This window comes from Falco cherrug, chromosome 2 (genome assembly GCF_023634085.1).
Source record: "Falco cherrug isolate bFalChe1 chromosome 2, bFalChe1.pri, whole genome shotgun sequence".
Taxonomy (NCBI): Eukaryota; Metazoa; Chordata; class Aves; order Falconiformes; family Falconidae; genus Falco; species Falco cherrug.
Window position 1 is genome coordinate 3891226 of NC_073698.1, and position 144179 is coordinate 4035404.

The 144179-nt window shown below is 44.8% G+C and overlaps 2 protein-coding genes across 8 annotated transcripts; both read right to left on the minus strand.

Moving 5' to 3' along the window:
* Window positions 1-6494: 6494 nt before the first annotated feature.
* LRRC32 (leucine rich repeat containing 32) lies at window positions 6495-29443 on the minus strand. Of its 4 annotated transcripts, none has more exons than XM_027807796.2 (3): window positions 29064-29443; window positions 19939-20029; window positions 6495-15377 (listed from the first exon to the last, which is right to left on the minus strand). In XM_027807796.2, the coding sequence occupies exons 2-3, from the start codon at window positions 20023-20025 to the stop codon at window positions 13437-13439; spliced, it is 2028 nt and encodes a 675-aa protein (XP_027663597.1). In that variant the 5' UTR covers window positions 20026-20029; window positions 29064-29443; the 3' UTR covers window positions 6495-13436. The 4 variants fall into 4 exon arrangements, with proteins under 4 accessions (XP_027663597.1, XP_055559001.1, XP_005441009.1 ...); XM_055703026.1 differs by having other exon boundaries at window positions 19939-20032; XM_005440952.3 differs by lacking the exon at window positions 29064-29443 and adding an exon at window positions 24306-27578.
* A 12749-nt stretch (window positions 29444-42192) lies between these two features.
* GUCY2F (guanylate cyclase 2F, retinal) lies at window positions 42193-96174 on the minus strand. Of its 4 annotated transcripts, XM_027807801.2 has the most exons (20): window positions 95708-96174; window positions 93968-94770; window positions 91928-92229; window positions 90050-90404; window positions 85403-85487; window positions 81225-81321; window positions 80293-80427; window positions 78736-78816; window positions 77531-77707; window positions 76456-76612; window positions 74951-75100; window positions 72644-72792; window positions 71244-71407; window positions 70759-70951; window positions 70444-70618; window positions 65431-65529; window positions 63015-63109; window positions 61880-61965; window positions 52258-52349; window positions 46865-46977 (listed from the first exon to the last, which is right to left on the minus strand). In XM_027807801.2, the coding sequence occupies exons 2-19, from the start codon at window positions 94704-94706 to the stop codon at window positions 52265-52267; spliced, it is 3324 nt and encodes a 1107-aa protein (XP_027663602.1). In that variant the 5' UTR covers window positions 94707-94770; window positions 95708-96174; the 3' UTR covers window positions 46865-46977; window positions 52258-52264. The 4 variants fall into 4 exon arrangements, with proteins under 4 accessions (XP_027663600.1, XP_027663601.1, XP_027663599.1 ...); XM_027807799.2 differs by lacking the exon at window positions 52258-52349 and having other exon boundaries at window positions 42193-46977; window positions 93968-94767; XM_027807800.2 differs by lacking the exon at window positions 52258-52349 and having other exon boundaries at window positions 42193-46977; window positions 72656-72792.
* Between the last annotated feature and the right edge of the window lie 48005 nt (window positions 96175-144179).

The following is a 144179-nucleotide window of genomic DNA, read 5'->3' on the forward strand; positions in this document are numbered from 1 at the left end:
CAGTGCTTCACAACCCTTCTGTGGAAGAATTTTTTCCTAACGTCCAATATAAACCTCCCCTGGTGCTACTTGAGGCCGTTTCCTCTCATCCTACTGCTTGTTCCTTGGGAGGAGACACCAACACCCCCCTGCTACAACCCCCTGCCAGGCAGCTGTAGGGAGCCAGAAGGGCCACCCTGAGCCCCCTTTTCCCCAGGCTGAGCCCCCCCAGCTCCCCCCGCCCCCCCCGAGCTGTGCCCCAGCCCCTTCCCCAGCCCCTGCCCGGCTCTGGACACGCTCCAGCCCCTCCGGGTCTGTCTGGGGGTGAGGGGCCCAAAGCTGAGCCCAGGGCTCGAGGGGCGGCCGCACCAGGGCCCGGCACAGGGGGACGGGCACTGCCTGGCCCTGCTGGCCACGCTGCTGCTGACACCGGCCAGGGCGCTGCTGGCCGCCGTGGCCACCTGGGCACACTGGGGGCTCATGCCCAGCCGGCTGCCGACCAGCCCCCCCAGGCCCTTCCCCGCCGGGCAGTTCCCAGCCCCCTGCCCCCAGCCCGCAGCGCTGTGGGGGGCTGGTGTGACCCACGGGCAGGGCCCGGCACTCAGCCCCGTTGGGCCTCATACAACTGGCCTCGGCCCCTCGGCCCGGCCTGCCCAGACCCCCTGCAGAGCCCCCTGCCCCCCAGCAGGTCACACTGCCCCCAGCTCGTGTCCTCTGCAAACCCACTGCAGGTGCGCTCCAGCCCCTCGTCCAGGTCCCTGATGAAGACATCAAACAGGACTGGCCCCAGCGCTGGTCCCTGGGGACACCACCTGTGCCCGGCGCCAGCGGGATGTGACTCCATTCCCCACCACGCTCTGGGCCCGGCCACCCAGCCAGCTTGTTACCCAGCGCAGAGCACACCCGTCCCAGCCCTGAGCACCAGTTCCTCCAGGAGATGCTCTGGGAAACGGTGTCAAGGGTAGGTCCAGGTAGACACCATCCACAGCCTTTCCCTCATCCACTAGGTGGGTCCTAGAAGCAGATCAGGTTCATCAAGCAGGACCTGCTTTTCATAACCCCATGCTGGCTGGGCCTTATCCACTGATTGTCCTGCACATGCCCTGTGATCTGCTCCACAACCTTCCCCGGCACCGAGGTCAGGATCCAGCTCCCTGGATCCTCCTTCCAGCCCTGCCTGTAGACGAGAATCACATTGGCTAACCTCCAGTCAACTGGGACCTCCCTGTTAGCCAGGGCTGCTGATAAATGACAGAAAGTGGCTCAGTAAGCACTTGTACCAGCTCCCTCATTACCCTTGGGTGCATTCCACCTGGCCCCATAGACTTGTGCATGTCTCAGTGGTGTAGCAGGTCACTGGCCATTTCTCCATGGATTACGGGGGCTTCATTCTGCTCCCCATCCCTGTCTTCCAGCTCAGGGGGCTGGGTACCTGGAAAAAAACTGGTCTCTACTATTAAAGACTGCAGCAAAGAAGGCATTAAGTACCTCAGGCTTTTCCTGAGCCTGTGTCACTGTGTTTTCCCCCTGTATCTAATAAAGGATGGAGATTCTCCTTAGCCCTCCTTTTCTTGCTAAAGTATTGATAGAAACAGGTTTTACTGTCTTTTATGGCAGTAGTCAGATGAAGTTCTAGTTGGGATTTGACCTTTCCTATTTTCTTCCTGCGTAACCTCATGACATCTTTGTAGTCCTCCCGAGTTACTTGGCCCTTCTTCCAAAGATCACAAACTCTCCTTTTTTTCCCCTGAGTTCCAGCCAAAGTTCTCTGTTTAGCCAGATGAACTTCTAGCCTTGTTGGGCTCCTTTGCCCTTCAGGACAGCCTCCCAAAGGATTCCATCAACCAGGCATCTCAAGAGGTTCAAGTCTTCCCTCCAGAAGTCCGAGGTGGCAGTTCTGCTGATCCCCTTCCTTGCTTCTCCAGGAATTAAAAACTACCATTTTGTGATCGCTGTGGCCCAGATGGCCTCCAGCCATCATGTCACCCACCAGCCCTTCTCTGTTTGCAAACAGCAGGTCCCATGGGGGCCTTCTCTTGCTGGGTGCCTCACCAGCTCTGTTGGGAAGGTCTCTCCCACACACTCCAGCAGCTCCCAGACTGTTCCCTCTCTGCTGATGACATTTCCAGCAGGCACCTGGTAACTTGCAGTGCCCCATGAGAACAAGGGCTCCTATCGTGAGACTTCTCCCTGCTGCTTATAAAGCATTTCGCCTGCCTCTTCGTCCTGGTTGGGCAGTCTAGAACAGACTCCCACCATGATATCGGCCTTGTTGGCCTTCCCCGATTCTTACCTGTAAACACTCAACCTTATTGGCACTATCATCAAGCTCTAGACAGTCAAAGCACTCCCTAACATACAGGACCACCCCACCGCCTCTCCTCCCTTGCCTATCCCTTCTGAAGAGTTTATAGCCATCCACTGCAGCACTCCAGTTGTGTGAATCATCCCACCATGTTTCCATAATGGCAACTATGTCATAGTTCTCTTGCTGCAGGATGGCTTCCAGCTCCTCCTGGTTGTTGCCCATTCTGCATGCATTGGTGTAGATGCACTTCAGTTGGGTCCTGCCTGAGGGTAGAAGCTGTGTGACCATTCTCAGGCACTTTTGTGGTTTCTAAGACATCGACAACTCTTGCGTCTTTGCTGCTGCATGGATCTCCATCCCCTACCTCCACTGAGATGACAGACCGAAGGATCTCACTAGCACGCTGTCCCTCAGACATTGGTGTGCTGCCCCCAGGCTTATCTCTAGTGAGCCTGTTTTTTCCCTTTCCCCCTTCAAATCTAATTTAAAACTCTTTCAGTAAGCCCTGCTAACTCCTGCACAAAGATCCTCTTCCTCCTGAGAAGAAAGAAGTCCTGGGAGAAACAAGCACATTTATCATTTGTGGAACAAGAAGGATTCAAACACTCAGACTGATCTGAAAAACCTCCAGGATAATCAGAGTTGTCTCAGAAGTCCTGAATAATTCACATTCCAACATCTGTAAGTCCAAACTGCTGGGAAAGCATCTGCTCCCTTCCACATGCATAAAGCTTCTTGCAGAAGGCAGTCTCTGCTGGGTCCCCTGGGTTCAGGATTGATCCCAACATTCATTTACATCTATGCCACCAACAAGACTGTAAAAATCCACCCAACATTTGACTTACATTTTCTATGTGTTTTTTTCCTTCTTCCCTGCTGATTCAGAATGTTTAAAACATCCCTTTCTGTTTATATGCTTTAATTCTCCCCCTTCCACTGTGAACCAATTCTCATAACCTTTTTGCAAAGGTCCCATTTCTCACACCTTTCCCAGTTGCTGCTGCATCCCCTCTGAACTCTCTCACAGTGTCTGGCTGAAAAACTTTGCCAGGTTTTGTAAGCTCATTCTTGAAAGAAAGTACCAGGGATCCTGAGGAACACATTTGAGAGCTCTGAAAAGCAAGACAGCAGAAGGTGGACAGGAGCAGCTGCCATGGTTTTGGGTCTCGTGACCTAATAAATTATTTCCATAACAACTCTTGCACAAGACCAAAATATCAACAGGAAAGTTGTGAAATAAGAAGTGGTAAGAAAAAAACCCCAACATTTGGGCCATGATATGCTGAAAGCATTACTTCACAGACTGCAATAAGTAGTTTGTTTAACTGTGCATCACTCAGGTACTCTGCTAGGAGGCACCTGAGAATACTTCATGTGGGTGAGTCCAGAGATCTACTGAAGAGTTGCAGGAAGTACATGATGCAAACTGAAGTGGCACATTCAGTAGAGCACAAACATGCCATGTCATTGCACTTTTATTGCATTTACTCGAAAGCCTTCTCGTGAGAAGTCTAAGGAAGCAGGAGGTTGGAAAAGCAATTACAGCATGGGAAAAGAAGAAAAACGGGTAACATGACATTAGATGTGCACAGGCAGTTGTGCAAAACCTTCCTGGCTGAAAGCTGGTCTTGATTTCTGGTTTTGATTAATATTTAAGAGAGTAAACTGATATTAGACTTCAGAGAGCAGAACTAACATATCAACCAGTTAAAGGAAAGAACTCAGAGCGCCTGTTTTTCAAATTAATTCGGACTTCTTATCCAACAGTATGTTTGACTGGATGCCCAAAAACTGGTGTTCAGTTGCCTTTGAGATACTCTGGGGCATGCTTCCTTGCTTGCAGATGATACTCAAGAACAGCTTAGTTTCCTCTCTATCCTGTATCGTACCTGCAAACTGTATTATGTAGCTAAAACCCCAGGAACATCCCAAAAGGCGCTAGTTTCTTGTCATAGACCGAACTAGCTGCCTATGTTTAGGCAATTGACTCAAGCTTTTGTCAGGATCTGGGTTAAGAATAAGCTCTGACTTGTATGAGAAATGGTATGGCCAACAGGACTGAGGAAGTGATTGTCCCCTTGTGCTTGGCCCTGGTGCGGCCGCCCCTCGAGCCCTGGGCTCAGCGTTGGGCCCCTCACCCCCAGACAGACCCGGAGGGGCTGGAGTGTGTCCAGAGCCGGGCAGAGGCTGGGGAAGGGGCTGCGGCACAGCTCGGGGGGGGCGGGGGGAGCTGGGGGGCTCAGCCTGGGGAAAAGGGGGCTCAGGGTGGCCCTTCTGGCTCCCTACAGCTGCCTGGCAGGGGGTTGTAGCAGGGGGGTGTTGGTGTCTCCTCCCAAGGAACAAGCAGTAGGATGAGAGGAAACGGCCTCAAGTAGCACCAGGGGAGGTTTATATTGGACGTTAGGAAAAAATTCTTCCACAGAAGGGTTGTGAAGCACTGGAACAGGCTGCCCAGGGAAGTGGTGGTGTCCCCATCCCTGGAGGTGTTTAAAAGACATGTGGATGTCGTGCTTAGGGACATGGTTTAATAATGGACTTAGCAGTACTGGGTTAACAATTGGACTTGATGATATTAAACGTCTTTTCCAACCTAAACAAATCTGTGAATCTAAGTTATTAAAATGTGTCTAGACATCACCATGTGAACTGGTAGTCAATGCTCCTTTTGCAGCTAGTGGAGACCTACTCAATACAGTTGGTGGAGGCTGAAAAGAGTTTCAGATCAATATGTAGCAGGACTGTGGGTCTCCCAGAAGACCTGAGTAACAGCCTGCAGCCCATGTAGATGTAGATGCCCTAGAAGAATTTAGAAGTTTGTCAGGGGACCCAGATGTCCCTAATCCTTCATAAAAGTACTTGCATTTTAAACTCCCTCTGTGACTTAAGTGCCTTAATCTGGGCTATACAGGGAGACAACACCGGCTACTGGCGGTTCACATGCCCAGGTCTTCCTCATGAAACACAGTGACTGCAGGCTGTTGTGGCTTTTCTTTCTTTTCTCTTGTAGCATAGTGTTTAGGGCACTGTGTAAAGCATGGCACTCAATGGTTCAGTTTTCTCCTCTGCAGGAAGGGAATTGTGCTAATCAGTACATCAAGCAATATGGGAGCATGGTACTTCCCAAGTGTCTCATTCAAGCTCTTCCCCTCTGCCTTTTGCAGTCCCAGTGGCCAATTCATTGTGTTGAGGGCACAGTTCCCTCCTCCAGAGATTACTTAAGTGCTCCTTAAGGGGCAAAATGTTCTATAAATTGAGACAAATTTGAGGACAAATTGATAGGGTCCCCGCAGACTGACAAGGAGGGCACTGCCTGAGGAGTAGAAAATACCCATCTGGGTAGGGAAGAGAATTGAACCAACAGTCTAGGCACGGAATTGTCATGGCAGATCTATTTCCAGCTACACTTTATACAGAGCTTTATTTAGCAGAGGTACTTAGGCAATATCTACCTGCTTAGGAGACCTGGCAGAGGGACCTGGCAGCCCTGTTGGGGCTTACACAGATATGAATGGGTTTGTGCTGTCTGCAGCATTTCTGAATATGCCAAGGAGCAGACTGTTAAATGCACAGGGAATTTCACCATTAAACATAGTCCTCTGCAGGCTTTAGGCACCAGACAGAAGAATCAGCATCTGAACATGGACTGTAAAAATTTAGATTTTGGACTTAAATACCTAAAGTGGCAATTAAAGCACCCAAATCCTTTTCTGGCCTTTCACCTCACTGGGCATCATTCTTCCCAAACAGACAAGGAGCTCGATTCAGGGGTGATGGGTCCAGTTCAGCAATGCAACAACTTGCCTGATGTCTGTGGTGAAACATGAGGGACAGATTAGATGAAACATATGGTCTTGAATCACATATGTAAGGCAAGAAACGTATGCTAATGTCTGTTACAAAGAGCTTTTTCCAAGAATAAGCAACAATTAATGAAGCTGGGGGTTTGAAACTCTTCAATCTATGTTTCTTGCCAGAATTTTTTGTTACAACATTTTAAAGTGAAAGGCACTAGGGTCATAAAACTTGTAAATATTCTTTAAAAAGCAGGAATTATGATATGAGTACTCATGATGGAAGGAAGTTTTACAATAAAAAATGTTTTTGAAATAAAATCTTGCCTCAGAATTCTCTTCTGGATTTTCAAAAGGTTACTGCCATTATTTTATTTTATATTCTTCCTGTTTCACAGCACTACTCGATGTGTTAAGACATGAAAAGACTTGTATAGTTTCAGCAGCCTAACATTTTGTTTTTATTTTCTTTTGTCTTGCTTTGTTTTGTTTTAGTGATAATTGGGGACCACGTTATTTAGCATTAGCCGAATCAAACATTTCTTCATCTTCTCTTGAACAAAGATAGTAAAAGCAAACTGGATGTTGCAATAAATTTTTTTTTGAGAATGTGTTTACTGCAGTGGGAATACCTAATTCAAACTGAAGCTCTGGCCTTACAAAGCAAATGTTTCCCAACTTCACGTTTTTCAGGATTTTCACAGAAAATTTTGGAAAAAGTAATTTTTATTTTGAGCTATAAAAATGAAAAAAATCCGCCAACCCAAAATATTATGTGAACTCAGACTTCCACGATTTGACTAACTCTGCCCACACAGGACATCATCAACACCTTTTGCCATCTCTCTGGACACTTCTACTGCCAAATCCCTTCCGCAGCTTCAGTGCAGGGACTAGATACCACTAACAGACTCTGTTGCTCAGAAGTTTCTCTGCTACTCTATTCCTCACCAAAGTATGTGACCCATTCTTCTCTGGCGAAGGTTCAGAGAGTAATTCAGGTTGGAAGGGGCCTTTGGAGAGCTCCATTCCAGCTCCCTGATCAAACAAAGGACAACTTCAATGTCAGAAAGTGGTTGCTCAGGGCCTTGCCCTAAAAAGTTTTGAAAATCTCCGAGGATTTTCCAGAGTTTGACCTTTCTCATTATGAAGAATTTTTTCCTTACGTTCAATCTGAACTTTCCAGGTTGCAACTCTCAGCAGTTGCATCTTGTCCTTTAACTCAATACTCCTGGGAGGGCTAATGTTGTCTTCTTTGTAACTGCCCTTTCAGTATTGACAAAAGATTTTCCCTCCAAAACTTTCTCTTCTCCAGGCTGAACAAGCCTAGTTCCCTCCATCCCTTTCTCAATTATCATATGCCCCAGCCCCCTGACCATCTTGGTGGCCTCTGCTGGACTCACTCCAGTTTGTCAGTATCTCCCTTGCACTGGGAGGCCCACAGCTGGACACAGCAACCAGATGTGTGTGGTGTTAGATCTGCCAAAGAGAGGGGAATAACAGTGCCTCTTGACTTTCTAAGCTTTTGCAAATACATCTCAATATGCAGCTGGATTTCATTGTCACTAGGGCATGATGGTGATTCATGGACAACTTGTTGTCGACCCAGACCCTCAGGTCCTCTTCTGCAAAGCTGCTTTGCAGTCATCTTGTCCCTCACCTGGAGTGTTGCATGAGCTTGTTCTGTCCAAGATGCAGGTCTTTGCTGATCGTCATGAAGTTTCTGTCAGACCATTGCTCTGACGTAGAAGGTACCTCTGAATAGCAGCTCTGCCTCCAACGTATCAACCACTGCTCCATCTGGAGTCATCCACAAATACGGCAAAGGTTCTGTCCCATCAGCTTAAGTACAGAAATGTTGCTTAAAGTGGTGTGCACCCTTCCTTTCCTTTATTTCTGCCCTGTATTGCTGCACTCTCTGCTTCTGCTCCTGCTTTAATCCTCACCATTCCTTCCATATTTGTCTTCCAAATTCCTGGTTTAGCTGTGCTTATTCCCCTTCTGTTCTCCCCACACCACGCTTCCTGCCCAGCTGCCTGTCCCAAACCTTCTCCTTGGTGAAGGAAATTTTCCTGCCTGAAAATGGGTTTCTCTCCTTCTCTGGCCTGGTCTCTGGCGCTGTGGAGTCCCCTCTCCACTCCATTTTCTGGGGAAGTCAGAAACTGTAGAGAGGAATCTCTTCTGTTGTCACCTTCCAGAATGTTTCTTCATGAAGAATACTGCTTATGAACTGGAAAATATGTGTCTTTGATGCAATGACTTCTAGAAATGGGCAGGAGGAGGAAATCTGTGGAACTAACTTGGCTCTGCAATAAGACAGAAGAGCAATGATCAATAGCTTGGGAGAAAAGTGACTCTCCCAGAGTTGCAGGACTGTTCCCTTATATTTGCCAAAATTTTGTTTAGTGTCATGTTGCATCAGCCTCCAAATGTCTTTGCTTGTGAAAGAATGTTGCACAGACCGACGGGCCCTCCTTGGAAAGTTCTTCTGTGCTTATTCAGTCTCTTTTCCCTCCCATTTAGTTTTCACCCTGTTTCCCTGGTTACTATATATTTCTGTTTGTCAACCCTCATGAGCTGATGTCCACCTCTGCTCACGTGTCACATATTCACAGGCAGCTAGCATGTTGCCTAGCCAAGGTACCTGTGTCTCCCTCTGCTCTGCACAGCTCAGCTCTCACTGCCTCTTTGCAAAGCTTTTCCCATCCCTCTCTCTCGGATGCTCTTCAGTTTACAGTTACACTTCTCAGTCGCACCTCATAAAGAGCTGAATTGTACTAAACCCCTCTTCTCTTCCCCATTTCCCTTCCCTTTTTCACTTCTATCAGCTTTGATTTCTCCTCCTCTGTAATCTGTTTCCTAGGCTCTCTCCTCACTTTTCCACTACAAGAAATGGGCTGAAGCTCCACAGATCTCCTCTGACCTCCTGGCCTGGGGAGAGGTGGGTAGGTACCTATTACCACCTGTTCCTCTGGAGAATTTTCAGCTCTCCACTGTTTGGAGGGAATTACACTAAAACTTTGTTTTCTCCTTTTCCCATTGCTCACCCTGAGCTCTCTGATGGCTCTCAACTCTTCTCATCCCCCTTTCCTCTTTTTTCTTGGAAAAATCTGTTTGGACCTTCATCAATCCATGAACCAAAATCTGCTCTGGCTGCATAGTTGCAGCGTTGCTGGAAAGCTGCAGACTCTGGACTTAATTTTTGTTCTTTCCTTATAGATAATTTTCCTCTTTCACTCAAATTAAGCTGCAACAGAAGGTGAATGATGGCTCTGTGAGGGAGGAGATATCTAACTTGGTCTATCTGAGAGCAGACTATAGGGCAGAGGACGTGTTGGTGGGTAGCTTTGCTGTATTTCAGCTCTCCAGATGCTCAACACAGCTCTAACAGAGCAGGCAACTATCATTAGAAAGGAGTAAGTGAAAGAATTATATATACATCTGGACAATATCACTTTTTTCTGGGGCTTGTATAAGACATACTACAGAGCCTTAGTTGTGAGAGGAGATGGACTCAGTTTTCTAGAAAATCAGACGTTTCAGGATTGGTGAGATGCAGGCTGCAAATCTAGGCATCTGAAATGAATCACTGATCACTTTTGAAAATCTTGACCAAATTTCTGCACAAGGACATGCATGAAATAGGAATCCACAGGCACCAGCACCACAGGCTGTTTGTTATTATAGAAGATCATTTAGTACAGGCTGTTCTAATTTAGGTTAAACAAAGCTAATCCCGAAGTGATGTGTTTCTTATACTAGGCTGCGTGCGTCTGTGCATTGCACATGTGTGCACAAACAGAATAGGCAGTTGTTTATGGAAAATAATAGATATGGCCAGAGGATACCTTGCCTTGCATGGTAAGACATGTTTTTCTCTTCTGTGGGGATACAGGAAATTCAGGTTGTGGTTTTGGTTTGTTTCTTCCCAGGCAATTAAGAGGGTACTGAATGGCATGGGGAATGGATAGGAATAGGAAAGCAAATGTTCTGGGCTCCGTTTCAGAGGCACTTACTCCTAGGAGGCACTTACTGTGTTTTATACTAATCCACCCTGGCTAGTTCAGGGCTGAGCAGAGTCCCTGCAGAGAGGTCTGCAACCAGAGGCTCTGGTACTCTGCTAGGGTATTGTGTTGTCTTGGCTTTGCAGGAAGAGCCAACGCCTTTGAAAACTGAGGCTTGGCTTTCCGTGGATGGCCAACATGAGTCATGACTTGCTGAACCTTTAGGGACTCTCTCTGGGAGTGTTTCTAGTGCTTCCAGTACTTATATCTATTTGATTCCACTGCAGAAGATTGTTTTGGGGAACAAACCGCAGCAAGCTGTGGTAGGAAATATTTGAGGGAGACCTATTGTCCTGTCCCATGCAAACAGTTGCAAAGGAAGCCACTTGTTGCATGCAACAATTTTTTTTAAAAAAAGTTTGCATAGGCTGCATAAGTCCCACATGTTCTGCTATGTATCCCAGAATCCTAGAATGATACTCCTTGCTTAGCAGCATGAGCTTTCTTTGCATCAACAGAGGCTGTTGCAAGGACTTTATGAAAAAGCAAGGAATGAGGGTATAAATTTTGGTTGCAAAATTACAGTCAAAACAGCCTGAATCATGCCAGCCTATTAGGACAATGGGGCGAACTGACAGAAGGATGTGTGATGTTGATTAACAGCTATGTTTGATGCAGGATCACGTACTTTGGTGTTGGGGCTGCTTCTAGGCACACCAGCAGACAGGGGAGGCAAGAGTTGGGGCTGTCATCTGCATACCTCTATTTTGAGGAATAATATCATAGCAAGCTCCCATTTCTCCCTGTTTTCCCTCTCTTCGCTGTTTTCTTTCCCTCATGCTCCTCATCCTATCCAGAATAATAGTTGGCTGGAGAGGGCTCGTGTCACTTCTTGGTTGCTTATGCTGCTAACGGAGAAATCTAAATGAGCCATGCTGTGTTTTACTCCTGAGGCTTATTCCTCGAGAAAGCTGTTTCTGCTCCCAGGGAAGTTAATGGAAGTCTAATTAGTCCCAGATGTTTAGTAATAACAAGCACTTCCTTTTTGTAGAGCCAAACAAAAGCAGTATTAATACTGTTAATTAAATAGGTTTGGCTCTGTCATCAGGTTATTAACTAATTCCAGGCATGGCAGCCAAGCTAATATTGGCTCTCAGAAGAAGATATAATCTTGCCATGCTTGACACAAAAGGCATGAACTCGGTGTGTGGCTAAATTAGCCTGTGTCTGGGTGTACAGCTCAGCTTGCTTTCACACTAAAGGAAAAGCCGACAAACTTCAGCATCAGGCTTCCAGCTAATCCCTGGGATTTCTGCTTGTGCATCCTTTCGAGTACAAGAATAAGGGCTAGACCCAACGAGTTTTGTTGGCTCTTGGAGGCATTAGATCAGACCCTATTGCTGCTGACGGTTTGTGCAAATGCTTGCCTACGCCTTGAGTAGATCTCCTTGTTCTCCATTGGTTGTAGTCTAAGATATGGAGCAGGCGTCCCTTCTTCAGGACCAGAGGCTAAAGGTCTAAAGTGAGATCTGCACACCGTAGAAAAATAGGAAGACATAGCTTTTCATCTGTGGAGCATTCCAAGCTGGTGCTTTAATATATTCACAACCCTGTGCTTTTTATAAAATTCAAAGGTGTTTTTATTGTACAAAATTCCACGATGAAAACTACCAGCCAGTTCCTTACATAACTGCTTTAAAAATAGAATTATACACCTTTTTGTAGTGTGTTAATTTGGACATTCACTAGCTGGAATAAACAGAAATGAAGCAGCAATTTGTCTCTGAGTTATTTACCCGGACAGGTTTTGGTCTGACCTCTATTTGCCTTATGTGCCTTAACGTACAGTTCCTGGCTTTAACAGAACACCTGATATAGCTCCTTTCGAAGCCGTTGAACCCTGTTAGTAGGTCAGGCTCCCACTTTTGGTGAGCTTTTTTTTCAAAAGGGTGACTTTGCCATGTCAAAGTATGGGACATATGTCAGTGTCAGCTTTTAGCAGCGCAGCAGCGTGGACATGTTGAACCCATCACAGAATGAGGTCCTACATAACTTTTTTTGCAGCCAATCCTCTAGACCATAAAATCTTTTTAAGGAAAGATAGTGGACATCTGATCTCAATAATGGCCCAGGACTAGGTTCCCTGTGTAGTGTTTTGCACCACTATCCTTAAAAAACCTTTTTGCTGTCTAACCTCCTGTGACCTTTAAAAATAGATATATTGTTCTTTTGCATTGAAACGTAACTGTATGCAGTGAACTCCCAACAGTTTTCCTTAGAAATACAAACATTTCAGTCCAATGTTAGCTGGCTGAAATTCATTCTCCAAGATTTTTCTTTTAAAAATCATTCACCCCAGAGATGAATTTCTTCACATTAAACCCAGTTAAATATGTATTGCACGTGAGGGGCAAATTTCTCCTCTTTGAGTTGAACTGTGGACCTGTAACCTTCTGAGCAGATCTGGGTAAGGTATAGTGCAGCTGTTTCATGCCTGAGATTTCTCTTACATCCCTCGTGGGTACTAAGTGCCAAGACTAGTTGACCTCATCTACCTCTCATGTCTTGCCACCGTGGCTGGAGCAACACACTGTGAGCAAAGGGAGGTATCCAAAGAGGTTCCTACCACCAAGGAACCCATTTGGTTCCTATCGTCAGCCGTGGATTTTCTAAAAGGCAGCATTGAGACACAAACTGTAATTTTCTTTTTTAGCTAAATCCTCATTGTTTTGGAACTCATGGGAGATTTGCAACCAACTTCAAGGAGTGAAAGATTGTATTTTGGCCTGCCCTGGCATAGTTTTGTATGATTTCAGTTTAAGAAGGGTTAGGAGCTAACCAGTTAGGAAAAAGCAAAGCTCAGACCAAATCGAAATATCTCATCGGGGTACATAACTTTGAGAAGGGCTTTCCTACTAAGTTGATGTCATCAATGACTGTCATAAAAAGGTGAATCAGTTGCAATGCTCAGTTTTCATAAAGTCTTTCTGTGAAGGTGACATCACAAAATATCTTTGAGCTTAGTGAAAGGTCTCAAGACCTTAGAGGCTGTTTTCTTTTGATCTGGTTTAAATCACACATCCTTTGAAACAACAGCAGGACTTTACAGTGGCCTCTTCTACCATGGTATAAATGTTTTAAGCAGATCTGCTTGTGAATGAAGCAAGTGCAAAACATGGCAAATTCTCCTTCCAGTCCCTGCAACCCAGAGCAGCATACTGGTGCAGTTCAGGGGCACTTTGAAACTGCCTTAACGTCCACAGTTAAAAATCAAAGATGAGAATTTTACCCTTCATTTCTACACACTGGCAGTGTAGCACCTGATTTCTTCGGTTTTCAAGGCATTTTGTGTTCCTATGCTTTAAACTGATGGCTAAAGTTTTGCCTGCGGAAGCAAAAGAATGAACCCACGCCAATGATGATCACAGATAAAACCAACACAAATGTTAATATAATAAGGAAATTGATTTTCTTCAGATCCTCTTTTTCACAGTCTTCTGGTCTAATGTTCCCAATGTGCATCTCTTCCTGGTACCTGAAGTTCTGAGTGTGCTGGCACGTTAAGTGCTCCACATTGGGGATCTGGACATTTTTGTTCTGGATCATTGATGAAAGCCAGATGTTTCCACAGCAGCTGAGTGGATTCCCAGTGAGATACAAGTTTTTAAGTGAGTTTTCTAATGCTAAAATATTGCTGTTCTGTAATGTACTAAACCTATTGTTCCGTAGGTCCAGAACTTCCAGTGGAGAGTCACTACCCCACTTTGGCAGCCAGTTCAGCTGATTTTCAGAGAGGTTTAAATGTTTAAGGTGACTAAAACAAGGCAAGTCAATATTTAAATCTGTCAGGCTATTGCCATGTAAGTACAAATATTCCAGAGACTTTTCCAGTCCTGATAATGCTTTAACTTCTATTTTCAGTCCGGGGTTTATGGAGAGGTCCAAGACAACCAGAGAAGTCTTGTAGAAGGTGTACGCTGGTAGGATGTTCAGCATGTTGTCGGCTAGGTACAAGTACTGAAGACTGGGAGAATCAACAAATGATACACAACCGCTTTGCTCTCCAGCAAGTCTTTGCTTAGCTAATCCTGAGTACATGCTGCAAAGGCTGATATTATTGCTCTGTAGATTAAGCAGTCTGAGGCTAGGAAGACTTGAGAAGATATTAAATTGCAGGGTCTGAAGATGGTTGCTTTGAATATAGAGCTCCTTCAAATTTGACAAAGTGCCAGCATCTAGGAGAAGGTTCTGCAAAGCATTATAGCTCAAGTCAAGGACAGTTAGGGAGGTCAATGCACTGTCATAAGTTACTGAAAACGCCTGAAGACAGTTTTTACTGAGATTAAGGGTGTGAAGGGACAGCATTGATTCAAAGAACTCATCCGGAATGGATTTGATTTCATTATAACTTAAGTCTAAATATACAAGGTGGGATAAATAAAGAGAACTTTTGTTTCTGCTTTGCTTCTGATCAAGCAGATGAAAAGAAGCATCTAGCCATTCATTTTCCATATAGTCCATTTGATTATGAGAGGATTCAGCAGTAAACTGGATTAAATTCTTTGATAAATTCAGAGTTACCAACTTGTTTACCTGGGGGAAGACTGGGAACTGAAACAGTTTGTTTTCACTCAGATCCAAACATCTTAAGCTATATTCATCATCTGACTTTGTGGTGTGGAAGGTCTCAATGCTATTCCTGCTAAGGTCAAGTATCTCCAGCTGCCTGAGGTTGAAATCAGAGATGCAAGTAATGGAATTCATGGAGAGATTGAGTTTGGAAAGGTTCACTAGAGTCTCAAAAGCACCTTCTTCTATTTCCATTATGATATTACTCTGAAGATCTATCTCCACAAGGTTGGGAGATCCCTGAAACATCTTGTGTGATATCATTATAATACTGTTGTCTGCCAAGGAAAGATACCGCAGTGCTGGAGCTTGTTTAATGAAATACTCAGCCATCCCATTGTACAGACTGTTGTGGGACAAGTCCAGTATTTCCACCTTGGGTAGAAGTCCAATCCCCTCTGTCCCATTCTGAGCAAGTTCATATAAGTGATTGTAGGCTAAATTTATTTCCAGCAAACTTGTCATGTGTGCAAAGACTCCAGGCATGATGAAACTTATCTGGTTAGAGCTTAAATCCAGGCACTGGAGGGAAGTGTAAAATGATGACGGCATTTCAGGGATGCTTTGAATCAGATTTCCAGACAGATCTATTTTGTTTATGTTCGGATGGAGCTCATGAGGGATCTGGTGGAGGTCTTTGTTGTGGCAAAATGCCTGCAAGTTGACCTGCCAGAAAGAGAGAGAAAAGGGGTTGTCACTTGACAAATGAAAAACATCTTTGCATGAAATATAAAGAAAATAACATTCAGCATCCAGGCAGATCCTTCTTCTGAAACACTGATCACACTGCTTTCTCTGAGTGTTCAGATGGCAAGAACAACAATTCTAATGCTTCCTTGCAGCTATTAACACTTATTTCATTTTAAAGACATTTCTGACTTACAACAGTAGAGTTTCATCTGCATGAGATACCCACTAAATATTCTCTTTTCTGTACATTTCTCCCAGGCTCATTTTAATAGTCCCAACTGAAAGAGTTTTGCCCTCTTTCCATTGCAATCAAGCACCTTTTCCTCACTTTTGTCCTGATGTTTAATTTTCTCAGCTTCATCACTGTATTAGATTTTGCAAGCTCTACTTGCAATAGTAAATAGTACTTGGAAGGGCTTCACTCGTTGGCAGCATAGGTCCTGTAGCTAGGAGGTGGAGCAACGTATAAGGATTCTATAGTACAAAACCTATGTCTCCTTAGTCACACCCTCAAATATTTGATCATGTCTTCCTTTAGCCTTGGCTTAATTAAGCAATGCATCTTTAACTGAATGAGCCATTCAACAACCGAAACATTTCTGATGCAAATCTCCAAACTCTTCCTGCTTTTACCATCCATGCTTATCCTTTTCCTAAGGCAACAGTTCCATTCTCCTTGTATGGGGAGCACACCTTACGAAACCACCCACACAAGACACCTCTGATACCACATGGAAAGGACAAATTGTGTAAAACCAGATTTTGAGAGGAAGAAAGCTGTGATGTGCAGTGAGGGTCATGCCTTTTCAGTCCAATTCTCAGCAGCAGGGAAGAGAAAAAAACCCAAGTGTCAAAGTCAAATTCATCTTCTAGATGCATGACTGTTTCATTGATCCTAGGACCCAAACTGTGTCCAGAGCAAATTTTGGAGTGTGCGTTCATAAGAAACATTGGAAACATGAACATAATCATCCTTGCATAAATGTTAAGCTGTATTTTGTTATTAAGGAAAACATACAGCATCAGGAGGAAGTGGAATGTGAAAGGCTTAGGCAGCATTTAATTCACTGGAGGAAAACTCTTGTTATGAATGTATTTGGGTGCGTAGGTCATATACTGTTTGTAGAAAGATCAGAAAGACAAGAAAGAAAAAAATCTGTTGAATCTTAACTTCTGTGGAGAAGCAGAATCCAGATTCCATGACGCAAAGCCTTTCAGACATTAAAAAAAACATTAAAAGTGAAAAATATTAATAACCATCTGTTTCATGTGAACTTTAGGTGAATGAAGTGGCAGGCCTGTTTAGAAATGAGGGAACAGTCAGCATTTTGTGAACCTCTTTTGCATCATGTGTGTTTTGGACACCACACAAAAATGTGCCAGAAAAGTGTAAATGCGCATCCAAACCCTAGATATACGCAGGCTGCTCTGCAGTCCTTCCCATGATACATCTTTCCCAAAGATCCAAAGTAAATGGCATATTAAAACCTGAACCCCTTCCTTTTCCCCCTCCAACTCATTCAAATTGCCCCTAGGTAAACAAACTAGAAAAAAGGAGAAGGGAATTTTATGGCTTCTCCCTGACATTATTTCTTGCCTGGAAAGCCACTGTAGAATTGCTTCTTTTGAGCTGAACTGTGCACAGAGTCAGACTTAGCTCCAAATAATAGAGCAGGAAGTCTCTTCTCGCTTGGTTTGTGGAAGACAGAGAAGCTGGAAAGATACAAAAATCCAGAGTGAAAAAGTAGTAGCCCCTTTTCAGCCTAAGGCAGATGCCAGGTTTCTTCCCACGCTTTGAGCCAGATGTCAACAAATGTTGAGCACCCTCCACTCCCTCTGGGCACCCAGCATCTTAGCAAAGTCCTGATCCAATTCCCGTTGATGCCAGTCGGCTGGTTTTCACTGAAGTTGATGGGGGAGAGGTCAGTCCCAGTTCATCAGGTACCTTGCAGGACTGGCCCTTTAATCTGCATCCACTGAACCCTCCCAATGATAAAAGGGACTGATAAAATCTATACCTCCCACTGTCTGCCAGTTAATCCTATAACATTTCCTGTCCCTTTTTTAAAAAAAACAACTTTCATTCCTTTTCACCGACTATTTTGATCCTCACTGAATTTCTCATCTAGTCTGTTCTGCACCATTTTTTGTCCCCCCAAGGCTCAAACTGCATGAATTTTATTCTCATCAGCACTAGGAAGAAAAGATGAAGCACATCTCAGTGGGATGGAACAAACAGAATCTGTTTGTGTGCATCTTCCCTCCTCCCATCCCACAGCCCAGTGGGTTGGCAGCCTGAGGCTGGAAAAGAGGTTTTTGCCAGTCTCATGTCCTGTCTTCATCACCTCTGCCACTGCTGCCACTGGTTTGTTTGAAGTCCATTGGAAAGAAGTACTGCAAGATGGGGAGCAGCTGGTCTTTTCAGGTGCTGGCAAAAAAATGACCCAACAGCTCAAAAGTTGAGCATCATTTGGATTCTGACTCCAGTTCTTCACTGCTTAGCACTGGGTGGAAATTGTCACCCAGCTTGGGAAGAGCCCTACAAACAAAGCAGCCGGATCCAAGCCTCCACTTGTTTTCTCCTATATCTCTACTCATGAGAACTTGAACTTAAGAATTTTGGGTGGAGCCACTTGGCACTGACTTCCACTTGCAAGGCGTCCATACCCATCCTCTAGAAGAGCTGCCCAAGTACCCTTGGTTAGACCACCAAACCTTAGCAATTTGCCCAGGTACCACATATCAGCTGACCTATGATGACCAGTTATGCCCATGCTCTTGTATCACCTCAAAGCAAGGTAAGACATAATTTGCTAAAATCTGTTCTATATCTGCTTCTGTTCTATAAATTATAGTGCCTCCTTTGCCAGTTAACATGAATTAGCAGAAATATCTTTCTTTGGGAGGTAAAACATGGACTAGTTGAAGCCCCTCTCCTTGGCAATGTGAATTAGGAAGAACCTCCTGACATTTAAGCTATGCCTTGTTGTCTCACAAACAGGTAGATGTGGAGTAACTTGTATCATCAGTGCAGCTCACTCCCACGTCAGGGGTTTGGTAGGGACTGTTTACTTCCTAAAACCTCTTTTACAAGACCTTGGTTCAACAACAGGAGCACTAATGGTGTCAGAGAAGGTTTCTGACTCCTGCCTCTTCCATGGTATCTGGGATGAAATTTTACCATGTAAAACAGCAAGGCTGTAATGAAAAACAATCAAGTGAAGTAACCAGGACTCTCAATGGACCCATCAGCTAATCCAGTAGCTCCCTCTTTATTTAAGCTGTGTTTGGATTTACACCCTCCTTCTTCCATTGGACGAAATACCCAGTGAAAGAAGATGATCAACACCGACATTAGTGATGCTGAGCTGTTAATTTATACCAGACGAGCATCCCAGCCCTCGACTGCAATGTGTTTTCTGTTGGGGGCAAATTTATCCCAGCCTAGTTGCATAGAACCTTGGGCTGTTGGCTTGATAGAAGCAGTTTACAGTGGAGTGGTGGAAACAATCATGTGTTTATTTCTAAGCAATCAGCCTGATCTGTGACCCATCAAGAAACAGGACAGGACAAATCTGCTTGGATTATTGTGTGTCTCACCCAGCCTTCATGTGACTATGATACATGGGATCCAAGCTGTCATGTTTACAGTGGCTTCATCAGTCTTCCATTTTCAGCCAATGAACTGAGCTACCCAGCCACCTTCCCAAGATCTTTATATATACTAGGTCTTAATTTCTTTGGAATTCAGGAAGTGCAGCAATACGGCAGGGTGGGCAGGAATGGAATGAGTCCCATAAGGGAGATGTGTACAGCTAGCAAATTATTTTTTTTCCTATTTTGGAAATTCTTGAGGATTTGTGCTGAACAGCTTCAACATTCAGGAAAAAAAAAAAAGTATTTTTAAACAGCCTGTTACAGTCAGAAGCACTTGGATAGGGAAGGGGAAAAGTTCAGATGTGAATAACATTTATAATATTGCACCAGGTGCTTGCAAAAAATCAAGGACCAAATTTTGTACTGGAGCAAGAGGCTTTGTCACTTCTATTATCTCAAGCAGAAATCAGGTGTGACTGCCCTGGCAGCAATGTTGTGTTAGGGCAGAGGAGGTCAGTCTCCCTGTTATTACAAAAGGGCTGGTATAGATGTATTTAAAGCACAAAGCACTTAGGTGTAATGTAAAGGAGTTGATTTTCGTCTAAGTTCTTCCTCTGTCTGAGCCACAGAATCCCTGTACAGTCTTGATGAAATCAGGTCAAATGTCCTTTAACCAGCTCCCTCTTATAAAAAAACTGAGATAATGATCCTTCTTTTCCCCTGCCCTTTCATGTGCTGTCACTACGAGGACACAGCCTGAGAACAGCCTGCTGAGCACCCAATAAGCCAGCAAAGCCCACCTCTGCCATCACAGAGACCCTGGGCCTGGGCCTGGGGAGTTTCCCTTCTCAGAGACCATAGCTATTTGTGTAGTGCCTGTAACAAGTGAGGTCCAACCCCATCCAGATCTCAAGGGGCCTGAGCAGGGACACAGCCTTACCATTTCACAGGACATCCCCTTTGTGGGCTGATGGTTAGCGGTCCCTCTGTTCACCACTGCCAGGAAGAAGATGACGTACAGTTTCATGGTTCTGCTGGTAAAAGTAATTATGGTTAGATTTCATAAGTGACACAGTGGTCGATACATGCGAAAGCTGGCACCAGAACATTGTCTAACATGAAGCAGCACGCAAGTAGTACAATGATTTAACCCATCTCTGAGCCTACAGCACTCACAACCTACCTATGTACTTTGCATCCCTTTGAGCCTGGTGGGAAAAAGAGAGATTTGTATGAGGACCTGAAAGGAAGGTTCAAGGCATTTCATGGGATGGTCCCGGTGTGATTTCAGCTGCTACTTAGATGATACTCAGGCCACCCAATGAAGTCCAGATGATTAGCTGGGCAGTGTGTCTGGCATGATGGAGCAAGATGATCACTGAAGACCAAATTACCATCACTCTCCCCATAAGAGCTTAGATACTTTAAACTGGGGTGGAGTTTTGGGGTGTCTTATCACAAAATCACAGAAAGTTTGGGGTTGGAAGGGACCTCTGGAGATCATCTAGACTGACATCCTGCTACAGCAGGCTGTCCTAGAGCAGATTGCACAGAGCCATGTCCAGGAGGGTTTGAATGTTTCCAGAGGAGACCCCACAGCCTCTCTGGGCAGCCTGTCCCAATGCTCCATCACCCTCACAGTAAAGAAGTATTCGGATGGAAGTTCCTGTGTTGCAGTTTGTGCCCGTTGCCCCTTGTCCTGTTGCTGGGCACCGCTGAAAAGAGCCTGGCCTCATCCTCCTGACAGTCACCGTTGAGATATTTGTAGGCATTGATAAAATCCCCTCTCTGTCTTCTCTTCTCTAGGCTAAACAGGCCCAGTTCTCTCAGCCTTTCCTCTTAAGTTTCCCTTGCCTCTTCTAAACAGATGGATCCCAGCCCTCCCTAACAGGCTATAGTCAAAGAATGTCCCATTGTCATAGAAGCCAAACCCCTCACGATGGCACCAGCTGCAAAGCGAGAAGTTGATGTGCATTATATGTCTACTTCTGGCTGCACCCTTTCCTTTCGCTGGTAAGATGGAAAATCAAATGGTGGGCACCAACATTTTTCATTTGCATCCCCAGGGCTTTATAGTATTCCTTGATTCTGCCCAGGTTCTGCTTTGTGGTGTCATTTGTGCCCACAGGGAAGAGTGGCAGAAGATAGCAGTCCATGCTTTTGACAAGTTGTGGTACCCTCTCCACAATATCTGGGATCTTAGCTCCCAGAAGGCAGCACTCCTCATGTGCTTCCCTGTCAGGCCAGCAGATGGGTGCTTCTGTTCCCCTTAACAGAGAGTTACCCGCTACAAGCACCTGATGTTTCTTTTTGCAGTATCCAAGGTGTGCTGCTGGTACAGTTTCTCCATTCAGTCCTGAGCAAAGAGGATGGGTGCTGCACAGAAACAAGCACTGGGAACAGTTTCATTTTCCATACACAACATTTTCCACTCCTCTCATCCCAGAGTGTCAAAGAGCTCTTATACATCCATCCAGGTTTGTTGAATTTATATAAACAGCTTAAAAAATGGATGGAGAACTTTTTGCCCAAATGCTAGTTTTCCATTTTATACATCCCAGGTATTTTGGGCAGGCTTTTAAATACATTTTAAATAGATTCAAAAGCAGATGCCTTACAAAGAGAAAGATATAAAAAGGAATGGGTTTGTGTGAAACAAAGAATTCATCAGAGTTTAACTGTTTGCAAAGCACTCCAGAAAACAGTATAGAAATAACTGCAAAAGGAGCAAACAACACTGGGAGGCCTGTCACTGGGCAATGGGAGAAAAATGCAAACGAAGCCAAGGGAAAACATCTGTCCTTCAAACAGCTTGTTTCTAGATGGACACTAATGAGGTCTCTGTCTCTGGTCACTACTGATGTGAGCTCCAGATATCACTTCGTTATGATAGCCTCTGTTGCAAACATGCCGAATCTGTCGGTATTTGTATGGCTTCTTGCAGGCAGATCTGAGCTGGTCCTGCCCGCATCCAGAGCCAGCGAGGCACTCGCTAACTCCCAACTGGAAACCATGCAGCAGTGTGCTTAGCTAGCACTGCTCTCAAGTTTTCCGGGAGCAGGCCTATATCTGGCAAGCTCCAAATGCCCGCCAATCCCATGCACATGTGCTACCAAAATCCTGCATCAACATACCATTACTTAGTGGCTTCAGAATGCACAGAGCATTGGGAGGCTGGAACCAAAAGAGATGGGATCATTCCCAGCTGGTGGACATCCCTCCGCGTAGCCACTGTTTGAGGGATGCAGCTGATGGCCATGCTTGCGCACAGCAACGGCAATTGCTAAACAGCAATACCAACAGGTTCACTGTGGGAACCTGCCCATCCCTCCACTTCCCAACCAGAGGAGAGAGTTGTGTCCTAGCAAGAGAGAAACTAGGGAGGCTTAGACCACAGCTACTCTGTTTTCATATTGCACATTCCTTCCAGTTCATGGAAAGAATTAGTGATGGATGATGATCGGGGACACCAGGGTGAAAGAGCTTGGAGTTGGTCTTTGGGGCTCAGCAGCAAGATCAGAAGTCTGGTCCTCTCCTCTAAAACAAGACTAAGAGTATTCATTTTCAACCCTTTTAATTAATGTTTGCAAGATATGCCAGAATCATCCTATGGAAGGAGGAGTTGCGATACCACAATCTATAACATCTCTGTCGTTTCCACTCTGTTCCTTATTTCTCAGGCTTAGAGGAGTGGGTGCCTCCTCTAAGGAAGAGAAAATGAGTTTTATTGTTTGGGTATTAGTTTGCTGGAATTGAGAGAAAAGACAAACATACCGATGATTACAAGGCTTTACTCAGAGCCCTCAAATGGAAATTGTTTCTGTTTAGATCCAATGAATTTAGCTGAGGAAGTCTCCATGGATATTACCCACAACAGGGCACCACCCTGATGGACAGCGTGCATCCCGTGTGCTCCGTGATGTCTTCTCTTGTCACACTGCCAGTGCAAAAAATGGTGCCTTTGCTTCTTAAATAATAAACCTGACACAATCCAATGTCTTTACATGCTTTGAAACTTCCTAAATTGTAAGTTTATAAAGCAACTGGGAAATGGGTGTATTTAAACACAAAAATGTGATTTAATGGCTTGCTGTGTAAGACGGATCTTTAGTAATCAAGGGTGCTGTCCCTAGGGGTGTTTCTAAGGTGGCTGCCACACACTGAAGCACTAGGACATAGTGGTCTCTTCCAACATGAGACCTCACAGACTCCATCCAGAGAAGGGTCAGCCGCTCCTCATGGTACAGCACAACCTCCTTGCTCATAGAGATTCCCTTCCCAAGGTGGTTTTCAGTTCTGCTGTCCAGCTGAGGAGCTTTTCCTGCCTAGTTTTTCCCTGGACAACCTTTAGACCCTCCTCAGCAATGCCTAGAATGATGCAGCACTGTGTCTCCCTCCTCTCTGCTTTCTGGGAAGTTCTCAGGCCTCACCTGCACCACCCCTCCCCCCGCCCCACCCCCCACCCTCCCAGTGCAGAGCTCAGGGCTCAACAGGACCCCCATTGCCCTGGTGTCAGAAAGCATCACTGCTAAGCCCTGCCTGATGGCACTGGCAATGGTGTCTCAAACCACAGCTTACAAAAACAGTCCGGGAGCAGCAGTAGCAGCAACTCGACCCAAAGGAGCTTTTATTGCTGTGAGGCTTTCCCAGAGCTGCAGCAGCTTCATGCTTGGTGCCAGTTTGCTCTCACTGGCAGCTGTGATAAAATATCCCAGCATACCTCAGATTAAGCTCTGAATCCCATTCAGTGTCACAGCTTTCCATCCAGGTACTTCAAAATCACCCATCCCCATCCCCAGCTGAAAAATGTAGGTGATTTCAGTGAATAACACTTCCAAGGAGTCTTATGAAGTTGGTCAAATAGTTTAGCATCTAGAAAAAGGATGGTACCCAAAACGTGTCAGCTTACCCTCTTAAGAGACGGGAGGGCAAAGGCAGAGAAGAGCAGTGATTTGTCTCAAGACACATTTGAAATCATGGAATAATCAGAGTTTAAACCCAGTTTGCCCAGTTCCCACTCCAGAACAGTATTTGCCTCCATCTCTATTGCAATATTAACCCTGAAACCACTTCATAGATGTTGCCTGTAGCTAACAACAGCAGCACCTTCCAAATTTCCCCCGAAGGTAATTTTTGTTACTGCTGAGACAATTAACAGAGACGTTCTCCTGTGCCAAAGAGAGGTTAAATACAAAAGAATACAGAAAACACAAACCATACTCCCCAGGGTCTGATCCTTTTTCACACAGGACTTTACTAGTAAGTTAGAGCCTTCAGAGTTAAAAATCGTGAAGATATCACATTTACCTTGTTTCAAGGGTTTCTCGCATCCCCAAACACTGCTTATCATGTCTTTAAAAAGCATATCCAGCTCTTCAAAACCGGTTCAGTCCTGGTACCGATGAAATTGTTCTTCAGCTTCACTTTCACCCATTCAGGATGCCAAGAGGCTCACTCGTAACTTTAGAACAAAGGCATTTTCAGGGAAATAACCTTATTTGGGACAGTGTCTGCTTTAAATTATGTTCCTTGTCTTCCTCCGGACTCCTCTCCAGGCTCTTGCTGGGTCCTAGCCACCGCTGTGCTCTGGACGGAGTCAGCTACTGTGTGACATCCTGGAGCCCTTGCTTGGGGCAGGCGTTGAGAAACAGGGGGAGTTTTGCCAGAGAAACCATCAGGATCGGGCCACGAGTTTGCTCAGGGGAGTAAGTGACTTATCGTTGCTGATGCCATTGTTTAGCTGCCTGCGCGGTGCAAGGCGGAGCGTTTACTTTAGGGTTTTGTGTCTGTGAGTTACATTCCTGGAGGGTTGCAGCCTCCTATCCCTGCACCTAAATCACTCTCTGCATCTTTAGGAAAACGTGGCTTGAGGATTAAAAGTTTAAAATTCACAGCTGAGAAAACCCAGAATCTGGAAACCTGTCCTGGAAGAAATAACTCTTTCTCTCTGCTGTGGTCCTACTAATCAGTGTGCTGGCAGGATGGGGGTCCAGTGCCACTACAAGGCACCTGACTTGAAGGGTTTTCATGGCACAAAGCAGGAATTACGGGCCTTGGTAAAGGCAGAGGAGTCCGAAAACCCGGATGGGCTGCTGCATTTTTAGCAGTAAGTGCATAGTGCTGAATCCATCGGACCTGCTAGGAAAAATTCCCACTGCAAAAGTGGCGCTTTAGATGATTTCACGTTGCCCGAGTTCAACGTTTTATTTATTATTTTGTGCTGCCCTCTAGGGCTGGAGCAGCTATCTAATTGTTGGTTTCCTCACTTCCTTTGGCTAATTAAGTCCTGCTTCTAGAAACCCCACCTTTACACAGACTTCTCTGTTGCTTTCTCCCAACCGCACAAGCCTGAACTGTTGCAATGCATTTTTCCCATGGCTAAAATAATACGCCAAAGAGCTGGGCTCTCAGCATCTCGTTTGCTTTGCAATGCTCCCTGAAATGAGAGGCATAGATGTTACTAGGAGGCGGCAGTATGCGTGTGGGCAGGAGAGGGCTCGATTAGGTGCAATGGATAGAAAAAGCCACACTTAGCTCTCAGGAGAAGAGTCAGCCAGCGAGATTATCCCAGCCCTGGGTGAGTTCCCCTTGACTGGGCTCTCATCAGACAAGCTTTGATCAACTGCCCCTAAGCACGTAGTTTCTTGAGCTTCCCTTGGTTGGAGCTGACTGCAGTGCTGGTTTACACTTGATCCCTTTGGCATGCTCCCTTGGGACAAGCCCTCCATCTGCAATCCCCTTGGGGTAAAAGCAGGAAACTCATGCTGAAGCTGGGGATGGCTGGTGGTGCCCAGAGGTTTAAATGCCCTTTGGATGCTCTGAGTTTAGAGTTTGCCTAGTCAGCAGCGTGCAATAGCCATTGCAACTCACAGACACTTTCACAAGGAAAACCTCAAATATTCGAGGTCTTCAGATAAAGAAAAATACTGCTCTTTTTTTTTAAAAAATAGGATATTTTGATTCAATTTGGAGATTAAATACAAACATCATGCCTGTAATGAAGAACAGTGAGTGTCCTGGATGATTGCAGCCTCACATTTTTCTACACCTGGATGTTGAGTGTTCTTCAGGAAGTTTGGATTTGCAGGGGTAAAAATAGCAGGGGTTTTGTTCGTTGTGCTTTTTAAAACTCCAGCTCTGTTCCTCAAGCTGTTCTACCGAGTGCCCAAGCAGCTGTGCCAGATGAACTGTGAAGAAAGCCTGGACAGAAACAAATGCCAAAGCAGGAGGGAAGGGCATGCACTGATTCTGCTGCTCAGGACTTTTATTCATTAAAACCACAGCCTTAGAGGACACCAACTGCACTGGGAAAGATCAGCACTGTCCTTATCATCTGTGCCCTTTCCTTAAAGGGTATCTGACAGCAAATATAGTTTCAAAGCCCGTAAAGCATTTGGCTGACATCCCATTTTCGGGGTTTTTTTGTGCTTTGGGCTACCCAGCTGTTTACACCTTAATGTGTTGTTGAAACATTAGCATGGTGTATGCCTGATAGCCACATCTGCAGAGCAAAGGTCACCTCCATCATACAGATTGGGTCATCTCCATCAGGCAGATTGGAGAATCAAGCTCTTTTGCCCAGCAGCACAAAAGAGCAAGGGCTGTCCCTTCCCACTGATGCCAAAGGGTTTGCACCTGTGACTGAAATCAGGCCATTCCTGATTTTCCTGTGGTCTCCTCACCAATCGCTGCCTGCTCAGTTTCTGTGAACTTCAGCTGGATTTCACCCCACGTCACCTGAAGTCAGGGGCACCTCATCAGGCCTCTCCTCTCCTCCAAACCCCCTTCCCAGCATGGCCCCAAGCAAGAAGGAAAAGCAAATCCCAGCCGCTGGCTCTCACAAACTGGTCCGTAATCTGCTGCAGGTTCCCAAGGGTTTCAGATAAACAAGAATATGTCTTGACGATTATGTGTCTTGAACCTCCAGACCTTTTGGAGTCTGTCCATCCGTAACGCTGCTGCTTTCTAAGGCACTGCTTTTGGGTTGAGTCCTGTGTCAAATAAGACTTGCCAGAGAAATAAACAAAACAAACTCCCGCCTTAGAAAGTGGGTCTGAACCGCAAGGGCAGGAGCGGGGCAAGTCTTGCTCCTTTTCGACTGGAATAACTCCCTGGTGATTCATCCCACCAGGGAGCTGGAGATAACATTAATATTAACCCTATTAAAAATAAATAGCCCATGCCATCCCGAGCCCCAGCCTTTGAGAAGGAGGCATAGCTCCAGCTCTTGAGACCCTACGGCATCTCCAGGAGCTGCTTCTCCCAGTTAGTTTTGCTCATGCCATCTGCACTGTGCTTGGTCTCCCGTGGGCACATGCAGCCTCCTGCCTCTCTAGTGGCAAGTCTACACATCAAAATAAGGACTTCTCCATCTCCTGTAATCCCAGCATGGCTTTTCTCCCATCTTTTGAAGCTGCTACCTTCTTTCTCTGTCCTCTCTCCACATGCACCTCTATCAGGTGTTCAGCCAACAGCATTTCCCCCCAGCCAAATTGTTTCTGATTAATTGGGCACACAGGGTTTAACCAGTTCCCCTACTTTATTCACTTTTTTTTCTCCAGGAGAGAAAATGTAAGTGAATGAGAATTGCATGAAACTCACCAGCCTGGAGACTTTGTGAGTGAGGGGCTGGGTGAAGGGACAGCAGCAGATGGGAAAATGAAAACACCTCCATCAACAAAAAGTGACACATACTGGCATTTGCAGATTAAACTATCTGAACATGAAATTCTCTCCCTGGAGAACAAAATTCCTGGAGAAACTCAAAGTCAGGAACCAAAAGAGAATCTTTTCTCACCAGCTTTAATCTAAGCGCAGCAAAAAGAAAAAGAAAAATCAGCTTTTAATTCATCAGTTTTTCTTTTAGTGACAGTGGAGTCAGTGTTTGAGAAATAGTGTGCTCAATTTATATGATCCAACAGCAGATACAATGAAGTAAGGAGAATTATTTCTGATAGATTTGAACTGCACGATACTGATACCTCCCCTTGAATCCATCCATCATTTTATTAGTAAAAGGCCAAGCACTAATACAGTCACTAAGCTCTAACCATCTGCTTTAAAAAGAGATGACTGACTGTGAATTTTTCTTATTGAAAATTAAAGGGTTTCAGCATTTTAGAGTAATAACATGATTTTAAAGTTGAAATGATTGCATCTTAAAAAAACAAATTTCCACTCTTGTGGAAAGCCAAACTGGCTTCTATTCAAGGGAAACATATTTGTACTTTTATCAAAAATACAACAGGGTTTGGTTTTAGAAAATTGTCTGTGACTTTTATATAAACTAGTGTTTTCTAAAACTACTAAAGTTTTAAAGTCTAAAAGTCTAAACTTTAATTCCTCGTGATAACAGTCCAGATGCAGCTAAACACTATCAGTAAGTCACCGTTCACCCAAGGTGACATTCAAGCTGTCAGGATCTCAAGAGCAGAAAAATAACCCTGCCATCTCACACCTTGTCTCCAACAGAGAGAGTTCAATGACAGCTCTGATAGCAAGAAGAGCAGATGAGCTAAACAGCATTTTGCCCATTTTGCCCGGGGTCTATGTGATTTGCCCAAGGCTGTACTAGGATTCAGTGTCAGAGAGCTGGGCAAGCAGTACTTAATCAGCGCACAATGCTGATCTCTGCGGCACTCCCGGTTCAGCATGCTATAATGCAGTAACACCATAAATAGACTAAAGTCCTGTGAAGAAAGAGAAAAAACCCTAACCACATCGCTCCATCTTCCATTACTGTAAACACAGAGAATAATAAGAAAGCAGGCACATGACAACTGTACTGTTATAAACTAGCCGGTGCCTCCTTAACGTAAAGGATCTAACTCGTTGCAGTCCCTGATGGATTAAATATACAGCTGTGTGGATAGAGCTATCTGCACAATGTGTTTAGCCAGTTCCTCAGCCTATTCATAAACACAGTATATTTTATTTATACGGTACCTTCCTCATCTGTGTTATTTTTAAAGGCTGCACCTCTAAGCCACCAGAGCCCCCATCTCTCCGGCAGCCGAAAGCTCAACTTTCCAGCAGGCTCCCTGTCTCGCGCACGTCTCCACGTACCTGCTCTGTGGCTGGAGGAGGAGGAGGAGGAGGAGGAGGAGGAGGAGGAGGAGGTTTCGCCTCTGCTTGCAGCCTTCTGCCTCCCGGACTCTCCCAGCAGCCTTCCCAGCGTAAGCCGAGGAAGAGTTTCCTTGGGGAAGTCGTACCTCTGTTGCATGCCAGCTGACTAAAACTCTGCGAGCTCCGAGAGAAGTTTGAAGTCACAGGGAAAAAAAATACTCCCCATAGACTGGTCCTTGAATTCATTCCTTCGCAGTCATGAGCTCTTATATATTCCCAGGCTCCCATGAGCACGTGAATACATACCTCCGTAATAGTTTTAAAATGTGTGTGTCCTCTGCGCTTCTCTTTATTTTCCATTTCGTTCATTCAACCTTGGCTTATTTCCTGCAGTTTCTCAGCTGGTAATTACACTCCTCTCGTATTGACACATGAAACAGTCTGCGAATACCACAAAAAAAATCCCCTCTGCAGGCTTCGGGGACACGTGCTTGTCTCTGAAGTTTGCCGTGCCTGTCCCACAGATGTGAGCGTGTGCTTTCAGCCACACGGACCTGCAGGTTCTTGGGGCTGGGGTAAATCACGGGGACCTAGCTAGCTGCAAACCCTAAACTCCAGGTCTGTGCGGGATGGGGTGTGCAGGAAAGGGGCATGTCAGAGGGAAGCATTGCAAACACGTCGCGTTTGATGTCCCAACAGCTCAGGTGTATCACTGTGGCACAGCAGTGGGATGGCCAAATTCACCCTTGGGGGAAAGGATAAATTCAATTTAATGCTTGAATAGGTAATAACGTAAATGCCTTCTAAAAAGGGCAATGGGATGGATTTTTTCTCCTTGGGTGTTAAACTCCCTTTTATTTCAGAAGCGATGCTCTTGTGTAAATCAGTGGGAGACGTGCACGTTGCCCTTTTCTTCTGCCCAGAAATCTCCTGATACCCGGGCAGGTGTCCACTGGCTCCATGTGTTAGTTCGCAGGAGTACAAACCTTCGATAGGGTTTTGCCTGAACGGTGTCTTAGGACCAAACCGAGTCTTGCCAAGCCAGCACTTGACCTCCCCGGGGCCACCCCACCAGGGAGCTCTCACAGGCACCGGGGACCACTGCAAACCTCCCATCTTCTCCCTAGGTGCATGAGCAGCACCTCCACTGAGTGACCTTGGCTTCGGCATTGTGTGTTTTCCCCGCTTTGCACCAAGGTGTGCAATGATAGCCAATGATTTTCACCAAAAAAATGGGGTGCTGACTCCCTTCTCCTCGACAGCATCAATTCTGTCCCACTTTCCTGGATCTGCTTATTAAGATCAGGTAAAAGCCATGTCCTTTTATACCATGTGCCAAGCAGCTTTGAGGATTCTGCTAAACATCTGCCAGCTCCCAGGCTTTGGTTCTTTGCAACAGGTTACTGTTCATTTTCTGTAGCACACCAGCTCCTGTGATTCAGAGTTATTTCAGACCTGCAACATACTGGGAGGCTCAAGATGAAAACATCTGCAGATGTGAAAGGTGTGGTTTGTTAAATATCGCAGTAAATACATACATTTTGCACATGTTGTCACAATAAATATGTAACAAGGATAATAAATTGAATAATAACATGTACATAATGATAAAGAAGTAAACAGTAATTATTTTATTGCTGCAATCCCCTGTACATGTATAGCTATATATGCATATTTATTGAAGGCCAAATGGTTTAACAATTAGTAAGGGAATGATTTCTCATCGATTAGTCTTGGCAACAGAAGCAGATCCTCTGGAGAAGCTGGCTTGTGTACAGCAGTCCCCAAACCTTATTGATACCCTCAGAATAGCACTTTCAGAGGACACAGGTGGTCCCAAGAATACTTGGCAGTACCAAGGAGTGAGCTTATGGTCTGAAATCTGTATGGCCCCAATGACCCCATGCCATGCCTAAACTAGCTGTCCACTGTCACTCCACTTTGTGGCGCCAGGCCTAGTGAATATGGCTGCACTGTTTGGTTTGGTAGGAGCTCAACATTGATGTGTTGATGTACACTCCTACCCAAGCCAAAACTCGCCTCTTAGTCCACGCTAGCTTATTTCTTTGGAACTGACCCACAAAGAGAGCTCACCAAGGCACAAGGACACATTGTATCCCGTCCTGTCACCGTGCCAGGCCAGCCTGATGACCAATGTGATGTGGCAGCAGCCAAGGCTGGAGGATAGCTGTGGAGCTGTGGACCTGCAGCTTAGAGGCGGGGACCAGTTGTATTTTCCAAGTGGTGCACGCCTAGCTAATAGCAAAATGACCCATCACAGAAAGGATACAAAGTCTCCTAACAATAAATTTCAGACTCACATGGAAGCAGAAGGAATTATTCCCACAGATCCTGCTGTTGTTAGACCTGTGTCTCAGGTGTGTGGTCTCCAGAAGACTTGGGTCAACCTATGGCTGATTCCTGGTGACACCTGAGTCCTGATGCTTCTCCAGTTACATCTCTCCCGCTGATGATGTCTCTTCCAGGGAGTGATCCCTGGCTGGATCCACACAGACCTGGCCCTTCTCTAGAGAAAGTTGTCTACAACCAGCTATGTAGCACTCAGATATGTAGCTCTGGATTGTGTCCCCGCAGCCCTGTGGTCATTGTGTCACTTACAAGTTTCTTTCGGAGTGCCTTGGATAGCATGGGGACAGCATGCAAAACCCTCTGGAATAGTGTAGGAGGACTGTGCAGAGCAGAAGCAGCCAAACCTGATGCAGGCCCTGAAGAAAACCCCAGAACTACACCCAGCTTGGAGGGAACAAGCTGGTTTGGTGGGGAAGGGTGCCCATGAGAGACCTAACCCTCAGGGTGGTTGACTGTGGGGAGACAGGTTATCTGACAGCATCAATGTGCCCATGCATACCCCATAAAAGAACCTGAGGACACTAAGAGAGATGCCACACCCTGAAGACCTGTAGCATCATGCCTCCAAAACTGCTTACATGCACCAATCCTGCAATGATTTCTGCTGGTACCTGCCATGCACAAACCCTACGTGCCTGCACACCAAGGCAGCAGGATGTGGCAGCCGGGAAAACCCAAATCAAAAAAAGGGCCACAGGTCAGGGCTGGTCACACAAAGTCAACCCTGGGCCATGTCCTGCCATAGGCTCAACCCCTCCAAGTCTCATGGGATTCTCACTCTTCCGTGGGAGACTTGAGCAGGCTTGGTTGGTGGGGCTGGCATGGAGACAAGCAGAAGTGCATGAACAGAAAGCAAAACTCCCAGCAACTGAGATGCTCTGAGACATCGCTGCCAGTATAAGCATCATTATCTTGAGCTGACATTAGCCCAATTGCTTTTTAGAAATTACACTTAAAAAAGAAAACAGCCAAGAAGAGAAGAACTGGCATTTTTTAATCATTTGCAAAAAGATTAGAGGCTGACTGCGTGCTCACCTCATGCTTAAAATAGGTTGTATCATGTCAACAGGATGCCCATCTCTAATTATAAATGATATTTCCCCAGACTAAACAAAGTTTGATATTTATGCTCCATTTCCTCCAGCTCTGATTATAGCCTGTTCTTTTAAAAAAAATGCATGAGGAACAAGAGGACCAAGAGCTTTGCTTTGGCCACTTTTTTTCTATTCAGCTGCTTTTTAGGGAAGTTTGCTGCTGGGAGCATGATGATGCTTTCCATGCTGGGATTTTGGCTTGCTTTAGTACTGACACTGGTGGTGAGCAGGACAGGGAGATTGTCCTGGTCACCAGATCAGCTGTGATTCCTGTCCCATCTTAGCCTCACCATATGGTGCCTGCAGGTCTCAGGCACTGTGTCTTTAGTTGAACCTGAGGAAGATGCTGCTCTTGGCATCTCCCCAGACTAGGCTTGGCTTAGTCCCCTCTGGTACCAGCCATGACCTTTCTCAGGTCCACCTTGGGCCTTGGGCCATGAAGATGTTGACATTGCAAGATGCAGACAGCTCCACTTAAAACTGCAAAGTGACCCAAGTAGCTGTGAAGTTCATCTGAAAAGCAGGGTAATAAATGCATGTCCAGTTCTCCTGGGACATTCCACACTCACTCAGCCAGATGTGACTAGCTACAGAGGGGTCTGCTGTGTCTATGTTATGATACAGTAATTTGCAGGAGGGGCGTAGTCCTGGCTTGTATTGCCCCTCTTGGGTGATTGCCTGTCCCCAGGCACTGCTTGACACCTGGGCAAGCAGTGCTAGAAAATTGAACAAGAAAGCAAAATGCACATAAGGGTGCTTGAGACATTTGTGGAGTGTGTGAGGGACGTTGTACATCACTTGGAGTGGCAGATACAGTTGAAACTCCTAGCGTGAGCAAGTATCACTGTGGGATACAGATGAGGTGACTTTGGTGATAAGGGTCTTCTGCAGAGTGGGAGATGGCAGAAGATAACACAAATACGGCTGAGGAGGAAACAATGGCCAGATGTGGAGAGTTCTGTGGCATGGGCCAGTGATACTGTAAGAGAAAAAGGAGAAGGAAAACAGGAAGGACAAAACTCCCAAGCAAGAAAAAGCATATCACAGGAGGTGCAGAGAGTCGCATCATTTTTTGGGTGTTCAAATCGGGGAAATAAAATTTATGTTTGGATTGTGGAGGGCCAAAAATGTCTCCAGGGTCCTCTGGTTTTATTTTCTGATGGCTGTGGGCTTCAGACTTGCACCATTGCCCAGCAAGACTTCGAGGTATGGCTTGCAAGCAAAGTTGCCAGGTGAACATCTTGAGAGAACAGAATAAGGGCAGAGACCTGCTGCCTTGGACTTGTCCTGCCAGCTCTGATGGGTGGAGACAGGCTGTATCCAACCTAGATTTTAAATGTCTCTGGGCTTTGTCTGCCCCCTCAACACCCCGCACCCCCACCCACATCTCCAGGGACATCTTCTAGCCTGTGCTTGAAAAATCCCAAGCTTTATCAACAGGTTCAGGAAACTGCTCCATGTGATGAATCCGGTGTGTCTTGAAATGCAAACCAGATGAGAACGATGTGGTTTCTCTGGCAAATATTTCTCATATCTCTGCCTGCCACTGCAATGGCAGGAGGATCTATGAATCAGGTGGTGCTGAAGAAGCTGCAGAACAGTTTGCTCTGTCATCTGTGCTAATGGGGTTGAAGATCATGTTTCTGTCTTTAGATCTCATGGTCAATTCAAAGTGTGAAATATCATCCATTTTTCTTCCCTCTTTTCATTTTCCTTTGGGTGAGAGAATGAAGAGGGAAGTTTGTTTCTCCTCCCTGGCATTTTCAGCCCCTGCTATTGACTCAAACCTTATGAAAATTACTTTAAGCTATCAACCCCATTGAAATAATCAATTTTCCCTTTTTGTTGTCCCCTTCTCTTTCCACATCTTTACCCTGTTTGCTTTGGGTAGGTGGTATCTTACTGCAGGGAAGCTCTGGTGAAGGGGTTACTGGCATTACATCTGCAAGGCCTTGAAGCTGATCATGAAACAGGTAATTTTCAGCTCTTGTTGAGAAGGCTTTCAGCACAACTGGTTGAGAGTGTGATCTGCCCTGTCTTTTGCTCCTTCCATGCTGGTTTTTTAGGCAAGCACTAGAAAAACTAAAAAAAAAAAAAAAAAAAAGGAGGTTGCAATCATAATTCTAGGGAGAGCAGAAATGAGTTAGAAAGGCTCTATTTTTGTCATGTTCCTTAAACCCTTTGATCCTTCCCATAGCCCCTTGATCCATCACTACGTCATCACTTATTGAAAGCATTTTTATTTTTTTATAGCCCACAGCTGGGTTCTGGGTTATTTCCAAAATGTCTTTGTTTCCTGTGCAGTGTGTTGGCTTTTCTTGAATAACCTAACTCCCACCCCCAATGATGTATTTTGGATTTTTTTGCATGAAGGAAAAATATCAAAACCCTGGTTTGATCCTTGGTGATGCTCTTTGTTGTGCTGATGCAGTACATCATGGCAGTCTGTACAGTGCTTCAGGTGGAACGTACTCCTGGAGGAGAAAGTTGCTTGCACCATCTAACAAACCCTCTGGACTGAATAATGCAGTGGGGGTTCACTGGGAGATATGGGAGAATGTTTGAGTTATTTCAGTGGAGAGAGAAAGCAGACATAGGACAACAACTTGAAGGAAAAGGTGCCTTTTCTAATCCTGTTCATCAGTCTCTTCGACTTTTCCAAATACTGAAAATTTCATTTGATGCTGAACATCTCCTTCTAGATTTCAGAGATGGAATGCACTCAGCAAAAACTTTGGAGCCACTGCATAGGATACATTTCCACTAGGAAGTTTGGTGCACTGGAATGGTGAAATAAGGAGAACACAGAGGCACAGATAATTATGCTCGAACATATACCATCAGCCCCCTGTCAAACCTGGGTAGAAGAAGCTATGGCAGCAGTGTTGAAGAGCCAAGTAAACTCCTGTTCTCCTTTTTCTTATACAAATCTGTAACTCCAGAATGATGTCATAGGTGAAAAAGACGAGATATCTTTGATCAAATGTAGACATCTGCAAGGCAGGCATCTAGCAAATGAACCACTAATCTTGCTATCTTTCAAAGCTCATGGAGGGAAGTGGAAGCCCTTCTTGCTCATGATTCATCTTGTACTCTAGCAGATGAATCACAAGGAGCTCCTGCTTTCTTCTGTGAACACGAAGGGAGGGGTGAGTGACTAATGCAGACACAGATTCAGAATTAAAGGAAATGAGTCCCTCTCACAGTCAGGAAACAGGGAGCTGGATTTTTTTGCTGGTTGTGGGTATACCTCCTGCTGATGTAAATCCCAGCTTTTCAGCCCAGGTTGGACATACCAATCACTTAAAATACTTTCCAGGTTTCCTGGGGAGAAGCTACTTGGGGATGGTATTTCTGGATGTGTTGCAAACATTATAAGTGATTCTGCCATTCTGTTGTTGCTTTGAGGGTCTGACATCTCATTCCATTGAGAAAAGCCCTGAACAAGATTCCTGCCCTGAGAAGCCTCTGTAAACCTATAAAGCATCTCCTTGTACACAGATGCAAAGATCTTTGTTGGCAAATTGGGATGCAGTTTCTGGGATTATATCGTACATCCCTTTTCCTCCTCAGGTCAAAGGCACTGGGCTTTAGACAATGTTCCTTATAGATCTCATGACCCATTATATCTAGAGGGTCTGTCTGTGACATATCATAAGCATCTCCTGGTTGGAGGAGCATGCGTCTTAGGATTTACTTTCTGGTGTCAAGACTCCTGTATTTTTGTCCTCTCCATAGCATGAGCGAAAAGAAGAGAATCTCTTCTTTGCTCATTGTAGCTTTCCCAGAGCTCCATGTTCCTGTTAGCACACCTTATATCTTAACAGATGAAATAAACTTTCCCTATGACTCAGAACTATGAGAGTGGTCACATTGCTTATTGGCTCATATCAACATCACTGAATTTAGATCTAAGTTGTTTTTGGTTGTCAGGTAAGACAATCTTGATAAACGTTTAACACAGCTCAGAAAGGACCAGTCGTTTTACTGGACTTGATGATCTTAAAGGTCTTTTCCAACCTAAATGATTCTGTGATTCTGTGATTCCAATGAAAAGTGGAGGCATACAGCTCCCGCTGACCTTCCCTTTCCCCAAACACACGCCTGCCAATATCCATTCCCTTTCAGGCTCAGCACTGAGGAAGCTTCTCACCTTCTACACGTGACACTCCCTGTGGTTACCCCATGGTGGACTGCTCTCAGCTCAGACCATTTTGTCCTTGAAAAATGCAGAGAATTTCTAAACAAAAAAAAAACCCCAAAACACACACACCCCACCCCACCCCACCCCGAAACAGCCAGCACGTTGTGCAATGTGAGGTTGTTGTAAGGCTCGAGATTCAGGATAGGAAGGTCATTGGAGATGGTCAAAGAAAATAACTTTCTGGTCAGTTCGCTCGTTGATGGGCAGGGAACAGCTAGGACAACTGATTTACACATACTTTGCCTGCCCTCTGGTGGCGAATGGCTGTTGATTAATTGTGTGCATACAAGCATATTTATAGATACTTATGTACACATAGGTATATGTGCACATATATGTATACACAGATGTATATGCATTGACATGTATGGCAGAAAATGCTTTCATCTGAATTGCACCTTGAATCTGAGTGTTGCAGATGTGAGTAGTAGTTAACTATTCCCATTGGCTGTAGCTGGTCTTTTTAATGCTGAAGATTTTCCACCTTACTGTGTTTGTGTTAAAATTTAGCCCAGTTAAAAGAATCCAACATGAAAATAATAGGAGTATAGTTAAATCTTTGCTCCATGTTGGAGAGACCAGTGAGCTCTTCACGTGTCCTTTTCCTCTCTATAAATAAACTCTGCTGAAACTGGGTGAGCTGTACAAAATCAAGAGCAAAATGTTTTTCCAGGACCAGTTCTTACAGCAAATGCAGGACAGCATAAAAATAACTGCTGCAGTATGGATGTGCTTTTCCCTACACAATGCCGGACTGGGTCAGCAGGAGAGCACAGAGACAAAGGTGGCCTTGGGCTGAAAGCTTGGAGGAGAAATATTCCTTCAGTCCCTCAGTGGGGTTCAACATCATATTTCCACTCGTTTCCCCTTGTAGTTGCAAAAAGCGGAGGGGTTTGCCCTGCAGTCCTCCACACCTCCTGCAAACGTGTCCAGCATCTGGGCATGAGGTAGTGAGGATAAGCGTGTTCAATGTTGCAGCTCTCAGGACTTGTACAAATCTAAGAGGTGTTGCCAGAACACGGCGTTCTCAGCCTTTTCTCTTTGGATGACCTATTACAGTAGGAAAGGGCAGCAGAAGTGTCTTCTCAGGCTGTATTCGTATTGGTGGGGTTTGTCTATACCTAGAGGGAAGTGAATCAGAGAAGCGTCTCGTCTCAGCGCCTTCATGCACCACTCAGCATTTCCTAGTGAAACCACAGTCTTTCTCCTTTAGGAAAACAGCCTTCAGCCCTTGGAGCCCTTGAGATCTGCAAGCCCTTCAAACAGAGCATTTTCCTGATTTCCTATTTGCCTTGGACTGTGTTTTGAAGCTACGCACAGGGATGAGCACACCGTGTCCCTGGACTCGTGTAGCCTTATGCAACATGGAGGCGATGTGCATAGAGTCCAAACCCACCATTTCGAGCACATTTTCCAGTGATGGTGGCAGTACTCATCTGCCTTTCTGTCTCACGGTAACTCCATCTGAACCCGTGACCAGTTCCTGGGTGGTGGATTCAACTGCTGATTCAATTGCTACCACCAGTGGTCCCTAGGCCAACAAGTACCACCCCAAACAATCTCGGGGCCAGGGATATTCCCACTATGTTTGGGTGTTTGGGAGGGGAAGGTAGATGATTAGCTAACTCCAGTGCCAGGGAAGGGTGTCATCACATGTCATCTAATCATGCAGGTATGTCCCTTGCTTTCTGAGGAGCATTCCTTTTGTGCTTTTCCTTTTCTAAGAAGCACCATGCAAGGCTGGTTGCTCTCAGTGCTCAGAGCCTCCTGTTGTTCCACATGTGGGGAATGATTTGCTGGAGACCTCTCAGGATGTGAAACCTACTGTCGAACCACAGCTGGAGGACTCCCATCTGAGGAGATTCTTCACTCAGTTCCTTTCCACCCATCCTTCTTCTGGCTGGGCACATGTGGACTACAGTGCCTGAACATACAACCAAGGCAGGTTCATCCCACCTAAATGAAGAACTTTTTGTCTTCTAACCTCACCAGGTCAGGACATTATTATTCTTATGTCCCCTGTCCCCCTCCACACACACACCACCGTTGGACAGTCTGCACCCTGCCTGGTGCTCAGCCACCAGGACAAAGCTACAGCAGCAGAGGCAGAGGAGAAGGTTTAAGGCTTTCAGGCTGATCCTTCCTCTTCATAATGTGAGAAATAGCATTCACTGGGTCACCCTGCAGACTGGACCTGCAGCTTGGACCCACCATGAGTATCAGGTCATATATCCCTCTTGTCCTGACCATGTTGCAGTCCTGACAGGTGTAGTCAGCCAGAGCAACCTCCATGACATCTCCTCATGAATAAACTTCGGCACCTTACCTGGATAACAACCTGTGCTTATTCCCTCCGGTGCTTTCTGTGTGATGATGGTGTTTGGGGAGCTAGAGTCTGGCCGGGCAGACAATCACCTCTGCAGGGAGCCCACACAAGTAGGTTAAACAAAAGCTTTATTTCCACACAGTGTTCTCAGGACACGGTGCCAAGATTTCACAGACGGCTCAAAACAAGGATTGGCAAGGAATGCTCTGCTCCTGTGATGCTTTCTTATTGCAAACAGCCCTGAGAGTCACAAAATGCATGTTCAGAGCCAAGCCTGAACTTCCTTTAAAATCAGAAGTGTTCAGATTAACAATTTTCAGGTTTGTTCTTTAAAGTAATAATGTAATAATCACATGTAGAGGACTATGAGCAGCTTCTACAGCACCAGGCTCTCAATGCATGGTGAAAGCCCTCTGGTAGTACAGCAGAAGAAATATGCAATAAGCCACGGTTATTAAGGAAATTAATTGCAATACATCTGCCATCAGGTATTATTACATGCTACGCGACGTTCAGACAGTGCATTGCTCCTGGTCAGCAAAGACATCAAGACTGGCGCTTCAGCCGTGCAGAGTCTGTTTGCTGCCTTCTCTTCCTGCCCACAGTTTTATGACTAGTGTGAAGAAAGGTCAGTTGGTTTCCTGCAGGATTTTGCTATTTTGAAATGTTATTTCAGTTCCAGCTTTTGAATGAAAAAATAAATAAAGAAGGAAATTGGATGTGGAGGTTGGATCTGAGACATCTGCCTCCAGGGTTGCTTTGCAGCGAGAGGCTGGAATCGGTGACTGAGGTAGCCCAGCAGACGGGCAGCTGAGGGGTCTGGCAAACAAACTGTTAGAGACTCAAACCATTTTCTATTTGAAAACTGCAGAACATTTTCAACTTGGCAAATTCCAACAGCAACAGCAAAAAAAGCTTCAATGCTAATAAAAGCCTTCTGTTTGAGACCAACTGGAATTTCATGCATCATATTCTGGTTTTCATTTGGACATCAGGCCTATGTAGACATCACTTATTTCAGCATTGGTCCTTGGCCCTATATTGATTTTTCCTGAGCTTCTCTGCATATGTTAATGAAAAGCATTTCAGACATCTAGCTTGGAGAAAATGAGTATATTTATTTGCAGAGTCTGTTCTACAGTTTTTTTAGCAGTGCCTGCAGTCTGTACTATCTAGTTTGGTTCCTGGACAGTCGCAAGTTGAGAAGAGATAAAGGCAAATGGGGGATTTAATTCCTTTGAATAAAATAATTTTATTGTGTCAGTGAAAGAAGTCAATAAAAGAGAACTGTCTGATATTTTTTTTCTGGACTTTCAGGAGATCCTAATCAGATCCTGTGAAGAAAAGGAGATCGTATTGCACCAGTTATTGACAAAGTGAAGGGCAAATGTCATGAATCAAGACTGATGTGGAGGCAGGAAGCAAAAAAAAAGAATTGCATGATCAGGAATCATTGTGCAACAACTTTTGTGGGTGGTCCTTGCAGTTCCCCACTGTGTCCTGTGCTGTTTAGCAGAATTTAGAGGTGTTTAGAGATGTTGGTCAGGGAAGGAAGGAGAATGAAGGGGTACTGACATCTGCAGATATCATGAAGTCAGGCTTGGGTGAGATTGTGAGGAAATCTAGTGAATGAGGAAAAGGATGATGAATGAAATTTAATATCAACAGCTGTAAAGTAACGAGCATCAGAGGAAAAGTGTTAGGTGCTTCTTACACTGCACAGCACACAGAGCTGGTTTCATCAGCTCAGGGAACCCTCTCCTGTTCTCATCACAAGAAGATTGGGGGAGTACCCTGGTGTGGGATGAATACCGAAAAGCTTCAGCTGCTTGCCTGTCTCAGCAGTTGCTGGCCCAGGAGCACTGCGTGCTGCTGCTGACCCACCAGCTGCAGGAGGCTGGAGGAGAGGATTGCAGTGACCCAGGGTCTGGAAATCATCCTGAATGCAACGGCTCCCAGTGCATTTTGGGATGTCTGGTCTGACTCTGCGCTAACCCAGCCTCCCCTTACATCAAGCTCTCTGTATCCTGCAGCATTGTCCCCACAAGCTGACCTCGCAATCCTACAGCTCTTCGTTAGGCTGAGTTTTGCCTGCCAGAGCTTTGTCTAAGTCTCTCGTTTCACACAGCTTCAGTTTGAGTGTGAAGAGCTGTAGCTCCTCTGCCTTCTCCCTCCTATTCTTTTATTCAAACAATTATTTTTTAAAGCAAATGAGGTCAGTGGTGAGTGTCACACTAGGGTTTTCTGGTACAACTGCAAGGGAAAGCAAGGATGTGTGGTTACAATGGTAGGGAATCCTTAGCCCACCTTCACCAGCAATGCCCATGGACTTGCAGCCAGCTGACAACCACTGTTACTGTGTGTGAGTGGGTGGGTAAAGGGGGCTAAGGGTCTGCCTGTGCATAGGACCTTGTGAGACCATGTTCTCGATTGCATGGATAGAAGGGAGCAGGTTGCCCTGATGGCTCCCATGCATTTGACAAAGGGGGAAATCTATTGCTGGTGTGAGGATGGAAGGTTGAGAAGGGAGTGCTCCTGCTGCACTGACCGTGGAGCAGTCCCTGACCTCACCACTGAAGGACACATCTCTACAATGCCAAGGGAAATAACCAGTGCTTCAGGGGAGGCGGACGTGCTGATGTTTTTGCATGAGGATGTCAGGACAGAGACAACATAGTTTCATGAGTTCAAAGAGGGGTAATGCTGCAGAAGACCTACCCACAGCTGAGCTCCTGCCTTCACCCAACTGCAGTCCCAAGGCCCAGAGATGCATCTTGATATTTTCCAATGAAAAATGTGCTGTGGCAAGTAGTACCACCCCCTCCCTGCTTTAGTGTCCCCATGTCATGGGAGACTTTTCCCAAACATAGATCCGTGCAGCTGCTTGGACACTCATCCATGCTGTGGAGCAACCATCTTCCTTGGGTTCTTCTGTAACTCCTGATATCTCCTTTGTCTGGCCATCCTGCTGCTGGCTTGCATATTTTGAGACCTGCCTGTAAAATACTGAATAATGGAGTGACTGTGGGAACAGGAGTCTCCATAGGTGCCCTATCTGCACAGAATGCTGAAAAGTAAGCTGAGAAGTAAGCTGAAGGTAAATATACAACGAAGAACAAGACTTTCAGGTGGAGGGATAGGTCTCCAACGATCTTTATTGGCATTTGGTTTTAATCCACTCTTAAAAATACTGTATGAAATATGAACTATATTCAGACAGTGTATATTGTGCATAAATAGTCTGATGAGGAGCAGCTGAGGGAACTGGGGTTGTTTAGCCTGGCGAGGAGCCTCAGGGGGAACCTTCTTGCTCTCTACAACTGCCTGGCAGGAAGCTGTAGTGAGCGGGGGTCGGTCTCTTCTCCCAAGTAACAAGCAACAGGACAAGAGGAAACAGCCTCAAGTTGCACCAGGGGAGTTTTTGTTTGGATATTAGGAAAAAAAATTGTTCACTGAAAGTGTTGTCAAGCATTGGAACAGGTTGCCCAGGGATGTTTTGGAGTCACCATTCCTGGAGAAATTTGAAAGATGTGTAGATGCGGTGCTTAGGGACATGTTTTAGTGGTGGACTTGGCAGTGATAGGTTAACAGTTGGTCTTGATGATGTTAAAGGTCTTTTCCAACCTAAATGATACTATGACTCTATGATCCTATAAATACATTTTCTACAGGTCTCAATAGGTTTGAACAATTACATTAAAATTCACCTTATAACATCAGCAGTAAAACCTCCAGCAATCACGTGGTACGTTCTTGTTGATAGTGGTTTTTGGAGTGTGTGCCTCACTATCTGAGAAGTCCACCAAGTGACTTGTCCACAATCACCTGAGAAGTCTGCTGCAGAGCTACAAAAATTTACATTTGCTGCTTCCAGCCCCCATCTTCCTCATTACAACATGCAGACACTAGTTTTAGGAGCAAAATAACAAGAAAAGAGCCTGATACAGTCACAGTTAGTATGGGAAGAAATCTCATGAGTAAACCTAAACCTGTCTAAACAGAACAATGCCAGGAAAATATAAATATATTTTCTGGCTTTCTAACAGTAGAGGTTATCACACTCAGGGATGAGTCCTTGACTTTTTCCTGTTGAAATTAAGAGCTAAAAAATACCACTGGCTTCAAAGAGAATTAAGAATTATCCTGGGATTACTAAAGTCGCCAGTGATTAGAACTTTGGTTCTCTGCTACCCTTTCCCACAGATCTACTATTTTATTTTTTTTTAAATAAATTCAAAGAATGTTGTTTATTTTAGAAGACTACAAACTGAAGAAAGAATCCAAAAACTGTGTGCAGAAGGGCAGATTGAAATCCTCTTGTTTAAAACATCTTCAGATGGAAAATTCAGGTTTTGGCTACCCAATATTTTCTTAAAATTATCTTTTCTTGGACTAACAAAAATACACATTCAAAAGATTATTTCTTAGTGAGTAAGTGTGAAACAAAAAAACTGAGTACCCCAAAACTGAAATATATATGTGTCTGTAGATATGTGTAGATTTTGAAAAGGCGAATATGTGCGTAGTGGTAGTCTGAAGAGGTGTGTTGTTTTGCAGTTTTCTTCTCCTGCATTTACTAATGTTTAATATGATATATAGCAGAAATAGAAGGTTACCATGCCTCTTGCTCACTGTCTCATTACCAGCTAAATGGATCTATGGGCAGTTTCTTGTAGCGAAAGTTGCTTCACAGATTTTATACTTTCTCCTCATATATATCTTCCTTTACCTCCATTTTGTCTGTGTGCTGGGAAGAACAAGTGTTTCAAGGAGGGTTAGCCCATCTAGAAAGACCAAGTGGCAGAGTTTCCAGACCCAGGGAAAAGGTCAGGGAGTCCAGCACCTCCTCTGAACCAGTGATGATAATCTATGTGGGAGTGAGGTTCATCCAACTTGAGTTTATTCATCCACGATGTAGGTTTCTTCACCTGAGCTGGCCATCGGAGCTACTGTTAGAGTCAATGGCAAGCACTTTTAGGGCATGGTTCATCCATCTGAATGCAGATATCCAGGATAGGATTCACTTTTGGGTTAAGGCACCCAACTTTAAAGGTGTATCTCATTAAACATACCTGTCTAGTATTATTTAGATCTTAGGGTCTGCTGTCTGGCCTCCAGCTGCCGTTGCAAAAGGATCTGGTCCTGTGTCTTATTTGTCAGCCCTGTTTGGATGCTGTAGGTACTCTAGGGCATCCTAAATGCCATTGAGCACCTGTGTTTCAGCAGGTGTCTCTATCTGGGTATCTCTGCATGCATCAGACTCCCATGGTTTGAATGGAGACCTTGCCAATAGTCAGTGAAGTTTAGGGGTGACTGTGCTAGCCAGATGTAGGCACCTATTTTAGGCTCAGCTGAGTCATGAAGCTCCTTGAACTTTTTGACCTGGTTTCCACTAAGTGCAGTGGGAGCCAAGTCACCCAGCACACACAGAGGTATTCACCTGTAGGAGCCTAAGAAACACTCCTGGGAAATGCCTGTTTCCCTTCTCTGACTGTTAGGGGACCTGTCTGGGTGACTGTCTCAGACTGCAACTTACAGGGCTATATTTAGCCAGATGATCCTCCTTTTGCACTTTGTGGGTATTTCTCTTCATTTGGAGGCCAGCCTTGACTACACATAGGCTTTTCCAAGCAAAACCCATTGATGCAAGTCTTATTTTCATGGAAATACCACACCAAGAGGAGAGGGAGAGATCACCTGTCCCCATCAGACAGGACGTGCTTTCTGTCTGCCACACTTGCAATTCTCTTTAGCCAAGTCTTAAGGTCATGTTGATTGAACCTGCACCACTACCTAACAAAGCAGCACTGATCAATGTTTTTAACATGGGAAAATAATGGAAAAGATATGAATTATGTAGAAATTGTTTGATTTTAAACTCACATTTGCGTAGACCAATCCAGATAACGTCTCTTCCTGGAACTGTATATGGATGCATATTGTGTCAGAATTGCCTGGCCCATGTCTCTTCCACAGGACTTTATTTCTAAATGAATTTGCAATCAGAGCGTGAGCACAGTGTGGAAGGTGAAAGCTTTCCTAAACCCTGTCTGACAGCTCAAGTGACAGATGTCTTTCAAAGCCCAGCTTCTCTCACCTGGAGTATCAACTCTCATCATTAAATAGGCAAAGGTTTCTTTCACAAAACCAGGTGCCACAAAGTAAAATCTCATTATACAAGAAGAATAATGAAGTTCATTTCTATTTTCACTTTTCAGATGTTCATACTCCAAACAGCTCTTACTTTGACAGTACAAGTGTTTTATACTTGCTATGGTGAATTAGTTGTGAAAATAGTATCTTCCTTAGCTTTGTGGAGTTGGGCTTGCCTCATTTCATAAATATATTTGCAATAACCAAGGAAGGTTTGGTGAGTGGTTGTTGACTCTTATTTATCATCTGAATGATGAAAATCTGCTCTGGTGGCTCTGATGAGAAGAATTCAAACTGAGCTTGAGAAAGGTCTCCCTGTTTCAAATGAGCACCTTCTGATGGCAATATTGATTAAATTACCATCTCTGCTGTTCTCTTCAGCCTTGCAGAAAAGAGAACAACAATTCCCAGAAGTCTGTTAGATGTTGAACATGAGTAAAAAAACCTGGGAGAAGAAGTGGCCAACAACAAAATTACCTGACCTTGATGAAGTGTGCTCTGTGAGAAGTGCCTACAGGCCAAATGCTGGCCCTTTGCAGAAAGGTATTTTTACCCACTGGGAGGCTTACTTTGAAGACAAGTGCCTCTGAGACCACTTGGAGATTAGAAAGGAAAAACAGTGATGTATTTTAGGCTTTGCACTGCTTAAGTGATGTACTTTTCATTCCCTTAGTCCCACTTTTGCAGGAAATAAAATTTGTATCTTATTAGTATTACTCAGCTAAAGGAACTGAAGAATGTCATTCTCTGCATCTCAATTTTACAGTATCTTGGCATTTAGGTTTTCATCCTGCTTTAGGATGAAAGCGTAAAATGTTTCAGATATGCTATATGTGTGAATGTATAAAGCTAAACAAAATGTTCTTCCAGTTTAGATCTGGAATTGCAAAGATGACATATTTTGACATTTTAAGCAAAATCACATTTTGGCATTTGGAAACAAATATTGATTCATACCAAACTGTTTCATTTCAAAACTGCCATTTCAGTTTGAAAATAATATTAAAATGGCATTTGCAGCCGAAATGTCAAATTAAAAGAAAATGTTTCAGCTTAAATTGACATACAGGAACAAAACATTTTGCTTCAAAATTTCCCCTTGTGGGGGAGTAAAAAATATTTTTTGTTGTCGTCAGAAACATATTCTTCTGAATTGTACTGATTTTTATGAAACCAGAGTTCTCTACAACAACAGCAACACCCCACCCCACCCCCTAAATTTAATGCAAAATAGTTAAATCGGTTTAGCACTTGGCATTATTGTTCAAATCCAAGCTCAAATGCAGCTGGACATGTTTGTGCTGCCATGCAGACCTAGGTAAAATATTTTTTGGGCTTATCTTTGTGACAGATGCTGATGAAAAGCTGGTGCTACCATCAGCATCACTTTTCTCCCCAGTGGACCCCTGCCAAAAACGTACACATACAGCTCGGAGCTGGTGCCCAGTTTCACAAGAGATGATGGTCAGGATTCATCTGCCTTCTTAGGTTCACCCTCTGCAAGAGCTAAAAGGCTTCATCAATTATACTGCTTTTGGCTGGAAGGGGATTAAATGGAGGGTGAGCTCCTCTGCTGGGTGGCTTCAGGGTGTCCGTCCTGATCTTACTAGTTCTTGGTTGTGATCTTCTCAGATTTCATCCTCTTCAATACTTATTCTGGCCTCCTTCATGCTCCCCAGCTCTTTAAAGGTTGCTTTTGTCAGTGTCCTCTTTGTGTCACTCAGGACAGATTTGAGTTTCCTGGTCAGTGCATCTGACCATTTGTGGCTGTAGAAGAGAAAAGAGATGAGCAGTTAGCAACCCCACTCTCTAAGGAATAGCCTTTTTTTTTTTTTTTTTTTTTTGCACCGTTTTGTCAGACAAAGCAGAAACGTTAGACATTCTCAAAGCCATCAAGAAGCATCAGGCAAGGAGGGATGTTGGTAGAGAACTGAAGGGATGCGGTGGTCCCAGTAGACCATACAACCGGTGGAGCTGTTGCATGGGTTGATAGGTCACACACTCAAGGATATTCACTTCACAAATATAAGTTACATCTAGTTGTAAGAACAACTAGAGGGCTTCAGCTGCTCCTGAAAAAACATTCCTAACTGTGCATCACAAGCCTCATAAAGCACCTAGCTGGCAATAAAAGAGATTCCCTGATAATCATCTGTGCTTCTCTGGGTTTGAGGTCATTCACTGCCACCAAGGAGCCATCTGAAGGTCCAGTTGCTCTGACAGCCCCATGATCTCAGCAAGCCCAAGACATGATGGTCAGAGAACCAGAAAGTCCTGACATCAGTCTCAGATCCAGGTGTGGTTTTGCTGCCTTAGCCTGGCACTGTTCCTGACAGAATAAGCTTTGCTGAGTGCCAAGACTTAAAAGTTGGGCTAACTGAGAACCTGCATCTAGATCCAGGCTAGTAAACTGATGTGATGAAGCTGAAAAGCATCATCTGATATGATGATCCAAGTGTCTGTGATGTCCAGCTTCTACCATCTGTTGGTAGGCATAGATTTATTATAACATAACGGGAAGTTCAGAGACAAAACAAACATCAAGGACTTGTAGAAGGCCAGAACTTGAGTGAATCACAAGGTTTTAGGTACGTCTCAACTCTGCAGCTGTCCTGCCCAACATAAAGCATCATATGAAAGCAAATTTACTGTGCATAATAGCAGAAAATATCATTTCAGCTGTTGTAAACCGAAAAGAACCAAATGTTAACCCATACGAATAATATAATTGTGATCATGTAGATATTAAAAATAAATGGTTGAGAAATTGTTGTGTGTATATATATATATATATATGGTTTTCAACTGTTCACAGCATTGTCGTGTACAATGAACACCCAATACTTTAGAATAGAAATATATAAAACTGACTAAATGAGGCAGCAATTCTGTAGCCGTAGGACAAGGGAGAATGGTTTAAAAATGAAAGAGGGGAGATTCACACTACATATAAGGAAGAAATTATCTGATGATGAGAGTGGTGAAACACTGGCACAGGTTGCCCAGAGAGTTGGTGGATTCCCCATCCCTGGAAAAAACATTTAAGGTCAGGTTGGAAGAGGTTCAGAGCAACCTGATCTACATGAAGGTGCCCCTGCTCATTACAGGGGGATTGGACTAGACGGCCTTTAAAGGTCCCTTCCAGCCCAAACCATTCCATGATTCTATGATTCTATCCCAAGAGTGTAAGATATGAGGCCCTGAAAGGAGGGGAACGAATATTATTAGGCCCAAGGACTATTCACACTGGTGACCAATTACTAATATAGAATTGTTAAGCAACCTAATAAAATTGCCCTTGATGACAGCGCAGGATGAGCTGTTTTTAAAGTATCTATTAGATATCTATAAATTATATAAATATACTTTAAAGTATATATAAGACTATTGAAAAGTCAACTAATAGCACTGGCACCAGAACCAGGTATGCAGGGTTGACCACTCTGACAGCCTGTACCACATATCTAATGTTTCTTTGTTATCATTCAAGGGACATACATTTTATTATTTGACCTAAGGTTCTGCAGACAGTGTTTGCTGGTCTGGTTACCTGTGCCTGAGGACTGGCAATTAAATCTGGATGCAACAAGCAAAGAGCCAGGAATTCCAAACTCAGCACACGTCATGTTCCCTTCATTCTACACTCAGTGGGAGACCAAGGGCAGCCAAGGACAACCAGGGGCAAAAAACAGGAAAGGGGTCTAAAGGCAAATTTCTGAATCTTAAGGAATCACCCAAATGTATCAACCCAATGCAACTGAGGATTCAGTGGAAGATCAACCATGAAAATTAATTCGTTGAACTTTATGAGAAAGAGCTAATGCCCTTGTCAAAGATGATCCAAAATGTATTGCAACGACCGAGGAAACAAGGAAAAGAATTTTTCTTTTTTTAGGCCTTTCTGGTGTTGGACAAAGGAGATATGCCTTCCACTGTGTTTTTGGTTTTGTTTGGTTATTGTTTATCTTTGAGATACTGCATATCAAGAGAGAAGAAGTAGCTGATACAGAGTGTAAGAAAGGGAGAAGAAAAGAGAGACACGTTGGGGAGAAAAAAATCAATAGAAGTGAGTGTTTGGTTTCTGCAGTTCTGATTTTAATCTTTGGAGAGATCACGCAGACAAAATCATCTGAGATTATCCCTACAGTGGGGCTGAAGGAGTAAGCTGTAATTGTATGGGCTTCTGTGTAGGCACCGGTTTCACCTTTGAGGACAGAGAGAACCTTTATCAAAAACCCTTTCCTGAATGAGCTTTCACATCTTAACTGCTGGTCAGCCCCACCTTGCTGATCTATGGTTTGGCCAGCAAGATGCAACGATTTGGATGCTTACGGTATTTCCTGAAGAAGAAAGAACTTCGAGGGATCTCCTGTCACTAAGCTCAGTTCATAGGACAAGAGGTCAGAATACAGGGAGAGACAGTTTTGAGGAGGGGGGTGGGGGTGGGGAGAAAGAGAGAAAATAACTTTAAAAATTGAGACTTAGTGCTTTCAGGTGATCCTGGAGTGGCCCTTTGTCCATGCAGGACTCAATACCTGTATGCTTATATGTCTAAAGGTCAGCAAAAAGCAATACAGGTGACACTAAAATTTATACAGCATGGATCCCTCCACAAATACAGCAATCGCACTGGGGTAAAATCTCCCCCCTTTGAACCCCACAAGGAACTCTGGATGACTTACATGGGGTCTAAGTCTCATCTCCAAAGTGAGGTCAATCTAGGGATCACATTGACCTCTTTGTGGGACAGTTCTCTGCTGGGCCTCGAAGGAAAGAGAGAAATCACTTTCTCCATATCAGAAGCATTGTAAGATGCTTGGGGTGGGATTCAGCTGTCTGAGGATACTGCCTAGCAGCATCTGAGATGCTATGGTTTATTCTACATGGTCTTCAGCTGCTGTTTCATCTGTCAGCCTTGCACAAGAGTCTCTGACAACCACAATGCTCCAGGCTGAACTCCACTTGCATGAGTGGGTTAGTAGGTCCATATTAAGAGCAGAGATCCTACTGCAGGACAAAGTAAGATCACTACTGGTATAGCCAAGGGCTTTATCTTCGGGTAACTGGAGGCGCACTTTGGTGTTGCTCATGCTTTGCTGCGTATTTTTATCAAGATATAGGGAGAACCATCACTTCTCTTGGAAAACAGGTGTCCACCGAGGACAACAGAGTCCACAGTCACTCTTTGAAGTTTAAAAGATTCACTTCCTGAGCATGAGAGCAAAGTCCTGGCCTTCCTTTAGACTCTAGGCTAGGTGAATACTCCAAAAGATATAAATACTCCAAGATGGAGATTCCTACCTTATCACAACAAGGACCCTGTGATACCATTAAGTTTACAGTCCCAGACTAATGGGACTGTAAACTGGGTGGATGGACTATAGATCACTACATCTGAGATCCTTATATTGCATTCCTTTATTGCTATCAAGGAAAAACAAGGTTATTGATGGCATTTTCCCTTTCATCATAAATGTCTAAGATAGATTAGCTGGAAACATCACTAAACCACCAAGCAGGCACGTGGGAATAAGTGGCTGTTGAGGACATAATTGCCTCCATTGAAAGCTTCATGCACACAAGAAGGATTGAACTGGGACTGTTGAAAAGCCCCAGGTATAAACGCCTTATTGATTTTTCTACTGTTTCCCATGAAATGAGCCAAGTGGGCTTACGAGGACCTTCTGTTCTCCATAATGTACTGCTAATCAGCCTTGCTTCAGTGCAGAAGTCCATGTCTGTGGGTGATATATGTACTAAATATTTTTGTATTGGTGTACATGCAGTTTTTCTCAAGCAGGGCTAATCCAACTGAGAGATCCTCTTTGTCTCTGGCCTTGGAGGATTAGCTTGTGGTCATAGGTGTAGATCAGCAGGGCAGTCTTCTGTGCCTTGGAGCTTATATTTAGCAGTGAGTGTTCATATATGGTAGTGCTTATGCAGGTCTCTGCACAGTGTGTCCCATATTTAAATCTTTTTTGTTGTTGTTTTTTAAGTGAGGAATTTTTGCCCTGCTCCTAGAATAGGGAGAGCCTCATACAAAAATTTAAAAATCTCTTAAGGGAGATAAAACAGCCTAGTAACACCCACTGAATCTTTAAAAGTTGGGGCTGTGAAAGAGGAACTCAGCCAGAAGTTCTCTGCTGGGTTTTATCATTCTGAGAAATTTGGATGGAGCTTTAGTCTTTAGGGTAATCTATGAGCTTGATACAGTGTATCTTAGGACTTAATAACCAGACTATATCTAGGCACTGTGGGCTTTCACCCACCTCCGCCTTTTTCTAAGAAAGTGGAAATTAAGTAAAAGTTAGTTCAGAGGCACTGGGCAAAAACATTATTGCTGCTTTCAGAGACATTATTAAGAAACCCAACCATACAGCATTTTCACAGGATACCAGACCCTCTGTGTGCGTGTGTGGGTGTGCGTGCTTATATGCCAGCCTTGCTCTGGTACTTGTTTGATCAGGCACCTCAGGTCATGCTGTTATACTCCATGGAACTTCTGAATTCCAACCGAATCATCCTAAATCCACGTTTATTTCTCGTACCAGTAGGTACCATGGGGATGAATAACAAAGCTGCATCCTGTTTCACGTCATGAGGTATGGAATTACACTGGGCAGGAGATACACACTACAGGAAAGCAACAATAGGCAATTTGGATTCTTCCAGGCTTGATCTCCAGCTTCATCTCTGTGTTTACCACGGACTGGGCTCTTCCTAGCACAGTGCACATCGACATCCAGTAGGTCGATAATACCCTGCGGGTAAACACAGTAGTACTGTATGTCTTTCAGGAGTTAGTGTGATAATAGCTCACAAATTTGCTATGAAATTTCCCAACAAGGCTACTACTATCTTTAGATAGCTTTTCTGTTGTTCCAAGCACCTTCTGAATGAGACCCTTTAAAAGAATAATCCAAATTTTTTGACAAAAAGAAATAAATAAAAAAAAGCATGGCACTAAAACCAGCAAAGTGCGGACAAATAACACATAAGCAGACACTAAAGAGCAGAGCTACGCTGGGACTGTCCTACAGCTACTACCTCAGATCTAGGCCCTTTTGCCAAGGAGTTTTTCAGCTTTCCTCCTTTTGAACTCTGCAATTTCTTCCGGGGGTAACCCATGAGCTCTACACCTGCAGTGAACATGTAGGCCATTAGACAAAGAACCAGTTCAGTTTCATCTGCAATAAAGAACAGACCGTAACGGAGACCGAGTGAAAGGCGTTTTCTGGTGTGAAAAAGGAAAGCAAATTTTATGCATGGTTCTGATTTAATTTATTCCCCTCTTGTGTTGCTTCAGCTTGACTTATTGCGAAGAGTGAGGTTAGTTAATTTTGGGCGTCCCAGAGTTAAGTGCCTGCTCTGAGACAGGCATCTTTTGTAATATCTGTAGCCCGGCACATCCAGAGGGCTCATGGCACATCTTAGACACTTCTCCCAGGACAAGATGAATGACTTTGTTGACTGAAGAGCACAAAATGTATATCTGTGATGGCTATATCCAGAATCTATCAGACAAGTTGAACCCTGGGAGAATTATGTCCTTGTTCCACTGATCCTCCCTTTCATTCATCAAAGGGAAGAGCAGAACTACACTGTTGTGAAGATCTTGCCTTTGGTTAGTTCAGCTCCTGCGTCAGTGCCTTTTGGTGGTCCAGGGGTGTGGCTTTCAGAAACTCAGCTCTCAAAGCTATGGGCACATTTCCAAATGGAAGCCCTATTTAGCTGTCCCCGGAGACAGCCAATTTTCCCTGGAAGCTTAGCACAAATTTAACAGCCTTCACCGAGGGAGATCGGAGTCAAGTTTCAGCTCTTTTGCCAATTCTGTCCTACAAACGGAAACATCTAACCAAGCCATCCTTCCGTGCCTTACCTAAATCCTCAGCCTTGGCACCATCTTTCCTTTCTATAGAAACCTTGAGCCCTGTTTATAAACCCTCCCGTGAGTGCTGGAGCCTTTGGGGCTGGGTCCCAAGGACAGAGAAGCCAGGAGAATATAATCCTGATGCGCTGAATGAGGAATGGCTTCTTCTGGGAATCTACAGCTCAGATGGGATGCAGCTCCTGAAATTTAGCTATATGCGACAGAGGTGCCTCCATCTGAGCCAAATATCTTGGGCTCTCTTCTGAGCCTGTGGAGGGAAGCAGGCAATGCCAGACCACAGTGAGGGTTTACCCCAAAGCAGATGTCCTCTGCGCGGCAGAAAAGCAGCACCTAGAAATGCCTGTTTCTCTGCATTGACTCTAAGAGATGTGTAAGATGACCAGCTCAGATGGAAGTGTCTATGTTAGAGGTAAATAACTTTTAATAAGATTAAATCTTACCAGCTGGAGTGGGAAGAGGAATACTTTGCCTCCAGCCCCTTCATGCAAGCAGTAGCAAAATTCAGCTACACATGGGTAAGTGTGAGGGTCTTGTTCTTTGAGTCCACCCAGCAGGACTGTGTTATCCACAGGGGAGTGGAGGAGGTTGCTGCCTGTTTCTGCACAACAGTGCAGCAGGTTGTGACCCACAGAAGATGAAGACCTGACCAGAGTATCTGGGGATCAGGCACAGTGTGACATTGCCTGAACTCTGCCTCCAAGCACTGCTCACACAAGTATCAAATAGCCATTTGGTAATGACTGGACCTTCATCCACAGCACATAACAAGAAGAAAGATCCAGTGTAAACAACACTGACACATCTCCTGAACTCACTAACGTCTGAGCAAATGGAAAGAGCTGATTCTGCACCACCCATCCCAATCTCTTACAACCCCCTTCTGTTTGAAGTCAGCCGTTGTTTTTCCAAGGTCCTCTCTTACCTCCACCTTGCTTCCAAAGCCAGCAGGAGAAAAACTGTAAGGTCCTGCACCCCAGCTCCCTGGACAGTTAAGGAATTTGCCTTCTCTTTTCTGAATATGGTGTGTTACAATGATTTTCTGCTGAGCATTGAAAACACAAGCCCCTGGCTTGAACCTTGGGCAGCCAGCACAACTTCTAGTTCCCAGTCACAAGGGAAAAGGCTCAGAGCCGTAGGCAGAGCATCTTTATGACATGGTCACTCCGTACCCTTCCATGAGAACAATTGCAACTCAAACCGCCTTGAGACCTGGGTCATATGGATGCAAAAATAGTCTTCTCTGTCCTTTCTCTTATCTCTGCTTTGCATAAACCTTTATGCTGTAGCAATGCAAACCCCATCACAAGGCACCTGATGTGTCCTGATGTATACTGAGCAGCCCACTACATCTCAGCTCTGAGGTCCTGCTCCAGCCAGCCCTGAAGCCCCATCATTGACTGCTTCCCACACACCTTTGCCTTTATACCATTCAAAATCATCTCTGGGGTTACTTGTTTCTGGGGTAGTTCATTTTATTTTAACCCACATTTTGTCATACTCCGTTTGTTCTTACTTTAAATGGCTGGTAACTTTGTAGAAGCAGTTGGCCGGGGAGCAGAGGAAGGCAGCTCAGATGTTTTCTCTTCGGTACTCTTCCCTCTTGTCCTCAGCACTGTTGTTCATAAAAGAGCTTTTGGGCTGATGTGCAATGAGAAAGCCTGTTTAGACGGCATGACGGAGAGCAGTGTACCCTGATCGGTACACTCTTGTGTACCGATCTCACTTGGCCAACCCACGCAGTGGTGCACCACCATAAAAATATCCCTAAACTCAAGCTGTCTCCTGTTCAGACAGCTCAGATCACTCATCATTGGGCTTTCCTCTGCTTCTCTTTTCAAGGAAAGTGTGGGCAGATCCAGGGAGAAACACCCTCAGATGAGCTCCCACAGCCAGGACCCACCCTAGATAGCCTCTCCTGCTGCAGAGGTGCTGATTGCTGCTCTCTCTGTCCCTCTGCAAAAACATCCTTCAAAGGGACCTTCGCCTTCCAGTTCACCTCCCAGCCTGTCTGGGTGAGACAGAAGAAAATACTGGGTACATCCAGGCACATCTGGGCACACCTCAGCCATGCCTGAGGCCATACCTGAAAGCCAGAATATGATCCACAAAGCCAGCCAGATCCTGACCACAGTTTCAGAACTACCTTTCCCTAAATCCATAGAAACATCCAGTGGAGAAAGGGTAATGCATTGAATCACATCTTCCAGCCAAACAATGCCCCTACCTGACTTTGCTTCCTTTCCAAACACATCATTTAGGATTTCTTGCTATCAGCAGCAACTCTCTAATCTAGTATTCCAGTAATTCTTCCAGAAACCTCAGTTGGCTCAAAAAGAACTTGTTTAAATATATCAACTGGAACAACCACATTCCAAGTTAGACAGCCTTGTTCAAAGGGAGATGAGTCACTGGCTTGCATTCTTTCTCCCCTCAATCAAACTTCAGAGGAAAAAATCTTCTTTCTCACCTGCATTATGCCATAGCCATGACCAGAATATTCCTTTAGCTTCATTTTGCTGTTGTGTTAAGGGTTCAAAAATAGTTTGAAAAGAAAACGTTGTGAGGCAAAAAAAATCTGTCCTGACATTGGATGATCAAGCCTGAGTCAGAGGATGCTTTGATTTCCCCAAATAAGTTGTTATAGGTCGTATGAACTTTGTGAAGTGTAGTGATGCTGTTGTATAATTCCAGCTATGTAAGGAAAAGTTTTTCACTGATGTTTGCTCCTCAAGCTCTTTTATTTCTGATTTAAAAGTGCATTGGGTGAAAAACAGGAGCCTAAATGGAAATGCTTTCACTTATCCCCCCAGAAAGACACATCAGCAGTAACAGCAACAGCAGAGACACTCCACTGATTGTCTCCCATCCTGCCAGGGTGCCTCAACACAGACAAAGCAATTGTGAGCCTTTTATTGGGTAGAAGAAAAAGCTATGTTGTCCTCATGGGTGTCTTTTTCCTGGCTTGTGAAAAGATGGATTTTTTGAGCATCTTTCACTGCTTCTCACCCATTTCATCTTCAAACAAGGATCTCTGTGTTTTCTCCAGGGTTGATCCTCATATATGTGAGGATGGGAAAGCCCAAAACCTCTCTCCTATCCCTGGCTGCATCTTCAATTTTTAGTGATTTTTCATGTCAGGTTGAACTTATCGTTGTGGATGGTGGTGGGCTAGATGATCTATCAGTCCTTCTGGACTTAAGACCTACTGCATGATTTCATACAAAAGAAAGGATCTGGTTTGATGATAAAAATTCAAAACTCTTGTATGTTCCTAACCCAGGCCCTGGGTTCTTGGTTCAAAATCCTTGAGATGACCCACAATCTGTACCTTTCTCAATTGTATTATTATCCCTGCCCCCCACCCCACCCCCCTCCAGTTAACTTTCCATAGCTAATTTAAAATAGTGTTAGAAAGGGAAAGTTTCTAGATACAACTGCTTCATGGGATAGAGGGCTCCTGCTGCTTGAAAGTACTGTATTCACTGCCAGAGCAAAGGATTTCTGGGATAGTAAAAGTTGGGAAGTCAGAAGACCGAATATGTCACTTATCTCCTTGGAACTGCAAACAAACAAGATCCCAGCTCTGGGATTTTTTTCCGAATTTCATTATCTATCAAATATTTCCTTGTGCTAGATATTTTTTTCAGTGCTTTGCCAAATACATCTGTGATTTAGTGCAGGTCAGGTTTGTATTTGCTAGGTCTGTGTAACCTCATATCTTTTCTGCTGTTACGGACAAGAGGAGCGCTCTACCAGTGCTGACAAGGTGCTGCCTGTCCCAGAGCATCACAGGACACCAAATTCCAATATCCCACGTTCATAAACTAGCAACTCTGTGCTTTTTCCATGGCTGCTCTTCAGCCCCAGAACTAACCTCCTGGTGTACCCTGCCTCACAGCCTTCCTTTGAACCTGATTATGAAATCTCAAAAAAAAATATTTATCCTACAGGTAGGCTGCTGCTCGACAGCTCAGCATGCTTGTTTTTGCTCTCTCACCATTTTGTTATACCTTCTCTATGTCCACCCCAATATGCTATTATTTCCTGTGGCAGTATCAGGCTTTTGTGGAAAGCTTTTTAATTTGCCTTCTGTGGCTATTGCACAATGGAGCCTACAAGATCCTAAGATGCTGCAATACAGAGCCTAACAAGCTACAAGGAAGAAGGAAAAATAATATTTATTACAAGGCAGACATCTGCCAGGGAAGGTGTAGAAATCTGGAGCAAGGAAAGGACTAAGGAGCCTATTGAATTGCCTGCCTTGTTCTATGTGATGCAAAGTTAAACTCAAGCTCCCATGTAAAGCAGATGAAACCGAAATTTTCATTTGAAAGAAGGAGGTTATCCTTCAAAAAGGAAAATTCTCTTGTGCAGGAGCCAGCACTGCAATCTGGATGTTAAACTTGCACTTTCCATGTGTCCTGGGCCCACAACTGAACCTCCATCATATTCCATAAAAAGAGCATGGGAAGGGGTTTCTTACTTGATTACATTAGGAACTTAATGAAGTTCATCAAGGGCAAGTTTAAGGTCCTGCACCTGGAGAGGAACAACCCGAGGCACCAGCTCAGGCTGGGGGTGACTTGCTGGGGGGCAGCTCTGTGAAGGACCTGGGTGTTCTGGTGGGCAGCAAGTTGCCCACGGGCCAGCAGTGTGCCCAGGTGGCCAAGCAGGCTGATGGGTTCCTGGGGGGCATCATCAGGAGGAGTGTGGCCAGCAGGCCGAGGGAGGAGATCCTCCCCCTCTGCTCTGCCCTGGTGGGGCCACGCCTGGAGTGCTGTGTCTGGTGCTGGGCTCCCCAGTTCAGGAGAGACAGGGATCTACTGGAGAGGGCTATGAAGATGATGAGGGGACTGGAGCATCTCCCTGATGAGGAAAGGCTGAGGAAGCTGGGGCTGTTCAGCCTGGAGAGGAGAAGGCTGAGAGGGGACCTCATCAATGCCTACAAATATCTTAAGGACAAGTGTCAGGGAGGACGGGGCCAGGCTCTTTCCAGCGGTGCCCAGCGACAGGACAAGGGGCAACGGGCACAGACTGCAACACGGGAACTTCCATCTGAATGTGAGGAAAAACTTTACCCTGAGGGTGACGGAGTGCTGGCACAGGCTGCCCAGAGAGGCTGTGGGGTCTCCTTCTCCAGAAACATTCAAACCTGCCTGGATGTGACTCTGTGCGACCTGCTCTAGGAGAGCCTGCTGTAGCAGGGGGTTGGGCTGGATGGGCTCCAGGGGTCCCTTCCAACCCCAACCATTCTGTGATTCTGTGATTTCCAGTAAGATTTTTGCTTCTGAAATTAGATACACAGGCCATGAACAGCTTGACCAAAGGTAATTTTAATAATAGTATTTTAGTTCATTTGTTCTTATATACGGTTTGAATGAAGTTGGGGCGCTAAGAAGCATATTAGGTCTTTTAATTGAACTGCCTTTCTTCTAATTTTTTTTTTTATCCTGTGTGAGCCATGTCACCCACAGCATTTGGGTTTTAAGAGTAAAATGCATTTATCTGAACATCCTTACACAACTGTAAAGGTATGTAAACCTGGTGCAGACAGTGGAAATCAATGGCAATGTTCCGACTAATGCTTCCAGTAAGTCTATAATTGTGATTAAACAGAGAGGTTGATGAATATCCATTTACTCAAATTATGTAGGTGCAATAATTATTCCTTTCTTAGTCATTTGGTGGCATCTTGATGTTTATTGCTAGACAATCAAATGTGTTCTCTCAGCAATTTCAGCATTACCAGGAGTTGTTATCACAGTATTTTACTGGACCATTAGTATTAACCCAATCACAGAACTAAAAATTCTTTGATGTTTTTAAGTTTGCTGAAGTTTGGTTCTAACCTGCATATAAATTCACCTTTGTAAGGTCAAGGACCATTCTCCAGGTGTAGGGTGCCAAGGCTACTGCAAGCACAGCGGGATAATGAAGCTTGATTTCTCCCTAGACATCTATGAACAGCTCTATGAGCTACTTGATCACAAATCTGCACATGACTGCCTACCAGAGCTGGAAAATTGCTTTCATGTGTCAAGAAATCCTGCTGCCAAGGATTGTGCTTGCTGCTTTAATTGGCTGATGGGGTTTATATCTCTTGAAATAATAGGAAGTTAGCATATTTTTAATGTTATCTGCTGTCTTTTCCATAAACCAGTGCACTCAAGGCCTGAAATACTCCATACCTCAAGGGCTATGCCTTGTTATGGCAGTAAGAAGCATTAACAGACTATGAGTGAAACTAAACTTATCAAGTTGTCTAGGTCTATATGAGTTCCAGGAGATAACTCATGGGGTCAGACACAGATCCAGAGGTTTATATAAGGGTGAAATATTTTTTTCTTAGGGTTACTTTGAGCCCTTCCTTCACACAGAACTCCCACCCCTAGGATCTGACCCTTAAACCCATGGCCCACAGGTTTGTATTTCCATAGTGTGGATATGAGACCAAGCACGATTTATTAACCTTCTCTTAGTAAATATCAACACTCAGCAAGACTACCACAACTACCCACCTCTAGATGTTTAGCCCACCCAAGTCACAAAATAAAGCATGAGATAAAAGCAAATGCTCCAGGACCTCATGGAGAGGACAGACCTAAATAGAAGATTAGTTCCTTCAGGAGAGAGCAAAAAGATGATTAGTAGAGGAATTCAGTACCTCCTTCTTCAGCTTAGAAGTCTACAGATGAGAAAATTCCTATGGCAGTATATAAGGCAGTGACTTGAAACCATCACACTGGCCAGCAAGAGAGAAAAATCTTTCAGCCTCTCATAAACCAGCACTAAACTGAACCATCAAGATAAGGCTGGAAAAACAGGACAAAATGTTTGATACCCCTCTGATAACAGCACAGCCTATGCATGAGCCAGTTCTCCAAATATTTGCTTTGCTTGAAACAACCAGTTACTTCTTTCTACCATTTGACATTTGACTTCTACAGGGTATAGCTTACATTTGACCCTTCACTAGGACAGTTTCAGTTTTGTGTAACTTTGCTTCTTCCTCTGATTACTTTCACATTCATTCAACTGCTGTATGATGATCCACGGGGACAGAAATACTGCAAGGGAACAGTGAAGATCACAGCCCTGGGACAAGGGCAGAAGATCTCCTCCCTCCCTGAAGTGCTACTGGTGGATTCTTCTGAGGTTACACAATGATGTTCAGGATCCCCTGATCCTGGGTAAGTGGGGAAATTTTTTACCTCCTCTTATTGTCCCCCTGGACCTGATGTATTTTCTGTCATTTACAATCCCCATGTTTAGAAACAGCTTGCGCCTGCATAAATCTGACTTTGGTACACAGAGGACAGGATCTTTGAAGGTTATGGAAAGAACCTCAACAGTCAGTAGTGGCATCGCACGTGACTTTTAGATGGCAAAACCAAGATGAGAAGAACCTGCTTTCAAGGTAGAAGTCTTGGTGTGTCTTTGGTTGCAATTGTAAGTCAACCAGCCTTGCTGATCTGGCAACACTCCTCCAAGTTTCACATTGCATCGTTGCTATCAACACACATTACTCAATAGCTCATTTCCATCAACTATTAAACAATAAATACCTCTAAGCCTAAGAAATACTGCCTCTCAAAATTATCTTCCAGCAACCTTCTATCTTCCACACTGATTGACACCCAAATAACTTAAAAGTTATGGCCCAAAATACTGTAGTATATACTACTTGCTATTACTACTGTAATACATGCTGCTACAAGAAAGCTTTGGGAAAGCGCTGAGCATGTGGCTTGCCCTGTGTGGAACTGCCCAAGTAGGTAACCATCATCTGCAAAAGGAGATAAAACATCTTCATTTTACTAAGAGGAAACGAGGCAAAACTTAGAAGGTGATTGCTCAGGGGAAGTCAGAGTCAAAGTGAAAACAGGCCCTGTTTGCTGTCAGACATCTGCAGGACCTCTTTATAGTCAACAAAACAGGCATCTTGCAAAGGCAATTCATCTGGTAACACAGACGTCCAAGCAGGCCAGGTGAATCAGACCCCTGAGCAGGTATTTCTCTTTGCTGGCTATAAAGGGAGTCAAGGTTGACTAATGTGGGTGACTACACCATTCTTGTCAAACAAATCCTACTCCTGGTTTTTAATGTCCTGACCACAACATCCTTTCCAGGCATACACAGCATGTGACAGCTGAGCGGGGAATACTCCATTTGCAAAGGCAGGCATTGCAAAGCTACAAAAAGTCTTAATGAATGTCAAGTGCTCAGTCTCTGCTCACCATTGCTTGGATGGAGGTAACATCAAGAAGTCTTAAATTACCTAATGGTGCCATATTTTACAATACAAAGTCTCCTTACTGTTCTGTTTGAATGAACAGTGCTACAGGGAAGAAACATGTTTGTACGGTGAATGAGGCTGCTGTTTTCTGCAGGAATTTGATGGAAGGAGAGAAAAGTCTGAGTGTCACCGTAACACTGATGACACCAGAGACCTGGAATTGTCCCCACCTGTGTGTCTCCCATACGCACACAGAGTAGGAAGGAGATTCAGGAAGGAACGCCCTAGTGCTCAGCCTCCAAGGGACTATGGCAGAGAAGCAGCAAGTTTCCATGCCACTTCTTGGGAACAGTGATTGAGGACAGGAGTTGAAGAAACCGAATCACTTCTGAGTCCCAGTACTACACCTGAAAATGTCAGTCACCTAAGGGAAATGATGCAGACTTTGCAGACAGGTAGCATGGGAAGACAGATACTCAGCCTGTGAACTCCAACAAGGACCTTTTAATGAATCTATTGAACAGTGATGAAGTCACACTTACCCTGGCTTTATTTCAGGAGGTTTAGGTAAGGGCTTCAGAAAGCCTTTTTTCCCAACTAGCCAATATGTGTCTTCTACTCCTTTACCCTAAAATAAAAACAAAAAAACTAGATAAAGAGCAGCTTTCTGACCACCCGCTGCTCAACCCGTAACTTCCTCACTGGGTTTCTGAGGGCTTCACGTATATGCAGAGACAGAGAGTGGCTGGAAATCTTGGGCTCATGGTTCCGGGATCGTTTCAATTTCACTATGCTAAAAGAGGATGCCTTTTCCAAACTGTCATCTGCAAATGACCCTCATTGATCTGGGTCATTGAAACTACACAGCTTAACAGAAATGGGAAACTACAGGATCTCTAATCATCTTGTTTGGCAGCACTAGCATCACTAATTGAGAGATTTTACAACTCTTGCTGGGCTGAGTGTGAGAATAATAACTTCCTCTCCCATCACTAATGATTTAGCTTTTAAGGTGAGATGCATCTGTTAAGCTGTAGGCATCTACATCAGAATCGGTCACCCTTGACTGGAGAAGTGAAGAAAAGCAGACACTTCCAGGGCAACATTCATCTTCACATTAAACTGGACCCTGAAAGTAAGTCAGGTTAATGGTTTCCTAAAGTGCCAATTTATCTCTACTAATTCTGCAAAGGTTTCTTTCCATTAGCTAAACCTGGAATAACTACCTCAGATCTCCACCTGCAGACACGTGCACTTAGGTGACATGATTCCACTTGTGAAAGATTATTGAGGGACCTGAGGCCATATTCAGACCTTATTGTAAGTGTTCAAGGCAAGCAAAGCTCATACTTATATCTATTGAATATGTAAGGGAAGAAGTGATGTTCTGAATTATATAGTGTTGTCTTGTTTGGACACTGTGAAAAGTAGCAGTTTCCATCAAGGGTGGACTAAATAGAGTCCTAAATGAATACTTAGATCCAGCACAAACAGCTGATTGCTCAGTCCCACAGTCCTTCAATAATTACCTCATGTACTGAAACAACTGATGGGGACAATTTGGGAAGGATCCAGCAGAAGAGTGGTGGATGAAGGCCAAACAAGAACTTAATAGAAAAATTCCTTAAGTAAGAAGATTCCCCTGTGAAGCATTTCACACAGCCCTGACCTTCTTACCTTCAGTTCTGTTTTTCCCCTAGGTATGATTTCATAGCCTTCATTTAGACTCCGAAGCGTATCCACTGTACTTTGGCTGACATGAATTCTGTAAGCTGGGAATGGAAAGCAAAACAGATGGATCACTGTATTGCACACCCGCTGCAAATTCCACACTGCTTCATACTAGCAAGGAAAAATGCTCCAAAGCATGCGGGCATGTAGCTGGTGTAGCTGTGTGGTGCTCCTCTATGTAGTTTGGTGCTGATGTATGGATCTTTCCAGGTAGGGCTGTAGTGAGGGTGAGAGGAGACCTGCACTGGGGACTTCCCGGAGAAGGATACCAAACATGCTAAGTGTAGATGTCCAGCTCTTAGTAAGGATGGCATTTTTTTCAGCAATATTGTCAGCTGGAATAAAAAAATGCCATATTTCTCTCTTGCCACAGTGTAACTAGGGAACAAGAAAGAAAAGGAAAATAACCAACTGTCCTGCTCCAGATATCCAACGTCATTTGGAAGCTGGGATGAAGACCAAAGAGATGGAATTTTTAAGGGGACATAAAAATGTGGCTGTGCATCTAGATCCATCTGGGTTTTATCAGAAATTGACTCCATCCAGAGACGCTACTAACAGTCTATGAACAAAAAGGGCAAAGATCGAGATCTTTATTAAATTCCCATCTTCCCCAGTTTGTTTTACAGCCATTACTGGAACTCACTGAATTTTGTTGTGGTTCTGCTGGTTTGAACAAGCCAGAGAATGTTTCTAAAATATTTTTCCCCAAAATAGTTGTCTTTGTTGTTCTTCTTGTTGAGCTTTTATTTCAAATGTGCCAATCACATTCCCTTCCCTCTGGAAGGGTGGGGAATAAAACAATTAATATTTTTTTCCAGAATAATCAGAAGGAAGAACAGTTCAACTATGCAGAGGAAGACCACATAGCTTTGAGCTGCACTTCCTGAGACATTGACTTACAATCTTCTTATTACTGTGGATCTATATAAATTTCTATTGATGTATAATAATGCTCTTGTATCTGCAGTGCTCCTGCTGTCTATGATCTCAGGAGACACTTTCAAGGCTCTAAACCTTGAGATTCTTCAAATATCTGTCTTGCTATTCGAAATCTGCTGTCAAAGTATTCCCTTCTTTCCACTGCTTTCCAAATGCAATGCAAGCCTTTTAAAATAAGACAGCCATTATCACAAGAAAGGCAATTTTCCTTAATTAAAGATTAGATTAATTGTTACTCCTAATTAGTCTAATCAAAACCACTGGAGCTAGGGCTGTTTGAAAGACTGAGAAAGTTCCAATGCAGCATGTATACTGCAACACATTTCTAGCCTGGCAAGACCTCAGGAGTTTCATATTAAATATCACAGACTTCATGTAGCTTGTAAACTAACTATAATAGGTAATTTCTTAGAGCCGTTGAAAATATCAAAAGGGATGTCAGAGATCAATGATTAAAATGTATGAGATGTTGCCTTTGGAAACCAACTTGTACTGACAGCATGAACATCAAAAGCAAATGCAAAACACATCCACTGCAAAACACTGTCCGCTGCATCATGCGCTATAGTTTACATATATATCCTTGTCCTAGCCAAGGACAGCAACAAACAGCAGATATGTGTATACATAAGACTGAAAAGTGGGTAAATGTTCCCCACCAGCTCTTTTTACAAGTCTAGAAGTCTCCAGCCATGGGACAGTAAGAACCAGCTGAGAGGTGGTACTGTCTTATCTGCTGCAGCTATTGGCTCTGTGCATGTAGACTGTGCTTTTACAGCTGGAAGCCTCAGGAAAACAAAGGCAATACCTTGAGGGAAAAATAGCATTAACATCAACCCATCAAGAAAAAACATCAAGAAAACCTGAAGAGGAAGGGAAACCTAATGATTGTGTTAGGACCTGCCGGCACTTGTTTATGGAATTGTTATTGCTGATAAATGAAACCATCACAAATAATGCCCTTCAAGTTACAGGACAACATTGCATGTGGTCTGCTTTTCTCTGCCTCCAGCATGATGCAAGAAATTCCTGCATGTGCTTCTACCCTTGCTTTGTACTGGCCATGGCAGGTAGTGCATTATTTTGCTGTGCAAGAACAGCTCTGAATAAAGGGTTCTCAGCACTGACTGAAAGCAAGATCCAACCTACGCAGAAGAAATCTAGGGCAAGATTAATGTTGATTTTGGCTGATGGAATCCAAATCAGAGCACCATAGGTGGAAGGCAAGGCCTTAAAGGCTATCTTACGATGGCAAAGTCAATGCCCTCCCCTTCTGGCTGCTTTGAATTTTGTCATTTTATTTGCCCCTTTCTTCACAGTTGATTCAGTTGCAATGCTTATAAGTAAAGATATGCATTTCTTCATCCCCCCTGAGAATTTTATTCAACCACCCACTCCAGGGACTGTCCCAAATACTCACGCAGGCCTGTGGACTCCATTCGTGACGCCGTGTTCACTGTGTCTCCAAAGAGGCAGTACCGTGGCATGGTAAGCCCAACCACTCCTGCCACGCAAGGCCCTGAAAGACATGTCATCTGTATAACCCTGATGGTACTGCACAAATCAAGGGGCTCACCAGCAGACAAATCTCATCCTCTCCTCCGATATTCAAGAACCACTTGAGAATACAGGAGAAGGTTTTTTAAAGATCTCATTGTCCTTAGTGTTTGCTACAAGTGATCAAAAATCAAGCATTGCTTTGCATTGCACATTGGTGTTTTGTGCCTGAGAAGGGTCTTGTGTCATAAGACTTCTGTTCACCATCATCTGGCAGAAATTTGTTCAGAGTTCATGGGAGCTCAAGGACTATTGCAATTCATTTTAAAAAGACCTCCTTTTCTATCCAATGAAACTCAAGTTCAGATCCTGTGATATGCCCAGTGAAACAGGGTTGAAAATCAGCTTTGGAAGTCTAGAGATGCTGGCAATAAGCTGGACCACCCTGTGACCCCTCCTCGGAAAAGAAGACATCATTAGCTCGCCTGTCTAGCCAAAAACTGTTTATTTTTCCTCTTTCTCATTCTTTAGATGAGATCCACTCCCTTCCAAAGTAGCTCCCAAGGAACCCATGCCAAGTTCTCAGAGAGAGGTATGTGTGCAAGATTCATATGAACATGCACACACAGAGAGATAAAATGCGTAATGGCCAAACAGCACAGACAACTGTCATCTGGGACATTTGGATTAGCTAATGTTTGGACTATGTTCTGAAGTCTGAGATGCTAAATTTCATCACCCACAATTTAAAATATCAGGCTTGCAAAATAAATGCAAAAAAAAAAAAAGATAAAGCAAAGAAAAAAAGAGAATGCTCTCAGCAATGTAAGGAGGTGTGGGGCTTCCTGCAGAGAAAAGAGACCTCTCTGTATTTTCCATTGGATACATTTATGTCATATGTATTTGCAGGCTCTGCCTGCCTTTTCAATTTCATGATCCTTCTGGGTTAAGATTTAGCAAAAATGAAATCTAGGAAATCTTCTCCAGTGCAAAGATACAAGTGATTTGAAGTAGCGCATCATCAACATCTGAAATGATACTATAGATAAGGTTTCTCACAATATAAAAAGGTGTAAGTTAAAATGTTGTAGGTTAAAATAATGATGATGATGATCATCATCATCCAATTTAGAAGTGATCAATTACTTGTTTTAGGACACTATTTTTACTGTGATTTTTAGCTTTCTTAGTTACAGAAACTGATTCTGCATATAGTTTTCAGATACATCTTAATGACAATGAAACTCCATAGCTGAAAGCTATGGGGAACTTTTCAAGGACACCTCTTGCTGTGACCTCTCAAAAATTGTTGCTGCAGAGTCAAAGCAACAGGATTGTAATATAACTGACAGAGGATGCAAATTGAGAGGTAAGGCAGATTTTAACTCCTGCCTGATAAAGCACCATTTGCTTTAAGATTGAAAAAAAAAGACAAAGGAAAAATGGTTTGCACCAAAAATGTTACAAGGACTTAAGCACTATCTCTGGCTCAAACACAACATTCAGGGACTGCTGGAGATCAGGAGAACCTGATTTAATGGTGTTTTTTTACTGCCAGTGTGCTGTGCAACCTTGGATAAGACACTTCTCCCCAGAATCTCTTCTGATTTAATTCCTATCCTTATCAATATTCACTAATTTTGTTCAAGCTCTTCAGGGAAGGAGCTATAACCACTAGAGGAAGGTTTTTCAGGGTCTAGTCCATAGGCACTTCTATAGGACAACTACAAAGGCACTGTTGATACTACTGGGTCAAGGACCTAATGCTCACCTAACTGGTCCTTAATGTGTGCACAATGACGTGGCATGTGTATTTAAAAGGGTCTTGTTGGAGACTTTTTAATTCATGATTCAATAAGAGCTTTCCCTGAGAAAACATTGACACGGCATCACCTCTCTTCATCTTGTGGTGATGATGTGACAGCAGCACTCAGAAACCTCAGTAAGGATCAAAGCTCCTTCTGTAATAGGTGTTGCAAAGACACAAAAAAAGTGGTTCTTGTCAAAAAGCAGCCCTCAGTGAGGAGGATTTGATTTCGTTTGAAGAGGCACAAACAGAGAAGGCTGAGCTCCTGCTGTAGTTGGTGGAGGGCAAGTCAACGCAGTCAACTGAGCCATGAGAGCCTTTCCACTCCTGCACTGAACAGCTCTCCAGGGCCTACTTATATGTCCACCAGCTTTCCACCAAGCACAAAATCAGTGCGGGTTCCCCAGCACTCCTGGAAACACCTCCACGTGGGTACCTGAATTCAGGTTTCCTACTCAGTCAGTGAGTAAGTCAACCATCCAATCACTTCTGCAAAGCTCAAAGCCTAGGATAGGCAACAATTTTGGGGTGAAGTACTACCTTTCTAGAGTCCTACTTTTAAGCCTTTCCTCCTGTTGCAGAAAGCTGCTAGCTCAAAACAAACCCTACAGTGTAAGCATGCCTGAAGGATTTCTCCGTGTTGAAGGCATCCAACGGTTAATTCACTCGCTCTCTTAACTGCCTGTGTGTGTTCCCCTTTGTCTAGACAGCTTCAGCCAAGGGCTAACAAAAACTTCCAGCAAGAAATCTCCCACAGTAACAAGTTTCAGAGGAAACCAGATACCCTGTGATGAGAACGTTATGGCCTCGTTTAATTACACAGGTTCACTGATTTGTTTTGAAGTGACTCTTTGCCAGGCCTTGCAGGGTCAGTTAATGAGTGATGCTGGCTAAGAGTCTGCAACAACCATCAGTGGTGCCACAGAGGTTAATAAACTTGACCAAAGTGTGGGGCTGCCTGCCAGAGAGCCTGACTCTTCTGCCTCTGTGAAAAAGCTTGTCTTCTCACCACTGCTCTCCCTGACTGCCCAGCTCCAGCCCAGACACAGATGGCGTGGAAACAGCTGAGCCAGCTGAGTTTTTCTGGACATGCAGTAAAGTCAGGAGAGCAAGCCAAGACTCCAGGGTGCATTTAAAGCAGGGCAGAAACTGCAGACTAAACACTGGTCTTCTTGTCCTCTTTGTCTTACCCATGCATTGCCACAAGTGGACCACGGGCATGGGCTAGCAGAAGTTCCAGAGGTGCGGTTCTCCATTGGTGGGATTGGAGAGGCATGGGCAGTGCATACCCAAATGCCACACACTGCTTTTTCAGAGAGGGGATCATGAGGTCTTCTTGGCACTGGTTTCCAGAGAGTGGTTGGCCTGCAAAACCGGTGGTCACACCCATTCTCCATCCTTTTCAGGACAGTGAAAGTGTTAGCCAAGCCCTCCTCTCCTTCCTCAATGTTTTCATGATGCTGGTGATTCCCTCTTCATGCTTCTTCCCTCAGGAGAAATGGGGTCTAGGGTTAATCAAACTCTGCTGTCAGCTCAGTGGCTCAGAGAGCTGGTTTGCTTTGGAGCATGCATTTCTTGCTGCTCCCGTGACAGTATGATGTTGCCAGATCTGTGCAAAACAAGATCTGGCTTCCGCTTCTTCAGGAAGAAAGCACCAATTCATCCCCCTCTTCCTCTCACACCCTACACAACAGCTCATAGAAACACCACTTTCCAGATACCCGGCATTCATAAAAACAAGAAAATACGTAACTGACCCATGTACACTTCACCTAGGGATAGATTTTTGGCTGGGTGCATGGAAGACACGTTGCAGAACTGCTGTCAACAGGCAGCAGCAGCTGTTGCACACCAGATTCCTCTTTTCCCCAGTTGACAATACTACTGGTGCTCCAGGGACTTCTGCTCAGGGCAGGACAAGCTGGGGCCATAGTCTCATCTAATTTTTGCTGGACTATAAAACCCACAGTGCTCCTGCAATCATTCTTTAACACTTCAGATTCTGTGAGGGGCAGCTAAGACCACCAAACTGCAAAGAAAATAGTAGGGAGATGAGTTTTCAGAGATAAACCCCAAAAAGAACTTGTGTGGTCTAGCAGATACGACATACTGATTTTAGCTCTGCCTGTCACAACCCTGTTCTTAGGATATTCTGGGTGAGATACTTCCTTTTCTCTGCTGTTGTTTCACAATGTGTACAACAGGGACCAGGATATTGACTTTGTAAAACACTTGCATGCCAGAGCTGCAAAAATGTGGGCATTATCAGATAGGCAGAAGGATAAAACACCCTGTAATACTGGGTCAGACGTCTGAACAGTCTCATTCATTGTTTGGCTTCCTGCAATGGGCAGTACCTGGCACTTTAGTGGAAGGCACAAGAAGTCTGATGATGATCAGCTGGGAAAAAATCATTAATGAATGACTACGGCATAAAATTATGGAGGCTCATATCTCTTCTAAAAATATTGATTCTATGATAACAGCAGATGTCTTTCCCTCAATTTAAAATCCAGTCATACTTTCGCTTTTATGACTGCAGTCCTACTGGGGTTTTTTGTTTTGTTTTGGAGTTCATGTACACTTTGTATAAAAAAACCCCAACTTCCTCATTTCTTTTTCAGCAAGCCACTTTTCTGTTAATTGAATACGTTATGACTTCTACATTAGAGATACTGTCTTCATAACAGAACTTTTTCTTAATAGCTGTATCACATGTTCTTCCAGTTATGTCCTATCCATGTAACTCTCCCCAACCTTTTCATTCTTACACTCTATATGCCTGTTTTTCTGTCCTTTTTCCTTTCAGGACGGTTACAAAGGCATTGCTGGATGTCTGTGTCACACCAGTGAAGAGCCTATGGCACATCAAAGAGCCACCCTTACAACAAAACCCTTGGGACTAACTTGTCTGATGTAGTCCCTGACTGTGACAGAATACACAATTTTTCCCCCCAGATTATACAGAGTCGTTTTCCTCCTTAGTGTTCGTGCTTTGCTATGGAAGACTTAAAGGCATCTTCTAAGACCACTTGTTTTGGGGTGGGCAGGGAGAAAACATTCAAAGCTGGAAATACCATTGCAAAGGAGTTCTTTGATGTTCAGGCACAGGAGAGAGTCACTGCCTACCTGTGTGCAGGCCGATTCGTATCCTGAGGGGGATGTCTGGCATGTGTCTCATTTTGAATGTTCCCACAGAGCTGAGGATGTCCAGGGACATGTTGGCTATCTCAGCTGCATGCTTGTTTCCATTGCGTTTTGGAAGCCCTGAGGCAACCATGTAGGCATCACCAATTGTCTCCACCTAGCAAATAGCATTACATTAAAAATGTACGTTAAAAAATGAACAAACAAATTGAAAAAGATGGAAAAGAGACATAGAATGAAACTACAAGAATGTCTGAACCACAGACACTTTGATCCTCATGCGCAGGTACCCCTCACCTTGTAAACGTCATGGTTTCCAAGAACAGCATCAAACAGTGTGTAAAGGTCATTTAGGAGATCAACTACTTCAATGGGTTCACTGAGGGCTGAAATAGTTGTGAAGCCCACGATGTCACTGAAGTAGATGGTCACCTGGTCAAAATACTCCGGCTCCACTGTGCCACCAGTCTTGAGGGCTTCCGCCACTGATCTGAAATAACAATGCAAACAAAGACGACAGGGCACAACCCCTTTTTGCAGTACATGCCCAAGAGCTCAGACACTCTTGTCCTCAAAAAGGACAATCTTGTGCTTGAAAAATCTTCCACTAAATAGAAGGTTCTATATAGCTGTAACAAGCATTGATTAAAGTTTCTTACTTCGATTGGAAGGTGCTTGCCAAAGTTGGAGGTCAGATCTGCAATCTTGCTCCCTTCTGGGGAAGAGTTTTGTCCCCTCTAGCTACGGGGTTTATTTTTACCACCTAAAGTACTAGTACTTACGGGGGGAGCATTTGGGACAGTAGTTTTTCTGTCTTCTGTTTTTCAATCTCTAGCTCTTCGGTCCTCTCTCTGATTAAATCTTCCAGGTTGCTTGAATACTGCTCAAGCATCCTGAGCATTGAGTCAATTATATTGGTCTTTTTCCCTTTGTTGATGGTTTTGAACTGTAAAATCAAACTGGAGAGTTATTTAACCATCTCCTTACACCATTGCAGCACTCTAAGTTTGGAAAGGGACAAAAATCAAACACTTCTTTTAAAGGGATAATGCTAAAGACTGGCTTTGTCAGTGGCAAGAGTTCAACAATAAAGGAAAAAGGCAAACTGGAGGGTGAATTTGCAGCAATAACCATGGAAGCTGCCCAGGAGCATGTTGCTCCTCTATGAACTTTCAGTGAGGGTTAAGTGAAATACCACCTTCAATGAGATGACAACATGTATGGGAGTTGTTATGGAGGCCTACAGTGCTGCAGATTTGCACTCTTGTTTATCCCATGACCATCCTTTAGAGTAATTTGCAGCCCTTTGCATTCAGAAATGCAAGTTTCAGGGCATTAGCCACACTTAACAACCTGCTGATATGTTACTGGTGTTAAATCCATCTTTGCACACTGGCATATATGTGTATCACCATCCCCAGCACCACACTGAGTCGACCGTTCTCCTCTTGACCTGAAGCTGTGCCTCTGGATCATTTGGATAATCTGTGACTTCAGAAGCTGCCTTAGACTCAACAGTGGAGTCACATGGATGTAAATTTATTCACAGTTTCATAGAAGCAGAAGGTAAAAATTACGGATATTAGTTTACCTAGTTTGACCTTATAAGAACTTAGGAACAGTACTACTGGATCAGACAAGGAGTTTATTTTGCCAGTACCTGTCCATGAGACTGCCCGGTAACAGCTGTCTGGGAAAGCTGTTCAAACAGGACTTAGGTATGGCCATATTCCCAGGGATATGCTCCCAGCCTCCATCAATCTGCAGTTCAGAGATCTCCTGTGCCAAACGTATCTTTGTGTTTAACAGCCTTTGGTGAATTTTCCTTTTAATCACCTTTTAAATACTTCAGAAGATTAAAAAACGTATTGATCTGAAGGTGCTATCATAATTTACAGATCTCCGTGAGACCATCCGTGCAGGTACACTGCAAATGTGAAGACACCAAGCCCATGTCCAGGCTGCTTCACACCTCACGTGGTGATGCCATGGCAGCCCAAGTTCAGGACAAGGTGTCAGCCAGTCACCACAAGCCATAAAATAACCCAATAGCAAGGGCAAGACTAGAACTCTGGGATATGTTCAATCATTTTTTAAGGGCTCACTTAAAGAAAAAAAAAAAACCCCACACTTTCCTGCCAAGTGCAAACACAGGATTGCACCTGCTGCTCTATTCACCAACCTTATGAAATACCTCCTCAAAGGTTGGACGACGTTCGGGGGCTTCACCCCAGCATTCCTTCATTATCTGGATACACTTCAGGGGTGCCAACTCAGGGGCTATGTTTGGGCGGCACAGGGGAGGGGGCTTCTTCACTTTCTTTATGATTTCTGTGACAAAGAGAAGAACGGGAAGCACATTGTGATATGGAGGGTCTTGATGAGGGTAAAGGACATAGACCTTTTCACCTGTCTCTTGCTCGCTCCTTCAGCTACCACCATTATTGCTCACCACCCAGTGTTTGTGTCAAATAAAGCTGGGGGGTTCTGCTTTTTTTGGCCAGGAGTCTCTTGGAGGATTTGAAAGAGAAGAGATTCATCTGCTGTCTTGTCCCTAGAGAACCAGGTTATGAGCAATAAAGTGGTTGGATGGGGGAAGGTTGTGTGGTAGATGGATGTGTGAGCCTGCAGGCTTGCATTTAATGAAATTGCCTCTGCGTCTTTCCATTAGGATCTGTGGTCCTCCAAGAGAGCAGAGGGTTATGGCCGAGCCCAGACAAGAAGGATACCAGCTTCTGATGCTTCATTGTTGACTGGGAACCAGTAGGTGGGAGGTTGATGGGAATGGAGACAGTGGAAAATATTTTAAGGGGCAGAGTTTGGGTTCAAAACAATGTCTGGAAAGTGACTCCCTATCCAGAGGTGAAACAAGATTAATAAGGAACCGGGCTTGGGCTTTCAGACCCTGATAATTCTTTAATTTGTGGGTTTTGGATAAAACAGCACTAGGCAAAGGAGCAGAGCCACAGGTTTCATTGACAGCTGAAGCACAGGCAGGGAAGCTCGGCGTCTCAACCCAACCTTGACTTCAGTTTAGGTATTTCTTAGAATATCCTGGAGGAAACACAGGTTTTTGTAAGGCAGAACTATATCTTCCTGCTTAAAAAAAAAAAAAAAAAAAAAAGCCCAAAGGGATTGCATTTGAAAGTTTCATTTTGTGCAGTGCAGAGCTGTCAAATGGAGAGAAAACCACCCTCTTCCTGGCAGGAGCCCTGCATTTCCACAGCTGTTACTGTGACTACCCAAAGCTTTTAGGTGTTGACAGTTTACTTTAAATCTCTGGCTCATCCCACCAGTCTTCACCAAATGAACTAAACAAAGTACCTGGCCCAAATATTTCTAGGGGCAGCCAAGGGGAAATGCCTTCCCCAGACGATTTTAAAGTTCACGCCATGAGTGAAAGCTCCTTGAGGATTAGGATGCGATGACTAGAAATTCATCATTTTATCAGGTCAGGAAAATGGAGTGCACTAAGTTCAACATTTGCTGGAGGTTCCCTAGGGGGACTAGGTGGGGGCAACACCTGCGAATTACATCATAGGCTACATCATAGGTCCAGCTCTGAATTACAGAGCAGGTTACATCATAATCTTCATTGTCATTGCATTGTTGCAGCAGCTTGGGGTGCAGCAAGGTCAAGGCCCCAATTCTGGGGGCACTGAACTGGCAGATACTGGATAGCCATACCCCACTTGGTGACTGTCCAGCCCAAAATGTGTTGGGAATCTGCTTTCACTGAAATCAACTCTTTTTTGATTGATCCCGCTCCCTCCCTGTTTAAGTGCTTGACCCTGACCATGGTGTGTTCGCTCTTCCTATGCATGCATGACACAGTTTGGACAACTGAGAGCTGCACCATGAGCAGTTCCTAAGGAGTTTATCTATTTGCTATTTCTGATAAAAGCCAGCTTATATATGTCATATATAATATATATGTATGTATGTTATATATATAAGTATCACTTTGTCCTCTGCTGAAGAGAGAACCTCTTTAAATAGGGAAGTAATTAAGAAAAAATAGATGGGCAGATGGACAAAACAGGATGCTAGTGAGGAGTGCAGCTCAAAAACTCAGCCCCCATGACATACAAAAAAGGGTTGATGAGTGAGAAGCGAAGGCGTTTCCAAGCTATGGAAAATTCTGCTATCAGATCTCACCCCACACTTGATGAAAAGTGAAAATTTGGACAGGGAACTGGAGGTTCTGCAGTGGTCTGACCGCAGGCCAGCTCTCAAGTATCTTGGGGGTGGGGGGACTCAGTACCCCAGCCCCACTGACAGCAGTGATGAGTCACGTACTGAGGCTGAGATCGGAACTACACATTTTGATGTTTATTATGGATGTTTTGTTGAAAACAGACATATCACTGTGAAAAGTCATGAGATTGGGACATTATTTCCATACCAATGTTTTACACAAGGGGCTTGGCCAGACATTCTGTGCGCACTGTGCATAAATCCTTAAAAATGTACTGAAATAGTTGCCTACCTTCAGCTGAGAGCTCTGACATGCAGTATGGTGGACCCCGAACAACCACTTCTTGTAGGATGATTGCAAAGCTGTAAATGTCCCCTTTGAACGTGCCTTTTCTGTGCATGTCTGGGTCCCTTAGTAACTCAGGAGCTGTCCAGAGCAATTCTAAAAAATTCAAGAGCATCACTTTTCTTACATTTGAGCTCGGACTATTGCAAATTAGGTGCTTAAATAAACACTTCATTTCAGTCATTTAAAGAAATGTTGGAACATACTTCATTATTCACTGGATCAAGTATTTTGCTTCTTGTGACGTATTAGAAATATTAAACTTCCATCTTGACAAAAAAATTTGCATTTTCAAAATTTAACTCTACCTTTTAAAAAATTGTTGCTTTACAAACAATTTATATCCTCTACACCAACCCTGAACTTCAGCATAAGATGTTTTCTCACCATTGCAAAAAATTTAACACCTTTTTTTGTTTAAAAGTATCACTCAGGCAAAATGTTGGTGCTGAAGCCTGGATTTCTTGTTACAGTTGTTGCTCTTTTACAAACAACAGCTAATGAAGTATTTTCTGTAGCTCTCCTTAAATGAAAGTAGTTTGTGTAAAAGCAGGTTGTGACAGTCTGAAGCATGATCAGTCTTCATAATCTGATAGTTCAAGTGATGAAAGACACAGTTGTAAAACATACCTAGCCTCATCTAGAAATGAATCTCCCTCAAACTAGGATATTGTTACCCTGGGAACAGTGCAATCTGAGTAATGGGAACAAGGAACATGTAAGCTGCTGCAATATATATATATATATAACTTTTGTAAGGGAGGAGAAGAAGGTCTTCTGGCAACTGCCCTGACACACTGGAAATGTGTAGGAACCAGATCCTGTGACCGAGGGATCAAAACACTACATACTAATTGAAACCAGGTTTTAAGAACAAACTGGGATACCAGAGGAAACCCAAGGCAATAGCAAGGTGAAAGAAATCTTGTCAGTCTCCAAACCTGGTCCTACGAGATGCTGTCCCTAAGTGGTGGGGATGCCACATGGCAGCCTTTGGTGATTGGCATGTAGATGATATATTTCAAAGAGACCTGTATCATCTTGAGTTTCAGATGGCTCTTTGCATTTGGATTAACCTAAAACTTCAAATGTAGGGTTGGGGCTAAGGATGTTAAACCAATTCCACCGGTCACAGAAACTCAGGACTGATCAGATTTCAGGGGCACTTAAATCCTTCTTCAGCTATGACAAGCTTCAGTTCTGTCACTGCTTACAATAAAATCTTTTTTCCTTACCACGGCACTGCTATTCACCACACTTTCAGGAAGTCTGAAAAACTTTGCTTATCCTTTACTGTAACAGTGCATTGTATACAGGTAACCAGATGCGGTAAGATTGAGCACATAAATCCTTGTGTGACCACTGGCCTGCACTTGCATTAGGACAAGCATCTGCTAAATCAATGGACAAACATTTTTTTAAGAAAAATAACAAAACCTTATGGCACCTACCTTCTGGGGATGGCTGAATATATGGGCATTTCTGTGCTTCTAAGAGCTCATTATAACCGTAGTCAGTGATCTTCAGCACAAATCGGCCATCCACAACACAGTTACGAGACTTGAGACGTCCATGGGCAAAATCTCTATGATGCAAATACCTAATTCCCTATGAGTACATAAAAGATTGAGGCTGTTCCTTAAGAATTATACTATCCACCAGCAGAGACACCAAGTCAAATTGTCACCTTAGATGGCATTAGATACATCATTCACTCTATGTTAAATGCAGTCCTATCAACCCAAGACACTATGGGGGAAATCCAGTAACGGATTAGGAACAAGAATTAGGTTAGCTGCATCCCAAAATAATGCTGGAAAGGACTGGCAACTTTAGGAAAAGTCAAATGCCTCCCTCTGTATCCCTAGGATTCATTGTACTCTGAAGTTGTACTTTTAGACAAGGTTAAGAAGATGGGCACAAGTGGTACCCAATGGTTAGGTCAAGGGAAGCCAGTAAGAGCTGAATGCCCTTACCCAGCTCCCTCAAGGACGGTCAGAAGGTGGATGATCATGGGCTGTAAGAATAGTTCTGGCAGTCTACCTTCTGTAGGTCATCTGTGCCAGACTGGTAGTTCACTGTTTGGGTGAAAACACATGGGATGTGATTGGAAGTGTGTGAACGCTCGTTTGAAGTGAACACATGCATAGCCAACCTGTGGCAAGGGATGGCTACCGTTTGGTTCTATGCTGAATGCATTTCTGATTTATGACAAGAAAGGGCCTCTGGAATGTACAAATTTGTCACCAGATTCATTGTTCTAGGTGATCAGTTCTAGCTTGATGTGTGGTTTTAACTTCTCATCCTGCTGCATGGATGTAGTCCTATTACCCCAAATAGTGCTTCTCTCGGATGGTAACAAAATAAGAATAAGAGGTCTCCATTAAAGACCCTCTATACCAGTATAACTACAGTCACATTGGTTTTCCCTGCATTACTATAAAAATCCCAAAGTCCTGAATTAAATAGCTATGTCAATATAAAAGTCACATGCATGTCACGCCTCAGCAGGAGCAATGGATTTACTTTAATTAGATCCATCACGAGAGAGGACTTAAACATCCAATCCAGTTTCATGTCTTCGTTTCTCAGCAAGTCTTCCAGGCTTCCTCTGGAGCAGTGCTCTGTCACTATGGCAAAGATGCCACAGTCAGAGAAAAAGCCCAGGAACAGATTCACATTTTCATGACGCAGATCTTTCATCTGAAACAAGACAGTGAATCACAGCAAGACCAAGTCAGGTAGACATCTGCTCAGCAGCTTCTCTATATCATTAGGTGTCCTCACCATTCTTGTAGTCCCAGTCTTTCACACAAGGATGGGGAAGAAAACAACCTCTTTGCTGCTTACCTTCAGCTGCCCTGCAATCTTTCTAAGCTTTGCTTTTCTTAATCTATCCATTAAGACAAAGAAAGCAAGATAGCAAAAGCAAACAGAACAGAAATTTGTTTTTCTTTAGACGAGCTAGATTGGATCTTTCATTGGGACAAAATGGCTTCACTGGGGTAAATTGAATTCAGCATGTGGAGTCTTACTCCAGCTCTGATCTGATCTGGAAAGCAGTTCCAAGACTGGAAGATCCAAAGTCATCCATCAATGGTGCTTTTGGAGACATGCCCTGGTAAATTTGTTATATTTATGCGCATAAAAATGCTACTTCTACGTTAGGAGTAGCTGCCAACAACTAATGGCCTTGAATTTGGAAAATAAATGTGTCAGCTTGTCATTTAGTAATACAATAATAATAATAAAATTGAAGACTAAAAGCAAACTTCTAATAGGCATCTTAGCAGGAGGCACAAAGCAAATCCCAGAGAAATGCACAGCCACGTCTGTGCCACACTGTCATCAAATTATCCATGAAAATAGCTGCCAGTGCATTCTCCTGCCCCGACACTGGCAGGGACTATTTCCTCCAAACTGCTCTGCCTTTGCACAAAAGGTCACTTAGAGGACTTACTGTACATTCAGCATGGCACCAGCTTTGAAGTGGCAGGTCCAGGGTGGGGTTTTGCAAGCTGCTGACTCTGCCACGTGGGTTATTGGTGGGTATGTCAGGTGCAATTGTGCATGGTCCATTCCACCAGATTTCACTAGACAAGACTCACCGACAGCCATGGCATATGATTCAACAGTTAAACAGGAGACAAGGAGAATAAAAATACCCTGCCATCGCAGAAGTGCCCCCGAGCAACCTTCCCTCCACATGCCCTGTCATCCCCTGTTCTTACCTTCCTCAAGACGTTGGTGGAGCTTTGCCGCAGATTGTGAACTGCTCCCGCCTCAAATTTTTTCAGCCACACCCAGTCTCCCTGTCCACAATACAGGTGGGTGAATGATAGAGCAAGTGTCTGAGCAGCAGATAACGTTGGGACCTAGGTCTGAATTCCACGTCCTTGACTTTGAAAGTGTTTGAGGGTTTGCAGTTGTCCTGGTTTTGGCTGGGATAAAGTTAATTTTCTTCTTAGTAGCTAGTACAGTGCTGTGTTTGGGCTCTGATGTGAGAACAAAGTTGAAAAAGCACTGAAGTTTTTAGTTGTTGTGGGGGTGATGTTTATACTAAGTCAAGGACTTTTCAGTGTCTCCGGCCCTGCCAGCAGAAGGGCTGGAGGGGCACAAGGAACTGGGAGGGGACACAGCCAGGACAGATGACCCAAACCAGCCAAAGAAGTATTCCATACCATAGGATGTCATGCTGCGTATATAAACCAGGGGAAGAAGAAGGAACTGGGGGACATCTGGCATTATGGTGTTTGTCTTCCCGGGTCCCCGTTATGTGTGACGGAGCCCGGCTGCCCTGGGGATGGCCGGACACCTGCCTGCCCAGGGGAAACGGTGAATGAGTCCCTTGCTTTGCTTTGCTTGCGTGCGCGGCTTTTGCTTTACCAATTAAATTGTTCTTATCTCAGCCCTGGAGTTTTACATTCCTTTCCGATCCTCCTCCCCATCCCTCTGGGTGAGGGGGAGTGAGCCAGCAGCTGCATGGGGCTGGGTTGCCAGCCAGGGTTAAACCATGACAGCAATGTTCTTGGCAGTAGATGCTTTCTATACTGCACCTGAATAAGAATATCCACAGCAAACCCTCAAAAAATGGACTGAGGCAGGAGCTTCACTTGGATCAGAACTTCATGCCTGAAAAGTGTATTAGTGTCTGATAAACAACAATAAAGTGATTTAAAAAGAAAGTACTCTGCCCAGAACTTTTTTCTGGCATTAATGATCCAGTTGATTTTGCTCCTTTTCAGGAAAAACTGCCATGCCATTTTTTCAAAAAGCTGTGTTTTTAGGAAAGAACTGATGAATGTCATGAGTTTTCTTGGCCATTGCTTCTGCTTAAGCTCCATACTATCCTGTCAGCACTAAGGGGAATTTGATAGCCTTTAATCTGTGTATTTGGATCCTGTCCTGTAAGAAGTGGCCTTATTAGAGATGTCACCACCTAAAGGCTGTCTTGTAAGAAACGTTCTTCATGATGCCTTTACATGGTAATGTCTCTAATATCCTGTTAGTTACTGCTAGAGTCCCAGTTGGAGACACACCTGGCAACGTTACGTATGGATGTTGAATACCACCACTCACATGACTCCAAGGGTCAGAGCGAGGGTCGGGGTAGAGCTGCCTTAGACACTGGCAAGTCCATGCTTGGGAGTAACTTATTTTCACCCTTAGGGTCTATCAGCAGTTCTCCCATCCCGGGTTCTACAGTGCTGCAGCTCAAGACTTTCCTCACTTAATCAGCTCAGTGAACAGCAAGTGGTGGGAGAACACTGCACGAGGTCCCTACCTACCTCATACAAAGCCACGCTGGAGGTTTCGTGGGTGGCAGCTGTGCTTTTCAAGGAAGAGGAGCGGGTTACAGATTTCAGGCTTTTGCTGTCGGCTCCTATGCTGTTTGCATCAACCAGACTGTCCAAGGTCAGCCTCTGGAAGGCAAGGAAAGCAGGTGCAAGACAGTTACCACCTTTGGATGTAAACCTCCACTCCAGCTCTGCCTTGGGCCATTGATTTCACCCATGCTAGCAACCTCCCAAACCTCCCAAACTTCCTATCTCACCTCTCTGAATACCTCTAAAAGACCAAGGTTGATCCTGTTTGGTACCTTGAAACACTACAGCAGCACTTGTGATGGAAATGTCATGGCTGAGAGACACCAGAGGAGGCAGGTGTTTCTCTTTGCATTGCACAAGGAAGTGTCTCCTCTGGAACAAGCAAGAAACCCGTATCTATGTGAGTGACCTATGCAAAGAGATTGCTCCACAGCAGTCCATATTATTGGCATGGTCCTGGGCATGGGGCTGGTCTATGCCAAATAACAGTCCCCCAGGAGATCCCCAGCTCTGGAAAGGAGCCAGCACAGGCCAGGAATGGTTCCCAGTAGGTGGTCTGGATGCAGACAATTTTAGAGGTTAAGATGGTTTAGCTATATGGACCTGAACTATGCTAAGCCATCCAACCTCAAGAACAAAGAATAAGCCTCGGCTGTTAGAATAAACACAGCCAAGGGTACTATTTACATAATTGTAACGGCTTTCACACTGCATGTGCATCTAATCTAAGATTCAAAAACACTCAGCCTATGGGAAATTTTCTGATATGCAGGGGAAAATGAGACATGCAGAAGTGAAGGAGCTTCCTAGAGCTTCATGGGTATGACAATATCACAGAGCAAACCTGTTTTTGAGTGTCCCACCAGATTACTTTCATGAGTCGAAGGACTTGCCTTATTATATATCTCTGGGTTGATGAAGATGACGTCATCCAAGGTCAGTATTATCTTGTTAGGTCCCCTGAATAGCTGGCTGTTCAAGATACTACGCCTGCAAGAGTTGGAGAGTTACCGTTAATCATTTTTAGGTGGGTGACCAGTTTACATCACCTCTGAGCGCCCCACATCTGGCTTCCCTGCAGTATTAGGAAAGTGCAGCATGTGGTGTGGCAGTGGGGATGGACATGGGTGAAAGCAGTAGACAAGTCATGATGCCCTGGCTTAGAGTGAAATCCCCTGAGTCAAGGGTTATCCAATTCACAGATTACGAAAGCTGTAATCTCAAAGGGTCTCCATCACAAACAGATATCTTGAGTCAATCTGGTTACAAATATGAATTGGTTCTGTACATAATGCACACTTTGTTTTGCTTGGTTTTATTTTCCATATCCCAAATCATTCTCCATTAGGAGGGAATAATAGGTTTTATTAGACCAGCCAATCTGGCTGGTGAGAACACCAGCCTTTCTTAGGGACTGAAACTGAATCACAGATAATTTATAAAAGACGCCTGGACACAAATTACCATCAAAATAGGCTGGCTGAATCTCTCTGTTGTAGCATAGTGCAGTATGAAGCATACAGCAAGATACCCCCTTGCAATGACTGTCAGCTCATACAGAGGGAAAAGCTGCAGGGGATGAGCAGTTTGGCATGCGTGGTGTAGTGCAATGCGACATGGAGGTCTTGGAAGCAGTATTGATGAACCAGGGCTGTTTCTCTTGGTCAGGAATAATTAGATCAAGAAGACCATGCCGATTCAGATCTGCTTCTTCCAGGACATGAGCCAGATGGGTTGTCTATCATACAGTGTGTAACACAGAACAAATGCGCTTCTGGCCTCTCCATAGGATGCTGCTGCCTGTTTTCCAGGGGATGACTCTCTGCACTCGTTGGTAGGCTACCAGATTTGCAGAATAGCCACCAGCAAGAAAGAAAATTCAGTATACTCGTGAGAACAGCAAAGACACTATCTGTTGCTTGACTGCATCCTACTACTTGCACAGCTTCTTTTGAATTTGCAAGGCAGAAAACTCAACAAGAAATGTTGTACCATCAAGGACTATGTTCATGTTCATGGCACAGTTCAAACAGGCTTACGTCCACTTTGTGCAAATCGATATCAAACACTCCAGAGTTTCATTGTTAGTTTTTAGCTGAGATTCATCTGACAGTAATACCCAACACATGGCTGTTTTAGGGACTCAGAGAAGAGGCCGAAGTCACACCCCATCATTCTGGACACCCTATTTCAATGGACATCAATGTCTAGCACAGAGCACAAAGCACACTGTTATCTATTAGACAGTCAAAAACTCTCAAGCAGAAACAGAGAAGGGAGAGGAAAGCTCCCCCATTGCCCTCAATGACACTTTTTGTTTAAGGAACTTTGTTTACACCACAGCAGATGTCTGATCTGCACAGACCTAAGACTTTTCCTGATGAGGTGGGCAACAGGACGCCTTTTGCTAGCTGTACTCTAGAAGGAATTCATTTCACAAAATCCCTGTACATCACCACAATTCACTTTTCCATTGCATGTATCACTCTGGGAATTTTAGAAGAACACAGACAGCTTTCTGGAGTTCAGAATGAGCCTTGGCCACACAAGCTCAGGTATCACCTGGTAGTCTTTCTCTACCACTTTGTCCCAAGCCACCCAACTCATCTTCATGCAAAAACCTCATCACATATGTACCTTTCACCCTTCCACCTGAAGAACTTGCTTGGTCAATCTCATCCTTTCACACAAGCATGGAGGAAAGCACACCTCTGCCAAAAGCAAAGCACAAAGTGTGGAGTGACTCATTTAAGCTCATGCAGAGCTAAGCCTGGAGTTCCCACATTTGAACTCAAACCATGCTGTGGTTTAAATTTAGTTCCAGACATGCCCTTCCCTAACATAAATCAGTCTGAGTCATTCTAGACCTTTTTTATTTTTTTTTCTTCCCTTGCAGATGGCCATACATCTTCACTCATGACTGAGTCTTCCCAAGCACAGTCTGGTACTTGTGGAACAGCTTACAAGTAGAGTAGGCAGAAAGACTGTCTTTTATTTACTTAATTGTAGAGGCTGGTGGCCAAGTAATAGATCAGGGTTTTAAAGTGCGGGTGGATGGAGGCAACCTCCTCAGTGCCTGCAGTTGTAAGATATTAGAAGCAGCTGTGTGTTATAAACAGGGGGGCTGTTTAGGGTGTTGCTCGCTGGGTGGCCTTATATAATCTGTGTTTGGAGGGATGATTCAGGAGTGGAGAGAAAACATGTTTTGGGATGATCTGAGAGGCAAAGCTGGATGGTGTAATCCAGGAAACTTTGCTCTGCCGAATTCATTGCTGCTGAGTAAATATGCCTTCTGATTTCAGTCACACGCTATATAGACATCAATAAGGAGAGAAAGATTATTTCAGGGGGCAGTTTGGAGCAAAAGATTACCTTAGGTTATGGCCTTAGTGTCCTTGCCAAAGAGCAACCCACAGGCCCTGGACCAACAAGTCCATGACACCTTGAGTATAGAGTCGGGACACAAGCATAACCTATGCAATTGTTGGAAACCCTCCCTTCTCCAGCAAACTACTTAATTTGCTCCAAAGATCGTATGCCCAGACCAATATATATGCAGTGTGAATGACCAGGGAGCTGGACTTGAGTTCAAAACAGGGAATAAATTAGCTTGGTAATAAAGAGGTACCCTAATTAATGGCTCTGAACCTTCTCTAGAGATATTATCTCTCTCTTTCTCTTTAGTACATGGAGAAAGAGGTTCAGCCTAGTGCTTCATAGAAAGTAGGAATATATTAGGGACAGAAATTCAGACAAGAATGATCTGGAGAAAGAAAAAGACATTTAACATGGCAGCCCACTTGGTCTCCACCCCAATGTTCTCAAAGCAGATTCCCATCTTTGGGTTTTATGGCATACTTTGAACTTCCAAAGTGATAGTCACTTTCCTAATGATTCAGAGCCATCATCCAGCTAATCCTTCCAGTAACAGACTGCAACATTCTTCCAAACCAGGACTGGATAAAGGGCAAAATGACTGCTCCTGGGACTGCAGAACCAATGTCCGCAGTGCTCAAGCCACTATCACTTTAAAAAGTTGTATTTGGTTTGCATGGCAAAGTTTTGGTAGTGAGGAGGCTACAGGGGTGGCTTCTGTGAGAAGCTGCTGAAAGCTTCCCCTGTGTCTGATGGAGCCAACACCAGCCAGCTCCAAGACGGGCCCACCGCTGTCTAAGGCTGAGCCCATCAGCAATGGTGGCAGCACCTCTGGAATAGTGTATTTAAGACGGGGGAAAATCTGCTGTGTGACAGCAACTGCAGCTGGAGAGAGGAGTGAGAACATGTGAGAGCAACAGCTTTGCAGACCCCCTGGCCGGGGCAGGAGGAGGCAGGAGGAGCTCCAAGCACTGAGCAGAAATTCCCTGGCAGCCCGCGGTGAAGCGCGTGGTGAGGCAGGCTATGCCCCTCAGCCCATGGAGGTCCATGGTGGAGCAAACTTCTATCTGCAGCCTGGGGAGGATCCCATGCCAGAGGGACCCATGCTGGAGAAGCTCATGGAGGACTGTCCCCTGTGGGAGGGACCCACACTGGAGCAGGGGACTAATGTGAGAACCTTCCCCATGAGGAGGAAGGAGCGGCAGGACAGCGTGTGAGGGACTGACCACAGCCCCCATTCCACATCCCCCTGCACCACTGCTGGGAGGAGGGAGAGAAATCAGAGAGCCTGGGAAGAAGGGAGGGGTGGGGGGAAGGTGTTTTTAATATTTGGGTTTATTTCTCATTATTCTACTCTGATTTAATTGGTAATAAATTAATCTGATTTCCCCAAGTGGAGTCTGTTTTGACTGTGATGGTAATGGCTGAATGACTTCCCTGCCCTTACCTCAACCCTCCTCTCATTATATTTCCTCTCCCCTGCCCAGCTAAGGGCAGTGACAGAGTGGCTGTGGTGAGCATCTGGCAGCCAGCCAGGGTCAACCCACCACAGAAGTGAAGAGATATGTGGCTGGAGAGCAAAAACCACAATCAAACCTTCTATGTGTTCACTCATTGTCTAAACTGCTGGCTGAAGTGCAAGTCTCCCACCAAAGCTAAAAGTAGCACTGAACCAAATACATGATGCAACTCTCACCTGATCAGGGAACCCAGGCTCACAGCACCAAGCACCAGAGCAAATAACAGCATCACCCCCAAAATCATGACTGTAGGCTCAATCCCTGTGCAAAGAGGGGGAAAGAATTAGTGAACTAGAAAACCCTTTGATTTAGGAAATAACATTAAAAATATCAATATCAGATCATTAGACTACAAAGTTAAATATTCAGCCAGGAGAATGCTAGAAGGCAATTTTTATGCCACGTTAATCTGTGAATACACAATACTTACTGACTTTATTTACATGAGACTGCAACTACTTTATCTGCGTACTTTTTTTCTATACCAGACCCAGAGCCCTGAATCAGTGGAAAACCAGTTTTTCTTCAAGCAAATAAAGACTGGATTCATGGGGAAATATTAAGTTTTAGAGGCAGTTTCTGAAAAGTTCATAACTTTTTAACATTTGACCCTCTGCTTTCCAGGAACTGAAATGCTGAAAAAGCTTTATCATGTGGTACCAAACTGACGGCCAGTGTGAGTCACCAGCCTATCTGGGGTTCTTCATCCCCTGCTACAGATTTCTAATGCTGAAAAGAGCAGAAGAGAAGGAGAAGGCAGCAGTTGTTTTCCTCAACGAACCCACCGACACAAAGTACTGGAGACGGATACATTGCTCAAGAGCTAAGGAAAGCCAACATGAAGGGATGAGCTAAATTCCGGTGGGAACTGTCTGCTGTCTGTGTCTCTTCTGTCTTCTGTTTTTTTTTTTTTTTCTATTTTATTCTGTCTGTATTCAGCAATCCTTAATCACAAACAAGCACAGAGAGATCTGGGTTGATAAAAGGTTTGTAACTCTACGTTACACTTCCACCTAAATCACAGGGTTTTTGCAAGCACTGAAACCTAGAGCTTCCCAGTGAAAGATGCAGGCATTTTTGTAAATCGATGTCCTTTCCTGGAGAAGGAAGAGCATTTTAGCTGAAATTTTCCTGCCAGGTTTGGACTTCCTTTCTGCTTCAGCCCAGAGCCCCAGTCCCTGATTGTCCTCACACATACACCGGCCCAGGCTGCCCAGAGCAGCTGCGGGTGCCCCATCCCTGGCAGGGCTCAAGGCCAGGCTGGACGGGGCTGGGAGCAGCCTGGGCTGGGGGGTGGTTGGACCAGATGATCTTGAAGGGTTCCTTCCAACTCGAACTGGTCTATGATTCTATGATACTAATTAAAGATGTCCCTAACCATGGTGGTGTGTCTGTACCTGGTTATCTTTGAAGATCCCATCCAACCCCAACCATTCTGTGATTCTATGAAACTGTGTTGCTATATTAGAAGTCACTCTACTTTCATGCTCCAGTCTTGTATTATCCCTGTGTACCTCCACTTGAAAAGAAATCTGGCCACAGTAGAATAGATACTTTACACCCATTTCTCCACCTCACAGACAATGTAGATGCAGACCAAGGTTTCACTTCATCAATGGGTAAAGGAGACACAGCCAGCTTTCTCCAGGAGGTGGTCAACTTTAACACAGGGACAAACAAGACCACACCAAGCTGGCCTGAAGGGCACAGTTTGCTCTTCATGCACAAAGTCAGAGTGTTGTGGTCCCCACAAGAGCAGGTAACAGCCACCTAACGTTCATCCCCAGGAGGAAAGGGAGCTGCCAAAGATGTGCTCCCCTCCAGAAGGACAGGTGTGAGTGTGAAGCCAGAACACATCCAATAAAGGTCTTGCATAACGCTAAATCCATGGAAAAGGAGGGACTGGATCAGCTTAGAGGCAGACTTGCAGGAGACCTAGTGCTCTGGGGTTGTGGTCATCTTCTAGGAGACTTGTTACTAAAGAGTGAATGAGCTCTGAATAGCCCAGTCACAGTAGCATGATTTGGTTTTCTGGCTGGACAAAGGGTCAAATGCCTTCTGGACAAACAAGTGATGAAGTGTAGGGGTATGAGTGTCCCATGTCACACCTCTGCATGGCCTGCTAACATTTTCAGAAAGGATCTGCAATGCAGACCACAATGTGGTAGGAATAATGTGGAGTTTGCTAATGCTCTCTTCTGTATTCAGTCAGGGTTTTTTTGCTGGTTGTGTCTCCTAAGCTTCCCCAGGTAACCCCCAGAGACACTGCTCTCTAAACAAATCTCCTTTGAGAAAGAGTCAGAGAAATTATTTTGCTTATTACCATTGTGTATTACAACCCACAAGTGCTTGGCCACACTTTAAAGGACTCTAAGGCAACACGGTACTTGAAAGGCAGTGTAGAAAGCCAAGGAATAGCCAAGGATCTCTCCCTGATCATGTCCTTTGCTGAAGTAGGGGCACAGTTACACATCATAACATGAGGACTCTTTCACAGCTGGAAAACATTCGAAGTCCATGCAATTTCATTCACAGAAGCAGCATCTGATAAGCTGAGGGTGAGAGCTGGTTGGAACACAACATTCACAAGGGTAAACAAGAGACAGTAAAAGGACAAGAGAAGTAAAAAATAAACACCCAGATAAACAAACCCTAAGGAACAGGAGATAGCAAAGGCAATACCAAAGACCAGAGAGTTCATGGCAATGATGGATGGGCCATTGCAGTGACCATGCAAAGCCTTGAGGAAGCTCAACCAGAACTTTACAACTAATCAGAAGTGAAAGCAAGGTTATCATGGGCTCATGGGAAAGAGCAAACTTACAGGATACTTGAGGGAATTTGTGGGATTGTGTTAAACTCATTAGGGGATGTTTTAAGAGGACTGTGAGAGTATGTGAAAGTTCTTATGGAATGTTTAGAGGAAAGGACAAAAACGGGGAAAGGGAGGGATGAGGATGTTTAAGTGTGGGGTACTGGAGAGGATGGGGATGCTGGTCACATGTAAGAATGTTGTGCATTTTTCCAGCCAAACCCTGCACCTGGTCATCACAGTCTGTACTACCCTCTTCTTCCCTGTTCCTAATTTTTTACCTGGGAGTGTGCTCTCTGCCTGTGTGTGACATTTGTAGTCTTCAACCTAAGCAACAAGTAAGATAAGTCCTGGAGCCAGCTACACATGAAAGGCCACAGATGTGGAGACATCCGCTTGCACAAACCACCGGGTTTGATAGCTGGCTTTTTTGTTTTGTTTAAGTTTTTTTTGGGTTTGCTTTTTTTTTTTTTCTTTCTTTTTTTTTTTTTTTTTCCTTCGGGAATTACAGGTTTGGACCATCTACCAGAGGATGAATTTGTATGTGTGTAGGAGTTGGGGTGGTGAGATCTGGCAGCAAGTCTGTGGCACGATCTAGTGATGCATAAGAATGGGATCTGGCCATTTGTGTTGTCCATGTCTTGGCAATGCTGGTTGTGGGTGCTGGTGCCTGTATGTGTTACACCGTCGGTGACTGGCTCTGTCTGCAGGGCGTGTGTGTGCGCACGTACATGTACTGGGAGCACCTGCTCACCCTGCTCCCGGTGGATATGGGGTCAGGAACCACAGCAGCCCAGCAGCATCACATCCAACCCCCCCTCCAACCCTGACTCCATACAAAAGCCAGACTGAGACCTGGATTTAATTCTAGTCATAAAATTCAGTCTCTGAAACATTAGGAATAATAATAAATTACTATTTCACTGACAAATGCCTAGAGCTTTATGCTTTTGTAAAGGTGTGAACATAAAACCTGATCTCTCTCAAAATCAGTGGGATTTTTCCATAGACTGCAATGGGATGCTAAATTGCTATGCTGTTCCTAGTGGCAGTGCAAAATTAGATACATGGTAGCATTATATTTGTCTTTTCTGTAGCTTGCCAGCTGCTGTAAGATCAGTATATCTCCAGTTTTTATGGAGTGACACTGATTTAAACCAGCTATGGCTGAGCCAAGGGGAATGTTTTTCTCAGCTGCTGAATGAAATATTCTGTAGATGTGGTTAATTTTGTCTGTTTAAGTCATATCCTGGAGCAGTAGGAGTAAATGCTTAGTATTATAAGTAAATATGTCAAGTGGCAGCTAAGTATCGTACCCTGAGATTTTGGCTTCCCTGTGGACTTCAAAACTGCACCACAGTTGCCTCAAATTAAAAACAATAAGTAAAACTAGGGCCCAGACTCACAAACCTAGGAAGCAGCACGGATACCTCTGCCCCTAAGTCTTCGATTACCACCGGTGTTGTTTACAGTAACTCATTATTTTGCGTAATGATTACAATCTTTTCTTGCTGAGGTGAGCTGTGATGATCCCTAAAGCTGCATAGCTAACTGGGTAAAGAAGCTGGGGTTAACTAGGAGAGATCGTGAGAGCATCTGCTGTTGTGCAGCTCTTCTAGGCTGTCCTCCATGCAAATCCTCTTAGTGCCTTGTCCCCAGAAGGACGGGGACACAGTGCTGGGTGGAGCCTCTGACATCACTTGGTTGCTGTCAAAATAGGTAGATGTTGACTGTCAGACCTGGAAAACCCTTCCCAGCACACAACAGTGGCAACAACCTTATTGAGCTAAGAAGCAATAAAAGAGTCTTGTGGATCAATAGTGGGATCTCTGCATAGGACTCCCATTATGAACAGCATGATGACTGGTTATCTATATATTCATTTCTTGAGTTTAGACTTTTCTCTGTGGGGAGCTCTAACTTAAAGGAGCAATCACCTGGGGTAAGAGAAAAGATTAAAGAAAGATGCAGCATGGACCCAACACCATTTGACCCTGTTTTTCTGCCTTACCTGCAGTGCAGGGAATATCTGGGTCAAACCAGCAGCTGGAGTCTGGCTTGGGTGGAACTCCACTGGGAAAGTGGATAGCCCGGTTTAGGGATTCCACAGAGCCTGAAGACATGTCCAGCAAGTGGGTTGGGAAGAGCTGGTTCCCATGACCATCTGTGTCTAGTATCACGTAGTTGCTCAGCCCCTTCCCATGGTTGTCTGTCTCTACCCGGTGACTAAATCCAGGGAAACTGAAGTTTTTTGTGTGCCCAGCTATGTTAGCTCCTGAGACTCCAGCTCCTTTCCTCCGAGCACTGTCTATAGCCATCGCCATGAAGTATATAGCGTCATAGATTGTTCCAAAGAGTGGAGAAACCTAAAAACACGGGAGAAATTCAGGTCAAGATAGACTATTTCCAACCTCCGGTTTGAGATTTTTGGCAAAAAAGTGTCCCACTGGCTAAGCTGTAAACTCAATATTGAGACACCTGAGCATTAAGGCCCACAGAGTAATGGTTTTGAAGAATCTTAGGTTGAAGGTAGCTCTGGATTGGCCCAATATATGCATGACTTTGAATATATGTCTTTTCTTATGGTTGCTGCCCAAAATAGAACTTGAAAATATTGCTTTATCATGGGAAGAGCCAAGACTCTGAGCCTGATGTGCAGCTGGCATTTTATCACAACTTGCCTCAAAGCACTGTGCTAAAACATCTTCCACAATCGATCAAAATCAAAGGCTTGCCTCCCAACACAGGTGGGAAAAAAGTGTCATGCCCAAAGGATCAGTCCCCTCTGTCAGAACATTGTTTGTTCCTAAGATGTAAAAATCACAAAGCAGAGCCACAGCAAACTTGTTCTCTGGAGTACCAGAATTTTTTCTCCTTGCATTCCTCCCTTCCATACCATACTTGATTTAGGAACCTGTAACTTTTGCCTCCCCTAAAACCACACACAGTGGCTTTTGCAATCACATGTCTATTCACAGTTGGTAGGTGAAGTGAGAGTATAGCCATATACCTGTGATAAAAACAAGAGTGCTATTGGGAGCCATAGAATTTGATATGTGTGATGAGATTCATTGATCAGATGTAGACACCTTCAGTGAAGAACCCTACCGTTAATGTAGGCAACCTGCGTTCTCATTATAGCGAAGGGAAAGAAATGAAAGCTTTCAAGGCTTGATTCATCTCCTCCTAAAGCAGACATCCGTGTAGATCTGATAAATCGTGCCTTAAAAGTACTTAAACTTTTTTGAAAGACCATAGTGAGATTGGAAGATTGACTCAGCTGAATCCTGCTTCACAGTGTGACTGATTCCCCAATTCTTCTTGTAATGTCTATAGCAACCAACTTGGGGTTTTTTTATGGGCTACTGGTGAAATTTAGATAATTGTGCTGACAAAGAATAACTTTGAATATAATGCTAAGTAGAATGAGGCAGCAAAGATCCTAAGCATTTCCCTCTAGAAGCATCCAGTATTTTGTTTGCCTGTTGCACCCCCACCCCCCACCCCCCAATTCTAAGGCATGTGGACATCTTATTTTGGTGCTTTACAAACTCCATGGAATTTATCTGCCTTAGGAGACACCTCTTCAGCTTGTGCCTGCTGCTGTTAGCACATAGCAAATCAAATCTGAGAGCCTCAGTGACAACCCCATTCTCTTGAATTCCCAGCATGGCCTTGCAGTTGAACCAACTGAGTTAGATTGCCCAGCATCCAGGAGAAATATTCTTTCCAAACATATGCAGGCCACATCTAACTTTCACTTTACCTTTCTCAAAACAAAAGCATGCAGTCTGGGTTGTCTCTCCTCTGTGCTTTCTCTATAACTATTGCTTGTCCCATGGCTCCTGTTGCCAGGTCCCACAAAAAATCTAAGAGAAAGAATATTTACCTGGGTGGCTTCCAATTCCCTGCTTATTTCGTCACTTTCTTTAGCTTCCCTGAATGCATCATAGAAAGTGCTTTCTCCAGGCTCCAGTGTGATAGTCAGCACAGCATCGTATGCTTCCTGGAGCTTGCTGTCATTATCAAAGACACTGAATGAGTTGTTTCTGTAAGGAAGACTGTACAGTAAAGTGTCATATGGAACAAAGACGTATCTTCCATCTGCTAGTCCCATTTCCAGAGCTTTTGTGAGTAAGATGGCTTGTTCCTTCCCTCCAATGAGCACAGAATGCATGCACAGGAGTATAACTGAAACACAAGGGTTGCAGGCAGCATTGGCAATCTGTTTGGGATTTTCAACACAAAATATCCCCCCCACCCCCGCACCCGCAATTAAAGAGCTGTCTGAACTGCTGTTTCAGGTCAGACCCTAATGGTCCCCCACCAATGCTATATGCTGAGGAAGCTGGAAGCTACACTAATTTTGTTCAGCCTTTGAAGGTCTGCAACGTCTAGCAAAGATGGCTGTGAGCATTACCCATTACCCATTCCTGGAGCTATACAGAAGGAGGAACGGAGAGAAGTTATGACAAAAGTAAGACATGAGCTAACATGATGGGTAGTTGTGGTCATTGCTGTCACTGACTGACTGACATGAGCTTTCCGTCTGTGTGCCCTGAGCTGACAGACACCACAGTCATTAGCAGTGCCCAAGCTCCACCCATTCACCCTGTCATCATATCTGCAGATTTTAGGTTGGGCACCCTGTTGTGTTTCAACATCTGGTCTGTGCTAGGCCATCCCACAGTCTGTGTCTTTGCCTGCAAAATGCCATGCAGCCGATGTCCCCATGTCTGGTGGTGGGAGATCTGAAATACATGTGTAACTGTTTAACAGGCTTTTGATGGTGCTCACTGACCTTTCATGAAAGGAAGCACTCCTGATCTTCCATCCAAGACAGTATTTCAAAACTCAGTCAGTGAGAAAAGCAAAGTAGGGCAATGATAGGAAAGAAAATTCCAAAGGAGACCTGCCAGCTACTAAACCAGGAGGGAGCAGGATCTCTAGAGTAGCTGTGGTGTCTCCTTAGAAGTATACTTGGCAAAGTAGAAGCTGAAGTGAACAACAGCATTTTCAGGCTGCTGAATTACAGGAAAGAAAAGGGTACTTCTAGGCAGTGATCATCCCATACTATAGCAGAGGGCTTAAGCTGGTGAGGTGAATCATGTTTGAAGAGGGATTGGTTCTCTCCATTGGTTGTGAAAGGAGCCCATCAACTCTTAACTCACATAGAGAGCTGTGATGGTAATGAGATGAATCAGCCCAAGGCAGCTTTGGTCTCGAGCATTGATTTGAGCACTGATAAAACTCCAAGTTAGACAGCCCCTTGCTACCCTTGTTACTCTTTGACACAGAAGTCAAAGTCTTAGCTAAAATGCATCCTCGTCTGGATCCACAGTGTTGACTGCAGAGGTGTATGTTCAGGATCAGAGCTCCATCACAGACTTCCTAACAAGGCTCTGAACCAGGAAAACATGACTTTTTTTCCTGCATTTTCTCAAAAGAAAAAGGATCATTCTTTACTACGCCCTGTACATCGACAAGGGCCCTTCTGCTGTTTTAGTATGTGGTGCGTAACACTGGATTTCACTTCTGATGCCTTCAATGAACACAGGTAGCAAGGACACAGCATCAAAGCGTGAGATTTTTGATAACCATAAATATAAAACCTTCCTATAAACCCCTCTTTAGATTTGACAGGGTCAAGCACAGACACCCGCCTACTAAATATTATTGTTTCGGAGAAGCTGGACCCAGTCTTTCCCATTGTAAAAGGCTGTTTTGCCTTATCTCCATTACATACAAAATGCCCAGCATTTTTTTACGTGAAGCCCTGGATCCATTAAGGTCAGAGACAAAATTCTGTTTGACTTAAATGACTTCAAAATTCCGTTCTCTAAGCTATGCCCATTGCATAACAATGCAGTCCTGCCCTGGAGAAAATAAAATCAAAATTAAATAAGGTAATGAGACTCAAAGCACTTACTTCTAATGTCACCAACTCCTTTAATCTCATTCCAGGTGTCTTCAATGCCTTTTTCCCCTTTATGGATGGATGTAACAATGCGTACAGGAAGCCCCTGGCTCCTGAGTGCACTCGCTAACTTGTTGGCTGTGTCCATCCAAATATCCTCGTTGGAAGCGATGATGCCAACACGAGCCCAGTTAAAGTACTTCATTATTGTAAACAAAACTTGGGTTGGAGAGGGCAGGGTTCTTGCAAATGTAGGGTGGTGGATGGTGGAATCCAGTTTATAATTGACACACATCCATGAGAAGATGGCTTTATTCCAGTTTTCCCCCAAAAGTGTAGCCACCTCACAGAATCCAGGGTTCAGAGGGCCTATGAAAGCTGAGTAAAGCTTTCCAAAGCCAATGAATCTAACCAGAGCTCTTGATGTCTCACATTCTTCTTCTAAAACCACATAATCCAGCCTGTGACCAAGATCTAGAGAAGGATCTTTGCTTATTCGTCCCACTGCTAACCTGGCAGCCACGTGGGGAAAGGCTTTGGAAAAGAAGGGGTCACAGTTCCAGGGTCCAAGCAGTCCAATTTTAAAAACAGAACAATGTGCTGGAGAGCAAAGTAGGTTTATTCCCAAGAGCAGCCACCAGAGAGCCTGGAAAAATGTCTTGAATACGTTTCCCTTGTTGAACTGATACAATCTAATGTGCCTTGACAGCACCCAGAAGAAGCTGTTAGGGCACAGCAGGAGAAATGACATTGTTTTACAGGTGGGTAGATCTGTGCTGAGTTCTTCAGGAAGCCAGGCAGTGCATTACCAGCTGCTGGAAGAAAAGTAGATTACATTTGTCTTCCCATTACATGTATTTGTCCAGCGCATGTAGATATAGCTGAGTCAGCCCAAATTACACAAGAGTTCTCAGGGCGCGAGTCTTATGAGCTGCCAAAACCCTGCACAGGCATGTGGACAGGCACCACACAAGCCACTGCACCACACAGACGAGCGTCCAACCAGGTCAGATGTACCATAGTCCTTAAATGCACACTTATATAGACATTTTAAAATGCTTTGCAATGTATTCTGAAACCCAGCAATGAAGATTTGAGTCTGCCTGCAGCAGTAAACGCAAACTATCGATACACAATTTTTCAGTTTCTTCAGAAGGATAATTCCCAAATCACACAGAAAACCACGCATATAAGAAAACAGAAAGGTGAAATGTATTAAACCGGTAAGTAACTTTTGCCAATCCAAAATCCTCAGTGAGTTTTGAATATGAATCAGAACCCATACAAACATAAATGTACATACACATGCACACACACATATAGAGACCCATATATACGTACACTTAGAGATATGTATGTATGTGCATATGATTTTAAAACTTTCTGGAAAGGTTTTTCAAGGACAACTCATAGCAGAGTCTCTTGAACCTGACAAAATGCAAGGTGGATAAACAGGTAATTACAAAATGAGGAGGAAGGAGGATTACGGTTTGAATTTAGATAAAAAACTATTAAATAACTGTCAGAGCAAAAGCTTTGTGTTCACTCTTGGCTTAAAATATTCTTGGTTAAAAGCTAGGAGCCATAGGGGTTTTTTTGGGAATAACAACCTCGCCCTTCACAGCCAGGCACAGAAATCGCAAACCCACAACAGTCCGCCCGCCGTCTGCAGTGTCACCCTGTGGCGTATAAAACTGGCTGATTCAAGCAAGTTTGTGCTCTAAAAATAGCAGCCCCATTACACCAGCTTACCTGTTCATTACTGAAGAAGTATTTTTATCCTGGATCCTCAGCCACCGAGACATGCAATGCAGAGCACCGCAGTGCAGTGTGTGTGCTGTAAATGTACCCACTGGTCCTCTAGCCTGATGGAGAGAGACCTCCAGAAGGAGCCACCCACCAGCACAGCAGCTTCTCACTGGTGGCAGTCGCTATCCTTGAACATGGATCCCGCCTCAAGGACAGGCAATGCATGGTAAACCTCCCCTGTAAGCGTGCCTGGGTGCCCACCTCCTTCAACTTCTTGCTTGCATGGGCCTCTCCAACTGGGCGAGTGCTCTGAGACCCTCCACACTGTATCAAAAGCTTCCCATGTCCCTTTTGGTGAAGGCCATCCTTCTCCAGGGTTTCATGACTTGGTGTACATTCCCCCAAGCCTTTAGTTCCTCGATGAAGGCCTTGCAGAGTTCCAAGGCTGTCTTGCTCTGAACTGCTTCAGTGCAGAGACATACTCATATCTAATTTAGTAATTGTAGGGATGGCATCTTAAAGCTCTGCCCTTGGATTAGTGGGATTTAGCTCCTAGGATCTGCCCCTGCAGAACAGCTCCTTAAGTCTCCCTGCACCACAGCAGGGATAGCTCCTCTTCTGCCCTGTAAGCAGCAGTGACAAGAGCTATTTTAGGTCTGAGGTAAGCAGAACATTTGATTTTGGGCTTTACCATCCTGCTGATGCATTACATTCTTCTTTTCCCCATTTCTTTCTTGTACCCATCATGATGCACACAGAGCTTTCTACACTTGCATCAAAGTCTTCTTGGTTATTTGTCTGAGCCCTCTAGATATCTCCCTGCAGCTGAGCCCTCCAATAACCCTCCCTGCAATCCCAGATAGCTTCCTTCCCCAGTGAACCTGGCAATACAACTGTCATCCTGGAAAGACCTCGAATGTCTCATGCCTGTCCTAGCTAGGAAGCCCCTTGCAATAATTTAGCTGAGGTCACAGGACCTTGTGGTCTAGAGGGTCTTGTGGTCTAGCTTGTGGTCTGGAGGGAGCCATTTGTAATTCAACCTTTTAGTGGTATTAACTTCAAATACATCATATAAATTTTACATATCTCATTGGTGTGTGTTCAGGAGCAGTTCTTAATGACTAATGATTGAGGGAAGCCACAATCCACTTCAGATGCAGTGGAGAGAGCAGCTCTCCAGTCATTTCATTCATTCCCTCCTATTCATTCATCTCCTTGTGTGGCCCAGACCTGGGAATGTTTCTGGACACGTGCTTCATTGAAGATGGGTATAACTCAAGACAGTTATCAAGAATTACCAAATAGCTTTTCATTTGGAAAGTGCCTAAAGGACACACTAAGGTCAAGCTTAAACTAAGAACACTGCTGTGTATGCTACTAGTGCATTAGGTCTGGACACCAGGTTTTAATCAAAGAATGAAATTAAATAAAGTTTTTGAAGGTAGGAATCTGATTTTTTTTAACTGAACTTAAAAGTTTGATTTATCCATATACAAATATACCTACATATCTATCCTTATGTCATATGCTCACTGCTATCTTGGTTTTTTCAGTGTTGGCAATGGTGCTGCAGAGTTAATTCCGCTCAGGGTTAGGAGTCTCAAAATCTCCAGGAGCAGCTGCAAAACTCCAATGACTTACTTCTAGGGGAGTTAGTGTTAGTTCTCTAGCTAGTGTTCATAGCACTCAAATCTCCTATGTTGAAAAAAATGTGGGTCAGGCACCCAACAATGAAAGATTAAAAACCAATTGACTTGGAGGTCAATTACTCTGACCCTCAACAAGTTATATTTTCCCACAGCCGAAGTGGTTGAAACCTTTATGACATTCCCCCTCTTCTTCTGCTTCTTGTCTGCCAGTGAAAGACAAGACGCTCCTGCAAACAGGTAATAACAGTGGCAGGAATCCACCCTCCACAGGAAAATCTGCTTATCCCAAATAGCTCTGCCACAGCTGTCCCATGTTTACAGTATCCAGAACTGGGGATAACACACTTACTTTTGCAAAACAAGCTCAGGTGCTGGCACTACCTGATTTGCCTCACAAATAAACAAAGGAAGTAAATCAAGCAGCTGAGGAAAAAAAAAAAAAGTGTTTTTCAGATCATTTATCTGGCTGGAATTAACATTAAGATTCAAAACCTTGTGAATGTCTCCGAACCTGTTTGTTTTTTCTCACGTCTTAAACTCATCATTACTGCAACAACCACATCACAGAGCAAGGATTTCTTTGTAATGCTGCGTTATTTGCCCACCATCAGATCAATTCCCAACACTCCGCCACACTCACTGAAGTGAGCGAGAGATGTGCTCGTCTGTACAGAACATTTCCCATGGGAAGGTTAAGCCACAGCTGTATCGCTTTGCTTTAAATTTTCAGAGCAGAAGAGGGTGCTCTAATCTCTCGGTCTGACCTCCCACGTCAGCCTGGCCAAACCGCCTCCCAGGAGCTGCTGCTGCTCTCAGCTCTTCAAGCATCCTGGAAATAAAATACATTTTGTAATGAATTATACCAGAGGGCACTGCTGAATAAAGCTGATTTCCCTGGAAACCCTCCGCAGCCAGCAGCCAGCGAAAAGGCTTGGCTCCTCTTCTGACTCTCTCTGCAGAAAAGTCTCGTATCTCCACCGATTATAGAGAAAAACGAGGGAGAGCAGCATGGTAACACTGGCATTAGCCTTTCTTCTCGTCCTCTGAGCCTTAATTAAAAGCTCCAGCCTTAGAGGATCTACCAGGGTCCCATGTCTATTATTCCAACTGTTAATTACCCTCAACACTAAAAATACCCACTTAACATCTAGTGTGCCTGTCTTCAGCTTCCTGCAACCAGCTCTTACTCTGCCTTTGCCTGAGGATCAAAAAAGCAGGAATCACAATGAATATCACCTCCCTGTAGACATTTGCACACCATAATTAGCTCACATCCTAGTCGTCCTCTGAGTAAAATAAACAACTCCTTAAGGCTTTTGCCATAGAGCATGCTTTCAGGATTTTATCCTTGCAACGCTCTTGACATTCATTTTTAGTTTTCCTTCTTTTTGCTAAATTTAAAAGAGTACCCATTAGTGAGCCTTACTCCTTAATGCTGAATATAGAGGTGATGGCATCTTCTATCACCTATTTGATTTTTCTACACTTTAATTCTATAGCTTAGATGATCACAGTTGCAGCATCACTGTTTTCAGGCCCATCTCTGCTTTCTTTAATGCAAGTATCTGTCTTGGAAGTGTGGTGTGAATTCTTTGTCCCCAGCTGTGTACAAACCCGTCTGGTTTTAGTTTAGTGGATACTTTTCAAGTACATCCATTTAATGAGACGTCCAGACCAATACGCAAGTTTTATGAATAATGATTTTACTGTTTCTTCCAGATAATATAACATAGTTATTGAACCACACCAGAAAAAAATGAGATCCCAGAGGGTCCATTAGAAAACACTACCAAAGGAGGCTCCTCATCTACTATTTTATTTCAAAATACCAATTAATAATTTTTTATTTTCTTTATGACATGGACACACTGACTATGTAGCACTAATTTTCTCTCTCAGTATCACTTTTCAGCAGGATGACAACTCATCGGCATTTAAGAAAACAACATCACCACTTGAATTTACATGCCAGACTTGACTCAATCACAAAAATTATGTAAAGTCAGACTGACAAGATCTATTATTGTTCCAGCCTCACTGCCTGACATTATTGAACCTCTATCCTTTAATTCTTTACAAGTTCCTCTTCATTTTGTCCTTTCCATGACTTTGAGTTGGCTTGATGTCAATCCAATCTGGCGTCAGCTTCTTGGCCATGCAGCATAGGAAGGGTGTGATGTTCCATGGTTTTGGTGGGGCTGTTTTTGGGGGAGGGAGTCTCCTGCTGCATCTTATTGCCCTGTTTTCAAGTTGCCGTTTGGCCTGTGAAATCTGTTTTTCTCCAGTTTATCTGGTTTGCATCAGAGCAGCTCTATGTCAGCCCTGAAGAGTCCTGTAGAGTCAAGTTCAAGTAAGTCCACTTCTTTCCCAAAATGGCAAGATTTATTTGATTTTCTTGGAAGCTGATGTTGTAGCCTATGAGATCTGAAGTCTCTGGCCCTGGCATTAGCGTCATATATGACATTGCAGGTAGTTTGGATAGTCAATATTAGAGCTGGCAGGAAATAGTTTCATAGCACTGGATGAGGTTTTTATACATGTATTTATTTAGGCATCAAAACCTGACTGTTTAATTTGACAGCCTTGTCTCTGTAAGCTCGTTATATAGCAATACATAGAGAAATGGCCCTCCTCCAGGGGACATTTCCAGACCTCTTACAATCCAGCTATGATTCAACCTAAGAAGTTGCTACTGTTCATCATTCTCTTTACATGAGGCTTAGAAAGGCTGGACTTTTAATGAGCAAGTTAAAGCCAGGTGCTGAAGGAGATGGCGTGTCTCGTGGTGTTAACCGAAAAAGCATTTGCCCAACGTGCCTAAAATGTTTTTCTTGAAATATGTCAGATTCAAAAAACTCTCAGACATATCTGGATCTATGTCTGGAGACCTTAGAAATTTCCAGGTGTCTTATCGGGGAATAAAGCTATCAAGAAGGTCTGTCTCATAGGCAGGGAAGCCGAAAGTGGATGAGTGTTTGATACATGCTTTGCAAGCCTGGCCCGCATAGAAAAGCCTGGAAACCAGCCACAGCAGCTCAGTGACAATGACGATTTCATTGATGGCCTTAACAGAAAACCTGAGGGGAATAGCAAACCCACCCAGCACTTGTAAAGTTCAGGAAGCTTGTAGCTCCTTGGACAGTTAAAAAATAAATCACTTCATCGCAGGATGGCGAAAAAAAAACCCCAAAAATAAAATAAAATATCGCAGTAAATCTTCTGGCAGACAAAGAATGATGGGATCTGGCCAACTCTGTTCACAGTGAATGGTAACAAGGCTTCCAAATGCGTCAGTGGACTCATGAATGGCTGGCTGACGTCTTGCATGATGTCTTACCCTGTGCTATGTTGCAAACTTTCCCGCAACCACATAACCTCGCTAGAGCATTCATCCGATCCTGCCAGATCTGATAAATGGTGTTTATCCCTAAAATAAAGCTTGAACATGCCACTGAGTTGCATTTTCTTTACACCAAGGCTTTACAACCCCCATGGAGGAAATAATCCCAGAACATCTTCTGTCCCAGTAGGTCTCTCCTAGCCTCTGGCATCTTTGGCAGCTTGAAGAAAATAGCCAGTTTTACAACCTTATCTAAATGTCTGAGCCTTCAAACGTATACTGGAGGGACTTTAACTTGGATACTGAGCCACAGCACAGTCCATACAGTGCTGGCGTTCTGTCTTCCTCTAGCTCTCACCTTGCCTATCACAGTATATACCTTTGTGCCCCATTATTAGGCTACCCAAACTTCTAGACAGTATTTGGTGGTAGAACAGCATCATTAGCATCATTTAAAGGTTTAGAAACTGAGGACATAAAAAGTTTAGCTGTCTAGCCCAAGCTGCATAGGAAATGCATATACTAGACCCAAAGCTTTATGTTCTTTTTAGTGTGGCATGAAACAAGACCCAAGAAGTATGTTGCCTCTGTTGTAACTGTAGACTACTGTACCATGTAGGACTTAGGCCAGCATTTTCAAGACAAAGTCTCTGCACGACCTGCCAGATGTTACACAGAAGACCATACAGGAGCAGAGAAAGAAGCCACCCCAAGCTGAGCTGCATGTCCATGCAGCCCTAAATCACTTCTCTGAGAGCATCTCAGCTCCCTGACACCCAGCTTCTACTGCAGAAGAGCTCTCCTGCCGCAACACACTTTATTAATTTATCAGCAGCATAAGAAATAATTTCTTATATCCCTATTTTCTAACACCACTTCACCCATAATGAGGAGTTACAGAAAACAAATAAATTAATTAACTAATTAATTAATATGAAGCATGAGTTAGGGATGAACTTTCCTGGGTAGGTGGAAGTTCTTAGCAAGCAGCAGCCTCCAGCAACTTGATGGCTTCATCTCTCCTGCTTCAGTTACAAACATACATATTTATATATGTATATATATAGTCAGTGTTTATATATTTTTTTTTCTCTGGCGATGTCTGGCAGCTGCTTTGCATTGCAGCATAGCAGGGGAGTCACCGCCTGGCTGCAGTCTGGCTCCGCTGACTCCCTGCAAAGCCCTCTCCCATGGAAAGCCCATGGTCTGCCCAAGCTTCCCACTAATCCTCTCTGTCCCCACAGCAATGGGCAAGTGCCTGCTCAATTCACTGGAAAGTAACTGGCCCTATTTCCCTATTTCAGCCTGGCAGAAAGGCTCATCTGTTAGCATTTAAAGCCTTTCTGAGGACCCTCTCTGAAGGAAATAATTTGATTTCACTGCATTTCCAGAGCCTGCACAAAACTTAATGAGCATCACTGTCCCCAGTTTCAGAGCACACCTACTTTTTAGTGCTCTTTAATTGTCATTCATAAAGACAACCCTTGAGATGACTGTTTCCAAGGGACATTCGAAGCACACGGACTGTTGCAGATGGTTGTTTTGTAGTGCCGCTCAAATTCAGTTAACTCAGCTAGAGTGAAACATCTGCTAAACACATGCTTTAACTCTTCAGTAAAGCTAAGACCAGAGATAACAGAGAAAAACACCCTCAATGTCTCTTTTTCTTTGCCTCCTGGGGGTATAGAAACAGTCAGTCTTAACTGCCACCCAGCCATCAAATAACCAGCAATACCTGCAATTAAATAACCACAGAAGGGGTGGGTGTGTGTAAAATAATCAATTGCTCTTATCTATCTTCATGCCAACCATATGATTTGTATTATTTTTTTTTAAGGAATTACAATGTAATGAAGATGTTGACAGAAACAAGACAAAGGATAAAACCCAGTGCAATCATTGCCGTATTTCAAACCTGGAGTCTGCAGGAGTCCCAAACAAGCCCCCAGATATTAATCCCTTCATCTGAAACACGCACACCCAGGCTAACACCTCGCTAAGTCCCCATTATCTGTTGCTGCACAGCATGGTACGTTACAGCAGGGCAAGTGCTGCGTGCCCTCAGAGAGACGGAGAGAAAAAACAGATCAAAACTACTGGTGAAAATAAGCACTGACCCAGAATACAGCCAGGCATTTTTATATAGCAGCAGCCTGCTGTGTCCTGGTACAGCTTTTTTTCAGGGTGGCCATCACGAAGGGTCCCTTCCAGAGCAGTGAAAGAAATAAACAGCATGCTCTTCATGGAAAAGCAAATCCTTCAGAGAAATTTAACTTTCAAAGAGCAACTGTGGCTGAAAAGCCGGAGCATCGGCAGCTGGGAATCAGCACGGCATCACTGCAGTTCATGGGGCAACTTATTTCAGCTGGGATGAACAGAGGAAGAGTCCCAAGAGCTGTAGCTCAGCTCTACTGGTGCCCATTTAAGGGAATTGACAATATCTCTGTCTCTTTGGGTGTGAAAATGTCTCTGCTGATTAAAATTCCCTAAAGACCTACATCTCCTAAGCTGATAATGATAAGCCTCTCAGGCTGACTGCGTGTTGCTCTGGTACTTGCAGCACTGCTGTGGATGGGCAGCAGGCACAAGGCACAGGTAGTCGCTGCTGAGAGCTCTGCAAGCCAGAATGGGAATCTTGGGTGCTCAGAACCATGGGAGACACAGGCAAGAGCAATATCCATGTCTGGGGAAGCAGTGAACCTGCTGCCCTAGGAACCACCTGGCTTGTCTATGGCCAGGCTGGGTCCATGAGTGTCTGTAGAGATCTGTAGAGAGGGCTGCAGGGTGATTTATCAGGGGTGGGTCAGGAAAGCCCCTTCCTAAACTGTCCTTGGCTCTGATGGGCTGGTCCTCTCTTTCCATAGTTCCAGCTCCTCATCAGACACCAACAAGTTCCACATCTGTTCTGAGCCCAGACTCCAACCCTGGCTGGGCCAGTTCTCATTTGACCTTTCAAATCGATCTCAGAGTGTCTCTGTGGGGCTTGCAATGCTCAAAGGTGAGCCAAAGAGAGCAGTCTTGTGTGAAAACACTTCCCCAGGTTCTAGGACTTTTTCCTCAGGTGGATTTAGTAGAGAAAAGGCAACGGGGAGGGCAGCTTGCCTTTCACTACTAGCACTGCCAGCTTCATACTGTGAAGATGGGGCACAGTCATTGCCTTCTTTCTTCTATCACTTTACCTTCTGCAGCTGTCTCTAGAGCAGACCACGTAGTCTTATACAAGAAGACGCTGCACCCTGGATTACCTTTTCTTGTCTTTTAAAGAGCACAAAGTGCTTCCAAGCCTGCAATCTGGATCAGCATCACTGTGAATGGCTGCGATAACGAGTAGATAATGCAGCAGGTGCAGCAAAGAGCTGTCACTTCTGCTTCTTCCCTATGACCGTAGACACATGTGCAAGCCATGTTTTACCTCATATTGAACAATTTGTGCTGTTTTTCCTGAGCACTAGACTGTTTATGTAAGGATCTGCCAAAAGAATTCATATCTGGCTGACTGGCAGGGAGAATCTCAAGGAGCAGTTTGAATATACCATCAGGTATTCAGCTGATGGAGTGAAGATGCTCATCCACAGCAGTATCAAACTCTGGTTCTAGTCCTATCCCGAACTCCAAGCATTATCCTTGGAGTGGAAAGGCCAAAGTGGAGTTGTCCTGGCTGGGAGGAACCTCAGTAAAGTTCATAAGGATATGCTTTATAGAGTATGGAGACAGTAGTTTTGACGTTGATAATGTGCAGCCGTGACCTTGCTTTAATGATGTGCAGCTATTATCCTGCAGCAAAGAAGTAAATAACTTTGAAGGACTGTGAGAAGAAAGTCGGAGGGAACAGAAACAAAGGAGGAATATGATCTCACCTCTGGAAGATAAGGAGACAGCATGAACAGCTGAGAATAGCCTATGTGAACAGCGGCTGGGTGCGTGGACAGTAGACTTTGGCCAATAATAAAGCTTTTAGCAGCGCACGTACAAAGTATAAACTTATAAAAGCTGTAACTAACTAACAATAAATGTCTTTGCTTCACTACCCTTGCAAAGTCCGTGCCTCAGTCTGTAAGAATCAACATTCCACACATTAGCTGAGGTCCATGTGTTGGATCCATGCTGGAAAAGGCTCCAGCTGTCTCCCGAGGGTTTTCTGGTAGTTTCTGAAAGCTCCTGTGCCATGAGAAGCCACAGAGATGGGTATGTAGGTGCGATGAGAGAGGAGCAATTTGCATGTTCTTCACAGTGTACTAAGGCAGGTCCAAAGAGGTGGAGGGTACTCCAGGAGGTAGGAGAACCAGTTTCAGGGTTTCCTGCTTTGTCACAGGCTTTTATGTAAGACCAGAGGCAAATCATTTCACCCACACAGCAAAGATAAGAAGCCTGGCTGCAAGGCTTTAAAAGGAGACATATGAGTCAGCCTTGAGCAAACCATCCTGTACCAATTAACTGGTTCTTCTTCCCATCCATCATCTTCATTTCTTCTTCCTTCTGTTCACCACCTTCTCACCACTGTGAGCAGAACACCCACCCAACATTTCCTGGCCCTGCTGCCATCCTCAGGTGCTGGCTGCTTTGCCAAAGCCCTGACACAGGGGAAGTTAGAGCAAACCCAGCACGAGTATGCCTTGCAGTGAACTGTCCTACAGGCTTCTGCAGCTCGCAGCCCCCAGCCAGGGGGATGTGACATGTTGGACGTTTCATCTCAGCCGGCCTTGAGCAGCACAGCGGGTGCCAAAAGTGGCTGTGACACCGGGGCGGGGGGGGGGGGTGGGGGGGGGGTGGGGGTGGCTTATTTGCCTTCCCTCTTCCTTGGTTCTTCAAGGAGAAGATCAAAAACAACCTGACATCTGGCTGCACTTTACTGGCGTGCTGGCTTATGTCAATTCTTTCTTCCACAGTCTTTATTTTCTTTGTTAAGCACCTCTGAGCTGATGTCGCTGACTCAGGCTCTGCTTATGCCCCCCACAGCCCACGAGAAAGCACTCCCTCGCTGGTGGACTGCACATTTTTCCAACTGGTTAGGCTGGAAAGCAACTCAGCTGGGGTAGCTTGGTCCCTGGGCTGCTCTCTAATCCCCCACTCACACCCAAATCCCACCAAAGTCAGCTCCCTGGGAATCAGACATGATGTATCAGCATCTGGTCTGTCAGAGGGTGGTTTTTTTCCCGGAAAGAGATTTCTGCAGGGCACAAGTGCTTGCAAGCACGAGAGCTCAACAATGGAAGGGGTTTCTGTTCTCCCAGCCACACACGTCCTGCCAAGGGCAGGTGTGATTTGCCAGTTCATCATCCGGACTAAACTGTCATCAGCAGGATTTTTATCCTTAGAGCAAGCTGGAATCAGTGCAGGCAAAATATATATCACTGCCCTCAGCCTTTCTTTTCCTATTCAGGGACCAAAAAAGCCTCGGTTGTTCCACTAAGCCACTGAGCACAGTTTGTTTCTCCAATTAAGCAGTGAGCTGCTCTGGAAAGAAGAGTGGCAAACCTCTCTCAACGCCTCATTTTAATTAAGTTTCCCTCGTAGTGACTGTCTGAGGATGACAGGCAGTTCAGAGGACTCCCCAAATGCCAGACTTATAACCACTCCTGAATTTACGTTATGCCGAGTTTTTTTCCTGTTCAGATGATCACTAGGTCTCATCAAGCCATGTGTGTAAGAGTCCTCGCGCTAATCAGAGAGTCAGAGCTGCAGCCCCACACTTACCGCACCCTGCAGCTGCAAAGTAGTGCTATAAAAACACTTAATGAAGCTTGATGCCTGAAAAACACCCAGCTCATTCCTCCAGGGAACAGGAATGCCCTCAGCCATGATTAAAGTGATGCTCAAACCCAGTGGCTGGGGGGAGGATGGTGTTGCCTGCCTGGTGTGCTGCGTCCCTCACACATTGCTCTGTGTTGGACAGCAGTGGAACCTGTGGCTGATCCACCATCCTGCTGCACCGGGAGAGGGGAAGAAAGGCTGTCCTCTCCAGAGCAAGGGGCCCAAGGCACTTCAGATGGCAAGGGGAAGCTCCTGCTTTAAAACTGGGGGAACTGAGCGGCTCAATACCCTAGCAGTAGGACTGGGGCTGGCCCAGGGAACGGTCTCTTTGGAGGAACAGCAATGAACATCAGTTGAGAAGCTGGGTCCTCCAAAAATGCCTTGGATGTTGAGTTTGTCCCTCCTTTCCTGACACCCTTTGAAACTTTCTTGCCTCCCAGCACAGCCCTTCAGCTGTAAGAAATCCCTTCCCAGCTGTGCCTTGTGGGAAGTGCATCCCTGCAGCAGCACTGGTGTGGGTTTGAGCCCTCCAGCTGATACCAGGATATGTTTCCATGCCTGCAAGGGTCCCTGATCTCCCATGGCGCATAGTGTTATTGGAGCCATCAGGGAGCCTGGAAAGTAACTCAGCTTCCCCTAAAGCATTGGAGCAGCTGAATAGCTCCATTCAGCTGCACCCCCAGGTATATAGTGGCATATGTGGTATCCTCTGGGTCCAACACATCCGTGTGGTGTCAGACATGCCTCAGGTAGGAGTTGCATGTTTTGTTGGAGCCACAATGCCCTAGGCCATCTCCTGTTCCACGAAATACCCGAGTGTGGTCACACAGATCAACCCTACCTGGTTCCCTAATTCCCCCTCCAAGGTCCCCAAAGTGTCTCACCAGTCTCCTATTGACTTTTCAAAAAATGCAATGGTCTCCCATAGGTTGTGTCATACCTGACGTCAGCACCATGCAAACATCTCAGATACTCCAGGGCATCTCAAGTTGAAAAAAGTGTCCCTGCATGGATGGCTGGTCGGAACCCAGATGTGCTCCTTCCCCTCTTCCAGACTTGTTAAGAGGCAAGATCCAGGCCAATGGCTAAGATGCCTACACCTCTTGGGAGCCTGGAAGTGCCCTGTGGCCTGTGAACTTATGGTCAAGTGGCACATCAGCTCAGTGTGAAATAAACAGCACCAGCAGATGACAGCCTCTGCAGACCAGACTGGTGGTCTCCACCAAACTGCCAGTGGACAGATGTCCACGTCGTTAGCATTGTAATTGGCATCCCCAGGAAACTGCCGAGCAGACTGCAGAGATGAGCTGTCTGCTTGCCACTCTTCATTAGTTAGGGCAGGAAGGGGGGAACAGGCATTTTATCCCGTCACTGGTCCCGGTTGGTAGGAGGGCAGGGAGCACTGATCTGCCCAACCAAAGGCTGCCTGCTACCATTGCTCTGTTTTGCATGCACCAGCAACACAGCAGTGACCAAAGAGCACCCATGTGGACTGGGACTGGGAAGGATGTGATGGGAGAGAAACTGGTCAGAGAGGAAAACCACCTAGAAGCAGTGTGGTCAAATGCAGAAAACAAGCATGAAGACGCAAGAAGGGGGCAGACAAGACCTCAAAGGTGGAAAACAGAGAGAGGTGGCTCCGCCTTGGATGGTACTCCCTGCGCTGTGGCCATAGTGCAGATGGGATGTAGCAAAGCCTGGGGGTCCCTATCCTTGAGATGTTCAGCCTGCCATCCTGCCAGGGAGAGTGGCCAGCCACAGTCCTCATACCCCAACATAAAATCTAAATTCCCAGGACCAGGGGTATAAATGAGAGGTTCCTTCCACAAATTACATCCACAAAACCCAGGCTATGTTTCAGAGGGATCATCTTCAGATTTTATCAAAATGACTTTGGGCTGGGGGGGTGGTGGCGTGTGTGAAGGTGGATAAAGCTAATTGCTGTGTTTGGGATGACACGGGTTTGGACACTGAGGAAATCAGTTTGATTTCCTGCTTGTACAGTGCTTATCTTCTCCTTTCAAAGCCAAGAGCCCTGTGTGTGCAAGGTAATGGGCGTTGTTACTGCTCTACGGCAAGAGGCTGAGATGGGATAGCACAGAAAGAGAGGGTTATAAAGGAAGCTCCCACCACACCCCAGCTTGAGTGGATGGGAGCTAACAGGAGGATGTCACCAGAAGTTAATCCCCCTGAGACGGTGCCTCCAGGTCCAAGCGTACACAGGCATGTGGGTAACACTGTCTCTGAGCAATTGGGAATGTGGCAAGAGGGATTGCTTTGGATCAGTATTCAGATTTGTGATCTTCCAGAGACCTCCTAGCATCCTCTGGCCAAGCTTTGTTGTCTCTCAGCACTGTACTTAGACTCCCTTTAACTGGTAAAACACCTTACATATGCAATTCCCCCTCCTCCCAAGCAGGGAACACTAGGACATGTTAGGGATGGGGTGCTGGTGTCTGGCTCCCTCCTTGCCATGAGCCGGGGTGTCAAAATGAGCTCACCACTTCAAATCAGTGACCAAAGAAATGGGGGTCAAAACACTTGTGCCTTGTGTCTCCATCTGTAACGTGTAGACAATACCTCCTCCACTCACAGGGGTGTTGTGAAGAAAAAAACATTAAAATGGTGAGGCACTCCATTGCTATGGCAACAGGAGCCATTGAATTATAGGTGGATGGAGTCAAATCAAAATGATAATGGAAATGCATTTGTGTCTCCTACTCTCTGTTTATATGTACATCCTTATTCACTGGCGTTCTCACCGCACATTCATCCAGGAGCAGAGCACAAAATGTAGTCGCCGTTCCCTGGCCACAGGGCATGGCCTCCTGCAAGGGTTTTATGTATATTTATTAACATTCTTTATTTCTGAGGTCTTGTGAAATATACACGTCTCCTCCAGAGTTTGTTTAGCTGGAACTGGCTTATTATAATCATCTAGTCAAGGATGGGCATGCTAACCCTGATTATTTCATTGTCTGGCAGAAAAACAGATAAATAGAGGAAAAGCAGATAATTCCTCTGAGCGGACATCTGTGCTGATGCTAAAGGAGCTCCCAGCAAGAAATACAGAAAGGGTCACGCTTTGCAGTAGGAGAGAGGGCTCTATTAAAGCATCTGTTCTGCACAGAACTTGTCCAGCCCTCACCCCCGGAGCTGAACCCTCCAGCTGGGCAGGCATCCTTGTTCACAGCATCCACTTCTTCACAAGGAAGCCTTGTTCCAGGGCAGAAGACACGTTGTTCCAGGGAAATGAACCCCTGACACCAAGCACTAAGCAAAAATGAGGCATAGTAATGAAGGAGGATGAAGTTTATTGCTAGTGATTCGGTTTACACAATCACAGTGTCAAAAAGCTGTGTGTTTCAACTCACTAAACTTAATGAGACTGCTAGTTTAGTTCAGAGGGAGACTGGGAGAGAGGACTGGCTGTACAACAAAAGAGAATAAACGTCTTCACAAACTGTACAGCCTGGAGCTCAGCGATGTTGGCTTAGACTTCTGTGCTACATGAGCGTAATGCATGAAGCCAAACACCTCAGGCTGCGGTCTTCAGGTCTTTTGGGAGGCATCAAAGACAGACTGTGGCTCAGGCTTCCCAGCAAAACTGAAGTTTGATTAAGAGCTAGAACATGGCACACTTTGCATGTAGGAAATATGGGAGGAAGGCAGGAACAGAGCTGGAAAAGGGGGAGAGGTGGTTGTCCTGACATTGCTGTCTTGTTTCCCTTGACAGTCTGTTGTCATAGATAACTGACAAATATACTTTAAGAAGCTGACTTCAACAGTTGGTCTTGATGACTTACTCATCATCCTCAGTGAGCCTGAACCAATGCCACAGTATGATGTTTTGGGTGCAAAAGGGTAAGCCATCTTCTGTTGACCATCTCTCTTCCAAGCTGTGGCATCTTTTAAGGCCTTTGTCAAAGGAAGCTCCTTCTCAAGTGACATTGAACTGCGGCAGGTCACCCCTGTAGGGTCGCAGTGTTGCAGGTAAGGTGCTGTCCTCAAGGCAGGTGGAGTGTCAAAGTCACTGCCGCTGTGGAGGCAGCCATCCTGAATAGCAAGATCCATGCCAGCACTCACCTACCCAGCCCAGTGTCATCTGCTTGCTGTCAGTTCCCCATGGGGGGCAAATGCAAGCTCTGAATTCAGTTGCAGAGCAATAAACCATTCTGTGTACCTCAGCTTTAGTTGTTTGATCTCATCTGGTGGCATGCTGTGAAAAAACAATTTTTTCAGATTTGTTCTAGCGTTATGAATATCAAAAAACCGTATTCTTTTGCCCTTCTAAGATTCAGCTGTGCATTGATATCTAAATTTCTTTAGGTAAAATCAGAGAGACACTTGACTGGAAGGACCTGTGGGTAACACCCTGAATTCATCCAGCTCATACAACTACGATGGGTGTGATCTATATCCATCCCAGCAGATAACCTATTCCATGGCATGGTCCTGCAGTTTTCCAGTCCAGTTCAGTATTAACGTGAGCTGGTAACGTGATTTCTCATGACAGTGAACAGATGAGGCAACGACCAAGAAGTCTGGAGGACAGCGCAGGCCAAAGGCTATTCTCATTAGGCAGCGTGGAGGAGACCACTTAGTTCTGGACTGAGAGAAACAAGCTATATGGACACAGTCTGAGCAGTATTATTTGGCCCCAGAGCTAGAGAATATTTCTTAGCAGAACAGATGAAGCCACACAGTCCACAGAGAGATTCACAGAAAACCACCAAGAAGGTATCACAGCTTCCCAGAAGCCTATAGAAAACAAAAACTTTTGGAAGAAAAGCCCAAAAGCCACAAGAACTAGAAAGTCTTGAGGCAAGCACTTCTGAAAGCAAGAAGACAGAAGGAATCAAGGACATGCACATACGTAGGAAGCAGGCACTGCTTACGCTTTTTAATTCACCTCATTGCCTGTATCAGTGGTTGGATGTCCATTTAATGTTGGTTAAAGTGGGTCACGTCTTTTAACAGTAAAGGGTAAGTGCCTACTCCTGGCTATCATCACCCCATGCTGAGAGTTTTTTTACAGGCAGTACAGCAATTCCTTATGAAGTGATTGCTTATTGTTAGCTTTTAAGCAGCATAGATCTCCATATATGACTATAATGTATGCAGAGGATCATAAAATTTTTATGGTGTAATTATGGAGGGGAAAAAAAACCAAAAAACAAACACCCAAACCAAAAGCAAAAAACCAAACTACCAAGCAAAATTGTGAATATAAGTGGGGTTTGTTTACTTCATGCGTGGTATTTTGACTAGAGATGAAGCAGAGGTGTTTTGGAGCTGTTTACCCAAAAGAAAATTAGAAGAGGTTTGCCTGAGAGGAAAAAGGTGAAATTTCCAAGGTCTTTGTGAACAGCTTTGATGGATAACTTTCCAGATGCTTCTAATAAGCCTCAAGGTAGCTAATGGATACAGTTCTGCAATAACACAATTGACAACATTAGAAAGCCTCATCAGTTTTGGTCTGGTGTATTCTCCTATGGATACAGGGAGAAGGAGGTACAGTGTAACAGCAGGAACGAATAACAGAGATGGAAACACACGGCAGCAATTGCAGCTGACATCAAGTATTGAGCAATGTGAAGGTTCAGCATGATTGGATTTGGCTTTGTGGCCTGGCCCATTATAAAGAGAGGGATTGTTTGCAAAGCTTCACTGTGGGATCAGATTTCCGGACTCTTCAAAGTGTAAGGGATGCTTGGGTGGAGAGCAAAGGTTTTGACTCTTTGCTCAATAATAATAACAGCAGCTTCTGGTTGCTATGTTTGACCCAAATATTTTCCTGGAAACAAAGCACAGCAGAAGCTTTTACCAAGTTGGATTAAACTGATTCGAAACCAAAATCAAAATGTAAATAACAACAACCATTTGGAGGGGGAAAGAGTTACCAATATCCCAGTTAGGTAATCTGCAGGTGAATTGATCTACCTGGGCTGCTTTTTAGACCATGATCTGTAGAACCGTGAGCAGTGCAGAGGAGAAGAGGATTATTCACTGTTCAGTAATGAAGTTCTGAAGACGTTCCTGGTGTCAGGTTTAAAACAAACAGGAACGACACGTTTCTTTTTCAACTGGTGCATGGAAATTTGCTTCTAGATGGCATCCAAAAAATACAAGTAGCTGTGCAGAAAGAGTAACCCATATTCAAGCTCTAGGTCAGGAGGTCTCTAAATCATAAAAGCTGAGAAGGTCTGTTTATCTTTGGCCATTATACCTTTTCCTATAGATTCTCAACACATCAGAGACAGGTCACGTTTGACCCAGAAAAAATATTCTTGCATTTTATTCCAAGTCTTCAAAGTTCTATAATGCACAGATCTTTTTGTCCAAATCATTACTATAATATTAAGAAATTGAAAGTGTTTAGCTGGGATGAAAACTTACGACTGATGAATACAATGTCCTAAGAGCTGTCATTCCAGCCAGTATGTGTCATTCTGTGTCACAGCAGTTATGTCCGGAAATTCTGCCAAAGTGAAATAGTATGGGAAGATATGACCCTGGTGAGAACTGCCAAGATCTGGAAGGATGAATCTGTGGTTAACAGATGTAGCAATGAATTTTTTAATTATTGGCTTCCTTTATGAGTCTGACTCCACAATGCAGTTCATACTTTAAAACGAGTAGGGTCAACACAATACAAAAGAAATAGCGAGCAGGCATGTCTTCAGCTGCAATCAAAAATGACACCTTGGTGTGACTGGCAGGTGACTAGTCAAACTAGGTCCTGGTTCACTCCTCTAGACCATCACATCCCCAAATGAACCCACACAATCCTCACTTTTGTCTTTTTAGATTGTCTGACAATATATTCTTATCCTATCTTGCACACCAAGGCGTCTTGTGTTCAATTAGAAACTGGCATAATCGGTGATTATTATTAATGATGGCCATATGTTTACAGCAGGAAAGCCAGGAAACAAATTATATTCTCTGCAGCAAAATGGCTACATGTTATTCTGAGCCTGGTGGTACTCCTAGCCTGGTATGGCTAGTGCATGATGTTCCCTGTAGCCCACAGCACCCATGGGACTAAGGCTTCCCTACTGCCACCCTCGAATAATCCACATACAGCAACAGTCAACCAAGGCACAGCTTCAGCACGCTTCTGGAGCAGAATTACAACTATTAGGACTGTTGGGAGTTGCTCTGATTAAGACTTTGCTGCTGTCCCAGTTTTGTTTGTACAAGATGGATGTGTGTTACGTGCCCCAACCCATGTCTAACTGAAGAAGATCCCTTCAGCTCTGGCTGGGTGAGTCCTGCGATGACTTGGCTTGCTGTGTGACAGATCCTGTGCATTTCCTGAAGAGCCCAGGTTTAGTTCTCAGTGCATCAGCGAGGGTGGTGGCTATTTTAGGCAGTCTTATCTCAGCTACTGTTGCTTCAGCTGGTGGTGGAAGGGTCTTCACACATCATTCTTATGAGAGAGCTGCCCAAGTACCTGAATGTGCAAAGCTCAAAGTTGGTCACATCAAAATCAGTGACAAACAGCCTGGGTGACCATGCAGATTTCTTGAGCTTAAATAACACTAAAATTTCAGAGACTAGCCAAGAATCCTGATATTGAGATGAGCTGGATATTCAGTCTCTCACCCACTTCACCTAAGGATGCTGCCTCAGCCACCAGGACATTTGAATTGTGCTGAAGGCACGGTGGATCAGATACACTGTCCTAGCAACGTGACCAGTATCACCCATATAACCCCCTGCATGGGAGCTCCTCAGCTTCCTCTGGGAGTAACACGGAGTTTTGGCCTCTCAGGAATGACAGTCAAGTGTCCCTGTCCTCAAGTAGCCTCTTTGACACTGGTTTCCAAAGGGAGAAGACCTTTTGTGGCTTAGTTTCTTCCCAAGGGAGGAGGCTGTTTTTCAGGAAGCAGGAGATTAATAGCCTTCAAAAATAATTTGGTATTTATATGACTGTCAGGGACATCCCTAATTACGACCATTAATGCCAACAGGTGTGAGAAGGGATATTAACTCCTGTGTTTAACCCTCTAGCTATTAGATCATGTTTACATCACAGTCCAGAGAACCCCCCCAAATTATCAAAGACTTGAGCTGGTAAGTCCATGCCCAGCCCAGATCCAGAAACCGTGCATGTTTGCATCTGTACCCAGCTGCCTTGGGAGCTGCTCAGCTCCACCTGGGCACACAGTGCTGTGGATCCTACAAGCAGTCATGGGTCATGCTGCTGCTGCAATGTGTCCCACTGTTCCAGCTATGGGGCTTGCACAGGTGTGCTTGCAGCTACATAATCACCTCTCCCGAGGTACCTGACGGAAACCTTGTGCTCAGGTAGATCATCTTCCATCTAATGACATGACTGACTCTTTGATGTTCAACTGAGCATCTCCTGGGCTAAGGAGAAGTCTGAGTCAGGACAGAAATGGTGAGTCCAGCTGCAACTGACAAATGCAAAGGGAAAGAATGTGGCAGCAGGAGAGAGGGACTTGAACACCTCTCTCAACAAAGCTGCTCATAACACAAACAAGAAACCAGATTTTCCCATTTCAACCCACCATGGCATCATAAAGGGTGTGACACCTGTCCCTTTTACCACTGGTAGAGGCAAGTTCTGAGATGACACAGCATATGTAGTGTACCAGTTGTGCTTTTCAAGAACTCCCCACTGGTTCTATCTGTTAACATGGTACTCAAAGAAAATGTTTCTGCATTTCTATAGATAAGGAGTGATTCATTTCCTGCTTTTGGCTGAGAAAGATGTAGAAGCACCTGGGGAACTAGATAGTTGATAGCAAAAATGTTTGTGACAAACAAACTCACTTGTAACAGAACTGAAATATATCCCTCTGTAACACACGTTCTTTCCAAGGAAGGACTCCCCATCACATCATTTCTGCTACCTTGACATCCCTTTTAGCAGTCGCCCTCTACAATGCATCTCTCAGCATCTTGCAATCCGCCAGGTTGCATAGTGATACCTGGAGCTGATGGGGCTGTCTAGAGACAATGCCATCAAACATCACCCTCTGTTTGTTACATCATCTGCCCAGTCTTCTTTTTTAGGCCATGATCCTCTTGCTCCAACCCTTACATGTAGACATCTCAATGCAGACATCTTGATATTCATTCAGGCCATAATATAGATCTTATTTGTACTGAAATGAGAACAAAATCTCAAGATTCGATGGCATTTGCTCGAAAGGACTGAAAATGATTTTTTGGAAAATATTTTCTCAGCTGCTTATTATCTAATGCATTTTATAAAACACTTTTCTAGTGGTATTGTATGGAAAGTTTAGATAGAAATAGGTCCCCTATTACTGGAAGTTTCATCTCCTCCTGTTCAGCATCAAATGTCATATGTGGTTGCTACAGCAGTAGCTTTTTGATGTTTGCAGACTGAAGATGGCAATGCACGGCAGGACATAATCAAAAGCAATGAAAATATTGTTTGCCCTAGTTTCCTAGGGAAATGAGTTCTGTGCAATCATGCTACCTTTGTGAACACCTCCCTGTGTCTTTGCCTCCCTAAGTATTCAGTCCTCTTCTTTTATCCCCATGTACTTTTGAACATGCTGTCCAATCTCCATCACTTTTAACAGAAAAGGTGACCTTGGAGGTGTCCCACAGCTAAAGATTTTCTGTTCATAGTCAAGGGAGAAAACTTTTACTGGTTATCCACAGGGAAAGTCTGTAGCAAAACCTCAACTCTTACTAGACATTAGAGAATCAACCACAAGCCACAGATCCATAAGAAGGCTTTGGTAACCCCAGTGCTCAGAACACCCCATGTTAAGAGCGAGTCGTCACTGTAATGAATATGGGTGAGGGGAAGAAGTACAGAAATACTATCGGGCCTTGCCTCTACTGGGAAAATGGTATGTTCAGGTTAACTCACTTCAGGCAAAATTCAACAGTTTGCAGACATACTTACCCATTTTGGCTAAGGGTCTTTTTTTTTTTTTTTTATGCTTAAGGCATTACAGAGGAGACAAAGCCAGAGCTGGAGGTGTGTGGAGGACCTTTCACTCATTGCTCATTAAGCATTGTGGTAGTTCTAACAAACCCCTGCCACCCCGAGAGAAATGTAGTATAAAGCAGAGAACTGACAACTTAGTTTTTAAGCAAAACGCAAGAGGTGAGTACTGCAGGGAAGGAAGATACTAGCTATGAGCTGTATGCAGCCAGTAATAAGTGGGCAGCTTATCACTCCTGTAAAGTAATGCTCTTTGAGACTTTGGTTTAACTTTTATAGAGCAAGTTGATCTCTACCTCCAAGGCAGAAATAATTTCTTGTCTGCTGGTCCCAGTACATGATGTAGAGACTAACTCCAGCCTTCAGGGATGATGATGGCTTTTGCTTTCAATGAATTTGCAGGGCTTGTGTGAACATCTATAGGTGGATCTTCCTAGTCTCTCTCTCTCTCTCTTTGAGAGTATCACATTGCTGGTCTCCTTACCCCAGGCATCAGGTCACGGACAGAAGAAATAGAGGTTGCGTGGCAGAAGAGTGTCCATAGGGAGCATACTTTCTAACAGCACTCCTTGGAGCCCTCTCTGAGCACCCATCCTGCACAGGACACCCCCTTGCTGTGCCTTTCCCCTGCTCTGTGACCCCACAGCCCAGTTCAGCTCCTTGGATAGCCCTTTTCTTTGTGTCTATGCAGCATCTTTCACTTCTCAGGAACGTCCAAGAGCTTTTTATCAAACCCCTCCAAGTAACTGCAGGGCTACAAAGGGTCGTGAGACATCTGAAACAAGCCATTCTAGTGACTGCATCTGCAATGCCAGCCTGAATACTCCTTCATTAAGCCTGGCATATCTCTGGCCCTGGCTTTGCGAGCCCACACAAGGCATTCATTATTTAGTGTGTTGATATAACCTCCTCAACACACCCTCACAAGGCCTTCTGGAGGTCTTTGACATTTTCCTGCTCCAGGATAACTCAGCAATGACACATCCCACACAGGAGGTACGACTACATGCTGGAAAAGGAGAGGTGGTTAAAAAGTGCTAGATGCAATTTTACTTACTAAGTAAGACAGGGCAAAACAATTCAGAAAAAATTAAAGAGGAAACAACATCTACACCCAAGAAGCCTTGCTCAATGTGATGGTAAGAATATGACATCAACCTTTTTAAACTTCTGACAGTTTTGAAAAGCTTGGATAAAATTTTTCTTGTCTCCCAAACAATTTCCTAAGAGACCCTTTCCAGGAAAATGTTTACATGTGGTGCCTCAGTCCTCTGCCACACAGCCTGCACTAGCCCTGGGCTACAGTGGGGGAACTGCAGGAGGGAAGCCAAGGGACCAGGCACAAAAGTTGGAACTGTGACCCTTCTTCTATACCAGGCTGAGTCAAAGTGTAACTAGCCCCAGACCATCTCCAACTTGTCAAAGCAGAGGAGCAGAGGTGCACTGTACTTCTTTGCCCATCTTTCATGCAAAGCAGATGTGACTTCTTCAGATTCACCCCGTAGTAGAAAGAGAGTGTGGGCCCAGGTCTTTTGAACCCAAATTTTTTTGCCCGCTGCATGGAGACATCATTGCTTTAAGAGGCGCCAGAGACTGATCAGTAGAGCTTCTAGTTTTCTGACATTGTTTAAACACCCACAACATGGACCAGAAGAACATCCTGGATTAAAGGGCTCTTAACCATCTCCTGTGGCACAGAAGGGAGAGCAGGTGGTATCGACCCACAGAGAGGGCTCTCCCACTCCCTGCAGCCACACACACTCAACATCAGAGGATTTTCAGGTTCACAGTTCCCTGCAGTGGGAGAGCATATATTCTGGGTTGAATCTCTGTCCACCCTTATCTTGCAGCACATGTCTGCTCCCAAGCAGTCATCTTCAGCCTGTGCACCCTGCAGACCTCCTGCAGCCCCACCAGGTTCAGAGTTGATTGGAGCCAGCTCCTGGGACTTTCTCAGGCTCTCATCCACGTGCCTGACAGGTTCCTCTGATAGCCAGGCTTAGGGATTTGTCTCCGGGTAGATGGTTTTAGCAAACCGCTTTGAGGAAGCTGGTTTACCATCTGTCTGTGTCTACCTGTGGCAGCTTAATGGAGAATAATGATCTTCCATGAACCCTCTAAATGAAAGCCATTAACTGAACCGATGAAAGAAATTGAATTATCGTCTCACCCAATACTTCCAATTTGCCTGCCAGTTTGTCTTTCCTAGACGTGCTAAACACGGACGTAGTCTCTGTCAGTCACAGGGTCGCGGGCAGAGAGAAAGGTCCCTCTCTTTGGCTCCCCAGGAAAGTTAAATAGTGCTAGCAAGGTCCTCCATCAGTTGCTGATGGATTTTTATAACTCATTTTCTCTCCCTGTAATCTGAAATAGTTTAGGTTGGTTTTTTTCCTTGTGGTTTGTACTGGCAGCAGATGTGTCCATGAGCTGCTTTCCCCCAAACCAAGCCTGCCCCTGCCCAAGGCTGGGACCTTGCAGTGGGTGCTACATCAGTGGTCACAGACCCACTGAGTGAATCCATACTGGTTTTTTAGAGTCAGCCTGAGGCTTCCAGGGACACCAAATTTAGTGCCTGTAGAAACACTAAACATGAAAACAGAAACATGAGTGCATGGCTTCAAGGATTCATACCAGCAGAGGACCCTAAGCACTCCCAACACTTGGCATGTACTCAGTCCACTGGCAGGCAGCACAGCAGACTGGAAAGGAGAGCTTGCCTGCAAATTTTCCAGTTTGAGGCAATATCTAACAAATTAGCAACCCCAAACCTGGAGTAGTCACAAACCAATTTGAAGCCCAGAGTAGAGGGGTGCTTTGTGACCACCTGCTGCAAAATGCAGAGGACTTAGAGTAACTCAGCAATGTGTTAGGAGCCATAAATTTTTTTCTTACTCATCATGCATCCAACTGTGGGCAAAGGCGACATTTTGTCCTTGATGATGTTTGATGAGGTAGATTTAATCAGACAGGACACTGGCCCTGATAGCATCATGTTAGCCCATCTATTATTCAAGTTCTGTATCTGCTGGTCTCTAGATGGATTGGTGTGTCTCCCAGATGTTCTTCCCTGTTCATGCAACGTCTTTTTGTTTTCATGGTCGATAACCTTGAGCTTGGTGTGTGCAAATCTAATTATATTGTGGTCTAACAGAAAATGTCAGCTTGCATGTATCTCCAGGAATGATGGATATTCTATCTCTGGAAATAGCTGAGCCACAAATGGGAGCTATCCATAAGTATGAAGTTAACACAGCCTATTTGCAAAATAAAATCTTAAAAAAACCTAAAACACACCTTTATTCTTTGCTTCTGTAAAACAGCAGCAAAAAAATGGAAAATGGCAGTAAAGAAAGAGAGAAGAGCATACAGATGATCTGAGCAGGGAACACAAAGGTAAAATACCTAGTTTGATTCCTGCTGGGTTTTGCTCTGTGATTTTGGTGAGAGCTCATTTTAACCATCTTTTTCCTGTGCTTTCCTGCCACTTCTTCCTCACCATTCATGCTGAATGTGTGCTGACCCCCTCCTGCTCCTCCTAACCTCCTAAAAATGTATGGACCCCCATCAAAAAAGGCCACCAACCTTCAAAAATCATGATTTGCCCTGCTGCCAGTCTCCATCAGTTGTCTGTTATCTTAGCCCAACAAAGAGCTTCTTTTGGAGCTGCTTGTGTGTTTAAAGCACATGCAAAGGTTTTTGCAAACTTGGGGGATGAGGCCATGAGATGCCCCAGCATGGTGGACACACAATGCCTTCAACAAGCTCAGCCTGCTTTCCCAAAAACTGCACAGAGCTCCCTGAAAACAAAATTTTAAGTAAGCTGTATTTATGGAAACAGTGAATGTGTTTGGTTTTTTTGGTGTTCTCTCTCTCTGTAGGAGATTTTCTGATATTGTGGTGGCTGGAAGAGCTCTTGGTGCCAGCTCGTGTTGGAAAATGCGCTATATATAAAATGTGATGTTGTTGACAGAACTTACAGATGACTGAAGCTCATCAACAGTAGCAAACAGCTGGTGTTAGTTGAGATGCAAATTAGTTTTCCATAGCAGGCAGGAAGGCACAAATAATCATCCCAAAACACAGCAATAAAGACCTACTTCTGTCGTTTAGGATCCTATACAGCTCCAGGACATAAAGCCTCCTGGCCATATGGGAATGTCTTGCTGGAAACAACAGCTCAGCTATGATCCCTTTGGATTCAGGATTCTTTCCATTGGTTCCCACAATTAGGATACGGCTAAATCAGTAAAACTGAATAGCTCAAGTCCACGGAGCATGAATCTTTTATTTGCTGGCTCAAGTAAGCATGTTCGATTTTCATTGGCCTTTTTGGTTCAGATGCCCTCGGAAGGCAGTGCTGGACCCTAATTATAGACATCTGTGAGTAATGCATTTCACAGCTGTTGTGCTATGACAGGCAGGGAGAAGCTCGGGCAGCAGCCAGTGTTTTCACAGAGCGCCGGGTGCCGATCGCCAGGTCCGAGCTTGGTGCGGAGCGTGTGGGCTGCAGCTGCCCAGGCTGGGAGGCAGGCAGCGTGCTTGGGACAGCAAGTCCCATGGGGCAACCCAGCACTTGTGGAAAGACCAGCTGTACCTGGAATGAGAAGGTCACTCTGTTTCCTACATCTGTGACCAAGGGAGGGAATTCCCTCCCATGGGGTCACAACAGCTGATGTCTCCAGAAGCCGAAGAATTGTGGAGAGAAGTTTAGCCTGAAATAAGAAGACAGGAGACAGAGAGAAGAATGCTGCAAAAAAGAAAAGACCCTGAGTGTTGTCCCTGGGTTGGTTCCTCTCTTGTCACCATGGCCAGACTGTAAACCCCATGAGGCAGGAGTGACAGTAGGTGTCATATAGATGTTAAAAATTTTTCCAACCTAAATGATTCTATGGAGATACTCTCTGGTAGGTCAATGATGATCCTGAGATACCTTGTGCCCTGCCTTCCCTCTCCATCTCTCTTCTGTCAGGCTTTCTCTTCTTTTGTCCTGGCAGATGTCACACTTCAAACAACCCTGGCTTGCCAGGGACTCTGGAAATGGAGATGCCTCTCATGTGCGGATAGGTCTGCAGTGTTGGAAATAGATGCCAGCTCTAAATAGCATGATAACAACCTGCAAATAAGCTGAAGAGCTGGGCTATAATGGCAGGGAGGATGTCACCGTGTGTGGGAGATGTTGCTTTCCCTGCCACTGGCAGTCCAGGAATGGCGGCTGTGAGCCATCCATGGAAAGCATCCAAATTGCCATGTGTGCAGACAAGGAAGAATTTGAGCTCAGCCCCCATTCCTCACAGCCCCTGCTATTTCTATCTCCCTTCCATGTGCATATGTTTTAAATAGATACTGTCTTTAAATAGCCATGACTTCAGATGGTAGTTTTCAAAAAAACCCCAAGTGATGAACTGTGATCTCCAGGCTTTCAAGTCCAGACTGCCAGTGACTGAGTGGCCTGAGGCAGAACCTGGCTGCTCATCCTAGCCTTGGCCTTGGTCCTAGGATCCAGCTGGATCAAACCCAAGACCCTCAGGAATTATTTGGTGCCAGGCTTTGTTTTGCTTTGAGTGGCTGGGTTACAAAGTTGTTCCAAATTTCTACCCAGGCAGACAATGAGCATCACTTGGGTGAAGCACATCCGTGTTCTTCAGGGCACCTGGAATGGACTCAGGCTCAAATCTCTGGACAGCATGGTGCCTGGCTGGAGGCAATGGGCAACGAACGGGGTGTGAAGTAGCACAGAACTTGCCTGCTGGTTTCAGACATATGATGGATTATAGTGCTTGTGGTGTTTTACAGTTCGGAGAAGGAATGTTCAGCTGGTTGTAAGTGCCAGATTACCCTTAACTGAAACTTCCTCCAGAGAATCTTCCTCCACCAGCAAGAACCAATATGTTTATAAGAGATCTGACTGCATTAATACTCCAGAATTAAAACTGAGCTTCTTAAACTGACCAGGTCTGAGTCTCAGTCAGAGACCTGGCTGCATTTGTACTCTTGGCTTAAAACTATGCTTGTTAAACAGACAGGTCTGAGTCTCTTCTCAGTCAGTTTCTGCAACTATAAAACAGAGACAAGAGAGAACAAGGACCAACAGTTCCTTGAAAGCAAAGCCAGACTGTCTCTGAGTTGCAGGGCCTGCCTACTTCCCATGAGCATCTTCCAGCATCTTGTTCAGCCAGTGAAAAGACATTTGAAACAAAAAGACAAGACACCCTCTCTATTAGCTTTGCTAGCCAGGTCACTGAGTGATACAGAAGCTGAATTAATGGATAGATGCTGGCTTTAAAAGCTGCAAAACTCTGCAGCTGGCCTTAAAAGCTGCAAAACACTGCAGCTGTTAAAAACATCTGCAGTTCTGCACACCGAAGGAAGGAGGATCTGGTATTTCTGGACAGAGCATGATGCTGACTGGTCTCAAAGCAAATGCTATTACGGGCAATGCTGTCCAACATGACGATGTGCTCGGCTCCCCATGCACCAAAGTACGCTGAGTACTGGCTGACGCATCTTCCTCCAATACAACCAGTCTTCACCTTTGCTAGAAGTAGAATTTGGACTGGAACAATATCCATAAACTCTGTGGAACTAGCTGCTTGGCTTGGTTTGGCTGCATCCCCCCAGGGCTGATTCAACAGTCTGGCTCCTCCGGACTTGGTGCAGAGCTGGGAGTTCACCTTCCAGAGAAGTAACAGAAGTGTCCCTTCTAGGGTGGAGCAAGCACGTAGTTTTCAGATGATAGCTAAGCAAATGCAGCCCTCTAGTAATTCATAAAACAGGGATGGTGCAAGAAGTCCTGAAATTCTTGCCTTCTGGCAAAGATACTGGATAGCATCATGCTGCATAACTTTATATGACAAACCACACCTTGGCCGAGCTTCCCTATGGGGATAAATTCTAAGGATGGTATGACTCTCCCGGCTGCTAGCAGCTAGGGGAGAACACCGGGGTTCAGCATCTTACATAAGGTCCATGACAGCAGTCACGCACCTGTCTAGCTGCACATTAGTTCCCCTCCATGGGCAGAGACCTGGTTCTCCAGAGCACAAGGGCAAGTACGTGCCTGAGGGTGCAAACAGCCCCTTGTTACACTGGCAATGCAAAGCAGGTGGAGGCAAGTCCCCTCGGTCCCACCAGCATTTCCCGGTTCCTCACACATCCACCGCTTAGTGGGACCAGAGGTTTTCTCCACTTCTGATAAGGAATGTTTTGGTTTTAATCATTGCTTCCCAGAAATGAACGGATGTGGGGAACTAGTCACATCAACTCTTTTCCAGGATGGACACTGCCATGTGCTCAGCTTGGAGAGGAAATGAGGATCATAAACAATCATACCGCACAATGTAAGACCATTCTTTCCTCTGGCCAGTGTAAATGGGACGATTAAAGCCCCTGTGTCCAGTACCTGTAAGACAAAGGGATTGTTTTAATCACATAATATGGGTTCCAACACAAATGATGATTGCGATAGACTGCATCCCACTGCCCCAGGAAATTGCATTGCTGTTATTGACCCTTTGCTGGGTGAGTTTTGCCACCTCTGTCCTGCTGCTATAGCGAACACCTGCAATGACCGGCTGAGCTGCAGACAACATGGGTGGTATTAGGCAGCCCATACTACCGTCCCTTCAAAGAGAGCAGAGTGCCGCTAGCAAGGGCTGCACTGATCGCGCTACACATTTGCAAAGCAGGGTTTGAGAGGGGCACATTTCACTGAAGAGGAAGAGTTTAGATTCATCTGGATGTAGAGGTTTTTTTCAGACTAGCCTGGCTAATGCACGTGTTTTCTATAGCCATCGGCTCACAAGAGAATAAGGGGCCATGATTCACCCTCAGCACTTTCCACTGATCACCCCAAACCTTCTGCAACACCAGATTTCAGTGCAAGTAAAAAAAAGAGGCTCTGAATCTGCTGATCCCACAGTAGACCCTCCTAGCTCCTCAGAGCTCGTTTGCTCAGGAGCAGGGCCAGCCAGGGAACATGAAACCATTCCTGCCTGCCATTTGCTTTCAGCCACAACACTCTCTGGCGAGGCTGCTATGTCTCACTCATGAGGCTGGATGGGTTTGCAGCTCAGAAGGGCTGGGTACCCTGAAGAGGTGTGAAGGTGATTCACGGGCTGCCTTCTGAGTCACATCCCTGGTGGACTGTGCTCTGCCCATGTATCCTTCTTGCACCCCCAAGCAGACCTGCTGAGCCCAACATATCAACACAGATTGCAGTTCTGGGGTCACCATGGGTGCACCTGCCTCATCACCAGATTATCAATGCCTCGCTGAGCATGTTGGCATGACTGGAGACAGTCAGGACAAAGCTGCTCTGCCAGAATTCGGCAACTTTTGGGCAGCCCTTACCCCAAAGCCACACATACAGTGCTGTGCTATAGCATGACAGAAAAATATCAGGGGCATGATCCTGCTGTATTGCCCCAGCCTTGCCTCTGATCTGGCCTTTCTTGTGTCCAGAGAGCTTGGAAAGGGAAGAGTCACTCCATCCCTCTTTCCACACACCACGTAGGTACACCCAGAATCACTAATTAAGGTCTAATTCAGGAGAGCAGGGTAGAAATTTTCTTTCTGGTATCCTTTCATCTCTTCATGCTCTGGGTTCCTTTCAGTCAAACAGGGAATCAATCACTCTTTCCTGTTCCACTGGAGGACTGCAATGGATTCATAAGGCAACGTGTGTAGGACACGTCAAAGCTTTCAGCTGAAAACCCTCTCCCACAGCTCCCGTGGAGCTGCAGCCCCTGCTTTGCAGACACATGACGTAGAGATGCATCAGTCCACTCACATCAGGCCCCCAGCATGAGGTGGCACTTGAAACCTTTCTCCTGAGCTAGCTCAGCTGGCTTTTCCTGGAGAAGAATACCAGCTTCCACTCAGTTAAATAACTCTTGCTACCTAATGCTGCAGAGGTTTGAAAGCCCCCCCTCCCTCCTTCCCCCTCCCCAGGTCTCAGATCCTGTGTTGCTGAGGGCCCCTCTGGTGTCTCATTAGGTTTCCTTTATTAAGGCTTAACGTACAATGAGGAACCTTGTAGTGAAGTGACGGAGGGCAACCAGTTCGTGTGGAACTCTTTGTCTCAAGTTTTGTAAGAGCTGGTATTGTGAAAGCATTTGACATGCCCACCAACACAAATATAAAGGCAATTTAATGACATATTACTTGTAATTGGGGGCGTGGAGAGGGAAAATAAAGAAGAAAGTGCCTGGCTGAATAAGTGCCAGAGGACTCAGGTGGGAATTTATTGTAGTGGCTCCTGAGACTGCCAATTGCCCCTGGCAACGTATCGTGTAGGAACGCAGCATCCACCGCAGAGGTGATTAAAGGTCCAGAGATGAAGGCAGAAGAGTGGTTGAAGGCGTTGAGGCAGGAATAGCAACTCCAGGTGGGCTCAGAATCAGACAAGAAGCTTTTAGGGGAATTCTGTAGCACATCAGAGCAGGTTATGGAGGGGCAGAGATTTTGATGTTCCCTCAAGTGAGTGCTTGGTCTTCAAAAAGCATGAAGCGCCTGCCTCTAAAATGTATAAATGTATAAATTGTAAAAAGCAGCACAAAACTACCACTGATTTTATGTTGGCCAAGACATAAGGAGCCAAAATGTGTGAATTCAGCCCTTGACTTCGGCTATGTCCTGTCTGTAGTGGAAGTTTAAGTCTTGAGATGGGGAGCACTGGATATAATTTGTAAAATCCAGTTGGGTGCTCAGAGCTCCCTCTTCCAGCCCTAAAACCTGCGGTCCTGCATGTGGCTGAGCACCGTGGTGGCTTCCCAGAGGCAGAGCAGCAGGAAGAGGAGAATTGTCTCATAATATGCAAAACAAGCACAGCCTTCTTCCAAGGGAGTTCTTGTGCTGATGCTGATCTTTGTGGGATAGGAGGTGGTGGTGGAAGGAGATTCCCAGGAAAGCAAAACATGTCTCTTCCAGTGCTTGGTGAAACAGAGGCGGTTGATGGGTGTGAAATGATCCTTACTTGCTTAAAAGGAAGTATGAAGTGTATTGGATGAGGCAAAGGAAAATAAATTATTTAATGCCTGCTTCTCCCCCACCCCCTAAAGAAGAGAGTTTTCCTGTGACTTCATTTCAAGCCTGGGAAGGGAAAAAAAACTTTAAAACAATCTTCCTGGGAGGTCTTGATGAAACAGGGCTGTCAGAGAAGGCAGACAGTTGCCCTTCTGATTTGAAATCCAGCTAATTAGCTCCAAAGCATGGCGTTTCAGATCTGAGCAGGGCGCAAAGCTGCCGAGTTTGATATTTCCAGGCCTGTCAGCCCGTGCATTAAAAAAGAAATGAGCTCCATTGCAGTGAGGGAGCAGCAGCCTTAATGAGGCACCCTGGGGCAATTTGGCAGAGCCGGGGAAAGAGACGGCTGTAATGGCAAAGCCCTCCTTGTCCAGCCTCCTGATGGGAGCCTGGGATGCAGAGGGGTGGCAATGCAGAAGTAATTTCTCCTCCCATGGCCCCTGCAGGGATACACGAAGGCTGGAAGCAGATGACAGCACCAAGAAGAAGGAGGGGAAGCAGTCCTCTGAAAGAGCACAACTGCAGAGCCAGGGCACCGTCTTGAAGCAGCAGCTTCTCCCCGGCATCCCAGGGTTTTGAGCTTCAAGAGGATGCGATATCACAGTCTTTTGGGGAGGCAAAGCCAAGCACAGATGTTGTCCCTGTTTCTTGTGCTGGATTAAGGATACCATCAGCTCCATTCAGAAGCCCTTCTCTGAAGCTAACCTGGATGTGGTAACAGCCCCGGGACAAACCTGTGGACCAAGCCACAAACTGCATTAAACAGTGCCTGAAACCAGCACAAAACCTGCATTAAGAGGTGTCAGTACATTTAGCAGGTTGCCCTGTCTCCTGCAAGGTTGGCAGGGCACAGCTACGATTGAGCGGACCCAAGGCAAGACAAAGGCACATGGGGGCATACCACCTCTGGGTGTAGTACCCACAGAGAAAGGACTGAAAGAGTGAGTTTTTCTAAGATACAAATGGGAACCAGACTAGAAATCGGGCATCTAAATTCTATTTGAGGTCCAAATTTCTCCAGCACAGCGTTTATTGCATCTGGAGTGAAGAACTGTTTTTCATAAAGCTGATGCAGTGGCGCCACTGAACCTCAGGGGCTGATACTCAAGCTCAGATGGTGGCTTAGCAGTTGGCAGGCCCAGCTTCTTCAGTGAGGGTCCCAGGCCTGACACAGAGGTTCTCCAGCTGCTGCACCAATGAAAGCGGTGTCCCTGCAGCAACACATAGCAGTTTCCTAACTGGGTCTGCAGCGCAGGTCAGGAGGCTATCACTGTCTTCAGTCACTCACTCAGGTTTTGTGAGCTGCAGCACCCTGTAGTTCACTGAGAGCTTCAGCCACTCCCTGGAGAGCAGGAGAGCCCTGGGCAGCTCCATGCAGCTGTGGTAGACCTGCTGTCTGTGTCCAGTGCAGGCATGGGAAAGCAGTCCTGAGAGTGTCCAGACTGCAGTGCAATTCAAACTAGGACAGCGTCACAGATAGCATCCTTCTCAATCTCTTACATGAGTTCTCTTACATGGCTATTTCCTATTTCAAACATTTCAACTATTTCCTATTTCCCTAAATTTTTGCAAGGTATCTTGCTGCCGGGCACAGGAGAAACGTCCCCTTTGGGACCATGTCTCATGCTTGCAAAATAGGTCATGACCACATACTGTCCTTTTTTAGCCCTTAGCTCTGAAGGAAGAGATAAAACCCGGGAAAGGGAGAGAGGGTGTTTATTGTGAAAGTCACTACAACAGGGGCCATCAAGGAGTGATTTTCACTTCACTGCCTTGCTGGAAATACCTCAGCTCAATGAAAGGGCTTAACCAAAAGAAGCAGGAAGACAACATCATTCAGGTAATCTAACGTTATGGTTCAGAGAACATAAGAAGTTTACATGGGAGGGTGAGAAAGCCGTTTTTCACACGGTTGAGGGTATTGCACAGCTCACTGGCTGCATCCTGGGAAGAGTCTCATCTTCCCAATAAGCAATCACTATCTGAGAAGATGGGATTAACTGGAACAATGGTCTGACTGGACCGTTGGACTGTAAGAATTGGCTTTGTCCGAGTACCCCATTGCCTTCCCTTGCCTCCCCCTTGAAAACACACATCAAGACAGATCACAGCCATCTGTCCCACCAAACTGGGACATGTGTTGCTGCCTGCATTAAAAGATAGGGAATGTACAAGCAGATGTTAGAAGTGCTGGACTTTGGATCAGTCAGGTGTCTGCACTGCTGTGAAAAAGTTGTGACACCCAGCACAGCTACTGCACTAGGCAAGAGGTAGAAGGGAAGCCCCTACCTCAAGCACTGAAAGACACCCGTGTGTTGGTTCTTCAGTATGAACTCAGCCTGCCATGCAGAGGAGAGGCTTTTTTATTAAAAAAAAAAAAGGTACACTTCAGATTTCACAGTGCATCTGGTGCAGTCATATTCCTTTGGTCAGCAACAGTCATTCACTGCCATGCTTTGGCTTTTGCTATAGCTGACTCCTAGATGTCAGGCCAGGAAAGCATTTAAACATATTCTGAAGACCCCTGGATTTCAACCACGTACAACTAGTTTGCATTTTCCTTTAAGCTGCTTTCCTCTCTCTGCCACCAATTCCAACAATTTCCAGGGTGTCCTGCAACCCCCATTATCTGATGTTTAACATGTCCTGCCCAGTTCCCACCTTGCTCCTTCTAGAAGCAATAATCTGTATTGCAGCACTGATGTGACTGAAAGACTTCAACGCTGATCTTAAGCAAGGTTTGTAGGGAGGGGGCATACATTTTATTAGGCCAATTGCTTTAGCCTGAAATAAACAGAGTTCCCAAGCACATCAAACATTTGACCTGATGGTGGATGCAAAAAAAAGTCACCAGCAGTGGCAGAGGCAAACGCTGACCTACCCCAGGATGTGTAAACAAGAAAAAAATAGAGCAATACATGAAATCACCACAGATTTTAAGAGCTGGGCAGACCAGATACAACCAATCTCCAGTTTGCAAGTACTTCCAGTGTTATTCGGAGGTCACTGTCCTCCCAGTGCTCTCTATTCCTGTATTTCCCAGTGGAACACTGGTATAAATGAAGCTACTCACACAGCATGTAAGAAGACCTGACCCCAGGCGCTCATCTGAGGAGGCTGCTTTATAAACTGCGTGCTGCACTGAAGATGTGAAGAAGGAAGAGTGCAGTTGGTTACAGTTCCTGCTACAAACTGAGACTGGATGCACAACGGGCATGAATTTGTCTGGATTGTTCCCACATTGTCCAGAAAGAGAAGGAAGATTTGGCAAGAGGAGAAGGAAGGAAGAGGGGCTGGTGGACCTAGAGAATCCTCCACATTGCTTGCAGGAACTTGGCCTGTATAAGAAACTCTGGCTGAGGACACAAGCACAGGAGGAGTTACAACCCTGATGGACCTTTCTAGTCCCATTTTTTTCCAAATGGAAAAGAATTCTCCAAATCTAACCAGTAGGCTAAAAATACTGAGTCTTCAAGGCAGGGTTGCTACATGTTCCTGATCCAAAAGTTCCACATCGGATCTTTTATCCTGGTAAAGGCATGTGGAGCTCCAGTGATTTCCTCGAATCTATAATTATTTACCTGTAGTGTCTTGGGCTGTGGTGGGATGAGTTCTAACTTCACATAGTCATTTGGCTTAAACAGTTGAAAACCTCTCTATCACTGCACATTGGATAACATATGAATATCCAAAGGCTCTCCTAAGCCTTGTACCCCCACAACCACCAGTCACCGAGTAACCCTATCCAAGCAGGTTGTGTCCCACAACAGGAAAGTCTCAGGAGCTTCTCTGCCTGCTCTTGCTCTCTACAAACAGCTTGCCACATGCTTTTGCATGGCAGGCACATCCTGGAGACCAGACTCCATCCGGTAACAGATTAGCAGCAATTAAGCAGTGCTCATCGACCTGGTCCTAATGGGACCTCCCCTGAACTGAACAGGAGCCACACTGGATCTTGCCTCTTTCCATTTCTGGGGCTAATTATTACCAGCTAAACAGTACCAGGCTTTCCCTTTTTCTCTTTGCCATGCTTGTTAGCATTGTTTCTTCCAGCAGCTTTTCATCTCAATAGAGGCAATTGTGCCTGGCTGACATTTTAATTCTTTCCAGCTGCATCTGAACAAAATGACACAAATTAAGTGGAAGGGCTTGGGGAAGAGGGGGAAGGAAACTCCCAGCCCCCACAGTCTGTCCCACAGGGAGGGTTTTGTGCTCGGTGCAGCAGATGCTCCGAAGATGCCACAGAGGAAGGTTTCGATGCCATGCTGACAGCGCAGTCCGGTCCTGGGGGTGCTGTGTTGCAGCAACACTACCTCTCTCGACCTGTACCCCTGAAAGTCATGATGGGGAAACTTGGAAGCAAAGCATTTGCAAGGTCTCCCAGAAAAAACAGTGGCACACATGTGCCTTTACTTACAGAAAGTTTCCCAAGGCAATCTGCTGCAGTGAGCCCATGTCTTGGTTTAGGGACCCCTTCACCCAAGTGAGGTTAAGTGACCCACTCTATGAAGGGTCTGCAGCTGAATTATGCTGGTTAAAGACAGGTAAAGAGAACAGACTGGCAAGTTGTGGATCTCTTCAGCAATACACAGAAATCCTAGCCATGAACTAAGACCTCTCTGGGTAAGTTACTGCACAGATATAGAATAGAAAGCCTGCCCATACCCATAAAGGTATTAAGAAGACCAAAGAAATGCATTAAAACCAGGGTGTTTAAACATTGCTTTTTTAGGTCTTAAGATGCTTTAGAGATAACCAAGTTGCACATTTCAGAAGCTAAGCCCTTTAGCCTAAGCTAGGACAAAAAGAGATGTCAAAAGAAGAATTAAACACGAGAAGTCTTAGCAGCTAGTATTAACCACAGGGAACAAGTTCGGACTGGCTCAGTAAACCACAGGGCAACACAATTAGACTGATGCTGGATTAAGCCTGCCCTGAAACCAGAAGATGAAATCAGAGACGTCTGCTTGCCACATTTGTGTTGCTGCAGCCTCCTGTTTAGTGAGCAGGGGTGGAAAAGGGTTTGGCCTTTTGGTGGTTCCTCATTCTAGCACCACGCTCATGGTCACACTATGACTCTTCAATTCAAGGTAATAGGAGCCTTGTCTCCTTGCTTGCTGCTTGGACACATCCCCATCACATTGGCCCTTCTTTTCATATTTGGGAAGGATAGATTTTTGATACTCAGCTACTTTCCTTGTACTACACTGGGACAGATTTTCCAAGGTCCTGCATATTGCCTAGTATTCACATTCCTTGGTTGCTGTTTCATACCAAGCATTTTAAAGCCCAGCTTCTGTCTGAGGGCAAAGAGTTTGTACTGTGGTCTAAAGGTGTAGCTATGTTTGTCACCAGAACTAGCATGAGGCTACCTGGTTTAGACACCAGTAGCACTGTAGTCACATCAACTGTGTGGTCCAACGTCCCCAGGAGCTTCTCACACAACAGGAGACAGGAGCTGGTGCAGGTGGTGGTAAGGAACTGGAGATCAGGGGGTGTGCAAGGGACCACAGAGAAATCAGAGGCAGGAGATGGAGAAAGATAGTGGAAGAGAAGTGACAGACACAAACACAGTCCCCGGTGAGCTGACTGTCATCACCTGAAATGCCCATGCTTTCTCTGCCCCATTTTCCAAAAAGGTAGCACCAATGGATCTGGAAAGCCCACCCCAACATTTGACACCAAACCAAAGTGCCTGCATGGGGAATGGAATTGCTCAAGGTTGTGCTACAGCCTGGGCAAACTCAGACACTCCTGAAAGGTGATTTGGATTTAGCAGGGCCAAATCAGTTTCTGGAAACGCCTATTTCTTTTCATTAACTACAGAATCACAGAATCATTTAGGTTGGAAAAGACTCTTAGATCATCGAGTCCAACCATTAACCTAATGGTACCAAGTCCACCACTAAACCATGTCCCTAAATGCCACGTCTACATGACTTTTAAATACCTCCAGAAAGAGTCAAGCATGTCTGAGGTCCCAACCCATATAACTCAGGAATTTGAGCTGCTTTTAGTGGAAGAAGAAATAGCCCGGGGAGGACCATGCCAGTGAAGAAGTGAAGATGTTTTCCATAAAGTCTCAGTGCTAAATTTTGCAGCTGCCTCAGAAACTAATGTGAAGAGCAGACTCCCACTTACAAAAAACACCTCTGTGCCTTTCTTCACCACATGCCATGGGATGCGAGACCCATTTTTCTAGGTAATAAGGGCTTCTTTCACGTGATGGAGTTGGTGGCTCTAACACCAAGAACACACAATGTGATTCTGGCAGGTTTTCAAAGCACACATCCTAACACCTGAGGAAACGTCATCGGAACATGATGAACTGAGAAATGAGGAGGAAGAGGGGGAAAAACGTTTGCTGTTTTCAGCCTTTGCCACAATTTTTTTTTCCTTTAAAGATGTATTTGAGCAGCTCTCAGCAGGGGTCTGGAGCTACGAATGCTGCCAAGCTTTCATTCTGCCATGCAGCTTACAGTGTCTCCACAAATCCATGCAGGTCTAAAATATTTGCAATCAAAATTGAGCTCCAGGGCACTTATTTATTGCAGTATTCTGCATCTGTGTATCCGCATGACTCTAACTTTGAAAGGAAGAGGCACAGAAAGGAGCAGAGGGTGAAAGAGATAAATAAGAATTTCCTCATGTATAAAGGGCTGGTTGTTTGGGTGTTGGGATTTTTTTTTTCTGGCAGTAAGGATCTCTGTCCAGTAAGTCAAATTCCTTGGGGGATTTAAAGGAACGTGACACTATCCCTCTGTTATTTCACTTAGAGGCCTTGCACCTCAGGCTGTGGTTTCCTGATACATTTTCTTTTGCAGCAACATCAGCTTAAACAATTGCCTCTCAGTCCTTGTCCCTTACCCCCTCCCAAGCGTTTGATCCTGCCATATCATGGTGTAGCGCTGCAAAACTGTGGGCGAATAGGGTAGGATAAAATGAATCAGGGAAGCAATCGATTGCCCCTCAAAAATTTGTTTTGGCTATGTTGCTTGGTTGGATCTGCTCCCCAAACCAGGCTCTCAGCAGAGCAACTGTGCTGGCAGGGGAGAAGGGATGGCATGCAGCAGCCTGATGGCAGGAACGAGAAGCAGCAGAGGGAGGGAGAGCAGAAAAGCGATCAAAGACAACATACCTTGAAGCTAAAGACTAAATTAGTGGCTTCTCATGCAGCTGTTCCATGAGAAAAAGATGGTAGATCACAGGTCCTGCATCCTGCTCAGCACACAGCTATGCCTGGAGCATCTGCAGTATCCATGCAGAGTCCTTCCTCAACTTAGGGACCCAGCAGGAGAGGAGGGAGGACCAGAGTGCTCTGAGATCTACTCAGTGAGAAAGTTTGAAAGACAGCTGTAGACCTGTGCACCTTTAAGCCACACCTGTGCACTTCCAAGCCCTGCATCTATGGAAGATTTTGCAATAATGTATATGGAAAGGGAAACAGGGTGAGCACTGTAAGGCCACTGGTAATGTTTGCAGTCTCCCAAAGTCAGTGTAGAAATAGTTTTGGCTATTCAAACGGTTCAGTAAGGTGGAAATAATTGGATAGTAGGAGCTGCAGGGGAGAAGGCTCTCACGAGACTACCATGAGCTCCTGAGAAGGGCACCAAAGGAGTAGGGGATGGGATGGAGTGAAAAATAACAGCACACCGCAAGCACACAGGCAGTTCTGATGTAGGTGCTAAGATGAATGAGGGAGGCAGTGGTAAAGCTATTTCAGGGCAGGAAGGACTTTCTGTCTGTCTTTTGGTGAAGAGCAGAAACAGCTGGAGGGGGAAGGGAGGGTGGCTTTGCAGAATGCAAATGAGGCGGAGGTGATGTTGCTTGATGTACAGCTGAATGTGCTTAAGGGACCCTCCAGGGATGATTACTCAAAACGACTTTCAGAAAACGCCACTGGGACACTCCTGGCTCTGCATGGAGTACACAGCGAAATACATCTTCGCACGGTGAGATTGACACACGGATGATGAATGTCAACAGTGCGGGAATTCTCTTTAAGGGGAGAAAGGCAATTAACTTTGGAAACAAGGACTGGGGCTGAATGCACGTGGGCATGTTTTGCGCAGGGCTAGATTTGAAAGGAGCTGGGTGAGCTGGGTGTGCACCACTCGTGGATATGTCTCCCCATTGCATGTGAGCTGGGAGTACCTGACTGTCCCAAAGCCTGCCATGTGATGCAGATTTTACAGCCACATCTTAGGAAGTCCACAGAATCTAATTTCTGACCCCATTAGTGACACGTGGGGTGGAGGGTTGGAGGGGAGGTTACTCCTTAACTTCAAGCTCAAGCCCTGAAGTTGCAAAGGACTCAAAGGGGAGGGAGGCGTAGCATGGCAAGAGGGAAACATGGGCAGAACTGTGTCTGTGCTGCCGTATGATCTTACCGTGAGAGAGTGTTTTACGGTTAACAGCTCTCCAATTAATACACACAAATAGAGAGGAAGGGAAAATGCGTAATGCCCTTCCACTTTAGCAGAAAGCACCCCAGACAAGCTGGTTGTCTAGTGGGTGCCCTAAGCTGTCTTGCATATTTAGGCAGAGCTAAGGGTGCCAGCACAGGGTTTGTGCCAGTGTTAGGAGGAGAGAGACCTCCTCCAGCCTTTACCATGCCTTATCAACAGCTGTAATTTGTTTCTGAGACTTTGCTTCAGCTGCTACACCACCCTAATTTCAAACCTACATCATTTCACTTCCAAGTCCAGTTTGCTATGCTAAGCAACAGCAGTATCCACACACTTACTGGGAGGTCCTTCACAAAACACAAGCATTTATCCAAATAAGTAAGAATAATGTAACGTCTTTCCCTACCACCTCAGAAAAAGGAACACATTGTTCCCATTAAACCCTACAGAGTATGCTTTGCTGTGATGCAGTATCATGGGGAGCAAAAACAAAGGCATACTGGGCAAAAACATACCAAATTTCACTTCAGGGTTCATGTTTTAACATCTTGTAACTTGAAAATGCCTTCAACATTTTTAGTCTGTTTTGGCACCATAATTTTCCTTTGCTTTCTGTTTTCAACCCAAATTGATTTTGAAGCCGAAGCTACAAAACAGTACTAACGCAGGGCTTTATTACTGAAAGGTGATTACACTTTTGCTCAGGGGATGCTGTTGCCTGTTCAAGAGTCCTGGCTGGTTTCAGCCGCAGCCCTGACATTTGTGGTGGTGGTCAGATGTGAAGGCAGACGCTGCTCCCATCCTAACAAGCTGAGATTAATGCCTAACATGACAGCCCTATTCAGTACCACTGTTGTCAAACCAGCTCATGTTCCTGCTGTGAATTGCCCTCTGAAGAGGTATCTCTCTTTTTCTCTCCACTGGCTATACCTTAAGGTGACTGTGCTCATGACCTGAGCATACAAACCAAGGTCCTGAAGTAGACAGCAGAAAGGTTCCTGGGGAAGGTTTTGTCCTTCTGTACCTTCAGGACTCAGAGGCAGTTGCTTGGCTAATGCACCTGGAGATTTCTCCTTGTTTTCTGCAGCTGGTTATTTGACTAGATGCCAGGGTATGATTCATATCGCTTAATTCTACACATTTCAAAAAAGATCAGAATTTATTTTAGGTATTCTCTCTATAGGCAAGGGAAAGAGATTTCCAGAGGGTAATTCTGCCAGTCTACTTAGGACACATACATTAACTTGGTTTGAATCAATCTGCACAAGTGCCGTTCTCTTTCAACCCACTAGAAAAGCAGCCTTGGATGCTTCAGCTAGTTGGGTTCCAAAGGTAAAGGTATTTTCTATTCCAGTATTGCACATTTCCACAGATCTTTGTTTACTGTGAGTGCTTAGAAAGCTATTACGTTAGCTTTCAGTCTGATTCTCCTTTCCAATTATTCTGTGCAAAAATGTAGATAGGCTTTGTTTTTAATGATAGGCCAAAAAGGGAAAGACGTTCAGGAAACAGCAGGCGTATTGGCTTAGAAAGATAAAAACGATAACAGATTTTCATGGTTTGGAACAATGCTGCAGTTAAACTTATGTTTTTGACAGCTTTCTGTTGTGCAGTTCATCATTCGGAATTCATTAAGAAATAATTTGCAGAGTGACCAAACTACAGCCCAAGGTTACAGTCCTGAATCTTAACATGATTCAATCTCTCTCTGAAGGCTGAAGCAGTTTATATCAGTCAGGAAAGAGCCCTAGCTCAGATACCTCAGTTAGAAAACCATGATGAGTAAGATAAACCTGGGCCCTGCTGGCTGGATTATCTCACAAGTGCTGGACACAAGCCCATCAGAAGAAGCTGTTAAGAAAAGTGGCTGAGTTTGAGAGCCCTGGACGGGTCTGCAAAGCGATACCTCCCCTCGCTAGAATGTAAAGAAATGAGTAACAGGGCTGCAAGGGGCCAACACAGTCAAGGTCTACAGAGCTGTCAGCGGAATATCCCAGCAGTGACAGGAAAGCCAAATTCCATCCTGACATTTTGGTACTCCCAGGGGTATTTCCTCTCAGATGATGAAGCTGGGGTTTCAGACTTCAAAGCGTGACTCTCTGGTGCCTGAAAAAAAAAAAAAAAAAGTGCAGGAAGTGGTTAATTTAGGTTCATCCATCTCTGGATGCCTACCCTTGAGGGGATGGAAGCAGAATCCTCTGTTAGCTTGGATTATTCTGGTCTGAACTTCGAATGACTCCAGTGGCATCAACATTACTCTTGTATATGAGATGAGACTCTGGTCAGATTCTCATAGTTTCTCAAGAGAAACCATTTGCATTACCACAATGGTGAGAGATGAGATCCATCTCCTTAAGAGAGTCCCCATCCAGTGTGACCTCTAAATTCAACACTGTGTTCAAAGCAACTTCAATGCAAGTTCAACACAGGGATCACAGTCCCCTCATCTTCCTCTTCATGAAAAGCCAAAGCCCACCACATGCTCTACACCATGCAGCAGGGGCAGCTGCACCCTTTCTCTCACCCCTAGACCTCCACCCTGGACCTTAGACCATCAAGTTGTTTTGCTGCCCACTTCCTATTTCATTGCAGCCCCTTGTGTGGCTGATTCTGAACTGTGGATATTTCTCAGTTCCTGGAAACTGTCTGAAACCTCCCACTTTCACAGCACCCAAGATCAAACTGACAGCCTCCAAAGCTGCAAAAAAACCCCAAATACTGAACTGAACTAAGTACTAAGATTTTCCACGCAGCTCCCTGCGCAACACCTACCATCTGTGGGTAAGCAGGCATCTACTACACAGAGCAAGGACTCACCATGCCCTTGGAAGAGGGAGGGGACATTGACCACCCGTGTCTTCCATTGAACCCTGCAGCATCCAGGTATGAAAGGGACAGGGCAGGGGGCACTGGGCTCTCCATGTGGCCAGCATTGAATGGCTGGAGCTGGCAAAGCTGCCTCTCACCAGGGCAGGCGCTTGCTGGCAGCAGCTACTTTTGTTTATCAAGTTCCTTGTAACTGTATGAATTAGAGACTGGATCATTAGCTTCACAATGAACCAGAATGCTGATTTATTTAATGGATGTAAATGGTCTTTCCTTAACTAATTAAATTAGGGAAATGAGAACGGTTGGTAATAAAATAGATGGCAAGGAGGGAAAAAGCTCCTGTACCCCTGTGACAGCTGTAATAGAGGTCTTTCTATGCCCATGCCCCTCTGTAAAAGCTTCAAACTAAGTTCCTGTCCTTGAGGGGAGGTTTTTACTACACGATCTGTGATCAGCCGTGGGTTACTGGAGGTCTGTAAAGGTCCGGAACCAAGACCGGTGATGGAGTAGGCTTCACTTTCTAGCTACACCTGTGTGCATCCAGCCTGAGTGGTCTCCTTGAGTTCCTATAGTGTAAATTCAATAATTTGCATAATTAGAGCTAGTTACAATCATTTCCACTTATATCTACCAGGAGTCAGTTGCTCAGTGCTTTGGAAATTCCCTGGGTTGAAAACTCTCCTCATCCAAACCATCTGCTTATGAAAACACACCATGGTTCTTCAGGACCCAAGTGCAGCATCCAGTAAGTCCAGCCCTGACCTGATAATAGTTAAGCCAGAGACAAAAAATTTACCTTCACACAAAAACTCACACAGGTGGTCCCCAGCCATGTGTTTCAGGACTGTGAAAGACTCAGGACCATAGCAAGAGTGGATTCTGTTGTAACAGTGTTATGAGCTCTCATGCTTTGGGACAACACTGTGGAGGACCTCAAGGTATCAAAGACATCAAAATCTCTCTCACTAAACAATATTTAGAAAAATTTCAACTTCACAATGCTGAATCCCCAGTGAATTCCTTATTCTATAGACATTGCTCAAGGAATGTCTCAGGAACCCCTTCTCCCACCTAACACAGCCACAGCAACAGGAGACTCCTTCAGGTATCACAATGGCCAAATGCTGGGCAATAAATCTTAACAATTCCTTTCAGATGAGGCATGGGTATGCTTAAGATAATAGAGCTCATAGAGGAATGGCATTTATTTCCTGCCAAAGAACATAACTAAAAGCCAAAGTGCCTTTTGACAGGTTTATAATCCACCCATGCATTGCCATCCATGTAGGTCATACATTAGTCAAGACATATATTACTCAAGACTCCTCTTAATAAGCAACTTAAAGACTTTTAACAGCCTTTTTGTAGACTATTAGGAAGTAAAGCAATAACAGAAGTATCACAAACCACCATCCATCCAGAGCACCTACAGACTCTTATTCTCAGGAAATAAATCAAATATAAGACTTCAAGCTTCAGAGAAATAACTTCTAACAATTAAACCATGTAAATGACCAAGATCTTAAAACAAAATGAAGCTAGCATAAATAACTCATCACAAAAGGCCACTCCTTGCCCAGAGGTTATGGGAGAAGTTACTATGTCTATAACTGTTATTAGTAGGAATAAGTCTGTAAAGATTTAGATCAATGCTTGAATTTTCAGGGCTATCTATTTACATGGAAGGCAATAATTGGAAAGCAGTGATGATTAATATGCCTGATTAATTGCACTACTGGAAGACAGGCAATGCAATTACAGAGTCTTTCAGATATGTGTGATCCTACACTCCATCACCAACTGAATAAAACAAACACTAACAGAATTAATCAAATGAAATAGGAAAACTGAATTTAAGTAAACACATGCAAAATGTCAAAGACACCTCCATTCTAGATCCCTCTCAATGTCAGCAAAAGAAGTGTAAAATTAAAAAGCTGAAGGAGATAAATGATGCGCCCCTAACAAAATCAAGGGAAGGTCCCCGCACAGGCTCTTACGGCTCTCTTTGGTCTGCAGTCTGGTGGTGTCAGGGGAGTACAACATGGAGAAAGGCACTTTTGGGGTGGTGTTTCAGGACAGGCTGCAAAGTGCTTTGGAGTGCTGCTACTGGCTGTGACTAATCAGAACTTCATCTGTTCCCAAAGGCAGCTATGCAAAGACCTTTGGGCTGTGGTTGACCTTGTTCAATAACCCAACACTACAATTTATCCATGTTGAAATGGGGTTGCTTCCCTTCCCTCTTCCACATTCCTTGTCTCCTTTACTCCTCACCAGCCTCTCCCAAGAGGGGAGAAGAGCTTTTCTCAGCAGCAACCGTGTTCCCTCAGCTGGTGTTGAAACACCAGAGGTATTTCTGTTGGGAAAGCAGATATAACTACTCCCTCTTCACCTCTTCCCCCCCTCAATGTACTTTCCCCAGCTGGCTGCATGCTACCTCTTTGAGTCATTCCTGTGCAGCAGGCTGGGGGTCTTATGCTAAACCCATGAACTGATCCAAGATAAAAATAACCTTGCCAAAAAAGAGGGGATTTTTTAAAGCTGTAGGAGGGGTTGGGTCAGCCCATCGAAGGGAATAGGAACCAGGGGCAGGATGAGAGCTGCTGAAGCCAGTTTTGGCTCTGCTGAAGGCAATACGTGCCTTCAGAGCCACAGTTCAGCCAAGAGAATGAGAGCAGGGGGGTCACATGTGGACTGTGGGCTTCTCAGCCCTTCTGTAGATCCACCTCTACATGACCTGTTGAGACATCACAGCAAAATGGAGTGCAAAGACAAAACTGCTTAGCAGTGAGGAGAAAGTCTTCACAGAAAGGCACCCTACCAGGTAGCCCTTTCGGGTAAAACAAAGCAGCACGATGGATCTGTGACGTGATGGGAACTGCTGCCTCCTTCTTTGGCAGAAGCTTGGAGTGCCTTTTTCTGCTCCAGTGTGCAGCCTTTTGCTCCTTAGTAATCCATGATACCTTTCTCCTTCCCCTCTTCACCGGAGACAGACCCTGACCCTGCAAATACAATGTTTTCCAAGGAAATTACAACATTTTTAAATATTTTTTAATTTATTTATTTATTTGGCTGGGAGGGGGTTATTCAGGGGACTGACATACATATTCCAGCATGTGGTCATGAGCAGTGGCAGCAGATCTCAGCTGAGTTCTGATACTTCTTTTTTGTGTGTTATTTTTTCACAGCAGGAGTTGAGTGCCAGCTCACAACCCTAATTTAAAAAGAGAGAGAGGAAGTGAGAAAGAGCTCCTCAAATGCTCCGCTTTCCCTGAGGGCCCATTTGCAAAGGAATATTTCCACTGTCAGTGCAATCTGATGGCTTTCCCAGCACAAGGAATTATATACTGCAAGTTCATGCGATGTGTTAAATTTTTCCTGGAAAACCAGTTCATCCCTACTGTGGAGCCCAGAAGCCACAAAAAGGACCCAGGAGCAGCAAAGTGAACATCTGAGAGATTTGATTGCAGCAAGGACACAGAGCAGTGCAGTGTGCTGGAATTGCAGGGTATTCAGAGTGGGAGCAAATCACAACAACTGCTTTCCCCTCTCCTTTGAGAGGCACAAGTTCCACAAGGCACCCCAGAAGAAACTCAGCCTGAAAGCCCTTGGTAGTCATTTATATTTGCTTCCACATTTATATGTTTTCGTAAGGTCCAAGAGGAACCCCAGAGTGCAGGTCTCAATACCAAAGTCATATGGTTTTCAAGATAAAAACCAGGGAATTTGGGGATTTGGACAATCAATACCTGTGAAAACTAAGTGATTGTTAAATGTTATGGCTGGGACTCAGAAAAAGCTGTAAATGACCTTCCTGTTGATTGACTTGGGTGTCTTTATGCAAAAAAATGGTCAGCAGGAAGGACTGCATGAGCTGCTGATGGAGTCAGCCCATGATGCTGAAGGTGAAAGGCACATATTCAGATCTGCCATTCCAGTCACTCAACTGGGCTTTCAGTCACTTTGGTGCCAAAGCCCAAGAGAGTGAGAACAGACTCAGACCTGCTGTCACCTTGCTGGTTCATCCCCCAACACATGTGATGTCCCTCAAGCTACCTGATGGTACCTGTGCTGAATGCAGTACGTTGTGCTCTAAGAGGTCTCAGTGGATTCAATGTATAGTGGTAGGTGCAGCTCCTTGGGCAGTGGCATGCCAAGTGCACCTGAAAAGCTTTGGTCCTGCTGCATGCATATCTGCCAGGATCCTGGAAAGTCAGGCATGCCATCACCAACCAAGCATTTCCGTGACCACCAACAACTTTCTCAATAATCTTTGCTACTGAGAGAAGACCGGGAAGCTGCAGCTCCTCTGTGGACCTCTGGGAGATAAAGAGACAAGAGCATTATTCATTGCCTGTCTCCCGTCCTCTGACCCATAACTCTACATTTCTCTCACAGCTATCCTTCCTAGCTCTTCATCCTTTCCCTCCTTTCTCCAATGGCAGGAGCAGCCCAGCCCTTGCTGCAGTGATGTTCATATCTGGTAAGAGGTTTGGTGTCAACCAAATAGTGCCCTTTCTACAGGAAAACCTTTGCCAAGTGCCTGAAGCCCAATGCAATTCAGATCAGGAAAGGATTCCATAGAACATGTTGCTGGGGATCCCAAGGGATCACCAGCTTTTCAGGGAAATCTTTCACCCATGATGCCAATATCAATGGATATTTTTAGCTGAAAAGATTTAATATCAGTGAAACAAAAAGAAGACAAAGAAAAAAGACTAAATGAAACACGTTCCTGCTGGGACAAAGCAGTCTCTTCTCAACCAAGACAACTTCATGGGTGCAATCTACCCTCTTCCTCTCCCACCCTTCTCATATACAAGACAAAGATTTCCTCATGGGGTAAAACATGAAATGGAGAACTTGTCCACTTGGACAAAATTCAGACCAATTGCTTTCTACTCTGTGTTTGACCAAAGAAATCCAAACATAATGGCTTTCCGGCACTTCTTGCTGCAGCTTCTTACAGACGTTTCTGCAAAGCCCAAGTGATGTTCTAACTGATGCAAAAGCCATTTCTAGCCCGGGAATTGCTCCTGTTTGGTGGCCAACTTCCTAATGATGCATATCTGTGAGCCTTCCCAGCAGAAAAACCTCATTGTCAGATTAGAGCTACAGAATTGCCCCAGTGGAAGGGTTAAACTGAGGGATAGATCCAAGCCAGAAAAACCACAAAGCCTCTCTGGCCTTATTGATTAAATAAAAAAAATGCAGGAAAGGACATGTTCACAAGGAAGGGGAAGTTGACCCTCATCTCCTTTTCCACCTGTGAATGCCAAGAGACGAAGTAAGTGGGGACAAGAGTTGGGAGGAGGGAGATCAGTGTTAAAAAGGGGGAAACATTGGCTTCGAGAAGAGACCAGAGGAGAAAAGCATTGGGTTTACTGGAGGAAGAAGGGAAAAAGATGTGATGAAGGGAAGCAGGGAAAATGGTGGGAGAAGTGGGAAGGCTTGATGGCAGATGAATAGTTGGGGATCATCAGGAGAATGGAAGGGAGTGGGTCAAACAGGGGGGAGTCTGAGGGGCTGAAGATTCCCCCCCATATAAATTGCAGCTAGGGTGGAACACCATCCTCTAGGCAGAAAGAGCATTAACATACAGCAGCGTGTCTCCTTTCTTGGAATAGACCTTGTGTCATTCCCTTCCACAGACTCGGGATATTAAAGTAGGGAAATGGGCATGTTGGTATGGTGCTGGTTGACACATTTTGTATGCTCACATAGCCACACTGAAGAAGACTGCTATAAACCTCAAAACATCCTCTTAATTGGTGATTCGCAGCAATTTCAAACCAAGAACCATCTAAATTGCAGTAACTCCAACAGCTATTGAGTGATGCTAAACTATATTTTCCCTTTGCCATCAGATTCAGATTCAAAGTTGTCCAAACTAGCATCTAACCTTAGATTCTTGCCAGTACCGACAAGAAGAAAATTATATTTCTTCCTCTCTGCAGCAGCTTTGAATGTACTTTTCTCCCATCACCTCACCAACGCTACTTCTTTAGGCTAGACAGCCTTCGTTTTTCAGAAGGTGGTATTAGATCCCCCTCCAAGTCACGTTTGCTTCAGCCCAGGTAAAGCCAAGTTCAATGTCAATTCAGTCGATGCTGCATCAGATGGCAGCAGCACAACCCAATAACTCTCTTTTGGACTGTTTGTCTTTCCTCTGAGCAGGGCTTTCAGCTTATGCCAAGAGAGCAGGAGTGTTGAAAAAGCCTTTCTGCCAGGCAGCACATGATGAAAATCCTATCTAGTCTCCAACAAGGACCACTGGGACACCACTACAACTTCAGGCTCAGGCTCCCACTTGTCCCTACGTGTATGAGAAACCGAGAGGGAAGAGATTTACTATGGTAAAACTGCATGCTCAGGGAGAACTGCAGGCTTGGAGGCTTGTGCCAGCACCACATTACAGATGAAGAACACTAAGGCTCCCTCAGAGGACACAAGAGAGGGAAAAAGGAGGGAAGATGAGAGGTCTGGTTTCACAGTATCGCAGAATGGCTGATGA

Coding starts and splice junctions, on each gene's coding strand:
- LRRC32 (XM_027807795.2), bottom strand. CDS start 24,328: ATGCGAGAAACCCTTGAAACAAG. Junction 20,033..24,305: donor CGAGAAACCCTTGAAACAAG/GTAAATGTGATA, acceptor TACTTTTACCAG/CAGAACCATGAAACTGTACG. Junction 15,378..19,938: donor AGGGGATGTCCTGTGAAATG/GTAAGGCTGTGT, acceptor TCTTTCTGGCAG/GTCAACTTGCAGGCATTTTG.
- GUCY2F (XM_027807799.2), bottom strand. CDS start 94,706: ATGTCATTTCTCCTGCTGTGCCCTAACAGCTTCTTCTGGGTGCTGTCA. Junction 76,613..77,530: donor TCGTGATGGATCTAATTAAA/GTAAATCCATTG, acceptor ATGTACTCATAG/GGAATTAGGTATTTGCATCA. Junction 72,793..74,950: donor GTCAGAGCTCTCAGCTGAAG/GTAGGCAACTAT, acceptor TCTTTGTCACAG/AAATCATAAAGAAAGTGAAG.